The sequence below is a fragment of the Rhizophagus irregularis genome, chromosome 5 (genome assembly GCF_026210795.1).
Source record: "Rhizophagus irregularis chromosome 5, complete sequence".
Taxonomy (NCBI): Eukaryota; Fungi; Glomeromycota; class Glomeromycetes; order Glomerales; family Glomeraceae; genus Rhizophagus; species Rhizophagus irregularis.
In genome coordinates this window covers 5236577-5375816 of record NC_089433.1, presented here as the reverse complement: position 1 = coordinate 5375816, position 139240 = coordinate 5236577, and the positions used below count along the sequence as shown (strand labels likewise).

At 26.4% G+C, this 139240-nt stretch overlaps 23 protein-coding genes across 23 annotated transcripts; 9 read left to right on the top strand and 14 right to left on the bottom strand.

The window, feature by feature from the left end:
- Positions 1-9144: 9144 nt before the first annotated feature.
- Positions 9145-10795, bottom strand: OCT59_025675 (uncharacterized protein; the record flags this gene model as incomplete). Its single annotated transcript, XM_066140200.1, has 5 exons — positions 9145-9196; positions 9357-9603; positions 9673-9864; positions 9933-10148; positions 10216-10795. The coding sequence occupies 5 exons, from the start codon at positions 10793-10795 to the stop codon at positions 9145-9147; spliced, it is 1287 nt and encodes a 428-aa protein (XP_065992240.1).
- Positions 10796-29126: 18331 nt separating this feature from the next.
- OCT59_025674 (uncharacterized protein) lies at positions 29127-29898 on the bottom strand (the record flags this gene model as incomplete). The annotated part of the gene is made up of 3 exons (XM_066140191.1): positions 29127-29167; positions 29239-29391; positions 29463-29898. 3 exons carry the CDS (start codon positions 29896-29898, stop codon positions 29127-29129), a joined length of 630 nt encoding a protein of 209 aa, XP_065992239.1.
- A 5094-nt stretch (positions 29899-34992) lies between these two features.
- OCT59_025673 (uncharacterized protein) lies at positions 34993-35370 on the top strand (the record flags this gene model as incomplete). Its single annotated transcript, XM_066140182.1, has 2 exons — positions 34993-35164; positions 35300-35370. 2 exons carry the CDS (start codon positions 34993-34995, stop codon positions 35368-35370), a joined length of 243 nt encoding a protein of 80 aa, XP_065992238.1.
- A 965-nt stretch (positions 35371-36335) lies between these two features.
- On the top strand, positions 36336-38501 carry OCT59_025672 (uncharacterized protein; the record flags this gene model as incomplete). The annotated part of the gene is made up of 2 exons (XM_066140175.1): positions 36336-36550; positions 37016-38501. 2 exons carry the CDS (start codon positions 36336-36338, stop codon positions 38499-38501), a joined length of 1701 nt encoding a protein of 566 aa, XP_065992237.1.
- Positions 38502-40200: 1699 nt separating this feature from the next.
- Positions 40201-40534, bottom strand: OCT59_025671 (uncharacterized protein; the record flags this gene model as incomplete). The annotated part of the gene is made up of 2 exons (XM_025323790.1): positions 40201-40342; positions 40428-40534. The coding sequence occupies 2 exons, from the start codon at positions 40532-40534 to the stop codon at positions 40201-40203; spliced, it is 249 nt and encodes an 82-aa protein (XP_025189613.1).
- Positions 40535-46420: 5886 nt separating this feature from the next.
- On the top strand, positions 46421-46774 carry OCT59_025670 (uncharacterized protein; the record flags this gene model as incomplete). The annotated part of the gene is made up of 1 exon (XM_025323791.1): positions 46421-46774. One exon carries the CDS (start codon positions 46421-46423, stop codon positions 46772-46774), a length of 354 nt encoding a protein of 117 aa, XP_025189614.1.
- A 3373-nt stretch (positions 46775-50147) lies between these two features.
- OCT59_025669 (uncharacterized protein) lies at positions 50148-51354 on the top strand (the record flags this gene model as incomplete). The annotated part of the gene is made up of 2 exons (XM_066140153.1): positions 50148-50271; positions 51266-51354. 2 exons carry the CDS (start codon positions 50148-50150, stop codon positions 51352-51354), a joined length of 213 nt encoding a protein of 70 aa, XP_065992236.1.
- Positions 51355-52921: 1567 nt separating this feature from the next.
- Positions 52922-53779, bottom strand: OCT59_025668 (uncharacterized protein; the record flags this gene model as incomplete). The annotated part of the gene is made up of 1 exon (XM_025331303.2): positions 52922-53779. One exon carries the CDS (start codon positions 53777-53779, stop codon positions 52922-52924), a length of 858 nt encoding a protein of 285 aa, XP_025189616.2.
- A 3528-nt stretch (positions 53780-57307) lies between these two features.
- OCT59_025667 (uncharacterized protein) lies at positions 57308-57790 on the bottom strand (the record flags this gene model as incomplete). The annotated part of the gene is made up of 4 exons (XM_066140140.1): positions 57308-57369; positions 57445-57510; positions 57597-57656; positions 57730-57790. 4 exons carry the CDS (start codon positions 57788-57790, stop codon positions 57308-57310), a joined length of 249 nt encoding a protein of 82 aa, XP_065992235.1.
- Positions 57791-64709: 6919 nt separating this feature from the next.
- Positions 64710-65858, bottom strand: OCT59_025666 (uncharacterized protein; the record flags this gene model as incomplete). Its single annotated transcript, XM_025329428.2, has 1 exon — positions 64710-65858. The coding sequence occupies one exon, from the start codon at positions 65856-65858 to the stop codon at positions 64710-64712; it is 1149 nt and encodes a 382-aa protein (XP_025189618.2).
- A 6436-nt stretch (positions 65859-72294) lies between these two features.
- OCT59_025665 (uncharacterized protein) lies at positions 72295-72609 on the bottom strand (the record flags this gene model as incomplete). Its single annotated transcript, XM_066140124.1, has 1 exon — positions 72295-72609. The coding sequence occupies one exon, from the start codon at positions 72607-72609 to the stop codon at positions 72295-72297; it is 315 nt and encodes a 104-aa protein (XP_065992234.1).
- A 592-nt stretch (positions 72610-73201) lies between these two features.
- Positions 73202-76787, bottom strand: OCT59_025664 (uncharacterized protein; the record flags this gene model as incomplete). The annotated part of the gene is made up of 2 exons (XM_066140115.1): positions 73616-76787; positions 73202-73218 (listed from the first exon to the last, which is right to left on the bottom strand). Exons 1-2 carry the CDS (start codon positions 76698-76700, stop codon positions 73202-73204), a joined length of 3102 nt encoding a protein of 1033 aa, XP_065992233.1. The 5' UTR covers positions 76701-76787.
- Positions 76788-79052: 2265 nt separating this feature from the next.
- On the bottom strand, positions 79053-79971 carry OCT59_025663 (uncharacterized protein). Its single transcript, XM_066140109.1, has one exon. The coding sequence runs from the start codon at positions 79511-79513 to the stop codon at positions 79289-79291; it is 225 nt and encodes a 74-aa protein (XP_065992232.1). The 5' UTR covers positions 79514-79971; the 3' UTR covers positions 79053-79288.
- Positions 79972-86405: 6434 nt separating this feature from the next.
- On the bottom strand, positions 86406-87147 carry OCT59_025662 (uncharacterized protein; the record flags this gene model as incomplete). Its single annotated transcript, XM_066140102.1, has 5 exons — positions 86406-86445; positions 86516-86698; positions 86762-86850; positions 86934-87032; positions 87109-87147. The coding sequence occupies 5 exons, from the start codon at positions 87145-87147 to the stop codon at positions 86406-86408; spliced, it is 450 nt and encodes a 149-aa protein (XP_065992231.1).
- Positions 87148-89246: 2099 nt separating this feature from the next.
- Positions 89247-89462, top strand: OCT59_025661 (uncharacterized protein; the record flags this gene model as incomplete). The annotated part of the gene is made up of 1 exon (XM_025331304.2): positions 89247-89462. One exon carries the CDS (start codon positions 89247-89249, stop codon positions 89460-89462), a length of 216 nt encoding a protein of 71 aa, XP_025189621.2.
- A 1416-nt stretch (positions 89463-90878) lies between these two features.
- Positions 90879-93280, bottom strand: OCT59_025660 (uncharacterized protein; the record flags this gene model as incomplete). The annotated part of the gene is made up of 13 exons (XM_066140088.1): positions 90879-90892; positions 90987-91055; positions 91122-91163; positions 91245-91310; positions 91368-91412; positions 91489-91554; positions 91642-91701; positions 91778-91810; positions 91904-91963; positions 92027-92068; positions 92134-92145; positions 92974-92998; positions 93080-93280. The coding sequence occupies 13 exons, from the start codon at positions 93278-93280 to the stop codon at positions 90879-90881; spliced, it is 735 nt and encodes a 244-aa protein (XP_065992230.1).
- A 3077-nt stretch (positions 93281-96357) lies between these two features.
- Positions 96358-96828, top strand: OCT59_025659 (uncharacterized protein; the record flags this gene model as incomplete). Its single annotated transcript, XM_025331305.2, has 1 exon — positions 96358-96828. The coding sequence occupies one exon, from the start codon at positions 96358-96360 to the stop codon at positions 96826-96828; it is 471 nt and encodes a 156-aa protein (XP_025189623.2).
- Positions 96829-98752: 1924 nt separating this feature from the next.
- Positions 98753-100066, top strand: OCT59_025658 (uncharacterized protein). Its single transcript, XM_025323794.2, has 3 exons — positions 98753-99226; positions 99312-99454; positions 99523-100066. The coding sequence occupies exons 1-3, from the start codon at positions 98761-98763 to the stop codon at positions 99898-99900; spliced, it is 987 nt and encodes a 328-aa protein (XP_025189624.1). The 5' UTR covers positions 98753-98760; the 3' UTR covers positions 99901-100066.
- Positions 100067-104784: 4718 nt separating this feature from the next.
- OCT59_025657 (uncharacterized protein) lies at positions 104785-105219 on the bottom strand (the record flags this gene model as incomplete). Its single annotated transcript, XM_066140067.1, has 1 exon — positions 104785-105219. The coding sequence occupies one exon, from the start codon at positions 105217-105219 to the stop codon at positions 104785-104787; it is 435 nt and encodes a 144-aa protein (XP_065992229.1).
- A 7224-nt stretch (positions 105220-112443) lies between these two features.
- On the bottom strand, positions 112444-114704 carry OCT59_025656 (uncharacterized protein; the record flags this gene model as incomplete). The annotated part of the gene is made up of 6 exons (XM_025331024.2): positions 112444-113043; positions 113124-113315; positions 113381-113620; positions 113689-114038; positions 114111-114351; positions 114428-114704. The coding sequence occupies 6 exons, from the start codon at positions 114702-114704 to the stop codon at positions 112622-112624; spliced, it is 1722 nt and encodes a 573-aa protein (XP_025189626.2). The 3' UTR covers positions 112444-112621.
- Positions 114705-119556: 4852 nt separating this feature from the next.
- OCT59_025655 (uncharacterized protein) lies at positions 119557-122221 on the top strand (the record flags this gene model as incomplete). Its single annotated transcript, XM_066140050.1, has 5 exons — positions 119557-119562; positions 119693-120049; positions 120132-120515; positions 120583-120969; positions 121077-122221. 5 exons carry the CDS (start codon positions 119557-119559, stop codon positions 121947-121949), a joined length of 2007 nt encoding a protein of 668 aa, XP_065992228.1. The 3' UTR covers positions 121950-122221.
- Positions 122222-128063: 5842 nt separating this feature from the next.
- Positions 128064-131662, top strand: OCT59_025654 (uncharacterized protein; the record flags this gene model as incomplete). The annotated part of the gene is made up of 4 exons (XM_066140040.1): positions 128064-130953; positions 131124-131187; positions 131275-131303; positions 131367-131662. 4 exons carry the CDS (start codon positions 128064-128066, stop codon positions 131660-131662), a joined length of 3279 nt encoding a protein of 1092 aa, XP_065992227.1.
- A 4115-nt stretch (positions 131663-135777) lies between these two features.
- OCT59_025653 (uncharacterized protein) lies at positions 135778-136821 on the bottom strand. Its single transcript, XM_066140034.1, has one exon. The coding sequence runs from the start codon at positions 136693-136695 to the stop codon at positions 136132-136134; it is 564 nt and encodes a 187-aa protein (XP_065992226.1). The 5' UTR covers positions 136696-136821; the 3' UTR covers positions 135778-136131.
- Between the last annotated feature and the right edge of the window lie 2419 nt (positions 136822-139240).

Below are 139240 nucleotides of genomic sequence, written 5' to 3'. Positions count from 1 at the left end.
ATGGCTAAATGGAATACATGAAATACTACTTCTATTTACGCCATAATCTGCAAAAAATTTGAAAATTGGATTATATAAGCGGATCATAATTGGCTAAATTTTATAGTTCGAAACCTTCGTCTAATTTAAAAATTGATAATTAATTCCGTGAGAGCATCATTTTAATCATATCTTAAAATTTTATGATTGATAGGCTTTTTAATATTAATAGATGTACGATGCCATCAAAAGTTCAAAAATAAATTGAATAGTTTATGATATGACTATTTTAATTGTTAAAATTTTTCGTAATTTAAAATATTAATGATGAAATAATATAATGAGAGATTGTCAGAAAAATTCGTTAGAAAAGAAAAAATTCAATTTATTATGAAAATTATGTAAATTGTAAATTAATAATTCAGGTATATTTTTTTTCACTAAACCGGATGGTTATGTAATACAAAAATAGAATTTTTGGTCAGAAATAACATCTCATTATAAAAAAAATTTTTTTATGGTTCAAACAAATAATCATTAAAAGAATAAAAACACCATCTTTATTTAAAAATAAATTTATATGAGAATAGTTTTAATTTTTAAATTCACTTAAAACTGATTTTTTTTTTCACCATTTTTTTTTACTAATATAGTTTTTTTTTTATAAACTAATTTTTTTCAAATTTTATAATATATTAATTTTTTATTTAGACTTGAATCTAGATCAGAATGACGTTGCAGTATAGTAGTATGAAAATGCCAGTTCTGGCTCACCTACTTATCTCATAATCTAAATCACCTATTTATATTTTTACCTACTTATATCCTACTTATTTCATAATCTAAATCACCTATTTATATTTTTACCTACTTATATCACCATTTTTACCTACTTATACCACCTATTTCACCTACTTATTTCCTTACATCATCTATTTCATCTACATATTTTTCATCCTACTTATATTTTCACCTACTTATCCCCAACCGAACAAGAAACAGGATTTCAAAGCGATCGCCTACTGTATATGTAAATATTATATAAATAAGTAATAATAGAATTAATAAATAACTGGTTTATGACTTACCATCTAAAATAAATTACAAAATAATTTTTTAAATAAAGAATTTAGTCAGTTTAAATATATGTAAACATTATATATATACTAAATAAGTAATAATAGAATTAAATAAATAAATAACTTACCCCCTATAAATAATTTTATAAATAAAGAATTTAAATATTATAATGACAATTAATAATAGAATTAAATAAATAACTTACACTCTATATTATTAAATAATTTTTTAAATAAAGAATTTAGTTGGTTCAAATTATAGTATTATATAAATGCGTAATAATAGAATTAAATAAATAACTTACCATCTATTAAATAAAGTAATTAGATATTATAACAATAAGTAATAATAGAATTAAATAAATAACTTACTCTCTACATTATTTAATAATTTTTTAAATAAAGAAATTAGATAATTTAAATGATATGTAAATATTATAACAATAAGTAATAATAAAATTAAATAAATAACTTATAACTTAACAACTAAAAGAAATTACAAAATAATTTTTTAAATAAAGAATTTAGTCAGTTTAAATTATATAATAAATAATAGTAGAAATATAAATATAACTTACACCCTGTAATATTATTAATTAATTAGTTAAATATAAACATAATACAAAGTATTTACTGTAAATTAAATGCATCACTTACAATCTAGTTATTTATATTAAAAATATAATTAGTTGAGTTATATAGAATATTAAACAGATATGATATATATAATGCATATTGTAATTTACCATCTGTAATACAGTCAATTATTAAATAGTTATTTAAACAAAAAATTTAGCTATATTACGTAAATAAGTAAAGTAAAAAACTAAAATTTAATTAACTGATAACTTACTAACTATAGTATTATTATTAATCATTAAATGAAACAATTATTTTATATAATTTTATATAATATAGTTAGTTTAAATTAATATAGTTAGTTTAAATTATATATGTATATTACATAAGTTGAATTATTTACAAATAAAATTTAATATTTCAGCTTGTTTGATATACCTTTAGATTCTTTGGTACTACTTCCTTCTAATTTCTCAATACTACTTCCTACAAATTTTTCAGTGCCACTTTCTTCAAATTCTTCAATACTACTGGAAACTGGTTTTATTATATTGCAAATTGGTTAAAAAATTTTGTGAATTCTAATTGTATTAAGTGTTCTTGCTATATTTGATTTACCTTTATCATCACTGTAAGCCATTAATATGTTTTTCCTAACTGAAAAAGATAAATATCTTTTATTTTAATTAATATTAAAACACTTTTATTAGTATGGTAATGCAAAATGCATTATGTGGATCACAAGTAGCATTGCATCATTACATGTACTGTATAACAAACAAATTTGCACATCCGTCTCATTGTTGCGCAGCAAAACCACATAATAAACTGAATAAATAAAAATAATACTTTACTGAAATTTATATTTTTTCAGCTTTGAAGCTACCTAGTTGTTTATACATGTGACTAATACTCATTAATTTCAGCATAATTGGGTTTGGCCAGTCATTCCCGAAACTGGAACCCGCCAAAAGTTGAAATTCAGGCCGAAATTGTCTGGCCAGCACTATACATTCCGCATTATGAATTTTGTGTAACATTCGTGTATCACAAAATTCTATCACAGGAACGTGATTTATAATTCTGGACGGACTACAAATATGACCAGAATTACTAAATAATTTTGGCCATGTTCTTAAGTTTCAACCAGAGTTTCACTTCGGATTTTGGATTAAATTGCAGCCACATGTACTGTATATAGTTGATGCTTTCTTCTTGCGGTTAGGTGGCTGTAATTTATTCTTTTTTAAATATTATAAATTTTAGTTAAGTAATAATTTTAATTTTATTTAATAAATTTTAATAAGTAGAATTTAAATTTTAGTTAAGTGATTTATAAGCCAAAACTCATAATAATTTTAAATTTTATTTAACATATCGGCTGATCAGAAAAGCCCCCCATAATTTTATATGCTAATGACGATAAGTAACCAATCAGTTATATAATGAACCCATCAACTGAGCTTAAATATTAATTGGCTTGATTTTTCCAATCAGCCGATATGATAAATTTTAATTAGTAGAATTTAATTTATCAAGTAAAAGGCCAAAATAAAGCTACCTATAAAATACCTTTAGGCAGACGTAAAAATCAATTCAGTTTATAAAAACCATCAGTTCCAAATATTATAAATATAATAATGACACCATCAATTATTTAACTTTGTTTTGCTAGAATAAAGATCAATTAGTAATCATATCAATTTTTTTTTATCGGTAATATTGATTATTTAGTTATAATCTAACACGTTATTATTATTTGTTATCCATGTTTAAGGAATCAGAAAAAACAAAAGGAAATAAAGTAAAAATGAAAAAAAAATAAAATAAGTGAAAAATAAGTGAAAAATAAGTGAAAAATAAAAAAAAAAGCCTAGGAAGGGGAGTCTGGAGTGACTCGGTCACCCTCGTTCTTGAATTTTGAAAATGTATCATTTTAGCATAAAAACAATATGAGCAATTAGTTAATTTTATATCCTATTAAATTCCATTCATTAATTATACGAACACGTAATCAAATAAAATGTTGAAAGATTTTGTGTCAAAAATGTACACCTACAGATCATTTCTAATACGCCCATGTTTTATTTCATGTTAATTTTTACCTCACGTGATACCCAAAGATTAACTTGTTTCACTTGACTCTTTTTTGTTTTGTTTAAAGAAAAAAATGAAACTTCCAAAATACAATTGAAATATTCATCCAAATAAATGGATAAAATTCAAATATATTATTTTCTTTAAAATGATATTCTTCAAATTAATACATTAGGCTATTTAGGCATTAGATATCTTTCTTAATTTAAAAATCAAGTAAAAGAAAATTACGATTATTAAAATATCAAACTAAAAGTGATATACAAAATTTATTTATCATTTTGTCATAATGCTGAAATTAATGATTTTGAAGAACAAAAAAAAAAATATTTTATTCGACCAATGTTACTTACTAATTTAGCTAATTCATTTATTAATGAATCCAATTATATGAAATAAATTAATTAAAAGTTTTGATGATTTTTTAAGAATGATTAAAACATATTGCTACAGGAAAATATTTATCCGGTATCACGTGATTCTTTAGAATGAAAAATTATCTAGGGGTGTGGGGGGTCCAACTGGTTGGTTACACAATATAATTTCGTATTACCAAACTGTCCCACTACCGTCACCCCTGAATTTTATTATTTTAATATATCCAAGACAACATTCCAAGCCTAAAACTTTTGACGCACAACGTTTCTAAAAGCCGATGTTCGAGAGTAGATTAGTGTTGGTAAGAGTCATATATTGGCAAATTTTCATGACTATTAGAGCGTTATTGGGTTTCTCAGGTCAAAGTTTTAATATAGCTTATTAGAAAAACTATTATTTCGAAATATGTATTAAAAAAATTTTTTTAAAAAACAATGAAAAATATGTTTTTAACAATAAATATCACTTTTATATTAAAATTTTATTAAATACATTCTCTTTTATTAGTGAAAACTGCATACAACTATTTATTGTAGACATTTACTATAGACAATATTTTTTTCAGTTTTTTTTTAAAAAAAAAAGGTTTAAAAGTTATTATAAATTAAAAGTCTATATAAATAACGTTTTCTTGTAATAAATAAACTTGTTTTACTTGTTTTAGACTTCTAAATATTGATTTATTCATCATAAATACTAAAATAAAACTGCCGATGTTGTTTTTTTCTTCTCAGAGAAGGTCCAAACATTATTTAAAGTACTTGGACGCGACAAAACAGATGTAAAGATGATCACGTTTCAAGGATGACATAATTGGGTGGCTGGTTTTTTTAATTGCAGGGGTATTTTGTTCACCGATCATCGTAATTTACTAATAACGTATATGAATTTATATGGAGGACAGTTTTGATTTATTAGACTTATTGTATATTATATTGTGTAACCAACCAGTTGGACCCCCCACACCCCTAGAAATTATTATAAATCTGCAAATCACGTGATACCGGATAAATCACTTATTCGGCACTTCGAGCCGAATAACTATTATTTATCCAGTTGTCGTGGTCGCTCCGGAGAATTGTCGATCATCCGGTCCCAACTAGACATAGATCGTCGTGGAATTCCATAAGATTTCTGCGATTAAGCCCGTCCGGATGATCGGTAATCAGGAATATGACTGTAATTTTCGGTAAACTGCTGTATACCATAATTAGAATCCAATAATTTAAAATATCGGTACTAAAACCCGTATAGTTCATTGTGTAAAAACTTTTTTGATAATTTATTTGATTCGTTTGATTTAAGGACGGACTTTATATCTTTCGAGATTTTTTGTTATTTAATGTGTGAAAATTTGAAGGCGAATGGAAAATAATATGTATAAGAGTTTTATATCAAATCAACAAAAAAGATGATATTTCTACCCTACAAACAATAATTTATAATGTAGCATTATGTCATTTCAAAAATGCTTTTTATTGTTTCGACGAACAAACTAATTGTAATGGTAATATTTTGGAAAAGTTAAATTATTTACATCTTATAACGATATAACTATAACATTCGATATCATTGATAACATTTGAAAATTTGATTTTAAAAGGTTATTCTTTAATTATTTAAAATATAAAACGATATATTATTCCAATAAATGGATTAATTACTGTATAAAGTGTTTGTATTTATTTACGATTATTTCAAAATCATTTTACTTAAATAAAGATATTAGTCTTCATTAGAATTTAAAATTCTCCATATTTAAATATAATTATTCGACTATTTATTTTTTATTTTTTCTCAAAGAAAAAAAAAAGATACTATAGTAGTTTATTTACTTTGAATTTACAACTGATATAAAGAACAATAAAAAGAACGATCGCCACCCATCTAAAAATGAAAGCAAACATTAAAATTGACCCTAAATATACATAGTATACTCAAAAATTTACCTGATTCTTAATTTTCATCGTAATAACCTGGTATTTTTCTCTGTAATCATCCAATTTAAGAAAATTCTTCACATTTTGTAATTACAAATTCTAAAATCTAAAAAAAACATGGTTACATTACGATTAGCATATATCATAATCAAGTATGCTCACAACATAGAGATATGTGTCACTTCCATGGGCACCACGGCTTGCCCTCCCATATGAGTCAGCTTGTAGGACCACCTATTTGGCGTCATCAGTCGCTATCTCCTAGTGCACTAGTAGACCGCTATTAGCCAGTAGCATATGGTACGTACTACGAGCACATAAACCCCTATGTTGTAACACCAAAAAACAACGCACGCCCGTAAAGCGAGTAGTACCAAACAACGGAAGTACTCGCCTTAAATTTGTTTCTTCGATTTCAAGTTGTTAAAATTGGAGCCGCAAGGATGATGGAATTGTGAAGATAACGGAACTGCGAAGTCGTTTGTTTCAGACCATGGAGGACGTTATTATAGCGTTCTTTTTATCTCTGTTGGGTAGTTATATAGCGTAATAAGATTAAGGTCCTTAAAGGAAAGTATTCTTTTAATTAGCAAACCGTCAAAAGTGAGACGTTAGATCGATAAACGCATTTTAATATAATATTTCGTTAAGATATTTTTTTTTTTTTTTTTTTTTTTGAGAAAAATTCTAAAAATCTATTTTTATGAGAAAAATTATCGTTCATATATCAATTGTACAAAAACATGACAAATACGAATTGAGTCACACGGATTCAGCCCGATAGAAATAATAGTAAATTATAGTAGTTTATTATAAAATAACTATTTTGCTATTTTGAACCAATTAAAATCAATACTATTTCAGGTTTGTTCATAGAATTGACAAAAAGTTATTCATAAAGACCAAATTAAAAAATTCAATAATATTAATGGGTAAATGATCAACCGATTGTATTAGTTAGATTGAGTAATCGACATATTTTTATAATAATCTGTAACACGGGTTGTTACAAATATTAATACATTTATGGCAAGCAGGAGTGGACAAAATGTTTCAAATATTTTTTACTTGTTTATACCTTATGACTTGTGTTTACGGACCCAACATAATTTAATAACATGCATTGTAACATAAATTAAAATAGCAATTTCTTTGTTTTAAATTGTATACATTATTCTTCATAGGAGATAATGCGTATGTCATAAGACATAATGCTTGATGTTTATCTGTCCATATTTGACCCCTCGATAAAATTAACGGACATGGGTTGATACTATATTTTTGTGATCTACAAATAACAACGCATACTTTTTTTTATACTTTTTTGTTGAATATATTTAAATGTAAACTGTAATACAAGAAATAAACAATTTTTTTTCACGAAGAAAAAAATTTTTATATACAAATAAAGACAAATAAAGTTTATTTTTTTTTTGCAACATATACATATATACATGAGTACTTATTTTTATCTTTAATAAAAAAAAAAATGAAAATTCTTGGAAAAATGTAACGTAGAAATTGGGTTTACCAAATGTTTCTAGTGAATATAAATAAAATTATGAATTTTTCTATCAATTTTCTATCGAATATCTTTTTTTTTTTTAATATTAAAAAATAATTCTGGTGATATTATTTTAGGTCGGTAAAAATGAAAATATTTATTACAAAGGAATTTAGTAATATACGTTCGGCAATTTCACATGCTTGTTTACTTATGTAAAAAAGCGGCTTTTTACTTGGAAGCACAAAAAGAAGTAAATGATCAGATTTAATAAATCAAATAAATATTCCAAATATTTTTAAAGTTTTTCGTTTATTATTGGTCTTATTATTTATATATTTTAAAATGTTATTTTATATACTGTACATCTATATATATACTATATGTTTTACTGTATTTATATTGTCGAACTTTGATTTTAACTAAACAAAACAATCAGATAATGACATCATTTGATTACTAATTGTATCAGGTGAGTTACTCATTAAAAAATTATTTCGATTTTACTAATATATTTTCAATTTTCAAGATAAAAATTTTCAAATTTTCAATTTCCGCAGTAAGTGCCCGAAACATTGAAGCTATAATTTATACTTTATTTATTCTATTTTATTTTACTTATCTTTTTTTTTAAAAAAAAAAGAAAAATTATTTATCTTATCTTAAATACTTTCAGTACTTCTAGATGCTTTACTTCAAAACAAAGGTAAGGAGAAATTTTTTTTTGTTTTTTTTTAGCTATTAATTATTATCAACTCATTACTTTCTTTTAAGAATAAATCAAAGCACTTTTTAAATTACAAAATATCGTAAAAGGGCAGGATGTGATTTATATTAATTCAAAGAAACGAAAGCAAACTTTCTCCCTCACACCAATTTGTATTCTATACTAACGTCGCAAACCGTTCCTGGAATAAAAAAAAAGGAAAGAAATATGTTAGTACTAGTTTAAAAAATATTTATTTCTCTTATCATTTGTAAATAAAAAGTATATTTTTCTTATTACTCTAACATTTCCTTATTCCACTTAGTTTCTTCCCAAAGATTTCTATTTGAAAATTGATGAATATTATATGTTAATAGGTTGAAAATTTTATAACAGAGCGCAAAACACATTCTTTAAAGAAAAGTTAGACAACAACCGGTCAATATGCAAGTTTTAGTTTAGATATGATGCATTAGTATAACTGTAAGTTTTAATAAATAAAAGTGTTCAAAGAAAAGTTCAAAGCCGAAAAATAAGAACCCACAGACAAAAGTTATACGCATGAAAAGATAAATATGTTATCTACTCTACGTCTGATTACTTGCTAAACGAAGGACAAATGACATATACAAACAACAAACATGAACCGATAAACAAAGTGTAATTAGGTAACATGAGAGTGATATTCGTATTATCTTTTATCTGTTCACGTTTAATCATTCGTTAATCCCATAAATAACAAATAGCTAACCTAGAATAATAAAATCATTATACATAATTAGTTAAAAAATCCAAACATCTGATGATATCTTCCACGTCAAATAATTTTGTCCAACTCGGCATGCCATATACCTGCATTAATTACCGTTTTTACTTTCATATTCAGACCCAAGAATTGATGGCCCTCAAACCAGGATATAATATAAGAGAAGCTCTAATTATATGAACGATTTATTTAAAAAATTTATTCAAATTATCTAAGGATTAACTTCGTCAATATCTTATTATATTTTTAAATGATGTAATTTGTTTTTGAATTTAGAAATATAGTTAAAAATAAACCTTTTTATTATCCATAAGTATATACTTATTACCTGAATTCACTAGCATTTTCTCTAATATACCATTCATACTGAAATGTTATATTATCACTTTCTGGATGATATGCAAATATGTCAAAATATAAGAAATTACCAGCATCTTCATAATTATCAAAAAAATCCATAACTCTAAACTTTTTACATTCTAATAAAGCCTTTAAAATTTTATTTCTTACTTCATGATATTTGTATTTTATAATAGATTTTCTTTCGATTTCTTTTGTTATTCCCTTTTTAATATCTATGAAAAAAAGTTGGTAAGAATGATTCTATTTGACTGACGCGAATTGATAATAAAACTAATTCCTACCTTCGAAAGATTTTGTATCAAGAAACTCATCTGCTGCAGCATAAAGGTCTAAAAAATTACTATCAACTAATTCATATAATTTTTTTGCATCTACTTCATTGATATTGCGTTTCTTAGTTAAATATTCCATTGATTCTTTTTCATTAAAGTTGCCAATTTCCATCACTGATGCACATGACCAAGAACTACGAGCTTAAATAAAAATTGCATTATATAAGTATATTTTAAAAGTACAAAAAGAAATAGATTTCAGTACTTACATCCCATTCTCATTATAACATTTGCTTCATTGGCAACAAACACTGCAATGTACTTTCTGTTGTCAGCACTATCCTTTGCATCATCCTGTAAGATATCAAGAATTTCTGGATTGTTATGAATTAAATATTCAACATTATCATAAATAATAACTGGAGGTTTATTATACTTTGCTTTATACATTTCAGCAATATGCTTTAAAGAATTCAAAGTCATACCTATTTCATTTATAAAATTAAAATCAAAAATAGTGATCAACGACAAAATAAATAATAAATAACTCACTTTGATCTCGTTCAAATTCTCCAATGTCAATATATATTACACCTTTTCCAACTTCTTTGATTGCTTTTTTAACTAATGTTGTTTTTCCAGTTCCAACTTCACCATAAATAACATGATAATATGAATGATCATTATCTGGCTGAAAAATTTTTTTGATTTGTTCAATAACTTCAGGTCGGGAAATATAACCATCTGGTAATACAACCTCTTTTAGTATTTCTTTTTCCAAGATTTTAATATTATGCTGCTTATAAGACTGAGCCAAATATATTAAACTTCCATATGGAATGATTAAACCACATCCATATAGAATGATATTAAACAACTTGCTTGTATTATTATATTCACAATTATTATAATGCAAATAATTTTGTATTGGTGGCCATCTTTTTTTTTTGATAAAGTAAGTTGATTTCCATTTTTCATATTTATTAGGAAAGGATATTGTATGGTATCTTGAATATAATGATTGAACTTTGTAATTAGGTTTTGAGTTAAATTTTGATAATTGAAGAAATCGAGTAGCAAATTGAGATGGAATAACACCCTTATGAAAACATTTTATAATATTAGAAATCATTTTTGCTGATTAAAAAGGCAATTTTTATTTTATGAAAATTTTATGCAATTCAAAGTAAGAGTGGCGGTTATGCAGTAACTGATCATAATTAGAGTTACAAAAAAAAATTTTATTGTTTCTAAAAATAGTACTAATTACCAATTATGATTAACTTTTAATAATAATATAGAAATAAAATGTAGAATAAATTATTAAAATGTAATTAGATCACTCATTAATATTATTATAAACAATAAAATATTTCAAATTATAAATTTTTTTTATCTAAAAATTCATAACAATATAATTGCTTTTTAATTATTTTCAAAAAAATAAATAAATAAATAAATAGTATATTACATATATTACTACATATAATATCTAATAAACTTTGTTTAGATTATAAAATAGAATTATAAAAAATTATTATTATTATAATATTAATATTATATAAATTTAATTATTATCTTAATATTATTAATCAAATATTAATTAAACAATATTTTATTCATTGCTTATAAATTTGTTTACAGTATCATTTTGATATAATAGTATATTGTGTTCCAGATGAGTTTCATTTTTTTTAAGTGTTTAGTTTGAAAATACCACCACACCACAAAAACTATCTTATTAAAATAGTGTTTGGTATTTTTGTATTTTTTTATTAAACTCCTCCTCGTTTCCCAGTAAAATTCTCGTGAGATTTTGTAACCACGTTTTAGCGCAGTCCATTTTGTCCTGCATTGTTGGTGTCGCCACAAAGCCATTTGCAGCGAACACCCTATTTGCTATGAGTGTCATAACTTTTAAAATGTTTGAAATAATTAAAGAAATAAGTATATTGGCAGAATGGTTGAAATTTATTACTCAATATTAATTATAAAATGATTCATTTTAACCTGATTATTGTATAATATTATATTTGAGCAGATGAGTTGTCTATATTTTGGATTGCTAAATACATCCGTAATTTTATATAAAGATGACTTCTACATATATCCCTCTTTATGGATTGTCATAGTAGTATTTATTGTTGGTTAATGAATATACATTCTTAAATTATAGTTGTAAGTATTACTTTTGAAAAGTTTTTTCTCCATATGAAAAAATTTCTCTTGTTTACCCAGAACCTGGAATATTCTTATTTCCTTTAAGACAGTATTCAACTATTCTCTATAAACTCGTCATAGTCATTTGACCCACAATAAATAAAACTATTGTATCATGAATTTATGTAAATATGGTTGTAGTTATTTTTTTAGAATAAATTGCCATAATGAGGTTAATAAATAATAAGGTATTTCGAGCAAGTAGGTTTAAAACTAATAGTTTAATTCACTTGTCTAGACTACGTTCGGTAAAGTAATTAAACAAATTAATGTAGAGTTGAAATGGACTTTCTGCATCCATATAAAAATATTTTATATTATATTGGGTTGTATCTTCTCAATTTCTGTAAAATTTTCAAGGATAGTTCATAGACTATCATTGAAAAAATGACATGTTTTGTTACTTGATAATTTGTCAATGAGGTTTGGATCGTTCCATTCAATAATTATTAACATTTTTGTAATGATTTTTAAAAAAAATTATTAATAAAAAATATAATAAGAAATGACAGTAGAATATAATAAAAGATGGTGAAAGACTGTGTGAGAAATGATAAAAAATTCATTAAAAAAAGACTAAAAACTAAAACCTCTTTATAACTAATTTATCTTCAATATTATACTATATAATAATTGATGAATAAATCAGAAATATTATTATAAATTATAAACCGAATTAATACTAGTTTAAAAATATTTTTAGCTGGAATAATTTTTAATTTTTATATAATTCTATAAGAGGTAGGTTATTATTAATAGTAAATTATTTTTCTAAATTTTTAGTATCTTATTGTTTTACAAATTAAGTTATATTCCTTATTTTTTTTCATTTATAATTAATAATAAATTATACAGTAATTCTTTTATTTATATTATCAAATCTTTTTGGAAAAAAAATGATACTTATAATATTATTATTATCTCTATTATTAGTATTACAATTGTGGTATATCAATTTATTTATATTTGTAAATCCAGATTGTTATACATTTAATTACCTTTAATCATAAATCTAATATTTAAATCTATATATATATATCACATTTAAATTCTTTTATGTAACATAATGTCAGGTGTATTTTTATAATGATTTATTTCCCAATTAGAATAAGTTTACAAAGATTATAATAAATGATGGTATAAACTGTTTATATAGTAATTTCTAATTCTCTTGAAATGATTATAAAATTATTTTTATATTATTGTATTTTATTGCAAACAAATAGCCCTCTTCATATTAAATTACTATATTTCATTGCAAGAATTTTCTAAAAAGAAATCCGAGTGATTTATTTTGTAATTATACATATAGGTTAACTGTCCGGATCGGAATGAAGGACTGTATATGTCTACGCATTATGAAAAAGTGAATTCTTGTTCCTCACATGACGTCATCCAATGAAATCGCAAATTTTAATTTTATCTTTTTTTCGGGACTTCTGACGGTTTCCTAGTATACTGTCATTAGTTTATACAATTGTAATAAAATCATCAATATTTGATAATGCTTTATTTTCTAGATACTTAATTTCTTATTCTTTATTCAAGTATACTAAACATATTAATTGATAGTACTAGTTTTAAGTCATTTGTGGATCAGGAGAAAAATGTTACTCCAAATCGCATAATTTAAAATAGTGCTTCTTAATTTTTTTATGTATAAACAGCAGTATTAATGCTACTTGCCACAATACTGCCCTGAAATTTACGTTTAAAAATTAAAAACAATTCTACACCTATAAATTACTTAATCTCCAAAGGCTTGTTTTATTTAAAACAAATAAGCTTAGAAATAAGTGAGACAATATCTTAAAATTAGAAATTGTAATAATAACTTAGTAATATTTATTTATCATTGTTATGAAATACTTATGTAAAATTGATTTTTCATACTTTTAATTTATTACTTCTTTTTATATTTGTTTAGTATTGTTCAGTTTTATTTAATTATTTTATAGTAAATTAATTCCAACAGTATCTTACTAATTTTGAATATATCTAGTTTTAACCGACTCTGGCGATACTACCTGATTGTTCATCAAATATGGATAATTTTTTATGAGCCTTTCCTATTCTTCTTTTTATATTCCTAGAAGTAAGCTTTTTTTAATATATTCGTTTTCTTTTTTTATTTGCTACAGTTCCTTACAACCATTTTCTTTTTTATAGGGTTTCAACTTTGGTACCCCAGTAAATGGTAAATTTTAGGTTTTTTAGAATTTCAGAATCTATTTTCTTTACACTTTATAGCAACTAACCAGTTGTTTTTTTCTTTCATCTTTCATTCGGTTATTTGTTCTAGCCTTGTATATTTTATCTTTAGTTTCGTTCTGATCTTATTTATTTAATTTTGAATATTAACATGCGACCAGGTGGCTATGTCTGCAGTTTCTTTGGGGCTGATCTTGTACAATTATGAAGTTGAAATCGCTCACTATATAATTAAATCGATTTCAGAGAGTGATGGATATTCGCCAGTTTACCAGGACAGAATCAAAAAAAATTTCTTTCTCTTTGTATATTATTACAATTGTAAATTGAACTTGGAATATGACAGGCCAAACATCTTATAATTGCTCAAATTTGAAAATTTTATTTAACTAACAAATATAAAATAAGTAAATATATAATTTAAAAAAAATGGTCATTAAAATTTAAATCTTATTTAGCGCAATTCTCACTAATTCTAATTTCAAAATACTGTACTATTTTAACGTCAATGTTAAGAAAATCTATGTTAAACAGAATTTTAAATTGTAATGATTTGCATGTTCTCGAAAGAAAAAATAGTAATATCAGTATATAATAATGTTATATTCGTTTTTTGCACCTAAAAAAAAAATAATATAATATATTGAATACAAATAACTAAATTAAAATCTTACATCTTAATTAATATTTAATTGAGATATATCGATTTGTAAAGATTCTATTTAATAAAAAGTTATTAGTATATTTAAAACTGATTTATATTTTAAAATAACAAAATTATTAATAATACCTGAAAATTCCTTGCTTATAATATTATCATTTTGCTCATAATAATCGTCTGAATTTTTTGGTTCAGGAAGATTATTAAAATCGAGTAACCTACTTGTATAAATAGCTTCTGAATGTGTGTTATATGATATTCCTAAGTTAATTGAAGTTATGCAGCTATCTAATGAATATTCGTTTATTTCACCCGCTTCCTCAATTTGTACTTGTAATTCTTTGCTTTGTTCATTACTTGAAATATTTTTCCATATGTATAAAGTACTATTAATTTCTTTTGCTATTGGTCGATTTAATGGATTGGCATCTAAGCATCTTTTAATTAATTGCACAATTAATTGTGGTACTTTAATGCTAAACCTTGGTCTAAGACCTTGACAAATTTTGATCGCTAAATTATTATCATGGTTTAAATCACAATATGGAGGTAATCCGGAAATTACTTCATACATAATTATACCATAACTATAAATATCAGCAGCTTTGGTATAACCTTGTCCTCTTAAAATTTCAGGAGCTACATAAGGCAAAACACCATATATATTATTATTTGTATTTTCTAATGTTTTATAATTTGCAGGTTTACATAATCCCATATCAGTTATAGCAATTTTATGTTTAAACTTTAATATATTTCCAATATGCAAATCTCGGTGAACTAATTCCTTTTCATGAATACATTTAAGTCCATCTATAATATATCGTAAATGAACAATCTTTTTATCCCAATTAAGCTTATTATATTCTTTATCTAAATAATTTCGTAAACTTCCATCTTCTGCATAATTTAAAACCATCATATAATTTTTTGTCTCTGGATCTTGAGTTATTCCATAAAATCTAACAATAAAATTATTATCTATTCCTCCTTTATTATGCGACATAATCTATATAAAAAAAAAAATACAGAATATACTAGTAAAATTAACAATTTAAGTATTATAATAATAAACAATAGATTAAATTAATCAAATTATACCTCATTCATAAATTCCAATGGAACATTTTTTGAATTATCCAAACTTTTAAGAGCTACAAACATATTTCGATTATATCTTATCCAATTTTGATTTTCATTATCCCAATTAATTAGATTTCCATCAATCCAATTTGCTCTATACACTTTGCCAAACCCGCCTTTTGCAATATATTTAATATCATACAATCTATCATAAGGTATCCATTCTAATGCATGTGATACTTCAATATTATTATGAACTGATAGCTGGCTATCTTGAATAAATTTATCAATATCATTATTACCACTAGTCCAATCTATGAATTTGTGTTGAAAGTGTATTAAATTACATATTCTATTACACTTTTTACATTTATTATTATTCAAAACCATGATATAATTTTTTGTTTCTGGATCCTGAGTTATGCCATAAGGTTTATAAACCTACAAATATAAATATATTAGTAAAAATTAAAAACTTCAAAATTTTATTAATAAATTCATTATACCTCATTTTCAATTTCAGTTGTAATATTCTTTAAATTATTTAAACTTTTTAGAACTACAAATATATTTTGATTATATCTTTTCCAATTTCCATTATCCCAATACTCTATTTCTCCATCAATCCAATTTGCTTGATATATTTTGCAAAATTCATCTTTTGCAATATACAATCTATCATAAGGTATCCATTCTATTGCATTTTTTATCTTTTTTATCCTATAATCAGTATAATCAGTATGTTCTGATAACTGGGTATCTTGAATAAATTTATCAATATCATTATTACCACTAGTCCAATCTATGAATTTGTGTTGAAAGTGTATTGCATTACATATACTATTACACTTTTTACATTTATAATTATTCAAAACTATGATATAATTTTTTGTTTCTGGATCCTGAGTTATGCCATAAGGTTTATAGACCTACAAACATGAATATATTAGTAAAAATTAAAAACTTCAAAATTTTATTAATAAATTCATTATACCTCATTTTCAATTTCAGTTGTAATATTCTTTAAATTATTTAAACTTTTTAGAACTACAAATATATTTTGATTGTATCTTTTCCAATTTCCATTATCCCAATACTCTATTTCTCCATCAATCCAATTTGCTTGATATATTTTGCCAAATTCATCTTTTGCAATATACAATCTATCATAAGGTATCCATTCTATTGCATTTTTTATCTTTTTTATCCTATAATCAGTATAATCAGTATGTTCTGATAACTGGGTATCTTGAATAAATTTATCAATATCATTATTACCACTAGTCCAATCTATGAATTTATGTTGAAAGTGTATTGCATCACATATACTATTACACTTTTTACATTTATTATAATTCAAAACCATGATATAATTTTTTGTTTCTGGATCCTGAGTTATACCACAAGGTTTATTATAGACCTACAAATATAAATATATTAGTAAAAATTAAAAACTTCAAAATTTTATTAATAAATTCATTATACCTCATTTTCAATTTCAGTTGTAATATTCTTTAAATTATTTAAACTTTTTAGAACTACAAACATATTTTGATTATATCTTTTCCAATTTCCATTATCCCAATACTCTATTTCTCCATCAATCCAATTTGCTCTATATATTTCGCCAAATTTATCTTTTGAAATATATTTAATATCATAAAATCTATCATAAGGTATCCATTCTAATGCTTGTGATACTATAATATTTATATTATTATGAACTGATAGCTGAGTATCTTGAATAAATTTATCAATATCATTATTACCACTAGTCCAATCTATGAATTTATGTTGAAAGTGTATTGCATTACATATACTATTACACTTTTTACATTTAATATTATTCAAAACCATGATATAATTTTTCGTTTCTGGATCCTGAGTTATGCCATAAGGTTTAGAGTAATTCTACAAACATGAATATATTAATAAAAAATTAAAAACTTCAAAAATTATTAATAAATTTATTATACCTCATTTTCAATTTCAATTGTAATATTTTTTAAATTATTTAAACTTTTTAGAACTACAAACATATTTTGATTATATCTTTCCCAATTTCCATTATACCAATACTTTATTTCTCCATCAATCCAATTTGCTTGATATATTTTGCCAAATTCATCTTTTGAAATATATTTAATATCATACAATCTATCATAAGGTATCCATTCTAATGCATTTTTTACAATATAATCAGTATGTTCTGATAGCTGGGTATCTTGAATAAATTTATCAATATCATTATTACCACTAGTCCAATCTATGAATTTATGTTGAAAGTGTATTGCATTACATATACTATTACACTTTTTACATTTATTATAATTCAAAACCATGATATAATTTTTTGTTTCTGGATCTTGAGTTATACCACAAGGTTTATTATAGACCTACAAATATAAATATATTAGTAAAAATTAAAAACTTCAAAATTTTATTAATAAATTCATTATACCTCATTTTCAATTTCAGTTGTAATATTCTTTAAATTATTTAAACTTTTTAGAACCACAAACATATTTTGGTTTACTCTCGTCCAATTTTGATTTTCATTATCCCAATTAGTTAGATATCCATCAATCCAATTTGCTCTATTCACTTTTCCAAATTCATCTTTTGCAGTATATCTAATATCATACAATCTATCATAAGGTATCCATTCTAATGCATTTTCTACCCAATAAGTATGTTCTGATAGCTGAGTATTTTGAATAAATTTATCAATAATATTATTACCACTAGTCCAATTTTTGAAATTTCGCTGAAAATACATTGCATGACATGCATATTTACATTTTTTACATTTCTTAATATGTGATGACTTAAATAGCTTCTTGATAAAAAAATCCATTGACTTTTTTTTTAAAATTACAAATGAATTCAGATTAATAGATACTAAAGAATACGACAAAAAAGTAAGTATACGGAATTTTTTGGGTAAACAAATTATGTAACGTTGCATTGTGTAACAAAATTTTTTTCGGATTACGGAATCTTTCGGGCGTACGCTAATCAACAAATTATGTAACATTGCAATTGAACATGCATATTATTTATTATTACACACGAAGTATTATAAATAATTAAAGTTTAAAATAGAACTTCTAAAAAAAAAATTTGCATTGTACGAATTTTTGGGTAACAAATCTTTTGAACGAATAGATTTTGTATTTGATCTACATAAATTAATACTAAAAAGCGTTCGCACTTGACATAATTTTATTTCTTATATCTTAAAATTTTCCTTTTTGAATTATTAATACTACTAAATTTAAGAGGACTTACAGGCAATTAATTGAAAGTTGAAACTCCTAAATAATAATCTAGAATGTTTTATAAAAGATATTTCAATTGAGGATAAAATACAAAATATTTGTTAGATATCATAAATATACCATTTACATTATGTTATTTAAACTGAGATAAGTTGATAATTTATATATTAATAATTTTAAATTTATATAAATATAGGAGAATTATTTAAATTACAAACTAAGAGATTTCTTTATACTGTACTCTAGTCTTAGTGTTTAAAAAAATTCCAAAATAAAATGAGACATATAATCTGTAAAGTAATAAACAAACTAATTATAATTACTCATTAAAACTTTAATTTAATTATGAAGTGAAATCAATATAAAGATATTAATATAAAAAAATATCTCACCTAATATCAATATCAATTTACGTCATTCAGCCTGTAGTTGCATTGTTTCCTATCCCTTTATAATCATTTAATCATTTTTGAATATCAATTTTTTTTTTTAAATTATATTTAATAAAACGCTTGTACTAACAATATAAAATGCATTAATACTGTATATTTACTTACCATTTTTTGAATTTAGATTCAGGGGTTTAAATATTTTAGACAATCTTTTACTAAATCCTAAAATTAAGAAATTAGATTAATACATCAAATAAATCAAATAATATATAAAATAAATGACTACCTTTTAATTTTCTACTTGTTTTAGATGTACTAGCGTAATTTGAGTTGGAATCATCAACTAAAAATGGGAAAAAATGAAAAAATATTATTAATAAATATTAACATACATTAAAATTTGACGAAATATTTTAAAAAATACTTACAGTTATCAGGAATGTTTAAGTCATACGATTTACTATAAAATGCTGTTATAAATAAGTAATATTTTAAGTTATTATAATAAACAAATCAATTTATTAATAGATCAATTTTAGATAAACCCATTAAATTGGCGTTACCTTCTTGTTCTTCTGTTATCATATTGTATAATTAAGGAAATAATATTAATAAAAATAACATTGATAAAAATCCAATAAATATATAATGTAATTATACCTTTTGTCGCATTCCTTGGTTCAGGAAAATTTTCAAATTGATGGACTTTACTTGTAAATAACATTTTACTAGTATAATTTTTTTCTAAGTTACTTTTGTTTAAATTATTATTTGCTTGTGATTCATTTGACACATTTTGAAATGATGCATTAATTTCACTAATTTCATACAAAAGTGTATTAATGTTAGGTCTTTTTAGTGAATCAGCATCCCAACATTGTTTAATTAAATTTTCATATTCTAAGGGAGTTCCTGGTACTATTCTTGGTCTTACGCCATTAACTATGTTCATTGCAAGGTTATAATCATGTTCATAATTACAAAAAGGAAGTTGTCCAGACGAAATTTCCCACATAAGTATACCAATACTATAAATATCAGATGCAAAAGAATACTTTCTTCCAGAAATAACTTCGGGCGCTATGTAAGGAAGATTTCCATATATACTTTTTGATGATTTATCTGCAGGACCACAAAATCCAAGATCACTAATACACCAAGAATCTGCATATTGTGAATATAATACATTTCCAGAATGCAAATCTCTATGAATCGAATTCTCTTTATGAATCCAACGAAGCGCATCAATTATTGAAAAAACGATTTTAATTCTTTCTTTCCACGTAAGTCGACTATGATTTCGTTGTAAATATTCTCTTAAATTTGCATCCCTCCAATTTAATACAAGCATATAATTTCCATTTGATGGATTTTGAGTTAAACCACAACACTTGACAATTCTTGGATATTTATTGCTTATATTTAAATGAGATTTGGCCTATGGAAGTATATTTTAAATTTATTGATAATAATTAAAAAAAGTTTAAATAAAAGTCATTAGATTACAAACCTCTTCAAACCAAATTTGACTTGCACCTTCAACATTTACTAATTCTTTAAGTGCTACATGCTGAGTTCCGAATCTTGTTAATTGTTGCTTTTTAGTATCCCATTCAATATAATATCCGTCAATCCAATTTGCTGTATAAATATCAGAGAATCCCCCTTTAGTTAGATGTTTAATATTTTGTAAATTATTATATGGGATCCATTCTACTATCATTGCCGGTTCATGAGTTTCCAATTGACATTTTTGTATTAAGTTGTCAATATCATTACTTCCAGACGTCCAATTTGAAAATCTTGCTTTTAAATAATTTTGAACACAATATTCGCAATATAATGTAGCCAAACATTTTTGATTACAATTTTCACAAATTCTTCTTGTTCCTATATTACATCTAATCTTATCTCGGTCATAATCTTTATTACTTTCTCTTATTGCTTCAGTTTTTTCATCATCTGTAAGAGAGCTATCATTAAGAATTGTTTGTCGTATATATTCATATGTAGCATGTAAGCCTCCGTGAGTATTATAATCAAGTGATGCCCATGCTCTATTAATTGCTTGACTAACTTGTTTCATTCGAATGGTAGACATAATGATTATAGAATGTTTTTTTATATGAATTTGTTTAAACGGGGTGCAAAAAAAAACCAAATAAACCGAAGTTATACAAATTATATACAAATTGATGGTGTAACGGCTGAATTTCTATTGATATACCACATGACAGAGTGACACTGCATCACCGCATCTGGCGCATCAATGAACATGCATATTTATTTTTACACACGAAGTTTTAAAAATAATATAAAAGTTTTAAAATAGAAACTTTTTTAAAAAAAATTGCTTAAAATAAATATTTTTGTATTGTAGAAATTTTTGTATAACAAATCTTGAACTCATTCTTAGGGTCATAATCGTATCATGACTATCATCATACGAAGAGGTTTTGTATTTGATCAACATAAACAGATACTTAAGGCGTATGATCGTCTACGAGAAAAAAATATATTTATTTCTTAAAACTTCCTGTTTTTTTTCTGTCGCTTATTTTTTTTTTGATTAATATTTTTCTAAAAAAATCAAAAAAAATGTCCAAAAAAAGAGAAAATCGAATCTATTTGTTATGAATACTAAAATTTAAGAGGATTTATAGACAATTAATTGAAACTTCTAAATCTATATAACTAGTCTGACGTTTGGATTAGTCTCCGTATAAATAATTAGAATTATGTAACTTAAAATCCCATTCCATATAATTAAAACCCGTGACAATCGTGACATGCCTCCACCTGATCTATTTAATCCAATTTCAGTTAATGAGATTTTTACCTTAACAGTTAACGTTAATCGGAAATTTTTTTGTTGATTATTTTCGATTTTTTTTTCAAATATTTTTTTAGCTTCAAATCGAAAAATTTGTTTTTCTCATTCTTTTTCCATTTAGGTTTAATTTTTTTTCCCAAACAGAATAAATTTTTTTTTTATTAAATAATCCTATTGTTTCGGCCTTTTAAGACCGATTTTTTTTTATATTATTTTTTTTTAAAAAAAAAAATTTCGATCTTTTTAGACCGAATTATTCAGAATTTTTTTTCAATACTTATTTTTTTTTTCGGATTCCTTTCTTTCAGAAATTTCCCTTTTTTCTAACCAATTTCTTTGTTTATCCTTCTTATTTCCCCCAAATTTTTTTTTGGTTTTTTTTCTTTTTTTCTTTTTATTTTTTCTTTCTTTTTACCTTTCGGTTTCTTTTTTCAACCGATTTTTCTCTTTCCCAATTTTTTTTTTCGGTTTTTTTTTTCGAATTCTTTAAACATTTTTCTTTTCTCGGGTTGGCTTTGGCTTTTTTTCCAATCCGAAAAATTTTTTTTCACTTTTTCTTTTTTCAGTTTGACTTTTTTTTCCAACCGAATTTTTCACCATTTAGGTTTGGATCGGGTGATCGGATCGGTTCTGCAGGCAACGGTAAGCACCTTTTTTTTGTTTCTTTTTTTCTTATTGGTAAATTTAGGATTTTTTTTTTACTACAAGATCATTTCCGCGAAATAATTGAAATAAATATATTGTTTCTTTATTTGAATCTATATAACTAAAATGAAATACATTTAATTAATATGACTATATAATAATACTTATTTAAATATTGTTTTTTTATTATTAACTATAATATTAATGCTAATAAAGAAAATTTATATATAATGATGTTACTATGATACTTTTTTTATGTAAAAATAAAAATACAATTTCTACAAATATAATGTGTAATATTATTAATATCGTTAATACTAAAATCTATGTCTTTTTCCAGGAAATATTTGAAGGTGAAGCACCTGAACAACGTAAAAAGAGATTACATAATTAAAGACAAGCACATTATCACTATGAAAAGAGGCAAAAAAAGACCAAACATAAATTGGGTATAAGCCTTATAGATAGGCAGTATATTAACATAGAGCATCATGACCTGGGAAGTAGTGCTTCGATCCGGGTAGAAACCGTTATCCGGATAAATTAAAAAAATTATCCGGGTTTTATCCGGATTATCCGGTTCGGATATAAATCCGGATATATCCGGATAGAAACCGAAACCCGGATAAGATTATATATAAATAATTTTTTTCATTGATCGATCTTAACAAATAATATCAGTGGCATTAACTTAATTAAATTTTGACTTAATATTTTTAACGAAATTAGTGACATTTTATTAATTTTAAATAAAATAAAATTTTAATTTCGGCCGGCACTACGAATTTTGCCTGAATTATGTCAATTTTTTGAAAATTTGAGAAACGTAAAATTTCGCAATAAATACATTATTATAAATATAAAAAGCACATTAAAATCGTAAAATAATGGAAGATTAGGCATAAATTAATTATTTTTATTATATTTATATACCATTTTGTAACATAAAATTAATCAATTCAGCCTAACTATTAGAAAAAATCTTTTTTTTTAAATCATGGATCAACAGTAATTTGGGCCAAACATATAATGGCGGCCAAAATTACAAAAATCCCAAATTTTGTTAAGCTGGGCCGGATACTGCTGCCTCTTGACAAATATCAATTCACAAAATTCGGGCTGGCATTATAGATGGCCTGAATTACTACCGACCATTGAATATTCTACTAGTAATTTTAGTAAGATAGATTATGATTTTAACAAATGGTAATTTAATAGATAATAATTTCAATAAATAAGGTAATTTAAATGATTAAAAAAAATATTTTATAATTTTTTTTATCCGGATAACGGTTCAAACCGGATATTTTCTATCCGGATATTTTATCCGGATAAAACCGCGGTATCCGGATAGCTATTTTTTTTTTCGGATATCCGGATACCGCGGTTTTATCCGTGCACGGATCGAAGCACTACTGGGAAGGATTAGTCAGATTTGCACTCATTGTGGTGCTAAATTTTGGATAGACGAAAGAAACCATAATAGCAGCCAAACTTTTCCATCTTTCGCAATGTGCTGTGCTGGTAGTAAAGTCAGTTTACTACCTCTACTTGAACTACCATCATATTTTCTAGATTTATATACTTCATCAAGTTTTGAATCAAGTTCATTTCGCAAAAATATAAGAGCCTATATTAAATTCTGATATGGTCAATTTTTTTAAAATAAACTGCAATTAAATTTTTTTTTTATTTTTTGTCCCGATAACAATGGGCACGCCGATTTTTATTAAAAAATTATATTTTTTTTTTTGTCAATAACAATAGGCCGCAACAGGTTTTAAATAATATTATTTTTTTAATATTAGTAGTATTCTTATTTTAAATTATATTTTTTTTAATCAATAACAATAGGGAGGAATCATCATTTCAAAATATTCAGCCACAACCATTTGGTATTAAAGTTGCATCGATATCTTTTTAATAAACTATTAGGCACTTAAGCCATTAATTAATGGTTATACTATTTAACAAATAATAAAGAATAAGAATATTTCTGTTTATAAAGCAAAATATCATATATTATAAAAATTGCATTTTTAATAAAAAGAATCATTTTTAGAAAAGTGCAATAAGGAAATTCATCCGGATGGTTCACAAAAATCTTTTTTAATAACTTTTAATATGAGCTAAACAGCACATCTGCGGCTGATCTATTCCATAATTATTAGTGGGTCATGTGTACATTCGATGGCCAATCTGATCACTAATACAGTTCCGGTTAATGAAAGTTTAATCAAATAGTTTTTTTTGCTAATTAACGAAAAAAACTTAATTTGTTTTACTAATAATGTTTCATTTTTGGCCATTCCCACCCACCCTTTCAATCTGCTGCCAGCAGATCGATTACCGTAACTATCCGAATGTGGATTTTTTTTCAGTTAGACTGGATCTTTTTTTTATTTAATAATATTTTTTTTCGGCCTTTTTAGACTATATCTTTTTTTTTTTTTAATAATATTTTTTTTTGGTCTCCTTTTTTTGGGACTGGATCTTTTTTTCAGTTTTTTTTTAGACTGGATCATTTTTTTTAATATTTTTTTTGGTTTCTTTTTGTTTAGACCGGATTCTTATAATATTTAATATTTTTTTTTTATTTTTTAAAACCGAGATTTAATAAAAATTTTTTAAATTTTCAATATTTTTCATCCTGGTTTTTTTCTCTTTATAATAATCTATACAAATATGTTTTTATGTAATTTTTTTTTTATATATAGATATTATCGTTATTATTTATTTCGTCTTTTAGGCTTAGATCTAGATCAGTGATTGGACCTTTAACGTACAATTATTTTTTATTTCCTAGAATCCATAGAAAAAATAAATTTCACTAAACCCAGTCTAGGTACTCATTTACATTAACTTGCTTACTACATGGTTAATTTTACTAATAATATTAACAATTTACTTTAATAATTCGTTTTTATAGATTAAAACAACTAAAGAAAAGGAAGAAAATTCACAGGTTAGACTGACGCACTAACACTGCAAGTCTGCAATCCTACAGTAAGTATGATTTTTATTTTAATAATTTTTTTTCTTATTATTTTAATTATTTTACTAATTTTTTTTTCTTTTTTTTCGTTTTTCACCTCTTAGGTTTTGATCGGAAATAAAATACTTTTTTATTGAATAAATATACTTTGATTTTTTTTAGTTAGAATAAATATATTTTTTTTCTTACTTAAAATAAAAAAAATATGTTAATATTATAAGATCATAACGCAACAGGTTGCGGCTAGTAATAATCTAGAACTTTTTATAAAAATATTTCGAAAAATGGAAAAATGTAAAATTTTTGTTAGATATCACATTTGTAATTAAATATAAGATAGTAGAAATTTTTAAATCTTTTGTATTATTAATGAGATTCATACTTTTAGTGAGAAAATTTTATATTTGGATACAGTCAAATCTCGATATACCGACTGAACTCATGGTTCATAAGTTTTTTATATACCGAGCTTCAAGTAAATCTGTCACGTGATTAAGAATATGAAATTTAAACCACGTGATCACAGTTCGAGAATTTTTTATATACTTTATAAACAGTAAATCATAAAGTTCGGTAAATGTTATATCACTGTTATATCAAGCTTTATATGAAAATCGGTATATTGAGATTTTTTTAAATAATATGAAACTGGCTTTTTAAGAAAAAGTTCGGTAAGTTGAGAATTTGTTACATTGTGAGTTCGTTTTTATATCGAGATTAGACTAATTAGTAATAATTACTAGTTAAATTATGTAACTTTACTGCCTATGATAAGAAATATGTAAAAGACTGTCGGTTATTTCATTGATTTGAATAACACTAACTTTTATTTCATTTTTTTAATTTGGTATATTTAGTTTGTTAAGTACCTAATTTTTATTTTGGAGGTTTTTAAGTTAGAAATGTACAAATATAATAAAATAATCCTTTGAAGAATTTTTTAATATGTAACTGTAATGAAGTAGTTTATTATTGTTACATTCTATTAGATAAATATTTAAAACATTTTTATTAAAAATAGAACAAAAGTTATTTTTTTAATTAAAATTATTAGACTTCAGTTGACGACTTTATTTAAACAATACGCATTAATTACATTAAACATATTTTATAATGAGATAATTCTGTTAATAATTTATATATTTACATATTTAATAGATTTATGAATATAAGAAAATTATTTAAATTACAAACTAAGAAATTTCCTTAGTGTTTAAATAATTCCAAAATATATAATTTGTAAAAGATATATAAATTTCATCAAACCAAATACTGTGTTGGTTGAAATCAATATAAAGACATTAATGTTTAAAATTCGTTCATTTTAATACCATCAATATCAATGTTTTGTCATTTAATCTGCAGTTGCATAATTTCCTATCCTTTTATGATTATTTTGAATGTTAAACATTTTTTTTTGATTAGTATTATAGTATATTTAATAAAATTTTCTGCAACAAATATAGAATTTATATCCAGGGTTTTAAATACTTTTAAAACTTTTACTAAGACTCAAAATTAAGAAATAGGTTAATATTCAAAAATAAATTAAGTAATAGTATATAAGTAATAAAATAAATAATTACTTTTAATTTAACTGCTTGTTTTAGATTTACTAGTATAATTTGAATTATTGAAATCATCAACTAAAAATGAAAAAAAAAAATAATTACTACTATCGCTAACGTATATTACCATATATTAAATTTGACAAAATATTTTAATAAATACTACTTAGCAAGCGTAATCGAAGGTGTCTTCTATTTTCTCTATTAATGAAATTGTTTCTACATCTGTTGAGTATTTGATAATAACATTACGTAATCAAATACAAGTTTATATTTTTAGAGTTTGAGCAAACAGTCTGTTATTTAGCTGAGTAAAGTTTCTAAATAGGTTTGGTGAACTTTGGTTATTGTGTATATAAACTTCAGAATTTAGTTTAAAATATTATAACAAATATTTTTATTTTTTAATTTACCATTAATGATGGATAAAGCTGTTAGACAATTATTATTTTTTTTTTCAAAAAAAAAAAAAAAAAAACATTTCTTGTCAAAATTTAGAAATTTGCTCTTTTGATCAAGATGTAATAAAAGTGGATAATGCAATGTTAATAGAATTGGTAACTCTGTGTATCTATTTGTATAAATACTATTTTTCAATAATTTCAATAATTTAATAAAATATAAATATACTTTTAAAAATAAGTTCACTCAATGTATCCAAATTCCAATAGTATCTTACTAATTTTGAATATATCTAGTTTTAACCCGGGTGGAATAGTAACTCTGGTGATACTACCTGATTGTTCATCAAATATGGATAATTTTTTAACGTCCTTTCCTATTCTTTTTATATTCCTAGAGGTAAGCTTTTTTTAATATATTCGTTTTCTTTTTTTATTGCTACAGTTCCTTATAACCATTTTTTTTTATAGGTTTTCAACATTGGTACCCTAGTAAATGATTATGTTTTAGGTTTTTTAGAATTTCAGAATCTATTTTCATTACACTTTATAGCAACTAACCAGTTGTTTTTTCTTCATCTTTCATTTGATTATTTGTTCTAACCTTGTATATTTTATCCTTAGGATCGTTCTGATCTTGTTTATTTAATTTTGAACGTTGACATGTGACCAGGTGGCTATGTCTGCAGTTTCTTTGGGGCTGATCTTGTACAATTATGAAGTTGAAATCGCTCACTATATAATTAAATCTATTTCAGAGGAGTGATGGATATTCGCCAGTTTACCAGGACAGAATCAAAAAAAATTTCTTTCTCTTTTTTATTACAATTGTGAATTGAACTTGAAAAATGATAAGCCAAACATCTTATAATTGCTTAAATTTGAAAATTTTATTTAACTAACAAATATAAAATAAATATATAATTTAAAAAAAAATGGTCGTTAAAATTTAAATCCTATTTAGCGCAATTCTCACTGACTCTAATTTCAAAATACTGTATTTTAACGTCAATGTTAAGAAATCTATGTTAAACAGAATTTTAAATTGTAATGATTTACAAAAAAACATAGTAATATCAGTATATAATAATGTTATATTCGTTTTTTTGCACCTAAAAAAAAAAAAATAAAATAATATATTGAATACAAATAATTAAATTGAAATCTTGCATCTTAATTAATATTTAATTGAGATATATCGATTTGTAAAGAATCTATTTAATAAAAGTTTATTAGTATATTTAAACCTGATTTATATTTAAGATAATAAAACAATTAATAATACCTGAAAATTCCTTGCTTATAATATTATCATATTGCTCATAATAATCGTCTGAATTTTTTGGTTCAGGAAGACTATTAAAATCAAGTAACCTACTTGTATAAATAGCTCCTGAATGTGTATTATTTAATTGAGATATATCGATTTGTAAAGAATCTATTTAATAAAAGTTTATTAGTATATTTAAACCTGATTTATATTTAAGATAATAAAACAATTAATAATACCTGAAAATTCCTTGCTTATAATATTATCATATTGCTCATAATAATCGTCTGAATTTTTTGGTTCAGGAAGACTATTAAAATCAAGTAACCTACTTGTATAAATAGCTCCTGAATGTGTATTATTTGATATTCCTAAGTTAATTGGAGTTATGCAGCTATCTAATGAATATTTGTTTATTTTATTAATTTGTGCTTGTAATATTTTGCTTTGTTCATTAGTTGAAATATATTTCCATATGTATAAAATACTATTAATTTCTTTTGCTATTGGTCGATTTAATGGATTGGCATCTAAGCATCTTTTAATTAATTGCACAATTAATTGTGGTACTTCAATGCTAAACCTTGGTCTAAGACCTTGACAAATTTTGATTGCTAAATTATTATCATGGCTTAAATGATAATATGGAGGTAATCCGGAAATTACTTCATACATAATTATACCATAACTATAAATATCAGCAGCTTTAGAATAATTTTGTCCTCTTAAAATCTCAGGAGCAATATAAGGCAAAACACCATATATATTATTATTTGTATTTTCTAATGCATTATAATTTGCAGGTTTACATAATCCCATATCAGTTATAGCAGTTTTATTTTTAAACTTTAATATATTTCCAATATGCAAATCTCGGTGAACTAATTCCTTTTCATGAATACATTTAAGTCCATCTATAATATATCGTAAATAAACAATCTTTTTATCCCAATTATGCTTATTATATTCTTTATCTAAATAATTTCGTAAACTCCCACCTTCTGCATAATCTAAAACCATCATATAATTTTTTGTCTCTGGATCTTGAGTTATTCCATAAAATCTAACAATAAAATCATTATCTATGCCTCCTTTATTATGCAATATAATCTATACAAAAGAAAAAATATAGTAAAATTAATAATTTAGGTATAATAATAGTAAATAATTAATCATATTATACCTCATTCATAAATTCTAATGGAACATTTTTTGAATTATTCAAACTTTTTAGAGCTACAAACATATTTTGATTATATCTCATCCAATTTTGATTTTCATTATCCCAATTAATTAGATTTCCATCAATCCAATTTGCTCTATACACTTTGCCAAATCCGCCTTTTGCAATATAATTAATATTATAAAATCTATCATGAGGTACCCATTCTAATGCTTGTGATATTTCAATTTTATTATGAACTGATAGTTGGGTATCTTGAATAAATTTATCAATATTATTATTATCACTAGTCCAATCTATGAATTTATGTTGAAAGTGTATTGCAATACATATTCTATTACACTTTTTGCATTTATTATTATTAAAAACCATGATATAATTTTTCGTTTCTGGATCCTGAGTTATGCCACAAGGTTTATAGACCTACAAATATAAATATATTAGTAAAATTAAAAACTTCAAAATTTTATTAATAAATTTATTATACCCCATTTTCAATTTCAGTTGTAATATTCTTTAAGTTATTTAAACTTCCTAGAACTACAAACATATGTTGATTATATCTTTTCCAATTTCCATTATCCCAATACTCTATTTCTCCATCAATCCAATTTGCTTGATATATTTTGCCAAATTCATCTTTTACAATATTATACAATCTATCATAAGGTATCCATTCCAATGCATGTGATATTTCAATATCTTTGTGAACTGATAGCTGGGTATCTTGAATAAATTTATCAATATCATTATTACCACTAGTCCAATCTATGAATTTATGTTGAAAGTGTATTGCATTACATATACCATTACATTTTTTACATTTATAGTAATTCAAAACCATGATATAATTTTTTGTTTCTGGATCTTGAGTTATGCCACAAGGTTTATTGACCTACAAATGTAAATATATTTGTGAAAATTAAAAACTTCAAATTTTATTAAATAAATTCATCATACCTCATTTTCAATTTCAATTGTAATATTCTTTAAATTATTTAAACTTCTTAAACCTACAAAAATATTTAGATTATATCTTTTCCAATTTCCATTATCCCAATACTCTATTTCTCCATCAATCCAATTTGCTTGATATATTTTGCCAAATTCATCTTTTACAATATTATACAATCTATCATAAGGTATCCATTCTAATGCATTGTTTACCAAATCAGTATGTTCTGATAGCTGGGTATCTTGAATAAATTTATCAATATCATTATTACCACTAGTCCAATCTATGAATTTATGTTGAAAGTGTATTGCATTACATATATCATCACATTCGTTACATTCATAATTCAAAACCATGATATAATTTTTTGTTTCTGGATCTTGAGTTATGCCACAAGGTTTATAGACCTACAAATGTACAATATATTAGTAAAAATTAAAAACTTCAAATTTTATTAAATAAATTCATCATACCTCATTTTCAATTTCAGTTGTAATATTCTTTAAATTATTTAAACTTCTTAAAACTACAAAAATATTTAGATTATTTCTTTTCCAATTTCCATTATCCCAATACTCTATTTCTCCATCAATCCAATTTGCTTGATATATTTTGCCAAATTCATCTTTTGTAATATAAATCAATCTATCATAAGGTATCCATTCTAATGCATTGTTTACCAAATCAGTATGTTCTGATAGCTGGGTATCTTGAATAAATTTATCAATATCATTATTACCACTAGTCCAATCTATGAATTTATGTTGAAAGTGTATTGCATTACATATTCTATTACACTTTTTACATTTATAATTCAAAACCAAAATATAATTTTTTGTTTTTGGATCCTGAGATATGCCATAAGGTTTATAGACCTACAAATGTAAATATATTAGTAAAAATTAGAAACTTCAAAATTTTATTAATAAATTCATTATACCTCATTTTCAATTTCATTTGTAATATTCTTTAAATTATTTAAACTTTTTAGAACTACAAACATATTTTGATTATATCTTTTCCAATTTCCATTATCCCAATACTCTATTTCTCCATCAATCCAATTTGCTCTATATATTTCGCCAAATTTATCTTTTGAAATATATTTAATATCATAAAATCTATCATAAGGTATCCATTCTAATGCTTGTGATACTTTAATATTTATATTATTATGAACTGATAGCTGAGTATCTTGAATAAATTTATCAATATCATTATTACCACTAGTCCAATCTATGAATTTATGTTGAAAGTGTATTGCTTTACATATACCATTACACTTTTTACATTTAATATTTTTCAAAACTATGATATAATTTTTTGTTTCTGGATCTTGAGTTATGCCATAAGGTTTACAGTAATACTATTATAAACATAAATATATTAGTAAAAATTAAAAACTTTAAATTTTATTAATAAATTCATCATACCTTATTTTCAATTTCAGTTGTAATATTCTTTAAATTATTTAATCTTTTTAGAACTACAAACATATTTTGATATTTTCTCATCCAATTTTTATTTGTATTATTCCAATTGTATATATATCCATCAATCCAATTTGCTCTATATATTTCGCCAAATTCATCTTTTGAAATATATTTAATATTATACATTTTATCATAAGGTATCCATTCCAATGCATTTGTTACCCAATAAAAAGTATGTTCTGATAGCTGAGTATCTTGAATAAATTTATCAATATCATTATTACCACTAGTCCAATCTATGAATTTATGTTGAAAGTGTATTGCATTACATATTCTATTACACTTTTTACATTTAATATTATTCAAAACCATGATATAATTTTTTGTTTCTGGATCCTGAGTTATGCCATAAGGTTTATAGTAATTCTACAAACATGAATATATTAGTAAAAATTAAAAACTTCAGAATTTTATTAATAAATTCATTATACCTCACTTTTAATTTCAGTTGTAATATTCTTTAAATTATTCAATCTTTTTAGAACTACAAACATATTTCGATTATATCTTATCAAATTTTGTGTTTTATAATCCCTAATAACTATATATCCATCAATCCAATTTGCTTGATATATTTTGCCAAATTCATCTTTTGAAATATATTTAATATCATACAATCTATCATAAGGTATCCATTCTAATACATGTGACATTTCATAATAATTGTGAACTGATAGCTGGATATTTTGAATAAATTTATCAATATCATTACTACCACTAGTCCAATCTATGAATTTATGTTTAAAGAGTATTGCATTACATATAGTATCACACTTTTTACATTTATTATAATTCAAAACCATGATATAATTTTTTGTTGCTGGATTCTGAGTTATGCCATAAGGTTTATAGATCTACAAATGTAAATATATTAGTAAAAATTAAAAACTTCAAAATTTTATTAATAAATTCATTATACCTCATTTTCAATTTCAGTTGTAATATTTTTTAAATTATTTAAACTTTTTAGAACTACAACCATATGTTTATTATGTCTTTCCCAATTTTGATATGTAACACAATTTTGATATGTAACACTCACATAACTTTTTATATTTCCATCAATCCAATTTGCTCGATATATTTCGCCAAATTCATCTTTTGCAATATATTTAATATTATACAATCTATCATAAGATATCCATTCTAACACATGTGATATTTCATTATCTTTGTGAACTGATAGCTGATTATTTTGAATAAATTTATCAATATCACTATTACCACTAGTCCAATTTTTGAAATTTCGCTGAAAATACATTGCATGACATGCATATTCACATATTTCACATATTTTACATTTCTTAATATGTAATGACTTAAATAACTTCTTGATAAAAAAATTCATTTTTTAAATTACAAATGAATTCAGATTAATAGATACTAAAGAATACGACAAAAAAGTAAGTATACGGAATTTTTTGGATGTGCATTAATTAACAAATTATATAACGTTGCATTGTGTAACAAAATTTTTTTCGGATTACGGAATCTTTCGGGTGTACGTTAATCAACAAATTAAATAACGTTGCAATTAAACATGCATATTATTTATTATTACACACGAAGTTTTATAAATAATTAAAGTTTAAAATAGAACTTTCTAAAAAAAAAAAAAAATTTGCATTGTACAAATTTACGGGTAATAAATCTTTTGAACGAATAGCATATGCGAAAAATTATTAAATCCATTTTATATATAGATTTTATATTTTCGCAAATATTATTTACAAACAATCATAAATAAAGTTAAGGGTAACCAATTAATTCTTTTTTTACTTTATTTATTATTTTATAAATTATTCAAATTCTTTTTAATGTGTTCGATTCTTATATATATATATATAAATTATACATTTTGATTGGTAATGTATTATCATATGATTGCTGATCTTTGTGTGTTGCGTACTATTCAATAATTTCAAACCATATAATATAAATAAAATTTTGAATGTATTCTTCGTCTACCCAAAGCGAGCGCAGCAATGATATAAAATCACGTGAGCTGGAAGAAAATTGAAAACTGAGGTAACCGACAAGGAATAAAAATAATAGTATTGAAAAGAGTGCAAGAGAAAGATGAATTTTTAATGCATCAAGTAGTACAAATGACAAAATTAGTAGAAAGTAAAAAGGTTATGGAAGCGGAAATTACAAAATTGGAAAATAGGAACATTGATGATGTAACAGTCAAAGAACGAATAAATTTAGAGAAAGAGGAAGAAATTAAAATTATTACCGGACCGGAAAATTCAAAGAAGAAGAAAATAGACACGAGTTTATCTAACAAGAAAGTTAAAGATAGCTCAGGTAAGAAAAAAATTTTTCAAGTAAAAGGTGTAAAAATCGGAAAAATTCGGATACACAGGATAATCAAAATGGTTAACGTAACTTTTTTTTTATTTTTTATTTTTTATTTTTTATTTTTTATTTTTTACTTATAAGAGGTGAATACATCGTTTAGTTACAGACTCGTTATGACTACAAGACACAATATAAGTACACAGCTAAACTAGACGTACAAAATCCAACAGGCGGACCCACTCTTCGTTAGAACGAACTGACTAATGGAGACATAGTCGCCATAGCAGTGAACGAACAAAGGAATTAGAAGCTAAAGTAAAAATAGAGGAAAGCATACCGAGAAGAATTAATTAAAGAAGAAATATCTATAAAAACAGAAAAGTCTAGCTAATGATACCTCGGTAAATTGTGAAAGAAATTCGAAGAAGTAAAATAAATCCACACGACGGTAATGTCAAGGATGCGTCTATCATCGCTATACGGACATCGATACTGCCAAGACGATTGTGTAAGTTGTCGTCGTGAATGATCCCTCAAGGGTAGCGAATTATGTGTTTGCCTACGTTGGTAGTTTTGGAAGGTCTTTTTAGATATATTGTTGGAGGATTTCCATTCTTTGAATTTTGAGCTGCGTGTTTTCCAAATGATGTTGTAAATTTCAACATGTAAATAATGAACGAATGATAATAACAAACGTTTAATGCGCTTCTTTGATTTAATAGCCGCTTGAAAAGGTGCCAAAAGTTCATTAGGAATATAAATGAGTAAAAAAAATTAACAAAAAAATTTTATAAATGTTAATAAATGTTTGTTAATAAAATTTCTGACATCGGTTTTCGAGTCCAGGAAACAATGAAATTGCCGGAAATTAGTTATGCTGAAAGATCACGTGATGGTGCATTTTACGATTTTCCTTGGATGAAGAAAATTTTGAGAAGTATAGGTCACGTGGAGAAAATGAGCATCAATAAATATAGGCTAAACTTCGCTTCACATTAATCTATGGAACTGAAAAAAAACTCTTTCCCCTTTTTTATTTTTGTTAGTTTTCCGCAGTAATTTAACGCAAGGTTTTTTTTAGTTTCTATTTGAAACACCCAAAGGGTTAAGAGGCCCTGTAGGGCGCCTCGGTCACAATACGAGGTTTTGTTCTTATTAATACCCATATATTAGGGATATGACTTCTTCAAACTTTATCGAGATAGATTTTTCCTCGGTTTCATATGAGTCTCTGAAATCTTATAGCCAGTTGGACGCTATTTCCAATATCAGAAGTAATATTGCTGAAGATGGACTTGCTGAAAATAATGTTTTAGGCACAAATATACAACTACAGGATACTTCACTCTTGACTATACCAGTCCACACTCCTTTACGTCTTTCACCACCTTCGTGTGAAAATAATTCTTTTCTCATTTCCTTCAAAAAATTTCACGTGACCCGAATATACAAATCCGGTTATAACAAGATCTATGAATTTAGACGTTCAAAAAGTTTCTTTTTTGAGATTGTTGATCACCATTTGGACACCAATCAGCTTCATTTAAAGATACACACAAATGATTATCTCATGTCAACTACCCCTATTGAGTATCATTCCACAAGTGCACTACCGAACGCCAAATATCAAATTAGCAAAGGTCTTCAGCATTTTTTTTCTTCACAAAGAGTTATTCCACGCCGTATCCAACATAAATATTTCAATATGCTACGCCAAAAATTATTAGATAGAATCACGTTTATCAAATCACGTGAATACAAAATCAACAATAAGAATACAATAACGAAAACTTTTTTCAATTTTTCGTATAAAAGATACAGATTTCATTTTGGTATCTTTATTTCTTGCGACCACAGAATTGAGTCGAAAGGCTTATCTCTTCCACCTCGATGTTGTGAGGTTCCTTCTCCTATAGTTATGTCTAATAATAGATACGGATGCGGTTTACACTTTTTTAAGAAATATCCAGATGGGTTAACTTTTATACGAAATGATAATGGTGATTTCACACCTAAGATCCACCCTCAGAACAAAGAGCTTCACGCTAAATTGACATTTGACCGATGGATAAAAAAAGAATCAAAATCTATTTTCTCTACAAGAACGGGGATTTCTTATAATTTTAGATATATTGTTTGTAATTCGAATCGTAAAATCAACCCTGGACGTACTCACATTTACCACAAACTTATGAATAACTTCCGTTCAACTCCAAGTCCAAATTCGAGGACAGCTAAAAAGCAACAAGTCAGATTCGAACGCTCTTGTCGTCGTATTTTATCACAAGAAGTTATTAAACCAGGTGCTGTTTCCAGTACATCGACGAAACTGGCTGCAGCTAAAAAAGGACGATTTCTTTTTTTACCATCTCAAAAATTTACGGCTCCTCTCAGACACTTACATTATAAGAAAACTGCTGATATCCCCAAACAAAAGGATTATAACTTCACCATTCCGCATTATTTTAGCGCCAATACGAACACGTCCAAGGAATTAAGGACTACAAGGAATACTTCTAATGTCACAGAGTCGACTCTAATTCCGGCTTCTAATGATGATTTATTATATACGGTCGCTCCTTATAATCCTACTCCGGATATGTTTATTTCTATTAAATATCGGGATATCATACCGCCTGATCCTATTTATGATAATTTTGGTTCTTTTATTGTCCCTGGTTCTAGGGAATGGTTTACTTATATGTATCAATTGGATTTAAATACCCGTGATGAACGCCTTGAAAAAGCTGAGGCCACTAAATTTAACGCTAGAATGGATGAACTCTATGCCGAAAATCAGGCTACTAAACTTCGTTATCAACAACATCAAGAAGAACGTTCACTTAATATCAAGAAGCTTCAATTAGAAGAAGCCGCTCGAATTCAAACTTTGGCCCGATATCATGGCACTAGTTCTAACCATGTGTTATATCGACAACGTCAAGCGGTGGATTTAACTCAATGGAATAATGATTTTCATTATGATATGTCGAACCCTCAACGTCCTACCCTTTCGAAATACCAGAAAAAGAAAAGTAAACAAAAGAAGAAACTTTTACAATCGGAAATGGATTCTTTTTTGATCAACTATCCAGGTGTATCCGCTCCTCTATCTTTAAAGCGTAATACCACGCGTTCTCCGTTCGAATACCCATATAAAACGTTTGATAGTGAACCGTACACGTCTGATGACACCAAGGAAATTGAAACTCGTCCTTTAAAACGAGCTGATCATACCTTTAGTAATATTCACAGATCTCATGATATATATAAACGCTCCCGTCTAGATTCTCCTCTAGCTCTTGATTCTGAGCAGGCGGGATCGTCCAAATCATCCTTTTAATGTTCCTTTTTTTTATCTATATATAGTTTTTTTTTTCATTATTTTGGAATCAATTTTTTGTATAGACGTTGTCTATTTCTTATGTTTCTTTTTTATTTAGTATGATAGTATATACAATAAGAATAGTGTTAACCATTCCGCCTATGACAGTATTTACAGGTGGTGGCCTCGGCCAAAAGAAAAATATGGATCAATTAACTTCTCTTTTTTTTTAGTTTAGTTTTTTTTTGATTGGTTCACATTTGATTTATTAGCGTAGTCCTACTTTATCAAATAGTACAGATCGAAGAGTGAGGTCCCGTAGGGGATGACGAACAAAGGTCTATGCACATATATTAGTCTTAAGTTTTTCGAAATCTTTCTCCTTCTATTTGTAATAGCCTGGGTTCTGCCACTCTTTTAGTAATAAAATAAATAAAATAAATAAATTCACATTAATCTATGAAGAAATTATAAGCGAGGAGGGGCCAATATCACAATTAACAAGAACGGTCGTCAGTATTTTTTCCGGATGTTTGATTCTAAGTTAACGAACGCCACAGGAGATAAATAAAAAATTTTGTTGGCAAGCATGTAAACAAATTTCTATAGGAAATGAGATAACGGATGGTGAAATTGTGATAGTACAACAAGAAATACGGAGGCTTTTTCAAAAAAGTGATTAGAATCAACAAATTGAAATATATCTTAATATACTTTAAAAACGAAAATGATATGATGAACGCGATATACAAATCAGGGATGGAAGATGAGTTAGGAAAAGGATTACAAGATTACAATTGAAAAGTCAAGATGAGCTTATAGGTAAAGAAGGTCTCGGAGGATCCACAAGACGAAGCCAAACAACAAGGTATCTGACAAGTCGAAATACGAACAAACTCAAGATACAAGGAAAGTTTACGGGGTCCGAAGGATGACAAGGTTATAACTTTTAATAAATTGAATGGGGTATCAACGGGTAAAGTATTAAAAGAAAGATGAAGAGGTTATAAATGAAAGCAAAAGCGTGTTGCGATAGGTCAGGTGACTAGGGGATTGTGAGAGTGATATCTAATACAAAATTTGAACATATACTATAGAAGACCTAAGCTAATTTGAATCTCGTGTAATATAGTACTAAAATCTATATGTTCAAATTTTGTATTAGATATGTACTTTATTAACACAATGTATGTATGTACGTTGACTTTGGGGTTGGTTACTTTGGTAATTTTCTTCAAAACTAAATAAAGGAAAAAAAAACGTATAAAATTTCAGAAACATTCAAAAATTTTTATAAATTAATTTTTAAATAAATTTTTTTATAGTGAAAAAATGAGAGCTCCCTCCCGCTTTATGTTTACTATTAACTGTTTCAAAAAAAAAGTGTTTGACCTTTTAGTAATGAGCGTCGATCCATTGAATGTGATTGGTAGTTTATCGTTTACTTTCTGGACTTAGAATTTTTTTTACTTTTTTTTAAAGACAAAAATTAATTTGGTAAACCGACAGAAAAAAAATACTATATATGAAATGATTTTTTTTTTATTTAAATTGCATTACAAATATAACACTTCATCTAATTTTTTTTTCCAAAAAAAAAAAAAAAAGATAAAGAAAAAAAAGAAAGAAATTTTTTATGTTACAAAAAGGAAGTGTCAAAGAAATAAAAAATTAAAACGTAATAAAATGTCCCAAAATATCAAAAAAAAAAAAAAAATTATAAGTAGTTTTTTACAAATCGTTTGCCATATTTTGTTTTTTTTGATTTAGTATTGTTTGTATGTTGAGATTGACCATATCTTGAGAACGCAAAATGATAATGAGAACGATTATTATAATGATTATCATAACAATTTACTCTATAAAGAAAATAAATTCATTATTAATTATAAATTTCATACTGTATAAAAACGACGGTTTGAACTATATATAAATATAACTTACTTTTTAACATTATTAATATTATGATTATCCTGTGGTTGAATGGCTCTTGAAGAATTTGTTGCGACAACTGCGACAACTGAAGAAGCTCCCAAAAATCTTTGCCACATGATGAGTGATTATTTTAAGATTTTGTTGTTTAAAAATTGAATTTTTTAAGACGTAGAATGCAGAATAAATAAATGTATGATATGCAAAGTATGATAATTTTATGATATGATTGTAAGTATATGAAGCAAAATATGATAATTTTGTATGTACATGAGGGAAAGAGAAGATGGCTTATTTATATAATTCGAGATTTATATTTAAAAGATAAAATCAAATAAAAGTTTATTGTTCGTTAAAATTAAAACTTATTGTCGTTATTTTTTTTGTATAAAAAAAATATGCATAAAATATTAAACAATGCAAACATTTTCATTTGTAATAACGAATTTGTAATGATAGATTAGATGGAAGAGCGGAATTCGATAACCGTTTACTTTCCGGAAATTTGGATTCCAGAAATTTTATGTCGTGTATAACCGATCTTATTATTCTAATTTCTTAACTGAATATACGATGCATAAGATGTAACATTTATTACAGACGATACATCTAATTAGCCAATAATACATACATAATCATACGGTTTATCAGTTTTCGTAAATTTAAATAACTAAATTTTTTATCAAAATTATTTAAATTCCTGTACAGAAGAAAAATATGCATGTGTATGTACTGTATGTATATGTTATGATCAGTTATTGATTGAAACCATATTTAGGTTATTAAACGAAATAAATGAAATTTTATCACTTGACCGCCAAAAAAAATGATGTCATACCTTCCCTTTACAGTATTGCCTTTTAATATTGCCAAGGATTTTTTTCTTTTTTGTTGCATAATTGATTACTCCATATACTTTTAAAGTGATTATCCCGATAATTTTCATAATTTTTTTTTTGTACGACAATATGAAAATATTATAATCCCATTAACAAATAGATTACACACTTCTTTAAAAGATGAAACAATAACATCTTTTGTAATTTTTTTTTGTATTTCCTTTTTTAGTGATTTTAAATCACAATGATATGCTTTTATTTTTTCTATTATTATTTTGCAAAAGTAGTTTTTTCGCCATAGAAGTTGTATCCCAGAATTTTTCGAGTACTCTTATGTAATACAATCGAACGAATTTTGTTATTATTTACAATTATTAAATATTTTTATTAACGGAAAAAGTTTTCCCTCCCTTTTCAAATGATATGAATCGACTGAACAATGATTATCCGTCATGCTGATTTGACGGACTGATATTTTTTTGTTAATGGCTAAATAATTGATATTTTTTTTTATCAGCTACAGTAAATATCAAATATATTTGCAATCATGTAAATCTTTAATAAGTTTTACAGTTTAGTTATACTTTTTAGTATGACTGACGCAATATCTATTATGTAACAATCAGTTAATATATTAACGTTAATATACGGGTTATAAAACAATACTAAGTACTATCATAAAAATATATAATTCCACGCAGCATAATATGTGTAGTTCGACATATTAGTCTAGTTTATTATTTTATAATGAAGTTTTCTTACGTAAATATTAACGTTAATTTTCGTATTTGAATTTTTTTTATTTCGTTCCAACACATTCATCTTTTTTCTTCTCAATGCTCAGAAAAAGATAGTTTACTTTATTCATTAATATTTGCGAAAATGTGTATGAAGGATTGCCGGTGAGAAATATTGAAGAAGAATTCTGGAAAGACATCTTTACTTCGCTCTTTCATGGACTGAAAAAGAAATATATGAACAGGCTTGGAAAGCTGCGCATTTTGTTATAAAATTTATGAATAGGCGGTTTTCATTGCGGTTGAAACGACATGTACGACGGGCTGCGTCCCCAATATTTCGTAAAAATTAAAACACATGATACTGTGTCATCTATATAATAGTTATTATAGTTTTATATCTTCACAACAAAATTTTCCATTCACGTAATCATAGTAAAATATTATCCACTTGGCGTCTCGAGTCACCCTCCATTTTTACTAAGTATTCTGGGGATTTGAATTTTTTTCGGTATGTGAAATACAAAACGCCACATTTTAAATGATTCAATGCCATAGTGCCATCGAAAAGCAAATTTTGTTGGTGATGACGTCTAATTTTGATAATATCACGTGGACGAGATTAATCAGATTATATTAGGCCATATACCCAAGGTGTGTGATTTTTTTTTTCCTGAATTTCTGACTTTAATAGTTCTCATTGATCTGTTTTTTTTTATTACCCTTTCATAAATAAAGACCGCTAAAATTGAAAATTTTAACAAATTTTATCCAACGCTTTTGTGATATCTCAAATGAAAATCAAATATTCGCTGATCCAGTAAAATTATGAACATAGCGTTTTTTCCTATTTGATTAAAAAATTTCTGATGAAGGTGGAACAAGTAGCGATATGGCGAAGTCACATGAAAATAAAATTTAAGATAATATTTATTTTTTAAAAAGGGCGGCCAATTAGAATTACTTTGATGACCGAGAGTCAGTAGTGATTTTATCAGTAGTCCGAAAATAGTGAACAGTGTGTTTCTGATTCAGTCAATCATTATTTTTTTTAGCAATGCTCGAAAGTTGAGCAAACCTAAAGTCAGCTTCATAAACCAAAGAGAATTTTTATATCAGATAATATTTTGTAACATTTTAGTATTCTTTCATAAATACTTTTAACAGTTATCGTAATAAATTTCTGATTCACTAATAATTTAATGAGCATCTCCCGCCATTTCTGGAAAAAATAAAAATATTTGATTACAAAACAAGCAAATAATACATGTTTAATTTATGCCTAATTAATATCGTTTACCTAGGAAAGGAACTTTTGAATTTTATTAGCTACTTCAAAGGTTTTCTAATTAATGATCGAAACGTTCAAGACTTTTTTATGAATCTATATCCAATTTTTATTTTTTTTTTTCGTATACATAAAGATCGACGAAATTTTATTTTTTCACGTATAGTAAATTTCTATAACGCAATTATTACAATAAATCTGGCCAGATAATCACGTGAAATGAAATTGCTGGTGTGGTTTCAATTTAAACATTTCGTTAATTATTTTTTTTTTTTGTCGTTTACTAATGAGTTTAAATCTTAAACTATAGAAAAATTACCATCCAACATTCAACATCCAATCATTATTTCAACGCTTCAAAATATATTTTCTTCGCTTAATATATTTGTTTAATTAACAATTTTTAAGAAGCACTAAACATTAACTATCATTAAATCATTAAATCGACTTTTTATTCAAAGATTTAATAACTTTATTTATTAAACTGTGAAAAAAAAAAATATTAGAAATTACGTATTGTTATCTAGTTATCAGCTTTACAAGGGATTTATAGAGAAAGTTAACATCAAATTTTTGTGTTTTGAATTTTTAACGTGAAGTTACGTTAACAAAAGATTTGAAACTATTCAGTTATATATATATAAGTTGTTAACAAATTAATATTACATAATTATTTAGATTTTTTTTTTAATAATATACTCTTAATCTATTAATTTAGTTTTATCCAATAATAATTTGTTGTTCAACCGCATTACATTGTGCAACATATGTGAAGTTCGCAGTATTTGATAACAAATATTTTTAGTTTAGAGGTTTGAAACCGGTTAATGCTACCAGTTAAGGCATCTTAAAAACCGGCTAATTGGTCAAAACTAATTTGACCATAATTCTGGTCAAATATGTATAATGTGAACAAGAGACATCGTTCGTGTTCTCTAAACTCGAAGTTTTTATTTTTTCTAAACTCCTACAGCTAAATATGCCAAAAATCGGTACAATTTACAATCAAAAAAAATTTTTAATATCACAGCGGATTCATAATCCCTATAAAAAATTTTTATCCGAATATTTCCATTATTTCTCCGTGTCTTCCGTAAAAATTCCGTGAAAATGGTACATTCACGGATATCCGTGTTAGCGAGATGAAAATTTCCATGATTTAAGGCTATAAATTCCATGAAAATGATACATTCACGGAAAAAACATGGAAAGATAAAACACGGATCAGATTTTTTACAGGGTAATGTACGGGATACTTGGCAAATTTTATGTCGAAAGCTCAGAACTTGCCGGCTTGTTGGATTGTCAGGAAATTGAAATCAAACACGTGATTTCAAATAGCACGTGACTATTCACAGAGTATAAATTGATTGGCTACTTGACAAATTTTATGCTAGCTTGCCGGCTGGTCGGGTTGTAAAGTCACTCAAGCGCCCCGTACATTATGAATAACCTTAAGAGCCGATCCACCTACGAACGACAGAAAATTACTATATAAATTCGGCCAAAATTGGACATGATGAATCCTTAAATGTCAAAAATAAAATAAATAAAATTTATTTATTTAAAACTTTATTTTGAGGCAGCGTCAGATTTGACAGGTATATATATATATGTATGCGAGAATTTCAAGTCATATACTACGTTTTTTTAACAAATATGAACATTTAAAATTATGTTTTTTTTCATTTTTAGATCTTTTCTATTTGTACGTTAGTTACGCTTGTTTTTAGCCAAAAAAACCATCACTTTGACAATAAAATTTGAGTAATTTTCATGAGTGAACCAATTTTTACTGAATAATGAATATTTAAAACACGGAGGTGTCGGATTTAACCTTAATTTTAATTTTTTATGGTAACAGGGAAATTTTTTTAAGATCCGATCCGCCTATGATCAACAGAAAATTACTATAGATTTTTCCGTCATTGCACATATTTTTGAAGAATAATAATGCACAATATCACATAATAAAATTGACAAAAATGGTGCGCTTTAGTAAGCAATTATTTAAATATTTCAAATTAAAATAAATATTAACCTGTAACTGAAAATTTTTATCCGCAATTTCTGTAAAACTCCGTGAATATGATACATTTACTAAAACTTTAAACAATTTGGATAATTTCCGTGCATTGAGGCTATAAATCCCGTTGGGTATGATACATTTTTGTGGAAATAATATGGAACAAAAAACACGGAATAAATTTTTTATAGGTAAAACAAGAATCAAACTCAATTTAATTTTTAATTCAAAAAGGATTCTAGATTTTTTATCATCATGACGAATGCGCATTTTTCCTAATATAGTCTAATATAGAATTACACCACATATCAACTGATTTTATTGATTTGTAATACAGAAGAATTCGGACAAAAAGTTTCTACCAAAGAACTCTACTGCATAGTTGCTTCAACGTAAGACGTGATTTACTATGTATTATTTATGAATATAATATTTTTTAATCAATCACAGAAATTCTATCGAAATAACCATATATTATAATTTGACTCGTTTTACAATTGTTGTCGAATGTTTATTAAATGAACGACAAGTTTAATGTGATTTCTTTAATAAAATCATTTCTTAAATAGCGAAATCTTGAAATTATTTAAAAAAGGAATTAGTAAAAAGATTAATTAAGGTTCTTCAATTACAAGATATCAGTTGATTGATCTAATCATAGAACAACATTTGCGAACAATAACCGGAAAATTTTGTATTTTCTTATTCATGAATAAAATTGGTTTTATTGGTTGTTCATTGTAATATTATTGTAACGTTGTAAATTGAAGCAGATTTATGGATCACGTATACTTGCGTTTATCCTTTTGTGAATAAATAATGTATTTTTATAAATTATATAAATTTGTATATTAGGCTTAACACACCACTTCGCAAACTTTACCATCCGTTTACAGTACAACACAACAAACAAAAAATAATCTCCTTTGCTACACATACTAATTCGAGATTGTGTAAATATTTTAAAATCCTTTATGATGCATTTTTTGGTATAATAACGCCTAGCTCCTTTCATCCCATCACTTATAAATACAAGTGTTAAATTCCTTCACTCCAAATCTCACAATTCAAAGAAAACTGAACAACCTTTAATTACCAAATAATTCCAAATCATTATGAAAAAGCTTATCTTAATACTTGTTCTAGCAATCGTAACCTTCATTGCATTCACTTCTGCTACGCCAACTAGTTGGAAAAGAGGCACTGCGTTTAGAGCGGTGACAGTCCCTAAGGGAAAACCATCTTTAGTATCAAGACAGGCTTCTCAGTGTGGCGGTGATCCCACATATTTTTTATGTGAAAATGGTATCGGATGTTGCCCAATATCGTCAACTTGCATTGGTCCTAACCATTGCAGTATTGAATGCGGGCCTGATGATAATTATTGCGCTGATGGTTCAACCTGTTGTCTTCAAAATCAAGCCTGCGTACTCGTTGAAGGTCTATATGGATGTACAGAAGGTTATTAATATGTATGAATAGTGCAGTTAATATGATCTACGTATGTAATGTTTTTAAAGTAACATGTACTTTTAATTTACTATATAAATAAATCTTAATTATTATGTACGATTCTTTTATTTTATTAACTACTGTACATACTAAATTAAAGAACCAATAAAATCTAGTTTTATGATTTCGCGATTTCTTTAATAATTTTATTTGTGTTATTTTTAATATAAATTTACATGTAATAATTGTAATATCACATTATTTTAAAGAAATTCTGAAGACTCATTTTTTATAAATTAATCAACTCCATTACATATTCCTTTAAGAAACATTGAAAGAAATAAATTAATTAAATTAAAATATTTGGTCTTGCTTACAGCAGGATTTTGCTTACAGGATCTCACTTGATATTATTATTTTATTGTATTGTACATGTCTTATTATTGTATCACATAATATGATATTTACTAAATCGAACTATACCAGATACTGATTTACGTGCCAGTTCCTACTTAAATATATATATATTTATAAATATTTTTATAATTAGTTACTTAAGGTATATGTGTCACTACAAATTACTATACAAAAACTTGATTCTTTGGTTAAGCTAACTATTTATAAACTTTTATTTGACAGTTACCTAATAATGACATGATAAAACATATTTGATATTTTTCTTAAAATATTAGTTTTGTTTTAATCAAATTTTTTATGATTTCGATTGATTGTTTCTTTACTTTTTCTTTATACCTCTTATCAATGTTTTTTTTTATTTTAAAATTATCAAAATTGATTGGCTAGTTTTGAATTCTATCTTAAGAGCGAATTTTGAAAATAAATTCAGTTGTAAAATTTCATTGTTATATTAAATAAAAAAGAATGGTTTCATTATAGTAATTAATAAAATTTATTTTTTATAAATAATTGTACGTAGAAAATTGATTATACTATTAGTCAAATTATTTCTTTATACATACTGTAGTATATTAATAAATTGAAAATTAAGTTAGTTATTAAAATTATTTAATGTCAAAATTTTAATTTTGAATTCTGTCAAAAAAGTGAAAAAAAATTATTTGAGTAATAATTTATTCATTAAGAGAATGATTTTTTATTATAAGCAAAAAAAAAAATTATATTTTATTGTCATTTTATTGTTATTAATAAATTAATATTTTATCATTTTAATTAAATTAAAGGGTTATGGAAATGTGTTATTATCAGAGGCAGGGCTTTTATGCGAAAATATTGCATTATCAGAATTCTGTTTCCCGCCACGTTATGAACCAATAAAAATATAGAATTATAATACTTCAAAGGCATCATGTCATCTTGTTAACTTTAAATATTATATTTTTTACACTTGAAGCTGAAGCAGTTGAAACAGTGAAGAATCAATATCCCGTTTTTATTAATATAAGTTGAAGTTCATTCACTTTTTCGGTTAACATTAATACTGTATATCTAATTATTAGTAGCGACTTATAAACTTAATTATTTAAAATATCAATGAATAAAAAACTTTAAGTTTCGTCAAAGTTTAATCTCGTCAAGGTTTAGTTTCGTCAAGGTTTATATATTATAATTAATGGCGCTTTTATTCCAACGGTTCCGTTTTATATTATATAATTATAAATACTAGTAGCTCATTCAAAATTTTGCCATAAAATGATTGCCATATTCCATTTTATTTTATATTTTCTTTCAAATCAAAATTATAGAACGTCTACTTTATAAATTACATAAAATAATAAGGATTTTAATTTTAAATTTAAACTTAAAATAAATTATGATATATATTTTGTAGTCTTATCATTTAAACAACTTAAACAACTTTAGTAGAAAATATTTTGAAAGAAAAAAATTAAAACTTTAAAAGAAGACTATTTTTGATTGTAGAAAATTAATGTACTTCACTACTTTTCCTTATTTATATTTGCACTTTATACAATATTCCATACTTATATCGGATATTCGTTGCATTTTCTTATAAACAAGGTACCAAATATAATAATCACGTGATATCTGTCCATCTTAACCATAATAAGAATTGATCTCATTCATTAAATTCGAGTTCTTCGTTGGAATTCTAGAAATACGACGATCATTGACGATCCGTTCTGTTACACAAATAAATTCCGTTTTGTTGCTTTATTCTCATTGAATTCGCTTATTTTTTATCTTCAGAATTTATAAACCATTTCACAAAATTTAAAAATTTCACTATGGATAATATTCGATATGAAATAGTTAATATTGTATTGAATAAATCATTTGCATTAGTAGATATAAATATTCATAATAATCGAGAAAAAGCAGATGAATTTATGAGGCAAACCGTTCTTGCTGATAAATCACTTTCAGAAGATGAAAAATTAGAAGCAATAAGATCAATAAATTTATCATCTGACATGTATAATATTCTTAATAATTCAGGGACAAAAAGAATTTGTGAAAATTGTCAAGAAGAATGTTTGGCTAAATTATATTGTGAATATTGCATTCGAAATTACCTAAAAGCAAAATTTACACATTGGACGTCTAAAAATGATGATATAAATGATCTTTTAAAAACATGTCAAATGGAAACAGTGAGACCAAATAGGATAATAGAATGGATCCAGTATGACAAATTACAAAATATTCAATATTTAACTAAAGGAGGATGCTCAGAAATTTATACAGCAGATTGGCTTGATGGACCATACATTAAATGGGATAATCAAGAACAACAATTATTTAGAAATGGCACAAAAAAAGTAATACTTAAAAAATTGGAAAATATTGAAAATGCTAATAGAAGTTGGTTTGATGAGGTATATATAACAAACTTATTTGTAATGCAATATTAATTAAATTATAGTTAAAATACATTTTTATAATTATTAGTGTAAATCTCATTTCACTCTAAGTAACAAATGGGAAAGTATAGTACAATGTTATGGCCTAACAAAAGATCCATTAGATGGTAATTATATGCTTGTAATTAAACAAATGGATATGGATTTGAGAAAATATTTACAACAAAATTATCATAAAATTACGTGGAAAAAAAGAATTGAGATTGCTTATTTCATAATTGAATCACTTTCTCAAATTCAAGATGAAAATGCAATTCATAGAGATTTACATTCAGGAAATATATTACTTTTACAAATTGATTACTTCATCAGTGATCTTGGATTTTGCGGACCAGCTGATAAACCATTAAATAGTATATATGGAAATCTTCCTTATATAGCACCAGAGGTTATTTCTGGAAAAGAAACTACTTTTAAGTCTGATATTTACAGTATAGCAATGTTAATGTGGGAAATTTCGTCAGGACAATCACCTTTTATTAATTTTGAACATGATTGTGATTTAGCATTAAAAATTATAAATGGAATGAGACCAAGAGTAATACCGGGAACTCCTTTAGAATATAAAAGACTAATGGAACAATGTTGGAATGCTGATCCAACAAAAAGACCTGATATTAATCATCTTAATTATGAAATTCGAGAACTATGTAGATTATATTATCAAAATGAAGATATTGAACCGCAAATAAATAATAATATACTTGTAACAAATTATGCAAACTCTAATTCTACAAATTCATTAATTAGAAATCTTAGTAAAGTTCATATTTTTAAAGATTTACCTGAACCAAGAAATGCCACTGAAGGTATAATATATTATTTTAAAATTACGTTATTTTAGGTGTATTTAAGATTATATTTGATCATATTTAACTAATTTTTTTTATATTTCTATTTATTAAATTAACAGAAGAACAACAAGGTAATTATTATAATTGCTTATTTATAAAAATATTTATGCAAAATTGGTTAATTATTTGTATTTAAAGCTTATCATAGTTTACAACTTAGTTTAAGTATTCCGCACAGTAAGTAATAATTTATATATGAATACTAATAAATTGTAATTAAATTTAACAAGTTAATTTTCTTTATTTTATTCAGAAATTGGCGATATTATATCTGAACAGTCTGAATGTCAAGTCAAACAGAATAATTTTACAATAATTGGTAAACAAATAAAGAAAAATAAATATAATTTAAATTAATTTTTATAAATTAATATTTACTGTTTTCAAAAATCAATTTATAGATAATAAAAATGAGACAAAGGGTAAATCTAAGAGAATTTATTCAGGTAATTATAAACGATGCTAAAATTATTATTATATACGTATATATTTTAAATAAAAATAATTTTCTTATTTATTTTAAACAGAAGACGAGAAAGAAGATTTAGTAACTGATAATAATAAATCCAAAAAGATCAAATTGAATAGTAATAAAGGTAATTAATTGTTTAACCATTTTAAAATAAACTTCTTCGGTTATTTGGTAATTAAATTTATTTTAAAATTATACGTACAATTTTACAGTCGAATTCCAATATATGCAAAGAAATTATTTTGTAAATGATGGTAAGAAATTTATTATTTATTCTTATTACCAAATTAGAATTGACATAATTTATATTTATAATAGACGTAGAAGATGATGAAACTTTTAATAATCCAAACTTTCATTCAGAAGATCAAGATGAATTAGAGATTCCGGAAGGTAATTATTTATGAAAAATATTATAAGGCGTATTATAAAGTATTAACATTTGACATTGATTTATTTTTTATTGGATGGGTTTTAAATTGGTTAGTGAGTTAAATATTTTAAGATAAATATATTTATTTATTATTATTTCAATATTATCACCCAGAATTATTTAAACACTAAGGTTAGAGTAATAAGCTTTATAAGTTATCTTAGTATGTAATTTAAATGATTCATTTTATTATTTATTTATTTGTACTTATTGGATTATATAAATAAATACCTATATCTATATTTGAAACTAACGAGACTCAATTATGTTATATGAAAAAATTTACTTATTTTAACCCTTTTATAATTATCCGTTTTTAAATTGAAATATATTCAACAAAGGAAAACCCTATTCAACAATTTTTCCTAATATGTGATATTTAACCAATCAAATACGTCAAATATCCTCAACAGCTAATTAAATTCTATAATGAAATTAAGATGAAACCGAGGAGTACAATTTTTTAAAGCAATTTAAATTCTATCCAAAAAACAAACTAAGAATTTATCATGAATTACTATTGTATACTATGGTTATTGCTTTATTTTCTTTATAAATAATAAAATAATCATGAAATCAATATCGAAAGTATTTATTAATAATAAAAAATTGCTTTATTTTACCAGCTATAAATATCAATAATTTCTTATCTTTAATTATTTGTTGTATTATTTCCCTTATAATCATTTTTGGGATCTATATTTTTTAATCAGTGATTTTTTTATTTCTAACATTAAAAAGTAAATTAATACTTAAAAGATTAACCTTTTAAATGGCTACTTGTTTTAGATGTATTAACATAATTTGATTATTTAAATCATTTATCACGAATGAAATAAATTAATTATTATAATTCTGAAATAAGAAAACTAATTGAAAAAGTTATGTTTGATATGTTAATACCAACCAGAGTTCTATCACATGCTAACTAGCATCATTCCAGCTCCAGCTTTTTCATTTAACGTTTATGGAATTAGCCTCAAGAAATAAATTATCTTATTTCTTAAATTATTCATTTCCATCATATTTACTGGATATTTTATATATATTTTTAGGTATTATTTTTTAGGGAATTGCTTTATTTTTATTTTTATTTTTAAAACCACGTGAACAAGATTACAGAAAGATAGACAAGAACAAAAGATAAAACAAAAGTCGAACGCTATCTAATACTAAGCTATAATCAAACCGCCCGAGGACAGCGCCACTCTGGTACTTTTAACGAACCCGGAGGAGTCCCTAACGTCATCCCAATAAACCAAAGTAAAGGCTAGCACAATCAAATCTAAAAAAGAAACGATCCGTATTTTTCTTTCGGTCAATTAAGACCGCCACCTGTAAATACTGTCATAGGTGGAATGGTTCAGCACTATTCTAATTGTTGTACGATGATAAAAAGTTGTACATGGGGGTTACCCGTGAAAGAAAGATGTATTAAAATACAAGTCAAGAATATAAGTGTGGCAGGAATAAAACAAATCTATAACTATCAGCGTGCCACTAGGTAAAAAAAAAAAGCTGAAAGTTGTAACCGAACGGAGTTAAGGAAGAGTGAAGACTTTCAAGTCTTCAGGAGACATCATATCGAGTCTCAATTTTTTGATGTCAGTACTGTGCCTATCTGGATTTGTAGTTAAGATAGGGGGACGCTTGTGTGGTCTAAGTTCTAATTGTTTTGTGTCGTCCGAGGTGTGTCCTTTATAACGGTAGTGAGGCCCGTTGTCGTCGATGACAGAAAAATAGTCGATGTTAAAACGACCTATTTCATACTCTAGTTGGAGTAATTGTTTGTTAGTTTTGTAGACGTTTTTGCCTTGATTGAGTCTATTCTCTAGAACGGAACGGCGGTCGATTAAAGGTGTGATTTTCTTGTGGAAGTGATCTTGAAATTTAGTAAGATCTTTGATCATATCTTCACGATATTCTATACGATCGGCAGAAGTACCCCAGAGTTTTGCTCTAGTGGAAAGGTCTGCTTCATGGGCAAGACGTGTAACTTCTTCTGCTTCGTGTTCTTTTTGTCGTTGCATAGCTAATTCATGAGCATTTTTACGTTTTCTGATAGCATCAAACCAGTATATACAACCTGGTTCATATTGTTGGCCTTTAAGTTTTTCTTGTCTTTTAGAGATATAGATAGGTTCCTCAGTTACGTAGGGGAAAAGGTCGTTAGGAATCCAAATGCCCAACTTCTCATGCCACGTTTTCTCTTCATTGAGGAGAATGGGTTGTAAGTGGGTGGCAGGTGAGTGAGTATGTGAAGTACTAGGTAACTTATTCCCAGGATGTTGTCGAGAGAGTCGATCTTGTATCGTAGTTATAACAGCTCCTGCGCCTACAGGTCCTCTAGATCGCTCGGGAGGTATAGGAAATTTATAATCATCCTCAGTTCGGCGCATAAACCCTTTGTAATATTTTAAATGTGTTATAGGTTTAGTAATAACTAGTGAAGGTAAAAAAAGGAAGTGATGTTGCCGAGCACGATGAAGCTTTTCTTCCTTAGTGATCGAACGTTTGTGAGGTGTTTTCTTTGGTTTCCGGCCACGGTTGTAGAAAGTAGATCTACATGCCCGTTGAAAGCGTAATTTTTGATTTTTGCTCCGTTTACTACTGTCGGAGTGATGTGACTGAAAATTGGTCAATCGTTTTTGATACATGCAGCGTTCTTTGTGTGTCTGAAAAGATTTTTGTTCATTAGCTAAATATGAGATGTTGTACGAGATTCCAAGACGGTTTGAGTAAACACATTTTTTGGTGCGAAGTTGCCATTCTTTGTGAATAAGGGTAGCATGAAACTGTTTGTTGTTGCTGTTATCATTCGATAATGGGGTAAGCGGTTTCTTTGTATAATGAAATATGTTTAAATTTTTTTGGTGAGATATGCAAGCGCGTCTATTATGAGACATAATATAGGGTGAAGGGACACGGCACATCTGTGTGTGATCAGTACCAAAGTTGTAAGTGGTGAGAAAATTACACGGTGTGAAAATACCAAAGTGAAAACGGTAACGTTTATATGAAAAGTTAAAGAAAGTTTTTGTCTGTGAATTTCTTTGTGTGACTTTATCAGCACGTGATTTGACAAGAAAACATCTATCGAGTAATTTAGAACGAATAAGATTAAAATATTTCTTTTGGATGGAGCGTGGGATAACTTTTTGATGAGAAAAAAAATGTTGTAACATCTTACTAATCTGAAACTTCAGATTAGGAAAGCTACAGGTGGAAGAGTAGCTAATAGGGGTTGATTTCATGTGATAATCATTTGTGTGTATTTTAAGATGAATATCATTGGTGTTTGCTGAAAGATCAGCTAACTCAAAAAAGAAACTTTTTGATCTTCTGATTTCGTAAATCTTGTTACATCCAGCCCGATTGGGTTTAGTCACGTGAAATTTGTGAAATGAGACGTTGAAAGAAAATTTTCCCAAGGGAATAGGTTTTTGAAAAGTAAGAACCATATTTTCAATATATTTTGAGGAAAAGTAGGGTAAGAATATAGTAAAAACTTCTTTCAGAGGTCGGGTAATAAAGAGAAGGACCTTTCCATAAGAAGCCACCCAGTGGTCTTCTCTCTTCTCGAACGTTAAAAACGTAAAAGGGGTGTAAAGTGAGAAAACAGCGGATTTCTATATGAAATAATGGAAAGGGGAAAGAGTTTTTTTTTTTCACGAATCATCATTTTTTAGGGAATTGCTAACCGTCGCCTGGGTAATTGTCGCCTGAGACTTCGATCACGTGACAGATTTAATATTTTTGATTGGCCAGATTGGCCACATGATCGCGTCATGTTTGTTTATCGAATCTCGTTTTCAGTATAGGTCCGTTTCCTCGGTTTTTTCGGCCTCAAGGTATTTTTCTTTTCTTTTCTTTTTATTTCTAACTTAGATTCTGCTTACACTTTATTTCTTACTACTCTATTTCATTATTTTTAGGTCCTTTAGTCCTTCCGGTTCTGCAATTAAGGTTCACTTTACGTTTCGTTTCTTACTCATTTTTTTATTTTTTTTATTTTGTTTCTGTTTCATACACAATTAATAAAGGTATGTTTTTTTATTTTTCATTTACTTTTTTTTATTTCGTTTCTATCTTATATTTCGATCCTTACTAACTTCATTTTTTTTTACTTTATGGTTTTATTCTTTACTTGGTTTCATGATCATTTTTTTTGTATTACTTCTCATTATTCCATCCTTTCGTCTCCCATTATTTTCTATTACAACTTTTATTTTCTATTATCTCTTTCTCTCCCCTGTTAACTTCCCATCATTTCCTTTTGCCTCTCATCACTCCTTTTCATCTCCCATCACTAATTTTCGTCTCCAATCACTTCTTTTTGTCCCTAATCAACTCCTTATCGTCTCCCATCACTCCACTTTGTCTCCCATCACTTCTTTTCGTCTTCCATCACTCCTCTTTATCTTCCTATCACTTCTTTTCGTCTCCCATCACCCTTTTTACCTTCCATCACTCCTCTTCGTCTCCTATCACTTCTTTTTGTCTCTTATCACTCCTTATCGTCTCTCATCACTTCTTTTCGTCTTCCATCACTCCTCTTCATCTTCCCATTACTTCTTTTCGTCTCCCATCACTCCTTTTCATCTCTCATCATGTCCTATTTCTCCTTTTTGTTTCCTATCACTTATTATTCTTTTTCATCTTCTATTACTTTCCATTACTCCATTGTTGTTTCATTTTTTATTAGCATCTTTCTCCTTGATCATTGTAATTTACATATCTTTTTTAATAATTATTATTTTTTTTTTATTTGTATCGCTTCATTAAAAATAAACACGGTGATTTTTTTCTTTAAAATGTGTGACTTAAATTTTAACATTTGCAAATAAAAATAAAATTTCATTAATAAAATTATTTTGAATAAATATGTTTGCAAAAAAATTTTTTAAAAATATCTTCGCAATAAAATTTTAAGTTTAACCGATCAAAAGTTCGAAAAAATCAGCCATCAGCCGATTTACTATATATTGTACATCATGTGACATATTTAAAAAAAATCCCAAAAATCCCCCAGGCGATGATTGCCGTTAGCAATCCCCTTTTTTTTTAAATTTTTATTTTTTTAGAAATTGTTAAAAAAAAAAAATTTATATAAAAAAAATATTAAAAAGAGTATATTTTAATAATGAAACAAAATTGATTTGTAGGTGTAAAATATCTTAATTTCGCATTGTAATACACTTTATTTTAACAGGATATGTATTTATATAGTTCAATTTGTTCAAGTTTATTCGCATATATAAAAGTGTTATTCTTTAAAGCTTATAATTGAACAAATCATAAAATATAAAAAAAAAAATAAATGAATGACAAAATGAAATGAATTATTTAAATTACAAACTAAGTAACTCGCGTTAAATTTCACTACTCTAGACTTAGTGTTTAAATAATTCCAGGCAATAATCATAATAAAGATAGAAATTTAAATCAGAAATTTATAAAATATTCCCTATTCAAACCCATCTAATAAAAATGGAAATAAATAAATCGTAAAAAAGTCAACATTTTGTAGTATTATTGAAATAAAATCAAATAATGTTGATAAATTATTAAATTACCTTCTGGAATTTCAAATTCATCTTGACCCTCCGAATGTAAGTTTGGGTTATTAGAAATATCATTTTCATCTATATATATTATAAATATAATTATGTTTAATTCAGTAATGAAAGGAATAAATAATAATTCCTTACCATCATCTGCAATATAATTTCTTTGTATATATTGAAAATTGGCTAGCATAATTTTATATAGTATATTTAAATTTATACACATTATTATAATAAATTAAAATTTTATTTAAAATAATTAATTACCCTTATTGATATTTAATTTAATCTTTTTGGATTTATTATTAAATAAACAAAAAGTTTGTTTTTTAATATAGTTTATTTTAAATAATACAATTTTCATATCATCATAATAACTGAATAAATTCTTTTAGATTTGCCCTTTTCCTCATTGTTGTTATCTATAAATTTGTTTTTTGATAAGTATTAAATTATATAGATTATTATAATTAACAAACAATTGTATTCTTTTTTACCAATTATTGTAATTTGATCAGTTTGGGATACAGATTGTTCAAAAGCAAATTCTTCAATTTGCATGTCTAAAATAGAATAAAGAAAAAAGTTAATATTAGTAAATAACATTACAAAAAATACTAATATTATATTATATTTTAATTATTAGTACCATTAACATCACGATCTTGTCTTTTAATTTTCTGTTTTATTGCATCTTCTTTAAAAATATCTATAATAATTTTAATTAGAAACTAATATATTTTATCAAAATTCTTACAATATGTATTAAATATTTTACTTACCATTTTTTGAATTTATTTTTAGATTGTTAAATACTTTAGGCAATGTGTTGTTATTATACATTTTAAAACATTATGTTAGTACTTTATACAAAGGTTATGTCAATAAATTTTTAATAACTAATTATTATACCTTTTGAAACACTGTTTGATTTAGATGTATTATCATAATTTTGATTACTTGAATTGCTAAAGTCATTGACTGAAAATAAAAAAAAATAATTATTTAAATGTATTATCATATGTAAAAATTAAGTAAAGTTTACTTACTATTTTGAGGAATGCTAAATTTATAGGATTTACTATGAAATGCTATTAAAATAAATTTTTAAGTTATTTAATAAAAAGCTTCAGCCATAAATAAATAAACCATTAATTTTATGTTACCTTCTTGCTCTTCTATTATTAATGGATTTTTTTTTAAAAAAAAAAATACTAATAAAAATAACTGGTAATAAAAAATTTAGCAATAAATATTAATACCTTCTGTTGCATTTCTTGGTTCAGGGAAATTTTCAAATTGATGAATTTTACTTGTATTAAATAATCTGCTGCTTGATGAATAATTTGTTTCTGAATTATTTGTTTCTAAATCGTTGTCTGCATCTAATTAATTTGGTATATTTTGAAATAATGCATTAATTCCACTCATTTTGTTTACAAGTGTATAAATGTCGGGCCTTTTTAATGGATCGGCATCCCAACATTGTTTCATTAAATTTTTATATTCTAAAGGAGTTCCTGATACTATTCTTGGTCTTATACCATTAACTATATTCATTGCAAGATAGTAATCATTTTCATGATTATTAAAAGGAGGTCGTCCAGATGAAATTTCCCACATAAGCATTGCAATACTATAAATATCAGATGCAAAAGTATATTTTCTTCCAGAAATAATTTCAGGTGCAATATATGGAAGATTTCCATATATACTTTTTGGTGATTTATCTACATGACCACAAAAACCAAGATCACTAATACACCAAGAATCATTATGTTGTGAATATAATATATTTCCAGAATGCAAATCTCTATGAATTGAATTCTCTTCCTGAATCCATTGAAGTGCATTAATTATTAAAAAAGCAATTTTAATTCTTTCTTTCCATGTAACTAGAGTAACTTGGTAATTATTAGTGAGTTATAATCATTATACTGTCAGATTGACTCGAAAATTTTGGGTCGGGTCATCAAACGTTTTTATAATTAAATATAAAAAAAATTGATTTTTTTATTAAAAACGTCAGACTTGACGTTTTTGTAATTAAAAAATCAAAAAAATGACTTTTTTAGTTAAAAAACGTCAGACTTGACGTTTTTGTAATTAAAAAATCAAAAAAAATGACTTTTTTAGTTAAAAAACGTCAGACTTGACGTTTTTGTAATTAAAAAATCAAAAAAATGACTTTTTTAGTTAAAAAACGTCAGACTTGACGTTTTTGTAATTAAAAAATCAAAAAAATGACTTTTTTAGTTAAAAAACGTCAGACTTGACGTTTTTTAATTAAAAAATAAAAAAAAAATGATTTTTTTAGTTAAAAACGTCAGACATGACATTTTTGTGATTAAAAATAAAAAAAAATGATTTTTTAATTAAAAACGTCAGATTTGACATTTTTATGATTCAAAAAATTATTTTTTACGTTAGATTTGACAATTTTGTAATTAAAAATAAAAAAAATGACTTTTTTAGTTAAAAAACGTCAGGCTTGACGTTTTTGTAATTAAAAAATCAAAAAAATGACTTTTTTAGTTAAAAAACGTCAGGCTTGACGTGTTTGTAATTAAAAAATCAAAAAAAATGACTTTTTCAGTTAAAAAACGTCAGACTTGACGTTTTTGTAATTAAAAAATCAAAAAAAAATGACTTTTTTAGTTAAAAAATGTCAGACATGACATTTTTGTGATTAAAAATAAAAAAAATGATTTTTTTAATTAAAAATGTCAGATTTGACGTTTTTGTAATTAAAAAAATCAAAAAAATGACTTTTTTAGTTAAAAAACGTCAGACTTGACATTTTTGTAATTAAAAAATCAAAAAAAAATGACTTTTTTAGTTAAAAAACGTCAGACTTGACGTTTTTGTAATTAAAAAATCAAAAAAATGACTTTTTTAGTTAAAGAACGTCAGACTTGACGTTTTTGTAATTAAAAAATCAAAAAAATGACTTTTTTAGTTAAAAAACGTCAGACTTGACGTTTTTGTAATTAAAAAATCAAAAAAATGACTTTTTTAGTTAAAAAACGTCAGACTTGACGTTTTTGTAATTAAAAAATCAAAAAAATGACTTTTTTAGTTAAAAAACGTCAGACTTGACGTTTTTGTAATTAAAAAATCAAAAAAATGACTTTTTAGTTAAAAAACGTCAGACTTGACGTTTTTTAATTAAAAAATCAAAAAAAAAAATGATTTTTTTAGTTAAAAAACGTCAGACTTGACGTTTTTTAATTAAAAAATCAAAAAAAAATGATTTTTTTAGTTAAAAAACGTCAGACATGACATTTTTGTGATTAAAAATAAAAAAAAATGATTTTTTAATTAAAAACGTCAGATTTGACATTTTTATGATTCAAAAAATTATTTTTTATGTTAGATTTGACAATTTTGTAATTAAAAATCAAAAAAATTGATTTTTTTAGTTAAAAACATCAGACTTGACGTTTTTGTAATTAAAAAATCAAAAAAAATGATTTTTTAATTAAAAAATGTCAGACTTGACATTTTTGTGATTAAAAAATAAAAATCAAAAAAATATTGGTTTTTTTTTAATTAAAAACGTCAGACTTGACGTTTTTTAATTAAAAAATCAAAAAAAAATGATTTTTTTAATTAAAAACGTCAGACTTGACATTTTTGTGATTAAAAATCAAAAAAATATTGGTTTTTTTTAATTAAAAACGTCAGTCTTGACATTTTTTGTTAAAAAAATAAAAAATGAAGAAAAAACGTTTTTGTGTTATTTTTTTTATAATTTTATATGGAAAAATTCCAAAACGTTTTTTTCTTAATAGTAATGCAAAAAAAAAAGTTTTTGGCATTTTTTTTAATAATATTATATGAAAAAACGCTGAAACGTTTTTTTTACAATTTTTTTATTTTTTTGCAATATTTTATGAAATTTTAATGATCAACAAAAAAATGAAATTATGCAAATATTGAATGATGCAACAATTTAACAGGGACTTTTAGTGGCACAGGAAGAGTTTTTGCGAAAAGTTGGCATTAGAAGTTTTTTTCATTGTCATTGTCATTGACATTGACATTGACATTGACATTGACATTGACATTGACATTGTCATTGACATTGTCACTGACATTGACATTGTCATTGACAATAAAGTTATATAAGATTAATCTGAGAGTTTTTTACCAAAAAGGAAATTTTTTTATAAAAAGGGAAATGATTTTCAATTTCGAGGCAATTCAGCAGGTGTTTTAATAACAAATTGAGAAATGATTTCCATAGAAAATCTCGTGACAAAATTTTATAATAAATTTAAAATAAATGATCAACAAATGATCAACAAAATCGTTACTAGTTTTATAAAAAACGCCCAATAATATCTTTTTATTGTTTTAAATTGATTATGATTTTGTAATAAATATTCTCTTAAATTTACATCCATTCTCATGATTACTAGCATATAATTACCATTTGATTGATTTTTTGTTAAACCAGCACAATCGACAATTCTTGGGTATTTACTGCTTATATTTAAGTGTGATTTAGCCTATATAAAATATTTTTTATATTTGTAAGTAATTAAAAAATTCTTAAGTGTGAATTTTTTAAATGTTTAGATCACAAACCTCTTCAAACAAACTTTGACTTGCGCCTTCAATATCTTCTAATTCTTTAAGTATTAGCTACTAAATTTTGTATTCCGGGCACTTTCATTCTTTCTAATTGCTGTTTTTTAGAATCCCATTCTTCATACGGTCCATTAATCCAGTCTGCTGTATAAATTTTAGAGAATCCACCTTCAGTTAGGTATTTAATATTCTTTAAATTATTATATGGGATCCATTCTACTATCATATTCGGGCTAAGTGCTTCCAATTGACAATTTTGTATTAATTTATCAATATCATTATTTCCAGATGTCTAATTTGAAAATCTTTCTTTTAAATAATCTTGAACACAATATTCGCAATATAATGTAGCTAAACATTCTTTGTTGCAATTTTCACAAATTCTTCTTATTCCTTCATTAAAAAGAATTTTATTTCGGTCATAATCTTTAGTAGTTAATCTTATTGCTTCAGTTTTTTCATCTTCCGTAAGAGAGCTATCAGTAAGAATTGTTTGTTTTATAAATTCATATTGGTTATGGAGTCCCTTGTAAATGTTATAATCAAGCAATGACCTTGCTCTATTGGTTGCTTGATAAACTAATTCTCTTCGAATGGTAGACATGACGTCAATAATATAGTCATTTATTTGAATTTTATTTAAACGGTGCGTAAAAGGGAAAAAAAAATTTATTTACAAAATTAGTTGTGCAACATTAAACTTTAATATTGTCTACTGATCAACCTTTGTGCAACATCACACGATTCACATATTTCTTTGTTTACTGAAAACTTAATGGTAATAGTGGTAATCTTCATAAAATTACTGCAAATAAATATTTTGCATTAAAGTAGCTTATATTATTATAAATATATACTATTTGGGTAAAATCAATACATTATTATCAATAATTTTTAATAATAAAATTTCGTAATTGACTTTATCACGTGATATGATTTTATAGCAATTTTGTAATAAAACAAGCCCGTCACTTGAAAAGAGCACGTGAAATTCAAGCTCAAAAGAAAAGCCATTCAAATATTTGCTAATTTACAAATAATAAATTTATAAAAAATCTGCAACGTAATGTAAATTTCGAAAAAAATGCCGGAATAAACCATACTAATAATTCAAACTATATTGGGATTACAAAAAAATCTTCAATAGTAAATTTTCATATGATACCATATATACAGTGTGTTGCAAAAAAAACCGGAATAAAGTAAACGGCCATAACTTCACATTGAGAATATAAAAACATAGTAAATTTTTTTTTATTTAAGAGCTAGAAACCAGCTCTTTCTATTAATATAATTTAATAGGAGATTCGTTCTCCATTATTTTCGATAATTAGCTCGCAACGTCGTTTCATTGAACCGGCGAGATTCTTTATCATGGTATCCGGAATTGCCGACCATTCCTCTGCCATAAAACTCTCCAATTCATTGAGATTTTTTGGCATTCGGCGCTCCACATTCCCCTTAACAATAGCCCATAAATTTTCTATCGGATTTAAGTCAGGACTATTTGAGGGCCAATCCATGACTTCCGGGACATTGTTTTGGAGGAATTCTTTAGCAAGACGGCTAGTATGCTTCGGGTCATTGTCTTGCTGGAGCCGCCAATCATCACCGAGCATTGCATCAATCTCCGGAATATGATTTTCAAGGATCTCAACATAAAATTCAGCATTCATTATTCGACGGAAGCAAAACAAACTTGTTTTGCCCGTTACGCAAAATCCGCCCCATGCAAAAATCTTTGTTCTGTCTTTTGGCATGGGGCGTATTGGCCGAATTTTCTTATGCCAACGCTTCACAGTGTTCCGGAAGAGTTGGAAGGCTGTTTCATCCGAAAAAAGTGTTGTGTTCCAATTATCATTAATGTGCTGCTGCGCCCATTCGATACATTTTTGCTTATGCGCAGCAGTAAGCATTGGGGTCGCCCTTGGAAGTGATTTTTTATAGCCATGGACAGTTAAGTGCCTTGAAACTGTCGAGTGGGATACTTCAAGGCCCATTTGGCCCAATTTTTTGGCCAAAGTCCTCGTTGGAACTGATGTATCTCTTCGGATACTTTGTCCAAGGGACCTGGAAAATTTGCCGGTAATTTTCCTTGGGCGACCACTTCCCTTTTTTCGGTTTACTATGTTATCCTCTTTTAACTTTTTAATATTATCATATATAGTGGAGAGTGGGATGCGTGTAATCTTGTGTATTTCAGTCCCTTTACGCATACCCTCACTCCACAATTGTAAAATTGTTTGTCGCTGCCTTTCTTTCTTTGAAACTGTCATTTTGCGGCGCAGTAGCTCGGAAAAACATAAATATATTATTTACGAATTAGGTCGGGATTTATGGTCATGATCGTCATGTCGATTTTCCATTTTAGATTTTCCAAATCGGATACAAATTGGGTACGTAAGTCCGATTTATGTCATGTGAATAAAATTCCGGTTTTTTTTGCAACACACTGTAGTTTTGATGATTGACAACGCGTAATAACATTTTGCTAGATTTATATCGTGATAAATATTATATAATAATTATATAATATTTATCACGATATAAACCTAGAAAAATGTTATTACACTACTTTATAAAAGAATTAGAATAGTAAATCATATGCTTGTATTACAGTAATACGTACTTAAATTAAAAGAATGATATTGAAATTTCAAAGCATAAAGCATTATATATGTATATTGCGGTATTATTATTTTGCTACAGATATAGTACGAATTTATTTTCATAATAAACTTTTTAATGATAGCGATTATAAAAACTTAAGTGTTGATATTATTTAATTTCTTATTTAATTTCTTAACATAAATTTGAAAATAATATTTTTCAGTCGCATTTTCTATTTTCTTATTGCTTAATCCTTTTAGGAATCATCATAATTAATTATTTGCTATAAACTATAAAACCGATTGTAACATTCATAAATTTTATACAGTTTAGAACGAATTTTTAAGTGAAGATTTTGCCAATTTAAAAGTATAAATCGAATTTTTTTTAAATTGTTGTGAAATTTTTTCCAATTTTAAAGTATAAGTCGAATTTTTTTTAAATGTTCACGGATTTTGCCAATTTTAAATATAAATTTTTAAAAATGTTTACGAAGAATTTGTAAAACGAGTTGAGAAAACTAATTTCTTGATAAAATTTCGGTATTCATCGGAAATCAATCTGTTGTTACGGATGAGTTAATATTTATATCGTGGTTATCATTGGATGGCATACCATTTATATCATCATAATTTCGATCAACGGCTGTTATCGGAATATCTCGTGTCGTTATATTCTCACCAGGCTGTGGAGATGCGATGCGAGTATCTCGATGATTATCAGTAGTTGAAACATCATATGCTAATACATCATTCTGAAGTGAATTATAATCTGACATCGTCCCTCTTTCAGGGATTTGACATTGTGGAAAATTATTGAGATCAGTTTGTTGAGTATCTTCAACTTCATTTTGATAAGGTAAGCAATTTTTTTGATTATCCATTATTGAAGTCACTTGTGTTGTCATCAAATTATCCTTAATATTCTCATGAGATATGTTTGTATTTCTATTATTATTATGTACTGGTCTCATTTCTCTCTCAGCTGGTGACACATTATTGAAATCAACTTGTTGTTGCGGATGAATAACATTTTGAATGTAACCTCCAACTTCATTAACATTATTTTGATTGTCATTCATCGGTGTCGCCATTATGTTATTTCCAATATTTCTATACAATGAATCTGAATTTCTATTGAAGCCTGGTCTCATTTCTCTTTTAGGCGAGATATTGTTGAAATCAATTAGTTGCCGTGGTTGAGTGACATTGTAAATATAGTCTACGATGCCATTTTGATAAAATCCATTTCCGTTGCCAAAATTGTTTTGATTATCATTCATCTGATTCATATTTATATTAGAATCCATCCTTATTGCTTCACTTTTAGGAATATGATTTTGCATAAGATAAAATGGAAGAATTTGTTTCAAGTCTCGTTCTAGATTTAAAATTTGATCCAAAGACAATGATTTTTTTCGTTCAAAGTTATTCATGTCAATATCCATCCCGTATATTTCTTTATTCAATACTTTTATGATCAAAGGATGTGAAAATAATTTGCACTTAACATAATAATTTATTGTAGAGCCATGATAACAAAATCCATGATCGTAATCATGATCATCTAAGACAGAACCTCGTAAAATAATTTGACAAGTTATATGATAGAAATTATTATCTTCTGGTGTATAATGAAAGAATTTACATTCATTCATTTGAATAGCTTGAGAAATCGGTACGTTATCAGTAAAATTATTCATCATATTTCTTTGATTCATAGACGAAATTACAATATAAAAAAACGTTAGAAAACGTTTTTGTTTAAAGTAATAGTTTCGCAAAAAATAAGTTAAAAAAATCGGAACGTTAGTGAATAAGATAGATAACCGTTAAAATATATTGTTATTTGTCCTAGAATCTTAGAATCAAATAAAATAATTTTGAAATGAGATACTGTAGGTTCATTTATATAATTTATATATTATTTTTATCAATTATCTTGTTACGCACAACATTTGCGAACAAATAAATGTTTCAAGTAAAATGTTTCAGCCCATACAAAAATTGTTTGTTTGGATTACAATATATTAATTGAACGACTAGCAACTTATTATCCATTTTAAATCGCTATTAATAAATACTAAATTTGGAATGTAATTTCTAAAAAAATGGAAGTTTCGAAATGGTCTATATTTAAATCTTGTAGAGATTGCATGATTAGTCATATAAACGCCAATAGAAAAATGCATAACACCTGATAAAGCATGAAACCAAGTTTGGCAGAATTGACTGCACCATTTGAAGATAATAACTTTTAAATCGGTAGATACCGAATTGTAGATGATAATTATTGTTGAACTAATTTGATGAAAACGCCGCTTGGTTTCTTTTAGAACAATCTTTCGGTTTTACTTTTCAATTTGAGTTTGATCCAACTTAAAAAAAAAAATTTTCATATTACTATTTATTATTTTATTGTCCATTATAAAATGGTTAAATCAATAATCGTTACTTAAATTGCTATTATTCGAATGACTTATCGTTCAGCCAGTAAGATTATTTAGACTATATTGACTGATGTTTTTTAGCTGATCAATATTATAACAATATTGTACAAAAGCTTATATAAATTAATTATCGGTATAACATATTATTGAAATATCGCTGAAATGCGAAGCAGGTTGGATGGTAGTTTAACAATATGTTCTATATAAAAAAATAATGAATAAACTATTACCAATCGAGTATTATTTGTAGTACATTTCAATGTCGCTCATAAATTAGTCTGTGTGGCACTCTAGTATTTTACCTATAAAGGTTTAACATTAAATTATTACACTAACTAATTAGGTTAAAATTGTTCAACACGAGATAATATGATGATATATGCACAATCATCAATAGTTTTTTGGGGTACTTCTCAACAAACAACAATCGTCGTCGGCGTTATATGCAGTTACTGCGCATAAAGACGATCTGTAAAAAGAAAATCGACGTGAGTTTGCATAAAAACATAAACTCAACCTAAACATATTTGTTTTTTCTAGTAGCTTTATAAAGTTAGAATTTTTAAGAAAAGGGTTTTTGAAACAATCCTAAAACGCTCGGAATTCCAAACGTATTAATTTATTTAACTATTTAATAACACACACTAAGCTTATTTGTTTTGCGTAATTGATAACTATTGGAACTAATTATTCTAACTATATATTCTATCCTTTCATTATACATATTATTTCTTTCTTCTTCTACATTGACCTCGTTTACGCATCGATTTTTAAAATTATATTTCGTAAACTTTCATATGGTAATTTTTTTTTCAATAGCTTTCATAATACTTTTTTTTTTATCATATCATAGTAAATAAATTAATAAATAATTCCGCTTATCATTTTTACCATTTTGTTACACGTAATAATTACATCTTCCAGTAATGATCTTATCTTTATAATCATATTTTATACTATACTTGTATAATGCTAAAGGTTATTTTTCATGATATATATATTTAAAATTATTACATTATATTTATTGGAATAAATAATTTTCGCATTGATTTAATATTGTATTTTTCTTCATTAATTTGGTGAAAAAGTAAATTGGCTTCTTATGATTAGATATGAAAAAAATGATACCAAGACATGACTTAATGACATTTAATTCATTTATTGTTATTCGGATTTCGTCTAAATTTAAGATCTTTGTGAATTTGAACGACTTTAATTTTGGTTCTCAATTCAAGGTACTACTCGTTACTCACTAGTCGTTACATTGCAATAAATAAATTTTTATGAATAATCAACTGTATAATAATATATAATTTATTTAAAGTGTTAATAAAATGATATTATTCAAATTACAAACTAAGGGACGTTACTCTATTCTTAGTGTTTAAATAATTCTATATAAAAAATTGTAAATCAAAAAATTTAGATGATTTTGCCGATTTATTATTTCAAGTGATGTAGTACAATGATTTTGACATCATCTTTTTTCCATCACTGTATTCCCACACCTATTCCCACAATATCACAATATGTCTCAATTATTTAAAATAATCATGTCGGACATAAAATTATACTATTTTAATCACTAAGCCACTTAATATATTATGAGAGTTTTTAAATATATTTATTAAATACTGATACTATACATCGATAATATTGATAGGCGCGATATACAAGCTCCGCACATCATCAATTGCAGAATCATGAGATACGATCATTTTTTACTCACGAGTCGCGAGTCGCGATTTTTTTACTTGTAAACAAGTATATATATACTTTCAAAATATATATATACCATCAGTTTTCTCTAACAAAAAAAAAAATACCATTTTTTCGGAACGTTCTTTCCAAAAATCCGAACATAACAAATAATAAATAATATGGTTGTGTTTTACGTTTACAGTAACAACCTTTGTGTTTACCTACACCTTTCCTTTCGCAAGAAAATTCCTATCGTAATGTCTTAAAAACGTCTCGTGAAGTCTATTACATTTATGGAATAACGGTATTACATAGGTTAACAAACATCCCAAAGTCCACTATTTACGATAATATAAAAAAATTAAAAGAAAATGGGACTATAAAGCATGCTGGAGACCCAAAAAGATTACCGCAAATGTCTCCCATGTACTTGGTCAATATGTAAGGCATGATACGTCTCTTTCCACAAGAACTTTGGAGAAAATATAGGTGTAGAAGTATCGTATAGAACCGTTGGAAGGCATCTTTCAAGTTATGTAAAAAGACTGCCTAACGCAACCCTATACTGACCGAAATACACAAGGTAAAGCATGTGAAGTAGGCAAAAAAACATATTAATAACTGATGAGACAAAACTGATTTTACGATAAAACTTCTTTTCAAATCTTTAGAAACACTGTTGAATGATGGTATAAAGGAGAAAGACCAGTTCGGTGTATGCCTAAAGATCGTACGAAGATTATGGCATGAGGTAGTTTCTGCATGAAAGGAAAAACAAAATTATTTTGTTTTAAACAAATTATGAATGCCAAATTTTTATGTGGATTGTGGAAATTCTTCGTACAATGCTTGGTGGTCATTGGTGCTTCCAACAAGACAATGATCCCAAGCATACCAGCCGTCTTTCTTAAGGAAAATGTTTCAGTAGTGTTAGAGTGGCCATCCAACAGCCTTGACTTAAATCTGATCAAAAATTTATGGGCAATTATTTACCAGTTACAGCATTGAAACACTAGGCAACAGACGAAAGCTCTCTAAATGGAGTATTGTCAGTTTACTAGACGTGTGTAAAATGGTTAGGAGACTTTAAAAGAGGTGTGTATTTTTTTATTTGCAAAGTGAGTAACTTCCTAAGTCAAAATTAGAACGGATAACTCATTGAGTCGGGGAGTTCACAAATTTTACTTAGGAGGGTACTGGATTTATTTGTTTGAGTTGGGTAAGGGTGAGCAAAGTGGGTAATTCCTATGAAATTACCTGCTTTTTTTATTTTATTTTATTTTTATTTTTATTTTTTTTATTCCCTTTTTTTTCTTTTTTTTTCTTTTTTTATTTCTTTTGTTCACTTGATAACCAACTCAAGCAGATAACATCCTACTTTGTTATTAGTAAAGTCTGCTAATTCTAAAGGAGGAATTGGCTATGTCTTCTTTATGATTAAATAAAAATTTAGCACACTATTAATAATTTTTCTTTCTCATAATAGGTAAATGCAGAAATTTACAATCACTGGTAGAATGAAGAAATTTCAATTTTAAAAGGAATAAATATTTGGTAAATAATTAATTTGAAAATTATTTTAAGAACATTATATATCACGCATTTATCTTTTTTCTTTTTTTCTAGTTAATGGTTATACTATTTCTGCAAAGAACATAAAAAACACTTATAAAATTTTTCACAAGTGTACACTGTGAGTATCAAATTTGTGTGTTAACTATTCTAAGAAAAAATTCTTGAGCCTTCAGATTGATCATCTAGGTTAGAAGTCAAAGTTTTCTGATTTTTCATGCAAGAAATTGAACATAACGCCTGGAAGTTGCTTCTCAAAAAATTAATACCAGTTTATGAAAATTATTATTACTTTATTATACTTATGCCGTTATGCGCCTCATGTTTTTTTCAATTAAGCCATCATATAACTGCCATGACTCCTACCATGGAAGTAATAAATTAGTATTTTGTTTTTTAACAATACTTAGAACTTTTCTTTTTTTTTTATAGTTTCTCCCATATTGTTCAAAAATGGGTTGAGTATTTGACTAAAACAAACGTACTTGATTTCAGCATATGACGAATTGTAAGTTGGAAAAATCGTGTTTTCTGATAAAAAAAGAGAATACATACTGTAAGTTCAAGATCAATAATTGACTAATAACTCTATGCAACAGTCGGATTACTAATGTTTTGATCCAACTTTTTTAGGACTCTACGTACAGTACAATTGATATCTTCACAAAGAGTATAAAAGCAATATACTGTAAATCGGCTTTATTTATACTGTGAGTATCAAATTTTGCGTGTTAACTGTTTTATGATATTATAACCCTATTCTGTATATAATTCCAAGAAAAATTACTATTAATTTTCTAGGTTGGAGATCAAAGTTTTCTGACTTTTAGATAAGGCGAACATAGCGCCTGGAAGTCGCTTCTCAAAAAATTATTAATACCAGCTTATATGGAGATTCTATGGTGAAAGGACTCAAGAAATTTTATCCAACTTTTGAAGCGCTTAAATTGTTATGGTATAATATCTATTTATTATTTTATATTCATGATATAACATTTATTTATTTCTTTATTATATTTTTTGCGCATTAAATTTTTTTCAATTAAGCCAACTTGGTGTAACGTAATGAATGCTTGGAATATATAACGAGCCTAGATCCTCTTAGGATATGGTTGTATGGTCTTTTGTTTTCTTCGAAGTTTTTCTTTTGACTTTTGGAAAGGGCTGGGATTATAATATATAATTGTAGTGTGTCCAGCAGTTAGGGAATACTGTATGACATGGGTGCCTGTAGCTGTGAGTTTATATTTTTGGTGTTGTATAGTAACAAACTGTAGTTTCTCAAGGTCTTCCTCTTTATTAAATATGAGTTGTAAGGGTCATCATTATTGTGATTACTAAATTTTTCAAGTGTAATGGTAGTAGTATTATCAGACGAATAAATTGTTCCTAAATAAAGTGTATCATTTATTAAAAGGAACCAGTTATTGTCAGTTGAAAGGTTCATAATGTAATAAAACAGCTTTCTCTGAGGTCAGTGTTGTAATGTAACGAGATAACTTTCCGTTAGTAGCTACCAAGTGGTCCACTATCTCGTTCCTATTACTTAAGGGTAAAAATTTATCTTGTAACAAATATTAAATTACAGAATTTTAAAAAAAATGGAAGTTGTTTTAAAAATTCCCAATTCTAAGTTATATGATTACATGACTGTGAGTTTTGCATTATGTCAATTCAGATATTGAATAATGTATTTATATTAGTTATTATGTAGACGCCTTTCATATACATATATAAGCTATTTTATTTTTACTATCATATAATTATTTTGCATTAGCATGTGATTTGTTCGTTTCATATAAGGAAAAACTATCAATGCAAATTAAAATATTTATTTATACCTTATGTCATGTTATAGCAAAAACTTCTTCTTTTTGCAAACATGGAACTATATTTTGGGGTTTGATCATAATTAAAAAGACTATTTAAAATTTATAAACCATATAGCTATTAGCAATATACTAGTATAATTAATAAAGCTACTAAGAATTAATTAGTGAAAAAACTAGTCTGTTTTGCTGATACTACTTTATTATTATATTTTATATTATATATTTTTTTTTTGTAATTTTTTTAAACCATTCATTAATTTGTCATCAATTTCAAATTTTCATCCTGCTGTTGTATAAACTTTAATACATTTCTATAATGACTGACGACTATCATTATATTCATGATGTCATTATTATATCAAGCTTGATTGTGGCTTTGTAAAAATTAGTTTATCAAAATTTCATGTCACAGTTATTATATAGTAATATTCATAATAATGTCATTATAACGAGCAAATTTAAATAATGGAATTTGTTCTTAATAGTTTTGTCATTTTAGTATACATCAGTTTACCAAGATGTCATTATAATGAATGGCACTTTAATTGATAAATAATCCACTAAATAAAGAATAATCAATATAATCATTAATTTTCAATTATACATTCATAACATTGAGTTTTCTCTTGATCTGAAATTTCAGTAATGTATTCAAAACTTTTTTGATTCAAAATTTCAGTAAGTTTGCGACTTGCATAATATGCTTGTGGATGAGAATATATGATAGAAGTATTTACTTGTTCTTGTATTAAAGCTCTGTTTGCTTTTACAAATTCCATCAAATCATTTTTTAATTGATCATAAATATTAGGTACTTCATATCTATGATTTCCATCACTATTTAATCTATAATATTCATTCATACATCTAATCCATTCAGATATAACATTTTCAAGCATCATTATGGTTGGTCTATTGGAAGGATTTGAATCCCAACATTTTTTCATTAAATCTATATAACATTTTGGAGTGTTTTTTATAATTCCAGGACGTTTTCCTTCACAAATATCTAAGACAAGGTTTTGGTCATGTTCTTCATAATTAAATGGAGGATGACCTGATGTAAATTCCCACATTATCATTGAAAAACTATAAATATCACTTGCTGGAGTATAGGAATATCTTCTTAATATTTCAGGCGCCATATAAGGCAGAACTCCATAAATTTCATTATCAGAATCTTGTAATTCACTTACAGGTTTACACAATCCTAAATCAATAATAAATAACTCATTGTAATCATTTGACATTAATATATTGCCATCATGAAAATCACCATGAGCTAAATTTGACTCATGAATTATTTTAAGTCCTAGTATAATTTTTTTCAATAATTGCAACTTGTCTTGCCACTTAAATTTAATTATATTAGATAAACATTTTCTTAAACTTCCTTTTTTTGCATAACTCATTACTATTATATAATTTAAATTATTTGGATCTTGAGTAATCCCAAAAAATTGAATGAATTTTGAAAATGATTGTTTCTGACAATTATAATGATATTTCCACTATATAAATATAAAAAATTATCAAAACTTTCATTTTTACGAAGAAAATAAAATCATTATTAAACATAAAAATACTATACCTCATCTAGAAATTTACTATTTAAACTTGATGAATTATTAAGTGTTTTAAGAATGACCTCATAGTCTGTTTGTCTATTCCATTGTTGTTTGTCAGCATTCCAACCATAAACAGGTCCATCCAACCAGATAGCTTTATGAATTTCACTAAATCCTCCTTTATCATAATAGTTAATTTTTGTCAAGTTATTATAAGGTATCCATTCTAAAAGCTCATAACTACTTTTAGCACTTAGTTGTGCATCTTGAATAAATTTATCAATAAATTTATTTTTACTTGTCCACTTGGAAAAATCTTGTTGAAAACGTTTAGTATTACATTGTTGGCACCACTGGTGATCAATATATGGTTGTTTACATTCATCACATTCAACTTCATTTTTAGAACCTATTTCATTACTTTCTATCATTTTTTGATGCCAATAAAAGGCTTTCTCTAGATCCTTTTTTGTACCTTCTCCATTTTCGTAAAATATAGCTAAACTATTCATTGCATCTTTATGCCCATTTTCTGCTGCTTTTTGATACCAACAAAAGGCGTTTTCTAAATTCTTTTCTGTTCCTTCTCCATTTTTATAAAATGTGGCTAAGTTATACATTGCATATTCACCCCCATTTTCTGCTGCTTTTTGATACCAATAAAAGGCGTTTTCTAAATTCTTTTCTGTTCCTTCTCCATATTTATAACATATGGCTAAATTATTCATTGCATATTCAAGCCCATTTTCTGCTGCTTTTTGATACCAATAAAAAGATTTCTCTAGATCCTTTTTTGTACCTTCTCCATTTTTATAAAATATAGCTAAATTATGCATTGCAACTTTATGTCCATTTACTGCTGCTTTTTGATACCAATAAAAGACTTTTTCTAAATTCTTTTCTGTTCCTTCTCCATAAAGATAACATATGGCTAAATTAAACATTGCACTTTCATACCCATTTTCTGCCGCTTTTTGATACCAATAAAAGGCTTTTTCTAAATTCTTTTCTATTCCTTCTCCATTTTTATAACATATGGCTAAATTATTCATTGCACCTTCATGCCCATTTTCTGCCGCTTTTTGAAACCAATAAAAGGCTTTTTCTAAATTCTTTTCTGTTCCTTCTCCATTTTTATAGCACATGGCTAAATTATTCATTGCACCTTCATGCCCATTTTCTGCTGCTTTTTGATACCAATAAAAAGCTTTTGCTAAATTCTTTTCTATTCCTTCTCCATTTTTATAGCACATGGCTAAATTAAACATTGCTACTTCTACACCATTTTCTGCCGCTTTTTGATACCAATAAAAGGCTTTTTCTAAATTCTTTTCTGTTCCTTCTCCATAAAAATAAAATATGGCTAAATCATTCATTGCATCTTTATACTCATTTTCTGCTGCTTTTTGAAAATAATAAAAGGCAGTTTCTAAATTCTTTTCTGTCCCTTGTCCATTTTTATAACATATGGCTAAATTATTCATTGCATATTCATTTCCATTTTCTGCTGCTTTTTGATACCAATAAAAGGCTTTTTCTAAATTCTTTTCTGTTCCTTCTCCATTTTCATAGCATATGGCTAAATTGTTCATTGCAATTTCAAGCCCATTTTCTGCTGCTTTTTGATACCAATAAAAAGCTTTTTCTAAATTCTTTTCTGTTCCTTCTCCATTTTTATAACATGAGGCTAGATTATTCATTGCTACTTTTACACCATTTTCTGCCGCTTTTTGATACCAATAAAAGGCTTTTTCTAAATTCTTTTCTGTTTCTTCTTCATTTTTATAACATGTGGCTAAATTATTCATTGCAACTTTATCCCCATTTTCTGCTGCTTTTTGATACCAATATAAGGCTTTTTCTAAATTCTTTTCTGTTCCTTCTCCATTTTCATAACATATGGCTAAATTAAACATTGCATCTTCATGTCCATTTTCTGCTGCTTTTTGATACCAATATAAGGTTTTTTCTAAATTCTTTTCTGTTCCTTCTCCATTTTTATAACATATGGCTAAATTAAACATTGCAACAGTATAGCCATTTTCTGCTACTTTTTGACACCAATAAAAGGAGTTTTCTAAATTTTTTTCTGTTCCTACTCCATTTTTATAACATATGGCTAAATTATTCATTGCACCTTCATGTCCATTTTCTGCTGCTTTTTGATACCAATAAAAGGCTTTTTCTGAATTCTTTTCTGTTCCTACTTCATAAAAATAACATGAAGCTAAATTAAACATTGCTCTTTTATACCCATTTTCTGCTGCTTTTTGATACCAATAAAAGGCTTTTTCTAAATTCTTTTCTGTTCCTTCTCCATTTTTATAACATATGGCTAAATAAAACATTGCACCTTCATCTCCATTTTCTGCTGCTTTTTGATACCAATAAAAGGCTTTTTCTAAATCCTTTTCTGTTCCTTTTCCATTAAAATAACATGTGGCTAAATTATTCATTGCACCTTCATGCCCATTTTCTGCTGCTTTTTGATACCAATAAAAGGCCTTTTCTAAATTCTTTTCTGTTCCTTCTCCATAAAAATAACATGTGGCTAAATTATCCATTGCACCTCCATTCCCATTTTCTGCTGCTTTTTGATACCAATAAAAGGCTTTTTCTAAATTCTTTTCTGTTCCTTCTCCATTTTTATAACATATGGCTAAATCATTCATTGCACCTTCATGTCCATCTTCCGCTGCTTTTTGATACCAATAAAAGGCTTTTTCTAAATTCTTTTCTGTTCCTACTCCATAAAAATAACATGGGGCTAAATTAAACATTGCTCTTTTATACCCATTTTCTGCTGCTTTTTGATACCAATAAAAGGCTTTTTCTAAATTCTTTTCTGTTCCTACTCCATAAAAATAACATGTGGCTAAATTATTCATTGCATGATACCAATAAATGGTTTTTTCTAAATTCTTTTCTGTTCCTTCTCCATTTTCATAGCGTATGGCTAAATTGTTCATTGCAATTTCAAGCCCATTTTCTGCTGCTTTTTGATACCAATAAAAGGCTTTTTCTAAATTCTTTTCTGTTCCTTCTCCATTTTTATAACATATGGCTAAATCATTCATTGCACCTTCATGTCCATCTTCCGCTGCTTTTTGATACCAATAAAAGGCTTTTTCTAAATTCTTTTCTGTTCCTTCTCCATTTTTATAACATATGGCTAAATAAAACATTGCTTCTTTAATACCATTTTCTGCTGCTTTTTGATACCAATAAAAGGCTTTTTCTAAATTCTTCTCTGTTCCTACTCCACTTTTATAGCTATTGGCTAAATTCAACATTGCCATTCTATTACCATTTTCTGCTAATTTTTCTAAAGAATTAATACATTCTTCACACTGTAATTCTTCAGTAAAAGGTTTATTGCAATAGAAACAATTTTTGGTGTTTACTATATCAGTATCTTTATCCATTTAGTTGGAAAATTTTATTTTCTTTAGGTGAAATTTTTTTAGACGAAATTTTTTGACAATTTTTTTTATTTAATGCGTCATTGAGTTACTAAAAAGGATTATTTAACCAAAAGCAGAATATATAAGTTATTTATTTCGGGCCATATTTTTTCCGATATACAGATCGGCCATTTAGCCCAACCATATAATCATCATGTTTAAAATAAATCAGAATATCAATAACTATAAATTGTTTGTTTTTGTAGAGTTAAAGGAAGCCCTAAAATTTCCAGTATACATATTGTAAACAACATATTCTAAAAGAGAATGTTATCCTGCTTATACTTAAAGTAGCATAGATAAAAATCTGTTTATTGGTTTAATTTCACGTGATGATCGACGTCGATCAGCCAATAAATTACGAAATGCCGATCACGTGACTATTCGTGTCGAAGAAAATAATTTCATTTTTTTTTAAATTTACAATTTTTGAAACAACTAAAACTCTTCACAGACTAATCACTAATAAAAAGAAACTGTAACCATTCTTACAGAATAGAAATAATCTAAATTAAATCATAAAATAATAGGAAATTAATTAAATAATAATTTTTTATTTAAAATTAATATCTAAGCTTCCTGTGATTCAGTTAGTTTATAACTAATATTATTGTTGAGGTTATCCATGTTATATGTTTTTATTTTTGAAAATTCCTATGATACGGAATTATACGTATTCAGTCACGTTAAAAGTGACGTCTAATTGAGTCATTTATTTCCATTTTTCGTTTTTTTACTTCTCAAAACAAGAGAAAAACATTAATAATATATAGAAAGAAAGCTACTGCTCTGGCGTTATGAAAATTTGATGCAGTATTAAAAAGAAAATTAAATATAGATTTTTTTATTAATGTGTAGACTAATGAAAAAAAAAATATAAATATTTGTGTTTGACTTCAATTTCAAATCGGACGTTACTTTCCGACATTGTATACATTAAATATTTGTATTAAATTTTATTATATTATGAAATAATATTAATAAATCCCAGATATCACATAAAAAAAAAATATTAAAATTTAGGCCATTCTGCTGTAATAACTTTGGCAGCACAATTAATGCTTCCATTGATGAAAAATTGAAACTGATCAGCTGAGCGTGGCTAGCCAATCTGAAACTTCAAACCGATCACATATCTCTTGAAGAAATTAGAAGCCATTTTAAGCAAGTTTGATACGATTAGGAGAAAGATGGTTCTTTGGTTTATGCGTTTGAAACAGTTAGACGTAAAATTTGTGAACAAGATTGGGAAAAAATTGTGAAAAGCTTTTATTATGGCGGAGCCGCGGAGGTGATCCAAAATTTAGTATAGTAATGTTAATTACCAGATAATAATAGTAAAGTAATTAATGGTAATTTAAATATCAACATTGAGTAGCGCCGTGAACTGTCATCATACGGGTTAGGGATAAACGTTCGACATAAATGTATGATGAAATACCGAAATGAATTTCAGGAAGTAATATTATTTTTGAAAATTGAAATAGATTATTATTTATTTATTGACTAAAATACCCGGGTCTATGATCGACATTCCGATCATAAATTTTTTTATTTATTTTATTTTTACTTAAGAAAGTCAGAAAGATACGAAAACATTATGCATAGAAACTAGACATAAAGAATATTGATCTAAACTAAATGCACAAAATCTAACAAGCAGACCCACCCTTCGTTGGAATGGACTGACTAATGGAGAACTAGTCACCATAGCAGTGAACGAACAAAGGCAATATAAATTCCGATCATAAATTGAAAGTGGACAATTACGCACTATCAGCTATGGAAAAAAAATGATCACGTGAATTTCTCTGTCCGCCACGTGATCATCACCAGTGAAATCGCTTTTCGCTCCGGACTTACACCGGTTAGTATTTATTTAAAATTTTTGAAAAATTTGTAAAAAAATTTTTTTCCATATTATATGTTGCATCATGTTATGCTTTGAATTTTATGACCTGAGATTTTTACCAATTTGGAAAATCATATGAATATAATTAGTAGGAGATTTAGTGTTAGTGTTGTCAAAAACCCTTACGTATAGTTATTATCATCTAACCTACGTTGGACTACGTTAGAGGCTGGCATTATTGAACAGAGTTTAATTATGGTCGCGAACTTTATAATTTTGATAAGATATAAATATTTAAAAAATAAAAAATTCCCTTCTTTTATTTCTTATTTTTTTTCTTTTTTTTTGAAAAAAAAAATTGCAAAATAACTAGCTATTATAAGTTCGTATCGGTCATAAGGTCACCATAAATCAATTAAATCTTGATCATAATTATAATTTAAAAAATAAAAAAAATATTTAAGAAATTTATTTAAAAAATTTATAAAATTTATTTAAAAAACTTTTTAAGAATCTATTTAAAATATTTTTAATGGAGAAATATTTAAAAAAAAGATATTTAAGAAATAAAAAAATAAAAAAAATAAAAAAAAATTCCCAAAATAACTATGATCCTAGCTGAAATAAATAATACCCCCAATTATACACCATAAATCAATTAAATCTTGATCAAGATTATAATTACCGTTTGAACTAGTCACAAGGTCCTAATAAATCCATTAGTTTCCATGGACTCTACTATGGGCCTCAATAAAAATTCTTGTTTGAATAATTTTCTATAATGTCTTTTAATTGGAATTACTGCTTCCATCACAGATTTTGTTACATCGCGAAGTTTCTTTTTATAAACTTTTGTAATAATATTCACAATGCGTCCCCAACTAGTTACTTCAATTTCGGTCTTAATTCCAAATTGAATCATTAATCTTCGTGCGTAATCCAAAAATCCATATAATCTTTGATCGAAATTTTATAAATTTGAATTAGAACTTTTAGAGATTCATGATTTTTCTTCCATAAAATCTGGGCCGTTTTAAGAAAATCCACGGCATTAGAATATATTTGTGCAATACGTAATGAGTTCTCGCGATCATATCAATTTTGTCAGAAAAGATATAATTCACGAAAAATTTTCTGATATCTTCTATCGTTACATTTGTTGCATTTCAGCCATCTTGGTTTTCGAGCCTGATTGATATTCATAGGCTCATAAATTTTTAAAATTAATTTTTAATTTTTGATAGGTTATTAATAAAAAAAAAGAACCCAATTTTTGTAGTTTGTTCAAAAAAAGGGTAAAAATGGACAAATAATTCGTTGGTATTCTTTAAATCTCCCTTTCTAGTTAATTAAAAGAAAGAATTTTTTTTATAGAATTACAATTTACAAATACCCTGATCTCAGGTTCCTTTTATATTTGAACAAAAAATATTTCATGATCCCATAAACAGGTAAACGATCAACAAAAAAAACACTTGTTTGTGATACGCAGATGATGTGGCTGAAATAAATATTAAATGAGAAAAAATTTTTTTTTTTTATTAAAAAATGACAGAAACTTCTTACATTAATTAAAATATTCTATGAATTTTTTTTTTTCGTTAAAATAAATTACAACCCCCAAAAAAAACATTTTTTTTCAGCCCATTGGATTTGACAGTACGTTTTTTTTTAAAAAAAAGAATAACGTGGCTATGAGCCGCTGATCGGTTATGATTTTTTTTAGTAACCGCGTTGTACCAACATCAGGGGCACAACTAAGCCACCGTTTTTTTTTTCATGTCTTTTTAAAAATATAAAATTTATTAAATCTACGCTTGAAAGAAACATTACAATTTTGTAACTGTGGCTTTATTTCTTGTTAAATGTGGCAAAATTTCCCGGTATCGGAACGTTTATAAAAAACAACTACCGCATTTCACAACATAAAAATTTGTAAAATTAATCATACGATAGATACATTTTTTTTCATATGGCTGTACATGAATTCGTCAAATATCTGATAATGACACAAAAAAAAAGGGTTATTTTTTATCCCTATCTTACTCCTTTTACAAGGTCAATGTCCCCGATTTGTATCCATAATCAGAATTTTTATCAATCCATTTGCCATAAAATGAGAAAATCATTTTTTGTAATAATTTTTAAAATATTTTTAACCTTTAATTCTCTTTTTTTTTTGTTTTTTTTTTCGTACCGAAAATATATATAACAAATTGCAAGAATACTTACATTATACCTTTCGATAAATAGTGTATATTGCACCTTCAAATAAAATATTTGAACATATACTTTCGTACTACAAATATATGCAATTGCCAAAATTAGAAACAATCAATACTGTAATATTTGGATCGGGTACAAACGCTGTACAAATTTTATCCGTGAAAAAGGCTTATTTGTGTGAAAAATTTCACATTTGATGTAACAAATATTATGAAAGTATAATCCTAAACTGGCGGGAATATTCCAATTGATAAATCAGTCGGGCATTGCAAACCAAACCATATATGACACATCGATAAAGTTTTTAAATAAATTTTCATATGACTCATTTGATTAAGGATAACCATTATTTTTATACTACAATCGCTCGAATAGATCATCCTCAAACTTTAATATATTGAAATTTTGAACGTTTCAAAATTCAAACATTGAACGTGTTCACATGAAAAAACATATTTCCAAGCCCCTAAAGCCCTAATAAGATAAATTATTGTTTTGATCACCAGATATTATAAACTAAATCAAACAGAATATTAATTAGAATCAGAATCTTAACAGCCTTACCGTTGTCCGGCTTTTTACAAAGAGAAAACAGCAAGCCGCCAAAGCCTCTAAAGTTATTGACTTAACCACACATTATAAACTAGATCATATGCAAGTTGTTATAATCACCCTTATCATTAACTGGCTTTTATTTCCAAATTTGAATGCCAACCCCTAAAGTCTAATTATTGTTTTGGTCACCAGATATTATATACTAAACCAATCAACATCTTAACGGGTAACGGCCTTACCGTTGACTGGTTTTTACAAAAAGAAAACAGCAATCCGCCAAAGCTTCTAAAGTTATTGACTTAACCACATAATATAAACTAGATCATATGCAAGTTGTTATCATCAGCCTATCATTAACTGGTTTTTATTTTCAAATTGGAATATGCAAGCCGCCAAGCCCCTAAAGTCTAATTATTGTTTTGATCACCAGATATTATAAATTAAATCCATTTTAAATAGGGTTGGATCGGTCCCAGCAAAGACCGGTCCTGTATCGGTCTTGGGACCAGTCTTCACGGTCTTCGGTCTGAGATTTGAGGACCGGTCCGGACCGGGACCGATTATATAAAATTTTATTATTTAATATAAAAATGTTAAATTATAAATTATTAATAAAATTTTCATTTCGAAATATCAAAATTTTCACATTGATGCTTTAAAATGTTAAAGTACGATATGCCACGATATGGAATTATTTTGTGTTACATGATCAGCATCAATTTGATAATTTATTTTTAGTTGCAATTTTTTTTTCATATTTTTGATAGTCGTATAATGTTTAAAATTATATCCAGCATTTTTACTCTTAAAATTTTGAGATTTTATATATTTGGGTCATACTTTATAGGTAATAACTAGAATATGCGATTTGCTGGGGGACTTCGTCCCCCAAATATAACATTTATAATTAAAAAAATTTTTTGATATAAATAAATTGAATTGTTACTGAATAATAAAATTTTATTATAATTAGACCCTATAAAAAATCATGTTTTAATAAGATTTATACAATTTTTTCTTAAAAATAATGTATCCAAACTATATATAAGGATATAGGAAAATGCACAATTCCATATCACAAAAATGCACCATGTGTATGATTGACCATAATTTATACTGAATTTATATTGATTTGATCAAAGAAATTACATAATTTGAGCATAGAATTTACAAGAATTGGTCAATGAATTTACTGCTTAAATTATAATTATTAATATTAGTTGCATTTATATGAATTTAATTTTAAATAATAATATTTTATTAAATTATTAAATCAAATAGTATCATGTGATTATAATTAGCCAATAATATAAATTAATATTTATAATTTAAAATAATGACATAAGCTATAATAAGTGTTCTAAAGTTAATACAGCTACAAAAAAATGAAATCTTATGAAAACTAATATTCAAGTAGTTTCAACTTGCCTGAACAACTTTAATAAAGTTGATTTCATTTGCCCAAAGTGGAAATATTACGCTCTAAATTAAAAAACAGAAAAGAGAGTTAATATCATCAAGAAAAATGCAATTTTCTCTGAGCACTACACCTACATTCATGAAAATTAATATTCAAGTGGTTTCAACCTGCCTGAACAACTTTCATTTAATAAATAAAGTTGATTTCATTTGTCTAAAGTGGAAATATTACGCTCTAAATTAAAAAAACAGAAAAGAGAGTTAATATCATCAAGAAAAATGCAATTTTCTCTAAGCACTACACCTACATTCATGAAAATTAATATTCAAGTTGTTTTAACCTGCCTGAACAACTTTCAATTAATAAATAAAGTTGATTTCATTTGTCTAAAGTGGAAATATTACGCTCTAAATTAAAAAAACAGAAAAGAGAGTTAATATCATCAAGAAAAATGCAATTTTCTCTGAGCACTACACCTACATTCATGAAAATTAATATTCAAGTTGTTTTAACCTGCCTGAACAACTTTCAATTAATAAATAAAGTTGATTTCATTTGTCTAAAGTGGAAATATTACGCTCTAAATTAAAAAAACAGAAAAGAGAGTTAATATCATCAAGAAAAATGCAATTTTCTCTAAGCACTACACCTACATTCATGAAAATTAATATTCAAGTAGTTTCAACCTGCCTGAACAACTTTCAATTAATAAATAAAGTTGATTTCATTTGCCCAAAGTGGAAATATTACGCTCTAAATTAAAACACAAAAAAGAGAGTTAATATCATCAAGAAAAATGCAATTTTCTCTGAGCACTACGCCTACATTCATGAAAATTAATATTCAAGTGGTTTCAACCTGCCTGAACAACTTTCAATTAATAAATAAAGTTGATTTCATTTGCCTAAAGTGGAAATATTATGCTCTAAATTAAAAAACAGAAAAGAGAGTTAATATCATCAAGAAAAATGCAATTTTCTCTAAGCACTACACCTACATTCATGAAAATTAATGCTCAAGTTGTTTCAACCTGCCTGAACAACTTTCAATTAATAAATAAAGTTGATTTCATTTGTCTAGAGTGGAAATATTACGCTCTAAATTAAAACACAAAAAAGAGAGTTAATATCATCAAGAAAAATGCAATTTTCTCTAAGCACTACATCTACATTCATGAAAATTAATATTCAAATGGTTTCAACCTGCCTGAACAACTTTCAATTAATAAATAAAGTTGATTTCATTTGTCTAAAGTGGAAATATTACGCTCTAAATTAAAAAACATAAAAGAAAGTTAATATCATCAAGAAATGCAATTTTCTCTAAGCACTATACCTATATTCATGAAAATTAATATTCAAGTGGTTTCAACATGCCTGAACAACTTTTAATTAATAAATGAAGTTGATTTCATTTGGCCAAAGTGGAGATTATAGTATATTTGGAAAAAGAAGTTTAATTTAAAAAAAATTTTATATAAAAAATAAATGTAATATAAAAATTAAGAACTGAGATGATAAAAATTTGAAAATGACCTGACATAAATTTTTAATTAATTTTTTCATTAATTATAAATTTAAGTAGTTTAAAAATAAAAATAGTAAGAAAAAATATTTTTTATGAAATATCACATTAATTAAATTTATAAGTGTATTTAAGTGTATTTCTTTTAGAAAATAGTGATTATGTAATATCCAAATATTTAATCTTACAAATAGAAAAAAATGTAAAAAAATTTATAAAAAAAGAAAAATTTTTGAAAAAAATTTTCGTCTAACACTTTTTTATTTTGATTATCACAAGATCTACATGATCATCTACACGTTTCAATTTTTTTAACGAAAAAGAAATATATTTGAATCTATTTTATTGAAAATCAATAAAGATCAACAAAATCAAATACAAATATAAAACTTATTGTTTGATGCCTCAAGTTAATATGTAGCGAAAGTGGCACAAAAATGAATATTTTGTAATTTTATTCTAATGATATCAAAGAAGCAATATTGCAATAACAACGTCTATAGCTATATAGCTATTGCAATTGCAATTAGCAATATATATAGCTATATAAAATTGAATCAAAAAAGTTCACATTGAGCATTTCCGAAATTATGAAAAAATGCATGTAGATCGTATGACAAACTACAAATTAAGCGAAAAAGTGAATAAATTTGGAAGATGATCGTCAGAAATTTATCATCCAAAAGCATACCTGATACTATCGCTAAATAATAAATTAATGTCATAATTTTAGTGCGACCTGCATTTCATTATCTCGTTGATCCAACCCAACAATACCGCTATTATAAATATGATCGGACTAATACCAACCCTAATTTTAAAGTTATTTCTTTTTATTTTTTTTTTTACATTTTATTTTTGTTTTAGGAACGTTACTAACGTCGCTAACGTTCCTTTTTCCTTATTTTTTTTTGGGAACAGCCTCTTAAACTTTGAAATTGGGTGAAATGGAGGTATTTCTTTATTTTTTTTTTACATTTTATTTTTGTTTTAGAAACATTACTAATGTTTTTTTTCTACGACCTCCATTTCACCATTAAAGTTCAAGAGTAGGGATTGGAATCGATAATCGAATCAAAATTGAATCTCATTTGTTGAAGAGAAAATTGAAATTAAGCAAAAAAATTAATTCGATATTACATCCAAAAATTAAATGCATGATTTAATATATTTTCAAAAAAGAAAAATTGATCTTCAAAGACAAAATGATCGGCAAATGATCGGCAAGTTGGGTATTTAGTAAACGATTAGCAGTCACCCGTTGCTTCACATCGGGACCAATGAGTTTGTTTAAATAGAAAAATTTAGTATTACTAAGTAAATTACAGTAGTTTTTTGTTTATAATTAGGAATAATTAGTTAACAAAAAATAATAAAATAAATTATATTTATAATATTAGATAGAATGATATAAATTATATTTACAATAATGTAACTATTTATATTAATGATTTGACGTTTGAGAGTAGAATGAAATTCGGATTAATTAAGGAATTGTGAAATAATTATCAATAAAAATTGATTAATCTTTTTAGAAGTATTTTCGAAAAAATTTTAATATTATGAAAATATTACAAATATTTTATAAATTTTTATAATCATTTCTTATTATTTTATATTACGTCAATCTTAAACTTATAACCAACTTAGGAAAAATATTTGAATAATTAAATTGTATTAATAGAATCTGTTCATTTAATTTATTATTATTCTTTTGATATTCATTTTACTCGATAAATTATTAATTTAATTAAACCATTTGAATTAAAAAATATTTATTAAAAATCTGGTGATTATTTAGAGAATTTCGGATATGGATTTGGTTATAATAATCTATTATTAAAATAATCAACAATTTCTTTAATTTATTAATTAATCAAATATTGTAAATACAGTATATTAATTTTTTATTTGATTTTTATGATTTGAAAATCAAACTATTTATCCAGCGTTCAATTTAATTGAAAAAATCTCTGTGTTTCCCACTTCAAGTGGTAGTAACTCATTTTTATGACTTCGCAATGTAACTTATCAAATCCATTTTTTTCATACTGATAGTAGGGTCCATATATTCTTCGTGCACCGCCTTTCATTTTCGGTTCGTAACACTGCGAGACTCTTTCTTGATCCTATCCAAATTCCCGGGTTAGCGTCATAATTCATAATAAATAATATATGTTCTAAGACATCATTACATACCAGTTAAGCTCAAAGATACCAATATCGATTTCTTCTAGAAGTGTGCCAATTATCGGACTAAGAACTTTAACGATGAAGTCACGTTCTCTATGTTTCAAAATCAGGACATTTACTTCTCTTCGTAAGCACCATTCGATTTTAGTCCAATCTGCTGAGAGATCCACAATTCTTGATTCAATTGATCTGGAAATGTTTAGTGGTTAAGTAAAAACACACATTTATGAAAAGGAAGTCACAATAACATACTGCACTCGCAAGTTATCTTTTTTTAGTCGTTCCATGACCTTTATCCATACTTCTTCGAGGTTTAGGTTAGAGAACAGTAAAGTAGATACCTATATTAAATTGCCATTGAAAGATGCCAGAAGTTGTGAAAAAATGTAGTCAAAATAAGCGAAGATGTTCTCATTGCATTTACCTTATCTACAATTATCTTGTCAATAATTGCGTCATCTACCTCCTGGTCCTCTTCGTCATTAGTTTGAGCGCCACTTGACGCTTGTACAATTTCAGAAACCTTGAGAAGAGAAGAGAAGAGATATAAATATACAAATAAAGTAAAATATGATTTAACAATGATGAAAACAATGAACCTCAGCAGTTTCATCAACGTTGACACCATTTGATGTCATGGCATGACTGCTTACAGGAGATCGAAAAGATTCAACTTCATATCAATCATTTGTACCGCGACCTCTGATCCATATAGATCAGTTTTCATTTCAAATAAATTTTCATTCGCCTGTGAACCGGTTAGATTTTTTGCATATTGACCAAATAATACAAATTAAGAAATATCATTTACTTTTTTATCCATTCGGTCATAGAATGCTATAATCTCTTTGAACTGAAAAGATCTCTCTGCATTATTGTAAAGTTTTATAGCTTTATCCCGCGCCTTTTAATTTATTGAATTATGGATGCTTATTAATTGAAGTTGATCTTTAAACTCGGCTATAATATCCTCACGATTCTCAGTTGTCACCGCTGTGCAATTTTTCGCCAAAGATTCGAGACAATCGATGACGGACCATCTTGCATAGTTTGTTATTCTGAAGAAATTATCGATCCCTTTCGAAATGTTCATGCTAAATTAATGATAATCAACACTATTAATCAAAGGCAATAATCAACAACTAACATAAAAAAGTGGTTGGCATTGTAGAGGATTTCTGGAAAGAAGTTGCCAATCTCATGTGCTAAGCTTAAACCTAGCAGGAGCATGACAATTCCTTTCCAAGCATCGATCGAAGGAGGTCCAAAGCATGTGGAACGGTTCCAACGCATCGTAGGAATTAACTTCAATATACTGGAAAGAAGTTGCCAATCTCATGTGCTAAGCTTAAACCTAGCAGGAGCATGACAATTCCTTTCCAAGCATCGATCGAAGGAGGTCCACAGCATGTGGAATGGTTCCAACGCATCGTAGGAATTAACTTCAATATACTGGAAAGAAGTTGCCAATCTCATGTGCTAAGCTTAAACCTAGCAGGAGCATGACAATTCCTTTCCAAGCATCGACCGAAGAAGGTCCACAGTAAGTGAAACAGTTTCAACGAATCGTAGGAATTAATTTCAATATACTGGAAAGAAGTTGTCAATCTCATGTGCTAAGATGAACCTAGCAGGAGCATGACCACCTACTTCCCAAGCATCGATCGAAGGAGGTCCACAGCATGTGGAACGGTTCCAACGCATCGTAGGATATTGTGGGATGTTATAGAAATTAACAAAGTAGATGTTTACTTTCCTGGCTTTCCTGGTTACTTGGTAATATATAGCTTGTTCGCGTTTTGGATTAGAAAAAGTTTTTTTTGATCTTTTGATCAATTTTAAACACGAAATCAAGTGATATTATTTCATTGTCACATCATAGGTATGGTCCCCGGGTAAAATTTTTGAGGTAAAAAATTCTTTCCCGCAAAAATCTGGAACAAAATGTTGCGAAATTAGACGTTATATTATCTATATACAAAAAACTTTCGTTTCCACATACACCATACACACTTCGGAAAGATTATAAATATATTTTTATCAATTTTTTACATATTTTTTCGTCATATTTTCTTCCTGTTGCTTTCCGTACTAAAATTTAGGAACAAACTATGTTTCGCAACGGTGTTTTAAAACAATACCTTATGGAAACTTCTCAAAAGGACTTATGTGCGAAAAATACCACCCCTAAGGAGCCTCAGGGAGGCTCGAAAGCTATCGTTCGTTTATACAAACTTACAAATTTCTGATACACGTGGTAGCGGCACACTGACTAACACCAAAAAATCCAGATATTTCCTCATCGAGTTAGATGAAAATGCCGATCTTTCTTTATCAAAACAAGATCTTTTTTCCGTTTACACCAATGATACAGAGATGACTCGTAGGATCTTCAACTCAACTAGTAAAAAAGTCCGGTTTAGTTCTGGGCCCACGTGATTTACCTGGGGTTCTATTTACCTTGTGGTACAGTAGGCTTTCATAGTGAACAACACTATTGCTCTCAGCATTTGTTTTATCGCAAAACCGTTGGCATTGTAATGCACACCTTTGCCCTATAACAGTAGTATTGTTTGATGATCAACTAAAGAAAAAAATCCCTAGCGATCCAGCTTTTTATCAGAATAATAACTAGCCTAAAGAAATTTATTCAACGCGTTTGGGTGTGAAATATGAAGTTATGATTAAAAAATATAACGAATTCCGTGGGAAGAAAAATCCATATCTTAAAAGCGTTATGGAACCAACCACTACTTACAGCAAAACAGGCGTTCGTGTCGAACGCTTATATTATAAAGAATATAAAAATCTTGAATTTGATATTATTAGATCACATCAACAAATTAGATGGAACCATTTAACAAAGAGCACTTTTAAACATGAACGACATGGTGGTTTTACTAAACCTTACATACTTGGTGGACTAATGTGCTGTGTATTTATAGATAAATAAACCTTATGGAATAACTCGGGATCCAGAAACAAATAATTATATGATTGTTTTTAATGATATATGTGAAAAATGTAGTAAAGTATGTAATTCAATACATTTTCAACGTAATTTTGAAAGTTGGACCAGTGGTAATGTGATTTTATATTTACCAGGTATGGTCACTACACCACTAAATCCAACGGCAGCTATGCCCATAATTTTAGTTAATACAGCATCTTTTATACGAAGAGAAAACAAATCGGAAATACGAATTTCTATATTTTTTTACATCATGGCTAATTTACATTTACTTAATGTAGTGATGGTGGTCTTGAGAATGAGGCTTTATACAACAAGTGCAGTTTTTGCGGATTTATTAATTAAAGGATTTGTTGGTACTAAATAAAATTTTTATTAAGAGAAATAATTTTTTAAAATTTTTTCAAAATACTTTAATTCAAAATTAGCCTGGATAAGATCCTAAACACTCAAACAATAGAAGCGTTCGTATCTTCATTAAAATCATTTTCTGATGTTGAATAAAATTAATTTTAAATGAATAATTAAGCAAAAACGAATCATTTCTTTTTAGGATCAACGTTAATAATCGATGATGAATTCATTCTAAATTGCAAATTGCGTGTTTTTGAAAATTCTTTATTTTGAAAAATTATATGTAAAAAGAATTGGTGAAACATGATTATTTATCAGCTAATTTTACAAATTTACGAAATTGATTCTTAAATATTACGGATAATTTACTATTGATAATTATCGTCACGTCACACTATAAACCACGTGAATTAATTATTTCCAAAAATTTTTTTAGATGCCTTTATTTGTAATAGTATACATTACATTTGTTTTTCCTTTCGTAACTGTAGGTAGTGTTTCGACTGTTTCGTGATCGGATTATTTAATTAAAAATTTAATGACGCCTTGAAGTACATTGTCATTGAGCTTAAATTTGATTGGCCAATTTCATTATTGTTAAATTAATCAAATTAATAAAACATAAAAAAAATAGATATTATACAATTTACTGTATATATAATTTATTTATTTTCTCGATTTTTATATATATACTATTTTTTATATTTCAATTTTTTTTTAAAAAATATAATTTAAAAAAAATAAAAGAGTAAATCCTAAATAATGACACCAACACACCAAACTGATTTGTAGGATGTAAAATATTTAATTTCGCATTGTAACAGACTTTATTCAACAGAGTATAATAATTATTTATTTATATAGTTCAAATTGTTCAAGTTTATTGAAAATATAAAATTGCTATTCTTATAAAGAAAGAAATAAATAATAAAATGAAATGAATTATTTAAATTACAAACTAAGTAACTTGTGTAAAATTCACTACTCTAGACTTAGTGTTTAAATAATTCTGACAATAATCATAATAAAAATATAAAATATGCCCTATTCAAAACCATCTAATAAAATGGAAATAAATAAATCGTAAAAAAGTAAACATTTTGTAGTATTATTGAAATAAAATCAAATAATGTTGATAAATTATTAAATTACCTTCTGGAATTTCAAATTCATCTTGATCCTTCGAATGTAAGTTTGGATTATTAGAAACATCATTTTCATCTATATATATTATAAATATAATTATGTTTAATTCAGTAATGAAAGGAATAAATAATAATCTCTTACCATCATCTGCAATATAATTTCTTTGTATATATTGAAAATTGGCTAGTATAATTTTATATAGTATATTTAAATTTATACACATTATTATTGTAAATTAAAATTTTCTTTAAAATAATTAATTACCCTTATTGCTATTTAATTTAATCTTTTTGGATTTATTATCATCAGTTAAATCTTCTTTTTCATCTTCTGTTTAAATAAACAAAAAGTTTGTTTTTTAATATAGTTTATTACTATCATAATAACCTGAATAAATTCTTTTGGATTTGCCCTTTCCTTCATTTTTGTTATCTATAAAATTGTTTTTTTGATAAATATTAAATGATATAAATTATTATAATTAATATATAAATGTATTCTTTCTTACCAATTATTGTAATTTGTTCAGTTTGGGATACAGATTGTTCAGAAGCAAATTCTTCAATTTGCATATCTAAAATAAAATAAAGAAAAAAGTCAATATTAGTAAATAACATTACAAAAATACTAATATTATCTGTTATAATTATATTTTAATTACCATTGACATCACTATCTTGCCTTTTAATTTGCTGTTGTATTGCATCTTCTTTAAAGATATCTATAATTTTAATTAGTAAGTAGTAACTAATATATTTATCAAAATTCTTACAATATGTATTAAATATTTTACTTACCGTTTTTTGAGTTTATTTTTAGATTGTTAAATACTTTAGGCAATATTTTGTTATTACACATTTTAAAGAATTATATCAATACTTTATACATGTCAAAAAATTTTTAATAACTAATTACTATCATACCTTTTGAAATACTATTTGATTTAGATGTACTTTGATTACTTGAATTATTAAAGTCATTGACTAAAAATAAAAAATTTATAAAATATATTATTATATGTAAAAATTAAATAAAATTTTACTTACTATTATTAGGAATACTAAATTTATAGGATTTACTATGAAATGCTATTAAAATAAAATTTTAATAAAAGCTTCAGCTATAAATAAATAAACCGTTAATTTTATGTTACCTTCTTGCTCTTCTATTATTAATGAATTTTTAAAAAAATATTAATAAAAATAATGGTAATAAAAAATTTAGTAATAAATATTTATACCTTCTGTTGCATTTCTTGGTTCAGGAAAATTTTCAAATTGATGAACTTTACTTATAAATAATCTGCTGCTTGTATAATTTGTTTCTAAGTTATTTGTTTCGAAGTTGCTATTTGCATCTAATTCATTTTGTGTATTTTGAAATAATGCATTAATTCCGCTTATTTTGTTTCTAAGTGTAACAATGTCAGGTCTCATTAATGGATCAGCATCCCAACATTGTTTCATTAAATTTTTATATTCTAAAGGAGTTCCTGGTACTATTCTTGGTCTTATACCATTGACTGTATTCATTGCAAGATAGTAACCATTTTCATGATTATTAAAAGGAGGCCGTCCAGATGAAATTTCCCACATAAGCATTGCAATACTATAAATATCAGATGCAAAAGTATATTTTCTTCCAGAAATAATTTCAGGTGCAATATATGGAAGATTTCCATAAATACTTTTTGGTGATTTATCTACAGGACCACAAAATCCAAGATCACTAATACACCAAGAATTATTAAGTTGTGAATATAATATATTTCCAGAATGCAAATCTCTATGGATTGAATTCTCTTCATGAATCTGATAAAGTGCTTCAATTATTAAAAAAGCAATTTTAATTCTTTCTTTCCATGTTAGTTGATTATTATTTTGTAATAAATATTCTCTTAAATCTACATCAAATTTGTTCATTACAAGCATATAATTCTCATTTGATGGATTTTGTGTTAGACCATAGCAATCGACAATTCTTGGATATTTACTGCCTATATTTAAATGTGATTTAGCCTATATAAAATATTTTTTATATTTGTAAACAATTAAAAAGTTCTTGAATATAAAATTATTTAGATGTTTAGATTTACAAACCTCTTCAAACCAACTTTGACTTGCGCCTTCAATATTTTCTAATTCTTTAAGTATTACACTTACTACAAAATTTTGTATTCCATGCACTTTAATTCTCTCTAATTGCTGTTTTTTAGAATCCCATTCTTTATATGGTCCATTAATCCAGTCTGCTGTATAAATTTTAGAGAATCCGCCTTTAGTTAGGTATTTAATATTCATTAAATTATTATAAGGGATCCATTCAACTATACGATCTGGTGTAAGCATTTCCGATTGACATTTTTGTATTAAGTTGTCAATATCATTATTTCCAGATGTCCAATTTGAAAATCTTGCTTTTAAATAATCTTGGACACAATATTCGCAATACAATGTAGCTAAACATTCTTTGTTGCAATTTTCACAAGTTCTTCTTGTTCCTGAATTATAACTAATTTTATCTCGGTCATAATCTTTATTAGTTAATCTTATTGCTTCATTTTTTTCATCTTCTGTAAGAGAACTATCAGCAAGAATTTTTTGTTTTATAAATTCAAAGTGGACGTGGAATCCCTTGTGAATGTTATAATCAAGCGATGACCATGCTTTATTGACTGCTTGATAAACTAATTCTCTTCGAATGGTAGACATGATGTCAATACTAGTATATTCATTTATTTGAATTTTATTTAAACGGTGGGAAAAAAAGAAAAAAAATTTATTTACACCAATTAATTGTGCAACATCAATCAACTTTAATATTGTCTACTGATCAACCTTGTACGACATCACATATATTCTTTGTTTACTGAAAACTTTAGTTGGTGATCATCATAAAATTACTACAAATAAATAATATTCCGCACTAAATACACCGACAACCTTGAAATCTTTTTTTCGCAAATCTAAAAAATTGTCACATTTTTTATTATTTCAAATTTTAATGATTAAAATTAGTGCGCATAAAAAAAAAAAATTTATAAGGACTTTGTTAATTATTAGAAAATATTTTAACTTGTAGGCGTGAGAATACAAAATTTCTAATGAATCTTTACAACTATTTCGAACTAAATACTTCAAATTAAAATCTCTTAATATTAGTTTAAATCAGTATTAATATTAAATGGAAGTGATTGATAAAAGTATTATTTTTGTAAAAGTATTCTGTATGTCAATGACGTATAAAATTGTGATGCTGATCAAATTATATAATAGGCTTACGTAATTAGAAAATTAGAAAAGCAAGAAGGATGTTGATCACAAAAAAGGTTAATCTAAAAATATGTTAAATAATTTTTTTTTTTGGATTTCATTTCAAAAATAATTTTATTACTTTACGTTATTTTGTAACTAATATGATAATTGTTTACTTACGTTAATACTTTACATTTAATCTGATCGCGAAGCTAAAAAAAAATATATTTATGAATAATTAATTACTACCATTTGAACAAGGAATCATAATTTCAATGGAAAAAAACTATTTATTTACTTTATTATTTCAAACAGTTATTCGTTCATCATTGATTTATATTCATAAGTATATTTTAAAAGAAATAATTTAAAGAAAATAAAAAAAATTACATTTACAACTCATCAATTTTGGATTCTGAATCTTTATTGAAAAAAAAGTGAATTATCTTCATGAATCAATTATAAGCTATAATGTCACATAAGTTCACAATAATAAAAATTTGAAAATTGCAAATCACAATTTATAAACTTACCATTTTTAGTACGTGTTTTATATAGTCCCAATGGGTGAATTGATTGTATTAGTAAAACTATTGATTATTTGTAGGTTATGTAATATAATATGTCAGTTTTTCATATTGACAGTTTATTATAATTAGTGTTTTGTAAATATATTTGTATCAACTGCTGGACCAATAAATTTTTCAAAGTATGCCAATAACTTTGGAAATTACACATTTGCCAAATTCAGAAGTTAGGAAATAAAAATTAATAATTGATATTTATTATTTTGCTAAATTCTGCTAATGGAATCCGAAGAATTCAAAAATTCAATTTGTTAATGTGGATTTAGTTTTGTAAAATATTATTTTTTTTTTAAGGTTTCAAGAACTTTTTTCGTGTGTTTTATTAAAAAAAAGAAGAAAAAAAAAATTTATTAAATATTTCATAACTATAGAAGAAAAATAAAAATCAATAACATTATCCAGTATTATTTTGATTATTTAATAGATTATTGAAAAGATTAAGAATACACTGTTTCGCATCATCATTTCTTTCTTGTAACTTTAAATCAAATTCTGTCCCTAGAATACATAGTAAAAATAAAAACAAGTAGGGTGTGACGCAGTGTGACAAATTATATATTATTAAAAAATCACATGACACCGGCGAAATCACCTCCGTGATTCGACTGATTCGTAGCAATTATATTTTTAACATGTACTGTACCCTGTATGGTTATTTTTATAGAAATATCAGACAAAAATCTGAAATACCAACTGAAATTAAATGATGCTTGAAACAAAAGAATGTGCTTGCTTGGCTCACAAAATAAACAAGCAATTGGTATATAACATTTTATTTTTATTCATGATCTAACTATAGATTAAGCGGATTCATTTTTTTAGGGCTTTTTTATAATTTTTTTCTCTAAGAATTTTTATTTTTCTCTAAGATAATTAATTTTTTTACTAAAAAGGGAGATCTGCCTGGTATTAGTAATACATCTTTTCGCAGAGATAATACTTTTTATGTCATAAAGAGAGTACGTCATTGCGATTATGTATAATGCGTAGTCACGTTGCAGTATTGGGATTACAAAATACTATAAATATGTGGAAACACGCAAAGTTAGTCACACCTACATCGTGACAGTTGAAAGAATAACGGATTTTCTGAAAATACAGTAAAGCCACACGGTTAAATCATCGCTTTCTAGAAATTTATAGGTTAGTGGCTATTTTTGTATTACCTCTGTTCCATAAAAAATTTATTTTCAATGTTCCTGAAGTGAATCAACCAATTTATGAAAATACTTATCGTATCAAATCAAATGTTGAAAGAAAAAGTTACGAAAACCAAAAATCCCGATAATCGGAAGTTAAATCTGTTGATGACAGTGTAATAATCATGTTTTTATTTTGATTCTCCGACTATTGTAAATTCCTATACAAAATCAGTAAATCAGTAAACTTTGTTTATACTTCTTTATTTTTATTAACTTTGCTTATACGTTTTCTTTTATTTACTTTGTTTAAATTATGTCATCGTTGCCATTTAGAGGGTCAGTTTCATACAGAAACAATAATATAAATATTGTAAAGTTTGGAGTAAACGTAAAAATGAAATTAAAAAGAATAAACCACGGAGTGGTGAGGATATATTTCGAAAACGACCAAGGAAACCACATCCGAATACCTTCCGGTATTAGGTTGTGGGATACATCAAACAATGTTGGTATACGACGTGAAAGTTTAGGAGGTTACCAATTTTTCTCAATCTCATGGGTACATGATTACGAGATGACGTATAATGGGGAAGCCGTATATGTGTTAACTAACCAGAAGCAACAATCAGCGCAAGGTTCCGCAATATTCACCTATTCAGTTGAAGAGAATGGGTCAGACTCAGAAGACCATACGGATAATGAGAGTGAATCAAGCAGTGAAATGAATGGAAACGATGAGACGAATGGGGACGATGAGACGAACGGGGATGATGAAACAAATGGGAACGATGAGACGAACGGAGACGATGAGACGAATGGGAATGATGAGACGAATGATGAGGATACAGATGGCATGAGCGAATGAAGGCAATGACAATCCGTTTCTTTATTATATGTTGATTGTATTTATGTGATAAGAATTTCTGTTCATAATGATTTTTATAAATTTATTTTGCATTTTATCAATAAAAATTGTGAGAACTTGGTATATTATTGCTCATTTCAGAACGTAACACATTTTTTTATCTGAGCCAAGCGGCACACACAGTTTAAAAATCAAAGTAAAGCTTTTTATTATATATTTGAACTATACACGATACTGTAAAGGATCGGTTAGCTATGCAAAATGAAGCGGGGATTTTATTGATTTACAGCAGCGCAGTATCGCATTTTTTATGTTGACGTCATTACATGTGATATCCCGATATCCCGCGGGATATCCATTGGATGTCATATGACAAGACCATAGGTTGACCAGATTGTTGCCGCAGGCAACTTTGATGGCGTTAGTATCCCGCCAAAAAAATGACAATTGTACTGTTCTGCTTCGCACGTATAATAAAATAAATATCGTTGTAAACGCAGATATTTGTCAAGTTCTGGGTGCTGCGCACTCCTCTCGAAGAGGTGAATAAGGCAGTTGCATTTTTGGTTTTTTATCCGACGGAGAAGGATTAACACCAGTAAATAGGTTTTCTGCTGGCCTGTGTATAAAAAATTTTCCTCTCAATAAAATGGTAGAAACACTTATTCGAGGGAAAAGACTGATTTTCTAAATACATTTCTTAAGAATTTGCTGAGCCACACGCATGTACTCCTGTGTCACAAAATAAATGCGTCATACGACAGGATTTGTGTGACGGCTGAATTTCTCACATATAGTACCATTCGGTATTTTTTCGCAAATGAAATTCTTGACCTCACGCACCGCACTTTGCACCAATAGCATTTCGCAAAAAACAGTATAAAACCGAAAATCTCAGTCACGTTACTCTGTCTCGTCAAAGGAAATACACTCGCGAACGCTTTCCCTGTTTATAGAGATAGTAACCAGCTTCGTTGGGGCCTCAAGGTATAAAAGTGAAAAAACATAAAACATTTCATGGCGTAGAGGCTGACGAAATAAGGTGGAAATTCATGACGATCGCAACGATCTCTTGAGCAATCTCACATTACAAGACCAACCCGAACTACTTGCGACAAGAGAAGTTTGAGACCACTGGACCGGAAACCACCTAAGAGGCATATTCACGTCCTAGTCGAACCACCCGTGTCAACTTCCGCTTCGAACGAGGTATTGAAATTAGCTTTGTTGCAGGCATTACTAAACAAGTCTGTCCATGGTACGTATAAAGTTTTGCCAAGAAATTTGAGTGACCATTTTTTGCTGAAATCTTCAGGTTGTGAGAAGTATTAATAACCCGGTTGTTGCGTTCGGTTGTAGACCGTGAATATCGAACACGCAACTCTCGAAGGACTAAAAAAAATCCAGCACTCGACAATGATGGAGCGGAGCTTAATATGTTAAATGACAGTGGAAAATCGTTCCGTCGTATACAAAGATGAGAATTTGCGAGCTAAGGTGGAAAAGGTCCTCGGTCATATTGTATGGTTACTGAGGAGGCGCAGAAGCCGGATTCATATTCTCGAAGTGAAGAGAGGGAAATAAAAAAGCATAGGACATCGGGCAATCTTAAGGAAAATCAGATACTGTAGATAGGCCGTAGGTCTTAGATTAGAAATTTCGTGTATCACGGGCAAAGTCCCGAGCCTTTGTATTTATTTTTATCTGTAATAAAAAACATTTCTTGGCAAAATTCTTCAAATATCTATTTTTAGTCCACGTAAATCAAACTAAAGGGCCATTATTCCCCGAAATCATTCAGCAAATGATGTGAAACCTTGACCGCCAATCTTTACCTGACTGGTCTTTTGTGTGTGGGAAAAGAGGGATAAGCTTTAAAATATATATACGACAAAAGTGGATCTAGACACTGAAGTGATATCCGTCGCTAAAATGACAGAAAATTACATTTGTTGCTTTATTCAAGGAGCGAATAGCAAATTTCTTGTTAACGTTGAAGCAATTGAAACGATTGAAGATCTTAGGGATTTAATTGTATGTCAGCAAAGAAAGTTTTTTCGTAACTTAAATATTGACGAGTACGGGATTTTTAAAATATCTGTTTCATTTGACGATAATGCGAAATATGAGAAGCTAAAAACAAGTCCGATTATGATAGAGCGTGAGAAATTGGAGGATTCTCAAAAAATTTCTGAAACCTTTAAAATAAATAAAATGCAGATTCAAGTTTTCATGGGAATTCTTGTAGATACGAGTATGAAAAAGATAGTGAAAGAAGCGTCAGTATCTACTCAGATCCGTGAATTAACTGAAACTGTGCAGGTGTCGATTGTACAGAATCGGGATATGATAGAACAGTTACTAGTAGAACAGAATCGGGTATTATTAGAACGTATTGGTATGTATGATGAATCGGAACAATAATCATTTGTATTTGTATAGTAGGTAAACTATTAAACGGTATGCTTGTAAACACATTTTAGATGCCAAAAAAACTAAGTTCGTTACAAAGGGAAAAGAGCTAAATGAGTTGTGTAAGACCAGAGTATTAAGAGTTGGTGATGTGTTTCGTTTTGAAAAAAAATTCGAAACGCTAGCAGGGATAAAGATAAATCAAGACTTCAAGGTTTGTGGGTTGCTTTTTGTAAAATCATTAGCTGATATATTTTAAAATTATATTTGTTTATGTTTCAGATCGTCGCTATTAATAATAATACCTATGCCCCCACAGTACAAATAAAAGATAAAACAGTGCCGGTTGATGGTGTGGTCATGCTTGAAAGACAAATTATAAACAATAATGTCAAGGAAGAGATTAAAAGACAGATTGTACAGGACAAAGAAAATTTTTTAAAGAAACTCCAAGATTACAATCACAAACGTGGCGGAGGTAGAGAGGAAAAAATCAGAACGGCTATCAACGAGAATCTAGAGATTAAAGATTTGATAACAAGAATTTTCGAAGTGCAAATTACTAACATACACTCTGAAAGTAATATTTTTTTTGATATTCATAATAGCGAAATGAAGATGATTGACTACATTGAAACATACTTTAAAAAATGGAAATAACATGTCTAAATTGTGTGACAGATTGATGACGCACGTTCTTAATGATGGCGTCTAAATAGTAACAGTAAAAGCATAGTGATAGAGTTATGTCCGGCGGGCAAAGTCTCGAATCATTGTAATTTATTTTTTCTGTATTAATAAAACTTATTTTATGATTATCATACACTGAAAAACACGCACACGATAAAAAATTCAAAGTAAGCTTTTTTATTGTATTTTTAAATAGTACATGATAAAGTCCTTTACTATGTAAAAAGTATTTGAGTAGCGGATGTTTCAAGGGAGGAATTTACCGTCCCCTAATGACCTGGCTTGTCATGAAAGATTAATATCAAAATCGTGAAAAGGCAGGGTTCGCGATGTGAGGAATTTTGGGCGGAGTTTTTTGAAAAATACTAAGCTTCATATGTATTACAAAACTTTTTTTTTCCTTTTTTTTTAAAAAAAGAACATTATATTAACTGAACGTTTCTGTTTCTATCTCAATTTTATAGGGGATCCTCCCATAAAGAGTTTTCATTGTTAAAAAGAGTGAGTGATATTTTATTATCATTGACTAACTAGAACAACACTTGCCTAGACAACGTATATGAGAAATAGTATCCGTTTAATGTCATTTTACTAAAACTTGTAAAACTTGAAACTAAATAAAGTAATTAAATATTATTTATTCACATTTTCGAATATGCAATTTTACGATTTATAAATTCAATAATATATTTTTACAACTTTAACAATACATTCTAACGATTTTGATAATTTTTGTACGATCCAGTTAAATCAGGTGACGATATCCTACACTTGGATTGTAAAATTTGTATCGAAAAAAAAAAATTAAAAAATTTTGGTTTATAAATTTTTCTGTTAGAGTATTTTGATGTCAGCTCATATATTCTAGTTCGGTTTTTATAAACCATGTAAATTTATTTTAAAATATCTTTTTTCGGTTCTTTATAGCCTTTTTCTTATAGACTGAAATTTTTTCTGAAATTTTTCTTTTTTTTTTTTTTAGCCGAAAAAATTTTTTTAATTGTCTTTTATTTCTTTGTTTTTTTTCAAAAAAAAAAATTGTTTTAATTTTTTTTTCCTTTAAAAAAAAGTTTTTTTTTTATTTTTAGTTATTATTTATTTTCTAAAAAAGGCTTTTTTCTATTTTTTTTTATTATTAATTTTTTATTGTATTTTATTAACATTTTTTATCTCTATCCTCTAACATATGTTATCGTTCAGCCCAATAGGATCATGCAGATTTTCATAGACCGATATTTTTATGACATAGCAATAACACATGATTGATATAATAAAGTGGAGTAAAAAAATATGACGTAAATGAATATTTTATAGGAAAAGTTTAATAAAGTGGTTTAAAAATAGCATAAAAAATGAAATTTATAGAAAGTTAAATAATACATTTTTTTTTGATACAATGAACTGCTTTTTATTAATCATATGATAAAGAACTTACAATCGTACAAAAACAATCCTAAAGTTTGGTATAAGGCCGAAGCCAGGTACCTCCTCCCATACCAAATAACACTTATTTATGGTGTTATTAATTACTGCGTGATCAAAAACGTCAGAACACTTTTATGGGTACTATATCGGTCACAGGACCGATATAGCTACTCTCCATCCAATGGCTAAAAATTTTTAATTACATAAAATAAAATATTTGTTATATTGATTATAAATCACTAATGCTGTAGCATAATAACATGAGAGAATCGTTAAAAAATAAGAACCTTTGTGGTATAAGAAAATTAAAGATATAATTGCGATAGGTGATAATACAAGGGAATTTTAAAAGATAATATAAAGTAAAACTACAAGAAGATATATAATATAATCAATATGTATGATAAGAAAGTTGAAGATGATATAAAGAATTGATAACTTGGGAATTATAATAATAAAGTAATTTATAACATGTAAGAAAAAATCGCAAAGTAAAAACCATCACAATATTACAGTAGAAGATAATGAAAGAGAAAAATTCAAATAATGAGATATACGGAAATACGATAATTGTGTAAGAAATTATAAGAGATCGATAATTAAGGAGTTTTATATGAAAATTGATGTAATTGGTTATTTGATAAATAGGGATGGAGAAAAATTATCAAAATTAAAAAATTAATTATGAAACAAATAGAGATGGAGAAATAGTAATAATAATTTCCTATATAGTTATTAGTATGTTCACAATCTAGTGAGTTTCAAAATATAATATTAAGAAAGCCAGCATCAATTAGAAATACGAATATTGGAATTTAATACATTGTAATTTTTACGAATGTGTATCTTACATCTAAGTTGTGAAAAATGCTGAAATCCAATGTCATTTGAATAAGGACGATGTAGACGATTAAAGAGGTTGATTATAGGGAAAGTTGTGCGGTTATCAAAGGTATTTTTAAACACAAGAGCAATGATGGATATTATTATCATTTATTTATGTCGATTGGTTTGAAGATATCTATAAGGAAACAACAAATTGGATTGTTCAATCTTTGTCCTTCATCACGATGATTATTATCGCAAGATATTTCCATTGACGGTCATAGATAAAGTTCGGAAGGCGTATTTTGTAAACGATTGTAATGCTAGATGCAAGGAATCTGATCATTTTCTGGAAAATAATCATTATTTAAAAAATGAATTTTTTTTTACAGCTGTTTAAATAATACAGGTATTAGTATAATAATAAAATAATGAGATTATAATTTTGGTTTATTTCGTTTCTTTCATTTCAAATCATGCTAATATCCTTTCGAAATGTAGACGAAAAGTTTTTTTTTTTGTTTATTTTGTACCCTTGATCGAATTAACACTAATAGAATATACATTTGCAATGCGAAGAATACATGAATTTACTTTACATTTAACGTATATTTACTACAACTTTATTACACAGCACCTTTGTATTATTTATATGTTTAAATTATTTAAATTAGCAATATATTTACTTTTACATTTCCTATATAGTTGCTTCACAACTACTATATCACTTCTATACATTTGTCTATATTAAATATATATTATCGCATTGAAAATAACATAAAGTAGCCGTAACGCCTGGTGGCAATATGGATACTACAAAGCCCCGATTTCATGGGTTTCAGCAAAGTTATTATGGATATTAAACCTATATATATATGAAAATAAATTCTAATGGAACCAATTAAATTCTAAATTTACCCTTTTGAAATTAATTAAGTGATTAATAACCCATCAAACGCATGATAACAAAAATTTCAACAAAGTAAATAGAACATTTGGTACTAAATTTTTATACGCGTCGACTACTGTTAACGTCCTATATCCTGTTATTTTATAATTGTTACCATTTAAAGTAATTTAATTTTCACCAAATAGAAATACCTTTTAAATAAAATTTCAGGTATTTCCCATATGTATTGAAAAATGTTCAATTTTAGCTTCCTTTCCTATTTCTTTTTATCATTCTTACACACAATATCATTTTCAGTGTCTAATTAACAGTATTTGGTATAATATTCCCACATTATATCAATATCCTTCGTAAAAAAAAAGAATATAATCCACATTGTCTCATTGTCGATTACCCTCAAATGATAGATATGAAAATGATCCTAACTAGTTTAACGATCTAATTATACAAAGTTATTAAAATTATAATTTATAAAAATTATATTGTACTGTATTTTACTAGTATGTGATAAGAAATAATGCTAATAAATTCAACTATGACATAGTATTGACCAGGGCATTCTTCAAATAGTTGTATTACTTAACATAAATTAAGCAAAAGGGTAGTTAATGAAATTTGCTGATTTTAGATTTTGTGGATAAGGTATGGTATTGTAGAGGACGACTTTATCTAATGATATTATTAATTTTGGAGCGCAGTATAATATTTAATTTAAATTATTAAGTGTTTTAAATTTACTGCGATCCGGAATGACGTTAAACTACCATTGTTACCATCGTTACTATCCTTGGATTATACTAATTTTCGCCTGATTGATCATTATCTGGAATTTTTTGATTTGTAATCATTTGTAATCATCCGGAAATAAATATCTGAATTCTACGACAAAAAAATTTTGTACTTTGACGTAAAGAAAATGATTTAATCAATGGAATACGTCTTTTAAATTTACATATTAAATTTCGAAATTTATAACGATAAAATAAAAAGTATTATTAAAACATTGAAACTTACAGTATAAAGTAAAAAGTCATTAGAATTTTGAAATTTATAAAGTTTAAAAGTTTATTAGAGTTTCAAAATTTATAAAGTAAAAAAGTTTATGAATTTATTTAATAAGTAAAAAGTCTCCTACTTGCACTTCCAAGCAAGTTATTGCTATCATATCCAAAAGTAGTATGAAGAACTGAATACTAAGTTTGCGGCAATATTCTTTACTTCGATCCTTTAAAAAAGAATTCATACTTCTGCCTTAATTTATGTATAATCTGCTAATTGGTCATTAAAATTTAAAACCTTTAGTGTAATTCTCACTAATTATAAAAATAAAAATTTGCTTTTTATATTACTAGTGAAGAAGAGCAAAAAAAAAATAGAAAAAAAGTTTTCGAAAAAAATAGCAATATTAATACTGTATATACTAATAATACGTGCAATAATAATTGTAATATTAGTAACACTAAAACTGGTTTAATAACTTTCTTATGTGCTTATTAAATGCGATATCTTGGACCTAAAAAAATGCTAAAATAATATATTGAACATGAATAATAAGCATAATTAATCATTAACTATATAAAATTTAAATTTTACATCTTATTTAATATAAATCGATTTGTAAAGATTCTATTTAATAAAGTAAAGTTTATTAGTTAAACATTAATAACTAACTTGCATTTTAAATAATAAAATTACTAATTAATACCCGAAAATTCCTTGCTTATTATATTATCGTTTTGTTCATAATAGTCATTCGAATTTTTTTGTTCAGGGAGATTATTAAAATTGAGCAATCTACTTGTATAACTAGCTCCTGAATGTGTTTTAAACGATAAACTAGTTAAAGGTATGTTATTTGGTGAATTTTTGTTTATTTCATCTGCTTCTTTAATTTGTGATTCTAATTTTATATTTGATACATTTTGCCACTTGTGTAAAATATCTATAATTCCTTCTGCCGTTGTTCTTTTTAGTTGATTTGCATCTAAGCACCTTTTGATTAATTGAACAATTATTTGGGGTACTTTAAATTTAAATCTTGGCCTAAGTCCTTGACAAATTTTTATTGCTAAAGTTTCATCATGATTAATATCATGATATGGACGTAATCCAGAAATTACTTCATACATAATTATACCATAACTATAAATATCAGCAGCTTTAGTATAATTTTGTCCTCTTAAAATTTCAGGAGCTATATAATATAGAACACCATATATGTTTTTTTTTGCATTTTCTAATACATTATAATTTGCAGGTTTACAAAATCCCATGTCAGTTATAGCAGTTTTATATTTAAACTTTAATATATTTCCAATCATATGCAAATCTCGATGAATTAATTCCTTTTCATGAATACATTTAAGTCCAACTATAATGTCTTGTAAATAGTCAATCTTTGCATCCCAATCAAGCTTGCTATATTCTTTATCTAAAAAATTTCGTAAACTTCCATCTTTTGCATAACCTAAAACCATTATATAATTTTTCGTATTTGGATCCTGAGTTATTCCATAAAATCCAACAATCGCGTTATTATTCTTTTCTACTTTATTATGTAACATACTCTGTATGAATGTGAAAATACAAATATTTACTAATTAATAATTTAAGTATTATGATCATAAATATTATAAATAACAAATTAACTAATAAAATAATACCTCATTAATAAATTCTAAAGTAATATTTTCTGAATTATCCAAACTTTTTAGAGCTACCAACATATCTTCATTATTTCTATTATATTTTTTATATCTTTTCCAATATTGATTTTCACTGTCCCAAACAGTTATATTTCCATCAATCCAATTTGCTCTATACACTTTGCCAAACCCACCTTTTGCAATAAATTTAATATTATAAAACCTATCATAAGGTATCCATTCTAATGCTGTTTTTGCATCATCATGGGCTGATAGTTGAGTATCTTGAATAAATTTATCAATATCATTATTACCACTAGTCCAATTTTCAAAATTTCGTTGAAAATGTATTGAATTACACAATTTATTACATTTTTCACATATATCATTAAAAACTATCATATAATTTTTTGTTTTTGGATCCTGAGTTATTCCATAAGGTCTATTGATCTACAAATACAAATACATTAGTAGAAATTAAAAAACTTCAGATTATATTGAGTAATAAATTTATCAAACCTCATTTTCAATTTCAATTGTAATATTTTTTGGAGTATTTAAACTCTTCAAAATCACAAACATATTATGACTTTTTCTTTTCCAATTTTGAGTTTCATTATTCCAATAACTTATATTTCCATCAATCCAATCTGCTCTATACATTTTGCAAAACTCATCTTTTTCAATATATTTAATATTATAAAATTTATTATAAGGTATCCATTCTAGTATTTTCTCTGCATTATCATGAGATGATAACTGAGTATCTTGAATAAATTTATCAATATCATCATTACCACTAGTCCATTCTATAAATTTATGTTGAAAGTAGATTGCATTACACATTGTATTACACACTTTACATTTATAATTCAAAACCACCATGTAATTTTTTGTTTCTGGATCCTGAGTTATTCCATAAGGTCTATTGTTCTATAAATGCAAATATATTAGCAGAAATTATAAACTTGAAATTTTATGAATGATAAATTTATCATACCTTATTTTCAATTTCAATTGTAACATTTTTTGGAGCATTTAAACTCTTCAAATTCACAAACATATTATAATCTTTTCTTTTCCAATTTTGATTTTTACTATTCCAATTAGTTATATTTCCATCAATCCAATTTGCTCTATATACTTTGCCAAACTCATCCTCCGCAATATATTTAATATCATAAAATCTATCATAGGGTATCCATTCTAGTACATTTTCTATAGTACCATAATAGGTATGTTCTGATAGTTGAGTATTTTTAATAAATTTATCAATATTATCATTATCACTAGTCCAATTTTTGAAATTTCGCTGAAAATATATTGCATAACATTTATAATTACATTTTTCGCATACATTATCCCAAATAATCATATAATTTTTTGTTTTTGGATTCTGTGTTATTCCATAAAATTTATATAATAATATTTTAAATATTTTAGCAAAAATTAAATTGTTTAAGATTTTATAAATGGTAAATTTATCATACCTTATTTGTAAATCCTGATATAAAATTGGTTGGAGTATTTAAACTCTTCAAATTTACAAACATATTACAATTGTATCTATTCCAATTTTGATTTTCATTATCCCAATAAAATATATTCCCATCAATCCAATTTGCTATATACACTTCACCAAACTCATATTTTCCAATATATTCAATACCATACAATCTATCATAAGGTATCCATTCTAATGCTGTTTTCGCATTATCATGGGTTGATAGTTGAGTTTCTTGAATAAATTTATCAATATCATCATTACCACTAGTCCAACTTTCAAAATTACGTTGAAAATGTATTGAATTACAAACTTTACTACATTTTTCACATATTTCATTAAAAACTATCATATAATTATTTGTTTCTGGATCCTGAGTTATTCCATAAGGTCCATTTATCTATAAATACACAGCATATTAGTAGAAATTAAAACTTCCATGCAAATTATATAGAATAATAAATTTATCATACAGTACCTCATTTTCAATTTCAATTGTAATATTTTTTAGTGTACCCAAACTCTTCAAAATCACAAACATATTATAATCTACTCTTTTCCAATTTTTATTTTTTTAATTTGCTCTATATACTTTATCAAACCCACCTTGTGTAATACATTTAATATTATAAAACCTATCATAAGGTATCCATTCTAATGCTGTTTTCGCATTATCATGGGTTGATAGTTGAGTATCTTGAATAAATTTATCAATTTCATTATTACCACTAGTCCAATTTTTAAAATTTCGTTGAAAATGTATTGAACTACACAATTTATTGCATTTTTCACATATATCATTAAAAACTATCATATAATTTTTTGTTTTTGGATCCTGAGTTATCCCATAAGGTCTATTGATCTATAAATACATTAGTAGAAATAAAAACTTCAAATTGTAATGAGTAATAAATTTATCATACCTCATTTTCAATTTCATTTGTAATATTTTTTGTATTACTTAATAAACTTTTCAAAGTCACAAACATATAATGACTTTTTCTTTTCCAATTTTGATTTTCATTATCCCAATGACTTATATTTCCATCAACCCAATTTGCTCTATAGGACTCATCTTTTGTAATATATTTAATATCATAAAATCTATGATAAGGTATCCATTCTAATACTTTCTCTACATTATCATGAGATGATAGTTGAGTATTTTGTATAAATTTATCAATATCATTATTACCACTAGTCCATTCTATAAATTTATGTTGAAAGTAGATTGCATTACATATTGTATTACACACTTTACATTTGTAATTCAAAACCATTATATAATTTTTTGTATTAGGATGCTGAGTTATTCCATAAACTCTATTGATCTACAGATACAAATAAATTAGTAGAAATTAAAAACTTCAAATCTTATTGAATAATAAATTTACCATACCTCATTTTCAATTTCAATTATAATATTTTTTGAAGTCTTCAGAGTCACAAACATATTATAACCCTTTCTTTTCCAATTTTGATTTTCATTATCCCAATTATTTATATTTCCATCAATCCATTTTGCTCTATATACTTTGCTAAACTTATCTTTTGCAACATGCATCTTATCATAAAATCTATCATAGGGGATCAATTCTATTGCTTTCTCTACATCATCATGAGATGATAACTGAGTATCTTGAATAAATTTATCAATATCATCATTACCACTAGTCCATTCTATAAATTTATGTTGAAAGTAGATTGCATTACACATTGTATTACACACTTTACATTTATAATTCAAAACCACCATGTAATTTTTTGTTTCTGGATCCTGAGTTATTCCATAAGGTTTATTGATCTACAAATGCAAATACAATAGTATATTAGTAGAATTAATATAAACTTAAAATTATATTGAGTAATAAATTATCATGCCTCATTTTCAATTTCATTTATAATATGTTTTGGAGTATCTAAGCTCTTCAAAATCACAAACATATTATAATTTTCTCTTTTCCAATTTTGATTTTCATCATTCCAATAACTTATATTTCCATCAATCCAATTTGCTCTATAGGACTCATCTTTTGCAATATATTTAATATCATAAAATCTATTATAAGGTATCCATTCTAATGCATATTTTACACTATAATAAGTATGTCCTGATAGCTGAGAATTCTGAATAAGTTTATCAATATTATAATTACCACTAGTCCAAGTTTTGAAATTTTGCTGAAAATGTATTGCATAACATATATGATTACATTTGTCACATATATTATCTAAAACAATCATATAATTTTTTGTTTTTGGATTCTGAGTTATTCCATGAATTTTATATTCTATGTTAATCTATAAATGTAACAATATTTTAGTAAAAATAAATTATTTAAGATTTTATTGAATAATAAGTTTATCATACCTTATTTGTCAATTCTAATACAATATTATTCGGAGTATTTAAATTCTTCAAATTCACAAACATATTATGATCTTTCCTTTTCCAGTTTTGATTTTCATTATCCCAATAAAATATATTTCCATCAATCCAATTTGCTCTATACACTTCACCAAATTCATATTTTGCTATATATTCAATGTTATGAAATCTATCATAAGGTATCCATTCTAATACTTTCTTTACATTATCATGAGATGATAACTGAGTATCTTGAATAAATTTATCAATATCATCATTACCACTAGTCCAATTTTTGAAATTTCGTTGAAAAAGTATCGCATAACAAGTAAAATTACATTTTTCACATTTCTTAATATCATGCGATGACTTAGTTAGTGTCTCAATATCTTCAGTATAAGTATTCATTGACTTTTTTTTAAATTACAATGAATTCAGGTTAATAGGATATTCTAAGAAATATAAAAAAAGCAAGTGAATAAAATTTTTGAAATTTTAATAAATATATAGATGTACATTATTATATGTATTATGCAATGCATTATGCAATAAAATTTTCTTTTTACGGAGTTTTTTGATGTCAATCAAAATCCATACTTAACAGATATAGGAGGAATAAGAATCTCATTGATTGGCTGTTGATCACATATGAGCTACATTGACGATCCAATAAAATTAAATTCACATGACACAAGTATCGGTCTATAAGAAAAACTCTCCTAAGATCTGCAGTAAATTTTTATTTTATTAAATAAAATTTTTTTTTTTTGAAAAAGCAAAATATGAGTTATATTTATATTAAGAATATTATCATAATTAGTTAAGTTGTATAAGATATTAAGCAAATAAATATAATATATATTGTAGCTTTCCATCTGTAATACAATCAATTATTAAAAAGTTATTTAAACAAAAATTTTAGTAATTATGTAAAATAAGTAAATAAAAAACTAAAGATTTAAATAACTGACAACTTACCAACTATATATAGTATTATTCAATTATAAGATAATATATTAACTTACGAGCTAAATTATTTAATGTGATTTTTGTATAATATAGAAAATTATATATGTTTATTATATAAGATACAATTATAGATGGTATTTAAATGCATTTACAATAAAAATTTAATATTTCAGCTTATTTAATATACCTTTAGATTCCTTGGTATTACTTTCTTCAAATTCCTCAATAGTTTCTTCAAATTCTCCAGAGCCGTCTCCTTTGATTTCTTCAATACTACTGGAAACTATATCGTAAATTTGTTTAAAATTTTAGAATTTTAATTATATTAATTATTTATACTATATATATAATTATTACCTTTATTATTATTGTGAGCCATTATTATATAATTATATTAAAATGCTTTCTGAGTGGAAAGATAATGTAGATATCTTTTTTTTATTATTATTAAATACTTTTATTAGTATGGATATATATGGTGACAATATTAAAACCCCTATATATGAAAATAAATTCTAATAGAACCAATTAAATTCTAAATTTCCTCTTTTAAATTAATTAAGTGATTAATAATCCACCAAACACATGGTAACAAAAATTTCCAAAAATGAAAATATTAAACTTTCTATTTTAAAGTTAGCATGGACCTCCACCATCAAATGGATCGTTATACCCCTAAAGATCTACATAATAAATCTCCTGATAGTTTAACGACTTTAACGTCATCTCAAACCACATTGGTCACATAAATAGTAGTTTGAGCCTTTGAGGCCTATCTTGGTCCATCAAGGATAGTGGCTATACTAATTTTCGCCCTCCCATTGGATCCGATGTGAAATTAGCTCAGATTCCATGTAATGACGGCAGAAGTCATGGGTCAGGATGATTACAAATGATTGCAAATCAAAAAATTCCAGATAATGATCAATCGGACCCGGTTCACCAGCCAGAATCAATGGAACTAGGGGCGAAAATTAGTATAACCCAAGGATAGTAGTGATTTCCAGACCGCAGTAAATTTAAAACACTTTTAAAATTTTTATAGACCTAAATTAAATATATATTGCGCCCCAAATTAACAATATCATTAGATAAAGTCGTTCCCCTACGGTTCCATATCCTATCCGCTTTACAAAATCTAAAATCGGCAAATTTTCATCAACTACCCTTTGCTTAATTTACTAATTGTTAAGTAAAACAACTATTTGAAAAATGCCCTGGCCAATATAGGTCATAGTCTAATTAGCATTATTTCCTATCACATACAAGTAAAATACAGTATAATATAATTATTTATAAATTATAATTTTAATAACTTTGTATAATTATATCGTTAAACGAGTTAGGATCAATTTCATATCTATCATTTTGAGGATATTCGACAATGGGATAATGTGAATAATATTCTTTTTTTACGAAGAATATTGAAATAATTTGGGAATATTATACCAAATAATGTTATTAATGAAAGACTAAAAATGATCTTGTGCGTAAGAATGATAAAAAGAAATAGGAAAGGAAGCTAAAATTGAACATTTTTTCAATACATATGGGAAATACCTGAAATTTCATTTAAAGCTGTTTGGTGAAAATTTATTCACTTTGAATGGTAACAATCACACTATCTCAATTTGTATATTCACAAACATCAATAAAATAATAGGATTCGGTTTCATATAATTTATATGCAATTCTATAGGACGTTAACAGTAGTCGATCGCGTGAAAAAATTGAATTTTTAATTTATTGTACATGGCTAAATACATTGTTAATAATAATAATAATCCTACTTGCATTTCCTATCATATATAAAGTATGAAGAGCAATTCTTACAACTCTATCAAAAAATTAAATCTTTACTGAGATTAAGTAAATATATTTATAGAACCCATAAATCTTTATTAACTTAAAAAGAAGTATATTTTAAGGAAAATGATTTATAAAATTACATTTATTTTCAAGATAATATTCATATTTATAATATACACTATATATTATGTACTACACTACTACTACATATTAAAATATATCAATATAACTTTTTTCTAAATCCACCAAGATCTCTTATTTTTATTACTCCAAATTAATTCTCTTGTTCTTTCTTCCCTTTCAACTTGTTCTAATCTTTTTTCAACTTTAGCCAATTTTTCTTCAAAACCTTTAGATTTAACAATTTTCTCAAAAAAATTTATTGATATTTGTGAATCAGGTTTAATATGATTTTCAGTATCAATTAAAATAACACCATCATGATCCAATTTTTTCAAATACCTTGGATTACCAGTTATATCCCTTCCCATACTTAATGTGACAGATTTTGTTGGTGATTTTATCAATTCTTTAATAAGTTTCCATGCTGCTAAAGCATATTTTTGTGATTCGTATTCTGGTCCATCAAAATTTGGTATGAGACCTATAGTATTAATTAACCAAGTTTCTTCTTCATCTTCAAGTTGATTTACAGCCTCTATTAAAAAAAAAATATATATTATTAGATAAATATATTTTTTTAAAATAAAATATTTGAAATTCGTAAAATATTATTACCGAAAATATCAACATCAGGTTCTTTAGTCAAACGACTAAGATGGGAGAGACGCCCACCAATACGATCTTTCACGATATGCATTAAAACTTCGTCTGATTCACGACCACGACGTTTGTCCTTTAAATACTTCATAGCATCATCAATTTCTAAATCATGAACTCTAATTGTTTCCATATGAGATGCATCCATTTCTGCAATATAAAAAAAAAATAAAAATTAATTTAAATACATATTGCATCATAAGTATATAACTTACTCATTCTCTCGTATACACTATAATCATCTGTATTGAAAATCATTGTAACAAAACCACTAGAAGCCCAAGCTTCAGCACGTTGTTGTAAAAGTTCTAACAAATCACATCCATCTTCATCATCTTTAAAATTATGAATATTATTAATTATAAGAACAAATGGTCGACCATGACGAAGTTTATGTTTATAAGCAACTTCTTCCACCATATTCAAAGCTTTTTCAACATCAAGTAACGCAGAACCTATTTAAAAAGATATTAAATATATATTCAATTCTCGAGAAAGAAAATACTTTTAATGACTTAAATACCTCTTTCAGGAGCCTCCCTTGCAAACAAACCACCGATGTAATCTTCTCTAAAAGTATAATTTAACGCTCTACCTAATCTTGTTTTAAAAATTTCAGTATCCGAATGAGCTTCACAAAATACGACACCATAATGATTTATGATATCCATAGCCCTTAATACTAATTGAGTTTTTCCAGTACCATTTTCGCCGACTAATAAATAATATTTTCCTTTTGTATCACCTGCTACCACACTAAAGATTTTTTGATATTCTTCTCTCGCAAAATAGACTTCTTTTATTTTTGATTTTAAAAGATAGGCAGGTTTTAAAAATGATTTTAATACTTTATGAACTTCGTGCCATTCATACCTTCAATAAGAAATAGTTAGAAATAAGTATTATAAGTTGAAGTAAATGAATCAATTGAGATTTTATACTCACCAAGTATGGTACACTACACCACCAAATCCAACAGCAGCTATACCCATAACTGTGGTTAATACAGCATCTCTTACACGAGGAGAAAATAAATCAGAAATATTAATCTTATATTTTTTACGTCCTGACTGATTTACTTGATGTAATGATGGTGGACTTTGACCACCTTGAGGACGAGATTTTTTATAATTCGCTTCATCAAGTGCAGTTTCTGCAGATTTATCAATTAAAGGATTTGTTGGTACTAAATAATAAGAAAATTAATTTTTTTTAGTAAATTCAGAATTTTTTTTTTAAAATAATTTAATTTTAAAATTAACCTGGATAAGGATCCCAAACACTAGAAGCATTCGTATTCTCATTATAAAATCTTTTCTGTTGTTGAATAAAATTAATTTTAAATGAACCATTAAACGAAATAAAATCATTTTTTTTAGGGGTAACGTTAATAATCAATGATGAATTCATTCTAAATTGCGTGTTTTTAATAATTTTATTTTGAAAATTATAACTAATAAGAATTGGTGAAAAATGATTATTAGCTTGATTTAAGATTAATTTATCAGCTAATTTTACGAATTTACGAAATTGATACATCATTAAATATTACGAATAAATTTTTTTTATCATTAAATCAAAAAAAGAAAAAGAAAAGAAGAGAAGATTTTTAGGAAATTTAATGAAAAAATGATGAAATTTAAATATTTATGATACATATTGTGAACTAAAAAGTTTTTAACTAATAAAGTTAAATAAAAGAAATTCCTAATAAGAAGAAGTAAGAAAAAAAAAACCTTAAATTTCACTTTTTACGAAAGAGAAAAAAGAAAAATAATATTATCGTAATTTAATTTCTACGAATCGGAGTAATTCAATTAATGACGGCACCCGATCAATCACTTAATAAGGAAATTGATCAAGAAATTCCCGGAGTATTAATTTCCCATTTCTTTTTGGAATGTCTATATAAAGTAATATCATTTGAGAATGTGGCTATGGCGTTTTGTCAATCTCTTTTTTTTTTTTACTGCGTATAAGCTTAATATACTCAGTTGTTGGGCTGTGAATGCATAAATGAATTTTATGCATTACTAGTTTTATATAATAAATGAAAAAAATACGGTATGTAAATATCGGAAATGATAATTCCGTTAATAAAACTTAAACAAAAAAAGTTAGAATTCATAGTTAATTTAGTTAATTGTATTTTTCATACAATTTACACGAAATGCGATTAACTTAAAAAACATATACTTAATAATATTTCCGAATGAAGATATTTTTATTGTTTATGTAGATTAAGATTATCTGACATTAAAGTTATCCCCAAGTTTTTGGTCTAACAAAATGAATAATTTCCAAATCTCTTTACAACAAAAACCATTAAAATTACGTCTATCCAAAAAGGGTTTTTTTCGGTAAATTTCCTAATTTCCTTACAATTAATAATTCATGTTGATAAGTACAAAACAACTATTTCTATTTACAGCTTTCAATATAAAATTTAACTTTTTTTTAACGTAATCATACATAAGACAGCTTGAATAAAAACTTGTACACCACATCCTCCCATCAAATAAGCATTCGATAATAATCTTTAATTATTAACAAATACAGTAAATATTTTCTATAGGCCAAATCACAAAAGTCATCAAATAGAAATTATATGTTTGTAATGACATAATGGACGTAAATAGTCGATGCACTTTGTTGAATTCATTGAAGAGGATTCAATTTATAGAGATTAAATGCATTATATTCACAATTTAGTGATTTCTTGATATTAGTGATGTAGACAAAAGTATATATGTGGGTTTTATTTGATGTTGTTCCCAAGAAGATGTGATCGGTTGCATATCCAAACGTTAATTTTTAATTAATAAGTTTTTTTCGGTTTTTTTAGACCGAAATTTTTTTTTTTTTGATATTTTTTTCCGGTTTTTTAAATTTTTCGGTTTTTTTTAAACCGAATTTTTTTTGCTTTTTTCGGTTCTTTTTCCTTTTTAATCTATACTAATTTATTTTATGTATTTAGTATGTATAAATATATCCTTGCTATTTATTTGGCTTGGATCAGGATCGGTGATTGGTGCTGTGGTAAGATTGATAATATTTATTTTTTTTTATTTTTTTTTCGTTCTTTTACCTTTTTAGGTTTGGTCATATAATCGAAATAAATAATATAATACTGTATAAATAATTTCATTTTAAATTTATATTCATTTCTCTTAATTTCAAATATATATTAGGCGGATTTTATTTTACTCTATTAAATTTTAGCAAGTGCTTTTTCCAGTACACGCTTTTTATTTTAACTATAATATTTCAAAATAATTATGTCATGTAAATAAATCTCCAGAATAATTTGACTATAAAGAATTCATAAATCGTAGTTTTGTTTGTATCCCGAATTATTAATTAATCGACCACTAATTCTTAACTACGTCTAACTCCAGAGATTAAATCTCCCGTAAATAAGCATCTTTGGTCACTAACCTAAATTATGCCGACCATTATAATAACTTTGGTCGGCATTATATAAAAAATGTGTGCTTAATTTCGGAAGAATATGGTGAATCACTCTTTTCTGAAATTGGGTGTACCGAATATTTCCGATTTTACTGTATTTGTTAAATTATCCCCCCAAATTTTCAGCCAAGAACTAATTATTAGTTTGGAATGGCCTTTAGTGAAATAATGGTGTAGTTAGCCGAAAAATTCAGCCGAAGGCGCAGTAAATTTTCGGCTAACAACACCCAGCCGAAAAAATTCATGTTGATCTCGAATATTTTATTGGTTCAACATCTACTATTTTCGGCTGAATATTATCGGCTAAATACTCTTTTTTTTAAATAATAGTGTAGTTAGCCGAAATATCCAAATAGCATGTAACCTCCTAATTCACTTTATTATGGTCAATAGCACCCTCTTCCAATATATAATATATTTGTAAAGTTTAAAATCAGTCTAAACTTGTTTAATTGGCTAAATTAATGATTTTCGAATCCATAATTCTGGCCGAAATTTTCTTAATTCTGGCTTAAAATTAGTTAAAGTTGAAAATTTCAGGTAAAATGTAACATCGTATTTATACAAAATAATCTTCAAACTAAATATAAAATATATAACTTCTTGTCAGTCTCTAAGTGTTTATTGAAATATTTTTTCAAATTTGCTTTTTGTTTTTTGAGTTGGATCTTAGCTAAAAATTAGTATATTAAAAATAAAAAATAATGCAAAAAACTTGAAATTTGTCAATGATAATGAATAATATAAGACTTTAAATTAAAAACAAAAAAAAAAAATACTGTATATATATTTTCAAATACAATTCAAATCCCTTAAAAAAATTTCCCTTTTTTATTTTATTTGTATAATTGTATTGTAAAATTTTAATTATTCTTATAGTTTTAATGGTTAAATAAACTATTCATTAATTTAAAGAAAAAAAATTTTCTTTTTTACAATTAAATTATTAAAAATCTAATATTGAAGTATGATTGGACAGAAATAAATGAGTTAAAAATAACAAATATTTTGTAGTTTTATTTAATAAGCACTGTCCAAAAATAAGTATAGTAATGTTATGTACTTTTTGTTTTCTATAATAAATAAAATTTTGTCATTATTACATATTGTCTGCTATTTGGATATTTTGGCTAACTACACTATTATTTAAAAAAAGTGTATTTAGCCGATAATATTCAGCCGAAAATAGTTAGATGTTGAACCAATATTCAAGATCAACATTGGCTGTTGTTAGCCGAAAATTTACTGCGCCTTCGGCTGAATTTTTCGGCTAACTACACCATTATTTAAGTGATAGTAAATCGATTCTTTTTTTTTTTTCGTAAATAAATTTTCTCAGTACTCACCCAAATTATCAATATTTATCCGAAATTCAATTTTTTTTTTCTTCGAATAAATTTTTTTTTTCACAAACTCCGCACATACAAAATTTTTGTGTGTGCCCAAATTATCTAAAATAATAGAAATTCATTTTTTTTTTTGGTGAACAATTCTTTTTTTTTGAATAAATTTTTTTTTCTCTTTCTTTTGGTGAATAATTTTTTTTCTCTCTTTTTTTGGTGAATGATTTTTTTTCTCTTTTTTTTTTGATGAGTGATTTTTTTTCTCTCTTTTTTTGGTGAATAATTTTTTTTTTCATTCTCCTTAATAACTTCACCAAATTATCTAAAATTTTTTTTGCACTCTTCATGGCTGCTATTCGTAAAAAATTGATTTATGCGATAATTCAAGAAGCTTTTAGTGAAGCAAATAAGAATCCTAATCTTAATTTCGACTTAACCAATCAACAGAAATTATTAGATGAAATAATTTTTGCTAATAAATCTCTTACAAAAAATGAAAAAGCAGAAACAGTAAGAATAATAACTGAGAGTTACGATTATTTTAGAATTATTAAAAACGAAGGAGAAAGAAGAATTTGCGAAAATTGTCAATATGAGTGTTTAGCCACATTTTATTGTGAAATATGTATTCGAAATTATTTAAAAGCATATTTTTCAAACTGGACGTCCGGAAATGATGATATAGATAATTTAATACAGAATTTTCAAATGGAAACATTTGCTCCAACTAGGATAATTGAATGGATACCATATAATAATTTTCGAAATATTAAGTATTTAACTGAAGACACATCCGAGATTTATACGGCAAAATGGACTGATGGACCTTATGATAAATGGGATTCTAAAAAACAACAATTAAAAAGGTTTGGTATGCTTAGAGTGATACTTAAAAAGTTAGAAAATGATGAAGATGCAAATATAAGTTGGCTTGAGAAGGCAAAGTATATTATTCTTTTAAAGTATTATCAATTATTTAACCTTTATGTAAATTAACATTTTTTTGACAAATATTTACAGGCCAAATCACATTTAGTAATAAGTAATAAATTTTCAGGCGTTGTTAAATGTTTTGGTTTAACTATTAATCCAGAGGGGTATTATATGCTTGTATTACAGCAAATGGACATTAACTTAAAGGAATATATACAACAAAATCATAATAAAATTACATGGAAAGAAAGAATTGACATAATTTGTGATATAATAAAATCACTTTACGAAATTCATAAAGAGAAAGCAATTCATAGAAACTTACATTCCAGGCATATATTATATTTACAAAGTGCGAATTTATGGTGCATTTCTGGTCTTGGATTTTGTGGGCCTGCTGATAAATCACCGGAATATATATATGGAAATCTTCCTTATATGGCACCTGAACTTATTAATGGAAAAGCTTATAATTTTGCATCTGATATATATAGTATTGGTATGCTTATGTGGGAAATTTCTTCCGGAAAACCACCATTTGAAGATTATGATCATGATTATGGTCTTGCAATGAAAATTACCAATGGAATCAGACCAAAAATGATACCAGAAATTCCCTTAGAATATAAACAGTTAATAGAACAATGTTGGTGTGCTGACCCATCAAAGAGACCTGATATAGATTATCTTCATAATAAAATATTTGAAATAAGAAATTTATATTGTCAAAATGGTTATGATGAACTAACATTTTACAAGTATAATATTAATTTATATCAGTTTTTTCAGTCAAACAAAAGCATAAAGCTTAAAATAAAGATAAATGATTATATTTTGGATTTGGACAATCATTCCCGGGAAAATGGAAATGAAAAGATTGATGATTTTATTCGAGAAATACAATCGGATATTGATGATTTTAATGATATAGTATTTGAATGGATACCATACAATCAATTTGATGAAATTAAAGAAATGGGTAAAAATGGTTCTATTACAATATATTCAGCAATATGGAAAGATGGTCCTTTATATTATAATAACCAGTACAGTAATTATACAAGAGATCCAAATAAAAAAGTTACTTTAAAATATTTACATAATTCAGAAAATTCTGTTGATTCCCTAATAAATGAGGTATAATATATTTTTTTGAATATTCTAAACACCATTTTTTTAATTTACTAATATATTTATTATTTCTTTTGTTGTATTTTAGGCAAAAAAATATTCAGTAAGGTCTAATAAAATGGTTTTTCAGATATATGGAATATCTCAAAATCTATATACAAGTGATTATATTTTGGTATTAAAAGATTTTATCTGGCCAAGTGGAAATGAAAAAATTGATAATTTTATTCAAGAAAAACAATCGGATATTGATGATTTTAATGATATAGTATTTGAATGGATACCATACAATCAATTTGATGAAATTAAAGAAATGGGTAAAAATGGTTCTATTACAATATATTCAGCAATATGGAAAGATGGTCCATTATGTTATAATAATCAGTATAGTAATTATACAAGAAATTCAAATAAAGAAGTTGCCTTAAAATATTTACACAATTCAGGAAATTCCACTGATTTCTTAACAAAGGTACAAATATTTTTATCATTTTTTAATAAAATAAATAAAATATATTAATTCTTCATTTGTATATTAGGTTAAAAAATATTCAGCAAAAATATTTGGGAGAGCAATTCGTGATATATATGGAATATCTCAAAATCCAAATACAAATAATTATATTTTAGTTCTTGCATGGGCAAGTGGAAATAAAAAAATTGATAATTTCATTAAAGAAATGCAATTAAAAATAAATGATTATGATGATATAGTATTTGAATGGATACCATACAACAGCCAGTTTAATAATATTAAGGAAATAGGTAAAGGTGGCTTCTCTACAGTATATTCAGCAATATGGAAAGATGGTCCATTAGAATATGATGCAGATAAAAAAATATATACTAATGGGGATCCGAATAGAGTAATTGCTTTGAAATGTTTACATGATTCCCAAAACATTACTGATAAATTTTTAAATGAGGTATGAAATTTCTTTTTTATAATAGAATCATTTTTTATGAATTTAATTTATAAATTAAATTTAAGCAGATGTAATAATTATTGATTGCTATTAATTTATTTTAATAGGTTAAAGAATACTCAATAAATAAAAGAAGTAATATTCTTAATGTGTATGGAATATCTCAAAATCCACATACAAAAGACTATATTATGGTTCTTGATTATGCAAAAGATGGAAATTTTATTAAATGGACAAATGAAAATTATGAATATTTTAATTGGCAAGATAAATTATCTGCATTGCTTAATATTATTAATGGCCTTAAAGAAATTCATCAAAAAAATATAGTTCATCGTAATTTTCATACAGGGAATATATTATTTTTAAATAGCAAAGATGATTTTAGTAATTGTATATCAATTTCAGATATGGGATTATGTGGAGAAGTTGGTAATATAGATGAAACAAAAATTTTCGGAGTCATACCTTATGTGGCTCCTGAAGTATTAAGAGGAAAGTCTTATACTAAAGCAGCAGATATCTATAGTTTTGGTATGATTATGTATTTTGTAGCAACTGGAAGACAACCTTTTTACAATCGTGCACATGATAACTTATTAGCATTAGATATTTGTAATGGAAATAGTCCTGAAATAAATGAACCAGAAGCACCAAGATGTTATATTGATTTAATGAAAAAGTGTTGGGATTTAAACCCAAAGAATAGACCACACATTAATGAAGTGGATGAAGTGATTACATCATTGCATAAATCATCTGGAGTGGATATTTTTATTGTAAAAAATGAAGAAATTGAAATGCAATTTAAGGAAGCAGAAGAATATAGAAAGGCAAATCTTTCATCCATTAAAAATTACCAAGCAGATACTCATACACAAGCTATTTACACATCTCGATTACTTAATCCTTTTACAAAAAATCTTTCACAATCATATAATGAAGATTATGAATCTGACCTTTTAGATTATGCAATCTAAATTAATCTAAATTAAACCAAACAAGATATAAATAAGCATATTACAATACAAATTTCGTCTTCTTATTAAGAAAAATATGCTAACTTGATTTGATTATTCTATCTTAAATGTAATTGTTATTTTATAATTAAATTTTTTTAATGTACGTATGCGTGATGATTTGCAATTAAACAAATTATATTTATCAAAAGTTATTATATATAAATATGTAAGTTTTTATTTTCAATAAATAGAATCAGTTTGAAACTGGTTAATTTGAATAAAATATTTTTAAATGCTCAGTCTGAATTGTAATAATTATATATGTGAATTCGCTGATATATTCTTCAGTTCTTGTTTATTTTATTTATTAATTGCAAACTAAACTTTCATTCTTTAATATTTAAAAAATATTGAATAGAAATAACATTTTAAAATTGTAAATGATGATCAAAGATGTTGATTTTTAGTGTTACGATCCATCTCTACCATCCGGAGATATAATGCGGATATCTGCCATCCGTAGATGCAAATTGACCTTATTATCATATTTAGGCTAATTAGCTTGAGCAATCAAACTCAAACAGAATTTAATATTTCCCTATAAAATAAATTATGCAGAATAAATCTGGCATGTCTGGAAAATATCCAAATCATATAATTCAAAATTTTGATATACACAGTGAAATTTGATAAACCGGATCTATCGGTTCCACTAAAATATCTGGTTTATCGGGATATCCGGTATAACAAAAAAATTTTGATATATTGAAAATCTATTATACTGAATTTTTCATACTAATAAAACTAATATACACTATATTTTAATTTTTCATCTTAGTTTTAAGTCAGATGTCATGAAAATAAATATAAAATATTTTTAATTGTATATAAGTAATATATAACTTCAGCCAGAATTAAGGTTTTTATAATTCCGGCCAAAATTAAGATTTACTGCATCACATTACTTAAGCAAGTGATCACGTGATCTGGTTTGTCGAATAATTTTTAATAGCTGGTTAGAAAATTAATCCACTATAGCGTCAAGCTTTTACTAGTAAACTTCGGTATAACGAAACTATTTTAATATACGTGAATAACGTGATTTGGTTCCAGCAAAAAAGTCCGATTTAGGCCCAAATCCGGTTTATCAAATTTCACTGTGTATCGGGATTTGTCCAGAATTTGTCCAATATTTAAATTTTGGACAAATTCCAAGTTTATTAAAAAACAAAATGAACAGATATTTCGATCAACCGAATATTAATTTCTTGTGAATTATCTTACATACGTTTTTTCCCTTAATAGGCAATTTCCAAATCAACCCTTGCCATTTATTTTTATCGTTTATGTACACTACTAGAAGATAAACTATTGGCCCTTAAAATTAGCTCACATCCCCTTTAAATAATAATAGAAAAACCACTACATACTATATGTTATATTCTCATATAAAATCCACATGATCTACCTAGTAATTTTCATACGTTGTAACAATCCATGTGATCGTATAAATGAGAAACATTTCAAGGTTCTTGTAAATTACCTTGTGAATACGTGATGTCAAACTCATGCTTCCGATGTAAAAAACATGAAAAGGAATCGACGTGACCCACTTTTTTATTGAAATCAACTGAAGACTATTTATCTTCGTCAAAGGCGTAAAGAAGGCTTGTTAAAGCAAGTACACAACAATCGATATGGAGTTAGTTACACTATAAACATTCGCCTCTATCAAAACCGAAAGTATTGCATAATAGAGAAAAATTACCGATGTGATCCGATCTCCCCAGCAAAAGGAGAGATGGAACCGTCTCACTAAAATAGTCCTATTACAAGAAACTTCGACGGGAATTAGTAAGCCGTTTCTTCCTCATGAATCAAACTAGACTCAACAACCTTCTGTTATCAAACAATTACAACACATCCCTAAAAATATTGAATGAAAAATCACAAAGGATCGTTAACTTTACCTTCTTAACTTTCAGATTAGTATAAAGTTGACCCTCGGATTTATTACCGAATCCACCATCAAATAGACCTTTTTGACCCTGATGTTAAAGAGCGCTGCAACAAGAGTAGTGTTCAACAAATTTATCGCACTACGGTGTACAAAAATCTTATCATGGATTTTTCATTACACATACTCCCCCTATCACCTTTGAAATATAACTCCTACAGAATTTGTTATCTCGGACCGGGACAAATCTCTAATTGCAACTAGACCTATTTTTTCGACGAACTCCTCTGGATGATAACACCGATACCATAACCCTTCAGATTACCCCATGGACATGGAAGAAACTTCATCATCACAACATAATAGCCCAACGCCAGAACATTATTAAAAATACATTAAATTAAATGAACATTAAACACAAAACCTTTATACTAATGCATCATTCTATACCTGACAGTATTAAACACCTGAAATATCAATATCCAATTTTTCTATACAAAAAATATAAAAAAAAGCTCTTTTAACGTTAAAAAAGAAAGTTTCGAAAAAACAAAACTTCATCTGAAATCGCCCATAAATTCCGGTTTGTTGCTTTTATTTTCATTGAATTCCCTTATTTTTTATCTTCAGAATTTATAAACTATTTCGCAAAATTTAAAAATTTCTTATATTGACTATATAGCTAATATCCGATATGAATTAGTTTTCCATTAAAAGATAAAAATATTCATAATAATTGAGAAGAACAATATGGGAATAAGGAGTATAAATTTATCATATGACACTAGTAGTATTCTTTATAATTTAGGAACAAAAAGAATTTGTGAAAATTGTCAAGATGAATGTTTGGCGAAATTACCTAAAAGCAAAATTTACATATTGGACGTCTGAAAATGATGATATAGAAAAATATGTCAAATGGAAACACTGAATCCAAAAAAGATGGCCAGTATGGCAAATTTCAAAATATTCAATATTTAACTAAAGGAGGATGCTCTGAAAATTTATACACCAGATTGGATATCAAATATTGGGTGGGATAATTAAGAACAATTATTTAGAGAAAATATTGAAAATGCTAGTAGAAATTAGCTTAATAAGGTATTATAACATATATAACAAATTTATTCATAATGCAATAATATTAATTTATTTAAAATTTTCCTGAGCCTAAAAATGCAACAGATGGTACCATTATATAACAGATAACATTTATCTTGCAAATTTCATTATTGTATTAATATCTTTATATAATAATAACAGAAGAACAATAAGGTAGTGTAATATTAATAATAAAATTTCAAAGTAAAGCTTTTTGATTATAAACTAGCTGTAACCTGTCGAGTTAAATTAATAATAATAATAAAAATTACTGATCTATATTTGGGTATATTAGATTTTATATATAATATTAATTTGGGTTTTTATTTATTTATGAATTATAGTAATGCAGATAAAAAATAATATTTCACAATTATTGAAATGATATTAATTATATTTTCAATTTATTATGCTATTAAATACAATATTATTTACATTCCATATAAATAAATATTTATTATCAGATATTATGTGTACCTTGATACACTGATATGAAGTAGTTCTTGATAAAAAGCAGGCATAATGGTAGCTTAAGCAAAAGTGATAAACTGATTTACTAACAGACAATTTCACACTAATTACATATAAAAATATATTTAGATAACGTGCAGTGAAGTTGTGAGAAGTTGTAAGTGTTTAGAAATTTAAGCAAAACATGGTATAATTTTATTTATTTTTTTGTTTATATCATGTTTTAATAAAATTTTAAATTTAACATAATTGACTTTAAAAGATAGGTGAATTTTATTATTCAAAATCAGTGAAAGTGAAATTTTTTGTGAATTTTTAACTTCTTATTATTAAGATTTATGTTAGTGTCATTAAAATCATCTTAGTTAAGGCTTTTATTTTGATATATATTAGGCTTAAGTTAAAAATATTAAAAAAAATAAATAATAAACTACAAAAATAAATAATTTAGCAAATTTTAAACCTATTTTTGTAAAAATGCCGTTATAATTCGTCAGATTATACTTAAAATGGAGCTTGTAATTGAGCGTAATTTCGCTTGATTTAAATAATAGGGCGTTAAAATACATAAATTTTTTGCGTGCTGATATTTACACACGTGATAGTATCGTTCATCCGATCATTTCCGTAATAGTTTTACGAATTTAAGGTAAATTCCGTAGATCAACGGATATGAATTTGTATGTTGTCCATCTGTTATTGTAATGGGCTTGATTTTCTTTATGTCAATCTCTTTTTATGTTGATTCAACGTTATTATGAATTATATTTATGGTTTACATGAAATAGTTATGACGGCAGCATTACAAATGAGTTTTTATTGGCATTAATAATTATTAATAATTAATAATAAAAAAAACAATATTAAAAGTGTTAATTATGCTAATTATTTAAAAATTATATAATTTAAAAAATTATTAATTATTAATTTGACTGGGTTAAATTATATTTATTATTCTAACTAAAAAGATCAAACAAAATATATTTGTTATTTGAATAAAAAAAAATTGTTTGATTATATCGCTATACTGAACAAATACAAACCTATAAGATGAAAATAAAAAGAGTGATAAAAAAAAATTAGAAAAAAAGAAAATATTAGTAAAAAAATGCTGAAAAAAAATTTCAGAAAATAAGGTGCTTGCTGTAGCACCGCGGCGCCAATCTGACCACCGATCCAAACCTAAAATAGAAAAAAAAACAATCAAGAAAAAAATTTTTCAGTTTGGAAATAGAACCAAACCGGAAAAAGAAAGGTGAAAAAAAAATTCTTTCAAAAAAAAAAATGGGCCGAAAAGAAAAAACCCCGAAAAAAAAAATTCGAAAAAAAATTTTTCGGTTTGGAAGAAAAGGCTGAAAAGAAAACCCCCCCCCCCCCCCGAAAAATGAAAAAAAAAGTCCAAAAAAAAAATCAAAAATTTTTAAAAAAAAGCAAGTGACAACAAGTGTTTCATTAACAAATTTTTTCAAAACTGAAACTGTTAAAAATTTGACGAAAGTATTTTGTCAGAACTGTGCTATTCGTGATCTCTCAGACTCGCAAATGTCTAGTTCATGAATTTACATCATAAACTGTTTGATGACATGCCCAATGACATTCCCATTAAAAAATATTAAAAATATTACGGTCATATATTTTTCGATGAAAGTATTAATAATTCGAATCTTCGAGTATTTCCGCTACTAAATAGATTGTTGTGATGGTTATGAGATGCGGGATAGGCCGTACATTACAGATAATAAAAATTTGCAATTATACCTATCGCGGCTATAGGACGCCGGGATCAAGTTATCTTAATGAATATTTTCAATATCTATTTGGTAAACCTAAAGGTTATCTGGAGTATTAACAATATAAACCTCCCATTAAAAGAAAACACATGAGTATTTTTCAATATGCTTGCTATCTTAATAGAAAATTAATTGTACGCTTATGAATAAATCGCAGCCATGTTCAAATAAGAAAGCTATCTAACGACAATTTCTTGACATGATTTAAATCAATTTATTATGAGAAGATTAGTGAATCAATGACGTTAGAGTTTTATCGAAACAAAATTAAAGATCTTAGCGAAATTTGGTGAAAATTAATTGATATCTATTATGAGTATAGCGAAAAACTAATCAATTTAGGTGGATCCCGTCATCATGTGTAACAATGCGATTGAGTCATTGAGAGAAATAATGTGATGATAATACTATGTTACACCGAGTGATACTAATTTCGAAATTTTTGTACAAGGTTGCCTTAAACTCAGTAGCATTGATAATTTTAGATATATTAATTGCAAAAAAGTCACTTTTGTAGCTAGTACTATATGCATTTGTTACACAAATAAGAACACCACCTAGAATTGTAACGTTATTAAACCCTTATGGGAACATATTGTTATGAATTGGGACACAACATTGGCGTTTACACATTCGTACGCATGAAAATTTAATAAATATATGCATCAGAAAATTTTTCAGGGTGTAAGGTTAGGTACCTGTCGCAAAGGGTACGCAAATAAATTTCCTGATGACTTAAAGACAAATTTTTTTTTTGAAAACGAACTATTAATTGTATAATAAATTTGGCTTGGACAAAATCAAAGAAATATTATGAACGTAGAGTTCGCTACAGAAACGGAGATTACAGCTGTTGCAATCTCTAAAGATAACAATTTTATCACAAATGCAAGTTATAATAAGTCAGATAATACAGTTACATTATGGAATCACTCCATCTATTCAGATACTTTTCATGATAAAGGTTCTATAAAGATTAATCTCGAAGAGAAGGCTCCCCTCAATGACAAGATTGATTTGACCATCTCTAAATTAATTCCGTCATCAAATTCTAGATTCGTTATCTTATCCTACCTATTCAAAGAAAATGATTCAAGAAAAGTAAAGGCTATGTTCATAGTTTTGCAATGGGAAAATGACAACACAGTTGTGAATATAAATTCAGAAAACGATCCAGTAGTAGACAAAGCCAAAACTGTGTTAGACGAACCTATGGATGATGCTAAAATTGTGTTCAAAGTTTTTAAAAATGGAAAAAAATCAGAAGCGGATATTTTGAGAAAAGTTAAGAACAAAATTGAAGTTGAATTCAGCAAAATTGAAGATGGATTCATCAATGCTGAATTCCTTGCCGATGGTGTAATCCTTGCTATCAAATATAAGACCACCATTCAATTTGCGTCGATAGCATCCGAGCCTTGGACTCTGTTCAATATCAAGTCTTATTTACGCAACCAACACAACCAAGAAGTATTCGATATCAAATCTTATTTACGCAACCTACGCAATCAAGTGCTCAATATCAAATCTTATTTACGCAACCTAGTACGCAACCTACGCAACCTACGCAACCTACGCAACCTACACAACCTACACAACCTACACAACCATGATTCTGAAGTAGTTTTAGCCTTTAACCCACTAAAACACGAAATCTATGTTCTTCTACCCTGGCGTGGAAAAAAGATTGTTGACATGGTCCGTATCAACGTAAATTCATATGAGAAATGTATTATCGAATTCAACAGAATTTCATGCATTTCAAACATTTCAAAAATTCAAAGTATTGTTGGCAAAAAAGTAGTCATGTCTTCCACGGGTGACTTACTTGCTTTTGAAAATGGTCCTATTGTGGAAAAACAAACGGGCTTACATATTGCAAATATTGCAGAAGAACATGTGTCATCAAATAAAAAAGATTTTCTGTTTATGAATGATGACCGGCATTTATTTATAGTTTATTCTGACGAAACTTCCTTAAAAGCTATATTAATTGATGCCTGTTCAGGCACTGAATTGAAATCTGTGAAAACACCACCAGAACCTGAATTAGCCAACCTGAAACATATTCAACTTATCAATGACGATGTTATAACTGTGACATCAAATAAAAATAATGCTGTCATCAAAAAACGGCATTGGAAGGAATTTTTTCGTAATCAGCCAAAGAAAATACAGTTAGAAGAATGGCAGTTGGAGAAATGGCAAGTCAAAGGAATTCTTCTCCCTAGAAACTTCGATTTTGATAATTTCGATTTTGATAATTTCGTTTTGAAAGAAAGAAGTGACATCAATATTGACGATGATGCCGATTGTTTTTTTCTGTTCTGGAAGGATAGAAAGAATAATAGTGAAACTAGATGCTTAGTATGGATGCTTAGTGAAATAGAAAATTCAGGCAATAATCCGACAGTTAAAATTAAATTTGATGTAGATGTAGATGGCACTTTACGGCTCTATGATGAGAATAAAGCTGAGGAATTTTACACTTTTCTGCCTCTAAGTTCAACTATAAATGATAAGAATTTACCCGCTGAATGGGTTCAATCAAGCTGCAACTATCTTAAGAAGAGAAATTTAAATAATAGTTTGAAAGAAATCATTATAAATTCTATCAGACAGTATGTCGATAACAATGTATTTAATGGCACAACAGCGATCTGTGACCTTATTGATAGTGATGCTAGTGATGTTGACAACATAATAATGGCAATTCTGGGTTACAAGAAATATATGCCAACAGGGCTCTACAAGAAGAATCCGCTAACAAAAGCAATTGAAAAGGAAAATATTGTTTTAGTTGGAAAAATACTTGAATATTGTTTGCATGTTCATTATTTCCGTAATTACGAACCAGGATTTATGTCCGTGGTTGTTGATGCACTGCCGTCACTTACAGATAAATACCCAGAAATGTTACTCAAATTGTTGGAGCAATGTACTTACCTCAAGGTTCCATCAGATTGGGAAATAGGCTTTCAAGGAGTGTATTCAACTAAAAATCATAAAAGTCGTGAGCTCAACCGTCTTACAGAACAACCAGCAAGTTTAACATCTAAGAATCTTTATATAGATCTATACTCAGCCACGTACTGCCATGTACCTCTGTACAACTTATTTCACAAACCTCGGCGTGATCCTCTTTTTCTAATTATTTTGCATACTCTCAAATTCGATTTTTCATATTTGTCACGATTATACTCATATGATAATTTAAGTCCATTTGCTAAATTAACCTTTCTCCGGTCTTCCGAGGTTTTCCAGTCTACATTTTTCAAAACAATTGTTATCCACAGGATTATGAAAGTATACACTTATCTTTATGTTTATCTTGTTTACTACATTGTTTACTTTTTATTTTATTTGGCAGCAACTACTACTGCTAAAAGCGACCCCGTAAAAAGTAGTCAACTGATGTCTTACAGTTTAATCTATGGAGCACTTTGGGCACTTGTCCTTATCCCCCGACTTTTTGCGAATTTTTTCATTTTCAAATTCATCAAATATAAAACGAAAAAAGCAAAAAAGCTTTTTACAACTTTAATTGAACTTGCAGCGTTTATTCTTCCTGTTACTACTGGGTGCCTGGAGCTCAGCAATAAAACTGCATCTCCAGAACTCCGATCTCTCTCTATCCTATCTTTATGGATCATGATCTTTTTGCAGCTTCGTTTCATTGAGAAGATAGGCATGTTCGCCGCTGGTAAGAATTTCTCAAAAACTACCTCCTTAAAAGATCGACAAATTTTAGTGATTATTTTATTTTACCATTCAAAGTTTTCACAAATCTCTTCGAGCAGATTATGCCGCTATTGATATTTTTATTTTTTATTTTGTTTGCCTACGCTAATTCGTTAATGGTCCTCTTGTCAGAAACCTCGCCTGATAACGGAGTCAATACATTTACGGGCTTTTATCAATCAATCAAGAATACTTGGTTAATTCTTTTAAATGATTATAGTTCTCTGGAGCCATGGACAAAAAATTATTTACTAGATATTCTCATGATTACTTTTTCATTGAGCACAGCAATTATATTGTTTAACGTTTTGAGTATGCATTAAATATTTTTTTTTTATCACTCTTAGCAATATCTAACATACTTTTTGTTGACAGTCGCGCTCGTAAGCAATGCTTATGAAGAAACACTTAAGAATGCACATACCATTTGGGTTATAGAACTGGCGGAAATAATTGCAGAAATTGAATTAAATCCTTTAATATCACATTACTTCCCTACATTACGGGCTGAAGTACCTTGGACCATTATTTATAGGGCCTCCACTGAAGATGTTGAAAAGTGGGCGACTAAACATGAAGAGATGAAAAAAAAATATCAAAACATAAATGATAAATGGACTACTAAATTTGATAAGGATAAAATGAACGATGAAATGGTGAAAATTAAATGAAATGATAGTTAAATTCTTATACTCTATTCATATGATGACATATGACCATATTCCTATTCTATACTGGTTAAATGGAACACATATATAGTGAAATAAAATGGGCCACAAAGGTGCTAAATTCCAGGTCCCACCTACATCTAAAATATATCTTAAATTGGGAATAAAAATAATCTTAATGTGAAAAAATAAACAAACCCTAATTACAATATTGATACTCATGTTAATTGTAATAGTAATAAACCACGTGAAAAGGTAGAAGATCGTATCATAAAGGAATTATCAATGAGTATTACAGAAGTAAAATGATGAAAATGATCGACATTTTGTAAAAAAAAAATTTTTGTTCTTTACTAATTACTATGAATTTTTTCTAATAAGTAAAAAAAATAGTATACAATAACTTTCCTGACCAAAAAAAAAAATTTTACAAACTTGCATTATGGGTATATATATGTGGTATTGATAGGAACTGTACAAAATTAACAAAGAATGTAAACGTTAAAAGGATTCAAATAAAGCTAAATAAAAAGTTTAAAAACTAAATAAAAACCAAATAACTTAATTGTAGCAAAAATTATTTAAAAATATTTCATCCAATATTTGAATTAATAGGGAATTTTCTATCGGAATCTTGCGTTCCTACATAGAAAAGTCAAAGACGTGAAACTCTAGCGATTTCAAATTTCGTAGCTTATTTTTTATTCCTATTTTTATTTTTACTTATGAACGGTGAATACATTGTAAGATACTTCAGATGAGTATAAATAAACATGCGTGAGTATTGATCTAAACTAAATGTACGAAATCCAAACTGGCGGACCCACCCTTCGTTATAGCAGTGAACGAACAAGGAGCAATTAAAAACTATAGTAAAAATGAGGGGAAACATATGAAGAAGAAATTAAAGAAAAAATTGGTAACCCCGGTTAGGATTGCTCTCTCCGGGTGTTGACTACCAACAAACTTCGTGGCTTGGCTATTATCTTTAAAAATTGTACGTCATATCACGTGATGAGGCGACAATAAAAGGGAGTATTAGCCATTTTGGCGATAATTTGCGTAAATTGTGCAATCGGCATTATTAAATTTCTCCGGTTGAGTGGCGATATGTCCCTTAATTATTATGTGGTTTTAATATTATTGAATTAAGGTATAGTTCGCAACACGAAAAACAAAATGATCACAATCCGCAATCATATGATTTGAATTGAACATAATTAAAAAATTTCCAATAATTTGTTTGACCAAATAAGTATTTTGTAATCTATATTAAACAATATCAATAGAAAATGTAATTATTAGACAGATTTCATTAAAAAAATCGTATAATATAATTAAACTCACAATCATACACTAATACAGTAATACACATTACCACTTTTATTTTTCATCTCTATTATCAAAAACATATAAGATATGTCAAACTTTTAGAGCGAGAAATGTGCAATAAAACTTTCCATACGTCCACTTTATTTATTACTTCTAAATAATAGGTATAATAAAACAGTTACTCGGCACAATGTGAGAATGTGAGATATAATGAATATTTTTGGGATAAAGTCAGTTCATTTGTGACATTAACTTTTGTAATGGGTTTCAATTTCCTCTTTCGACGCAATTACAGCATATGGACATGTCGTAAATTATAGAAAATGAAATCAAAATGTTCATTTATAGTACAGAACAAAAGAATGTTAGATTAAATCCGGTGAGAACGTATACTGATACATTGATCATCCCATTCGTCTAGTTCAAGTTAAGGTGAGTATTTCATATTTATATTTCCCTTTAGCGATTTCAAATAATTCATTAAATTCACCACTCCTTTCACACATTCCTTTAAAGATTCCATTAGGTTTTTGCATTAATATGTATGGTGAATCATATTCTATTATATTACCAGCATCTTTATTGTTTTTTATTCATTCCAATAGTTTTCAATCTGCACACCGCAATATTACTTATATATTGAAGACGAGTCTACTGTATTTACAAAACCTGAATTTGTAATTGAAATTGAAAGTACTAAAAGATTAGTTTGATCGTTAGAGGGGTAAATATTAAAAAGGAAAAGTCAACTTTGAGACAAATTTTATGGTTAACAGTTAACTTAATGAAAACGTTAACATTTTAGATAGACTCAGAGAATAATCAGATCTTATACCCCACAATATTTGTAGATACTAGTAGTTAGATCAAAATGTTGCGTTTTTTTTGTATCATTCTTCTATTTTGTTTTAATAAATTTATGAATTAAACCTAAAAAAAAAAAATGTTAACATTAACATTTCGTTTGTTCTTAATGCTAAATTTAACACCAAAGCTCGCCCACCACTTGATATATCAAAGATCTTTTTATACTTTTTTTTATTTTTTAAAATAAAAATTTTTCAAGAATATATCATAAAGCAATTTGATTGTCATTGTATAATGCCTTTCTATAGCAAACAATTTATGTAATCATAAAATTAGATAATATAAAATTAATAATCAGATAATTTATTGATTTTAAAATGTAATATTTTTTTGGAATATGTTAAAATATTTAATAGTTACTCGGCGCAAATTCCACCAATCATATTGCTTATACAAGGCACGATAGTACCGCAGTTACGAGGTCTGAAAAATATGATATATCACGTGATTGATGAGCTGCGCGTCGAAATCTATTTTTCGATTTTTATTAGCTTTTCAAAGAAGGATTCAGTAAAACAGAATAGTCCGAAATTTCCATTTTTGAAATTTTTATTAAACAGACTTTCATTATTCAATCTTTCGATTTTTCAATTTGACTCGATCGGTATACCCGTGTACCATAATTATTGGTAATCATATAACACGTAATACCTCTGAAAGGTAATATTCATATTAACTCCAGGTACTTCATTCACCATGGCTATTGACAAATTGTCACTGTCCTTAGATACTTTTTCCACTTATTTCGCCGAAAGTTATTTCACCGACAAGTACTAAATACATAACTTATTACAATAAAGATTCATTAATTATTTTATTTATTTCATAATATTTCATAATATAATTAAACACTAAACACAAAATTTTTAATTTATTCAAATTATAACGTATAATTTCATCTCTTAACATTAAAAAATTTAAAAAAAAATATCAGTTCAATAATTTGTGAAGCTGAGTAAAAAATCGGCGAAATGATTTTTGGTGGACTAACACATTAAAACTGTCGATTAATTTTTGGTGAACTTTGTCGGTAAGTTGACTGTCGGTGTAACAATTGCCAGTGAAATAAGTTGAAACTTTTCCAACTTAGAGTTTTGATCATCTCTTTGATTAGTAGTTTCCTCTTAGCCCATTTTCGTGGGTCTTCTGACGGTTACGCTTCCGCCCATTTTCGTGGGTTTTCTGACGGTTACACTTCCGCCCATTTTCGTGGGTCTTCTAACGGTTACGCTTCCCGGTTCTGAAGCTGCCTCAACTTAAGAGATCGAATATTCTTCAATTCCTTTCGCTTATTTAGATTCAGTTCTTGAAGATATTTAAATGATTAATATAACTGTATTTAACAAACTTTTGATAAAATATAACTTACAATAACAATTTTTAATATTAAAATAATAAAGTACTTCAATTAGTAAAGGATATAGTTAAATAATATATAGATACAATTTCGTTAAAAGATCTATTACAAAATATTTGAAAGAAATGCTTGATAAATGATACTAAGATTTGGGATTCAAGTGATAAAAGATGAAGAAATCTTTGAACGAATTAATGAAGAGGATAAATTTAATAAGAAAAATCATCTTTTACAAAATCGCCAATTAATACTGATCTCGGAACTTGGCACACGTTAATATCAAGCGCAGATGGCGGTTATATCAAAAAACCAATAAATAAACGGTTTAAGCTAGAAAATTGAATTTCAATTTTTTTAACTGACCGGTTTCCCAGTTTCAAAAATGCATCATTAATTTATCATAAATTATTTCAAAATAAATTTATCATAAATATTTAAAATACGCTATACGTTAATTTGCAAATTTTCGATTTATAATTTCATGTCCAATTTTGAATTATCATTTAGGAATTGCGATTAAAGATTTTTATAAAATAGGAACAATTTTTTTTTTTGTTTTTTTAAATTTATTAGATTAATAAAATACATGAAATATGAAATTTTACAGAAAGAATAAACTATTTTTTAAAAAAACAAATTTTTTTTTTAATGAACGGTGAAAAAATCACCAACCAGTGATGATTCATCACCGAATCAATTTATAAAAAACCAAGAAAATAAGAAAATAAGAAATGATAAAAAACTTTTTAAACAAACAAACAACCTAAACCTTAACAAACAACAAATAAAAAAAAAAAATTAATTTTGTAGTATTATATTAATCTAGGTTTCTCAAATAATTTATAAAAAGGAAGGTACATTTTATATATATATATATATATCTATATATAAAATAAATAATTAAAACGTGAAATTATTAATTTTTTAAAGATCTTCTAGATGCACCGATTGATCTTCTTTTCTTTGATTCCCAACAATCGGCATATTTCTTTATTCTAACATTGGCACAATACAAGTAATTGTTTCCAACGTTATCATCCCATCTGAATCTCATTACACAATCTTCGTTATCACATTCTTCGTGTGGTACCATAACAAAAGCAGTGAATAAGCCTTTTTCCATACCACATGTGCCTAAGTTTTCGAAAGTCTTGAAATCTTTATCGTATTTACTACCATATCGAGACATTTGCATTAAACAGTCACCACCGTGAGTAATAGTTCTATTATAGGCGACTAAAATTTTTTCACCAGGTTTGTATATTGTAACTGGTCCTGGACTATCACCGGCTAAACCACAGGGGAATTCCTTGGTTGGGTTGGAAACATTGGCGATTACTTCAGTACCATTATGACCATATGGAAGTCTTGGAATAGGGCTAAGAAGAATACCATGAGCTGAAACTCGTCCAACGAGTCCAATTAAAAGTGTGAATATAAGAGCGAAGTTGATAACACCAGAGATTTTTGATTGAACCATTATTAAGATTTAGTCAATAAATATTTTTTCGTTAAAAAGTTTCGTATTAAAGGACAATTTTTAATAAATGAATTTGAATTCTTATTTTCTTATTTTCAAAATATAGATCAGTGAATTCTTTGCTCCTTCAAAGTCAGAAATTTTTTGGGATTTAAATATCTTTTCAAAAGACAAACTGTTAACCAATTTTGATTTATTTGCATTATGTAGTGGAGACTCCTTCAAAGTTCCAGCGTGCATTTAGATTTTATGCAATATGTAGTACCCTAAATTTTCCCCTTCAAAGTTTCAGCGCGTTAATTTGGTATAATTTAAACAATTAAAAAATTTTTCTCATTCTAGAAGAGTTTATAGTACAAAATATAAAATCTTTGTTTTTTTATTTATATTCATTTTTAATTATTATTTGTGTGATGCAAATAATCGGTATGACATATTTGAAACGATCATATAAATAATTACATTTCTAGAATTTTTTTATGAAAATCGAAAATTTTTAACTTTAAAAAAAAAAACCCCCAAATATATATGAAACGATCATAATAATAAGTTGCATTTCTAGAATTCCAACAATTATTAACAATAATTGGTTGATCCAAATTTAAAAATAGATTTTTTGGTGTGATAATTATCACGTCACGGGACTTTTTAATTGCGTAACGGAATTTGAATTGACAAATTATTAAGTATTTATGACTGTTTTAGTAATGGAAATAAAAAAAAATTAATCAAACCCTAATAAAAAATTTTTTTTTCTTTGTAGGTACTAATTTTAGAGTTCTATTGAAAAAAAAAATTTTGACCTTTTTTTTTATTTTTATTATTTCCATAAAAAGTTGTATATTCAAATATCAAATTATGGAAATATTTATTACGGATAAAATTTTTCACGATAATTAATACAAAAATAACGTAATTGAAAATAATATTTTAATTCCTATTACAAAGAAAAAAAAAATAATAATTTAAAAGTATTTTATTACTTATTTACATAATTGTACTTATAATAATATCAGAAAGTCCATTGATAAATAAATTCAATTAACATCTGAAAGTTCTAATTTAATAGTCATGAAACAGTTAGGAAATTTTGTTAGCCTTTATGTTCAATGAATGCAGAATTTAATTAAAAAGTATATTAATTATTGTTAAAAGGACGACTTAGTCGGTTACACAAAAAAAAAAGAATTTTAAAGAATTTTTTAAAGAAAAAAAAATATATGACACATTTTATAAAAACTATACTTAATATATCAATTGATTGATTTCACTAGGGAAATTTTATTTAAACTTGTAGCTAAAAAAAGGATAATTTTTGATTTGTCATATTCTCCGATTCGATTATTAATGAATAAATCATATTTAGTATGATTTACTTAAGACAATACCTCTTTATTATTAGTGCTTCCCTATTTACACTAAATTTAAGAATATCTAAAAATGGATTTTCCTTTTAATCCTACATTTATCCTAATAATTAATTTCATTTTTTATTCGTGAAATTCAAATATTATATTAATGATTTACAAAGGGTCGATTTACAACGGGTCGATATACAACGCATAGTAAATTGGATACTTTTTAGTATTAAAGCAATCTAATATGAAAAATTATTTGATTAAAATCGATTTTTTTGTTTAAGAGAATTAATTATTTTCGCTGATACTATTTTCTTATTTTGAATTTTGAACGTTATTTTTGCTATTTTTGTTATTATAATTATAGAAACATAGACATTAAATTTAAAAAAATACCATATAACCAATTAACTTTTTGTTTTGATTGATTTGTTTCAGTTATGATTACAAGTTTAGAATCTAAAGTTCGAATTAATAATTATATTACGGCGAAGTAAATAGTAACAGAGAAAATTTTTTTTTTTAAAAAAAAAATTAAAAATAATTTTTTTTTTTTCAAAATATTAATTATAGGGTAATATAACATGGTGTTACGCATAAGTTTTGTTTTTAAATTCATGAAACATTTTTTAGAACAAATCAAAAAAAAAACGATTTTTTTTTACTATGTAAAAGAATATTATTTAATTAAGTCTACATATTTTATCCTCATTCAAATATGACGGAAATTAAATAAAATAAAATAACTAAATTAATGTAAATTAATGAAATGGAGTATTAATTTGACAAAGAAGGAATATAATAGTAAATAAATCAACAATAAATATATTAATAATCAAAATCTCACCAGCAGCAAAAATCATCGGAGATTATCTAATTCTAAAAAAAAGGCTGTTTATTTGCTCATTTTTTTTTTTTTTAAATCGAATGTACATACGTTCAACAATTAGATAAAGAAAAAAAAAAATATGAAACAAAATGAGGGACAACTTAATACTGTATGACAAACAAATTTATTGCATAATCAATTAATCAACCAAACGTTGTGAAACAATTTTAAAAATAGAATGTATAAAATATCTCATTACACAAATGTTAGAAAGATTGTCGATCTTGTTTGTAAATGTAATTGTCCAATAAAAGATTAGTCTCAATATGCATGAATATGCGTAATTTTACTTGACATG

Excerpts from the sequence above, each read along its gene's own strand:
- OCT59_025663 (XM_066140109.1), bottom strand. The coding sequence starts at position 79,513 with ATGATTCAATTTGGAATTAAGACCGAAATTGAAGTAACTAGTTGGGGA.
- OCT59_025658 (XM_025323794.2), top strand. The coding sequence starts at position 98,761 with ATGACAGAAAATTACATTTGTTGCTTTATTCAAGGAGCGAATAGCAAA. Across the intron at positions 99,227-99,311 it reads GGTATTATTAGAACGTATTG|ATGCCAAAAAAACTAAGTTC; the intron begins GTATGTATGATG and ends AACACATTTTAG. Across the intron at positions 99,455-99,522 it reads AGATAAATCAAGACTTCAAG|ATCGTCGCTATTAATAATAA; the intron begins GTTTGTGGGTTG and ends TTTATGTTTCAG.
- OCT59_025653 (XM_066140034.1), bottom strand. The coding sequence starts at position 136,695 with ATGGTTCAATCAAAAATCTCTGGTGTTATCAACTTCGCTCTTATATTC.